At 33.0% G+C, this 144,179-nt stretch overlaps 8 protein-coding genes across 10 annotated transcripts; 7 read left to right on the top strand and 1 right to left on the bottom strand.

Moving 5' to 3' along the window:
• The first annotated feature begins 23,852 nt into the window (after window positions 1-23,852).
• On the top strand, window positions 23,853-24,526 carry LOC130445427 (collagen alpha-2(I) chain-like). Its single transcript, XM_056781034.1, has 2 exons — window positions 23,853-23,876; window positions 24,145-24,526. The coding sequence occupies exons 1-2, from the start codon at window positions 23,865-23,867 to the stop codon at window positions 24,523-24,525; spliced, it is 393 nt and encodes a 130-aa protein (XP_056637012.1). The 5' UTR covers window positions 23,853-23,864; the 3' UTR covers window position 24,526.
• Window positions 24,527-26,950: 2,424 nt separating this feature from the next.
• LOC130445243 (protein GVQW3-like) lies at window positions 26,951-27,283 on the top strand. Its single transcript, XM_056780797.1, has one exon. The coding sequence runs from the start codon at window positions 26,951-26,953 to the stop codon at window positions 27,281-27,283; it is 333 nt and encodes a 110-aa protein (XP_056636775.1).
• A 3,750-nt stretch (window positions 27,284-31,033) lies between these two features.
• On the top strand, window positions 31,034-32,044 carry LOC130445464 (uncharacterized). The gene is made up of 2 exons (XM_056781083.1): window positions 31,034-31,071; window positions 31,570-32,044. The coding sequence occupies exons 1-2, from the start codon at window positions 31,060-31,062 to the stop codon at window positions 31,984-31,986; spliced, it is 429 nt and encodes a 142-aa protein (XP_056637061.1). The 5' UTR covers window positions 31,034-31,059; the 3' UTR covers window positions 31,987-32,044.
• An 8,033-nt stretch (window positions 32,045-40,077) lies between these two features.
• Window positions 40,078-40,718, top strand: LOC130445430 (collagen alpha-2(I) chain-like). The gene is made up of 2 exons (XM_056781039.1): window positions 40,078-40,137; window positions 40,293-40,718. Exons 1-2 carry the CDS (start codon window positions 40,126-40,128, stop codon window positions 40,647-40,649), a joined length of 369 nt encoding a protein of 122 aa, XP_056637017.1. The 5' UTR covers window positions 40,078-40,125; the 3' UTR covers window positions 40,650-40,718.
• An 8,860-nt stretch (window positions 40,719-49,578) lies between these two features.
• Window positions 49,579-53,341, top strand: LOC130445242 (collagen alpha-2(I) chain-like). The gene is made up of 2 exons (XM_056780796.1): window positions 49,579-49,612; window positions 52,853-53,341. Exons 1-2 carry the CDS (start codon window positions 49,601-49,603, stop codon window positions 53,339-53,341), a joined length of 501 nt encoding a protein of 166 aa, XP_056636774.1. The 5' UTR covers window positions 49,579-49,600.
• A 9,440-nt stretch (window positions 53,342-62,781) lies between these two features.
• Window positions 62,782-67,404, top strand: LOC130445236 (cuticle protein 64-like). Its single transcript, XM_056780787.1, has 4 exons — window positions 62,782-62,807; window positions 66,699-66,762; window positions 66,863-67,081; window positions 67,145-67,404. The coding sequence occupies exons 1-4, from the start codon at window positions 62,796-62,798 to the stop codon at window positions 67,402-67,404; spliced, it is 555 nt and encodes a 184-aa protein (XP_056636765.1). The 5' UTR covers window positions 62,782-62,795.
• Window positions 67,405-90,383: 22,979 nt separating this feature from the next.
• Window positions 90,384-138,401, bottom strand: LOC130446121 (histone acetyltransferase KAT6A). Of its 3 annotated transcripts, none has more exons than XM_056782209.1 (20): window positions 137,825-138,401; window positions 134,754-134,996; window positions 132,189-132,520; window positions 130,373-130,577; window positions 130,091-130,310; window positions 129,597-130,012; window positions 127,794-128,060; window positions 127,530-127,730; window positions 126,692-126,900; window positions 124,221-124,566; window positions 122,268-122,529; window positions 121,807-122,204; window positions 119,510-120,375; window positions 116,901-119,396; window positions 114,242-114,739; window positions 106,007-106,247; window positions 104,342-104,798; window positions 103,983-104,271; window positions 103,547-103,853; window positions 90,384-103,480 (listed from the first exon to the last, which is right to left on the bottom strand). In XM_056782209.1, exons 1-20 carry the CDS (start codon window positions 137,847-137,849, stop codon window positions 102,795-102,797), a joined length of 8,964 nt encoding a protein of 2,987 aa, XP_056638187.1. In that variant the 5' UTR covers window positions 137,850-138,401; the 3' UTR covers window positions 90,384-102,794. The 3 variants fall into 3 exon arrangements, with proteins under 3 accessions (XP_056638187.1, XP_056638188.1, XP_056638189.1); XM_056782210.1 differs by having other exon boundaries at window positions 104,342-104,795; XM_056782211.1 differs by having other exon boundaries at window positions 134,754-134,987; window positions 137,825-138,347.
• Window positions 138,402-138,931: 530 nt separating this feature from the next.
• LOC130445715 (proteasome subunit beta type-4) lies at window positions 138,932-142,743 on the top strand. The gene is made up of 4 exons (XM_056781541.1): window positions 138,932-139,340; window positions 139,396-139,602; window positions 140,884-141,019; window positions 141,079-142,743. The coding sequence occupies exons 1-4, from the start codon at window positions 139,234-139,236 to the stop codon at window positions 141,379-141,381; spliced, it is 753 nt and encodes a 250-aa protein (XP_056637519.1). The 5' UTR covers window positions 138,932-139,233; the 3' UTR covers window positions 141,382-142,743.
• The last annotated feature ends 1,436 nt before the right edge of the window (window positions 142,744-144,179 follow it).

Genomic DNA, 144,179 nt, shown 5'->3' with positions numbered 1-144,179 from the left:
TGATAATATCAGAATCCATGTTTTAATTAATTTGAACACTGCCTGGTCAGAAAAAACATATTTTGCAAACCCATGGAAGGAGTTCAACTAATTTAAAGAGAACATCAAAAAACGTTCACAATGGTAATAATTTTATATCTTAGCTAGCTCGGGTTTGTTCCGAATTTCAATAAAAAGACTTCTACTGAAGACACTGTTTACATTATATAACACGCGTATCGATAACCAAGTTATCGTCTTCAGAGACTGGAGGTAAACAGTTTACTTTTAGTTTCTGAAAACGATAACTTGGTTATCGATACGCGCGTCAGACAGTGTAATCTTGAGTGTTGGTGTAAACAGTGTGTTAAGTATGAATATCGTCAACGGTTCTCGAAATTTCATACTTAAAAAGACTTCTAGCTGATTCGAAAGTATAATTATATTAATTCCAATTCTCAATTTAAAAATGTGAAGTTAAATTACTTTTTCTTCAATGATCGAGATCTACAACCTCGTCCAACTATAGACTGCTAACTCAACTTTCCCTGATAACGCTGTTCCTTGCCTGCTATATCCTGGTAGGTGCTCATCACTAACGTCTTACATACATTGAGGAGAAAAATTTGAAAGTGAGTCCGAAATCTATATTTTGAGGAATATTTCACGTCAATTGACTCACAAGGCATATCTTCTACAAGTGTTTCATAGTTCTTAGTTCTCACCTTTTCGAGACCTTTAGTAAATACGTGGATTCCTAAGCCTTGCCCTCTTCCTCACTAAATTTATTGTTGAAGGTATTGTTGTTTAACAACTTCCGTATTTGCAGCCCTTTAAGAATCCCTTCTTTCAATTTTTCCTCTGTCATTTTTGGAAACTTAGTTTTAAGATAATGGAAAGCATCACTTTCGATTAAAAGATTCTAGTTTTTCAATTAAACTGAGAGTGGATCGAATGTGTTTCCTAATCCTTGAAGGAAAAATTTCCTGGGTGTCAAAACCTTTCTGACGTAATGATTTCCTTGATCGCGACCATTCCAAATACACAAGAAACATCAGTATTTAGAGTAACCCTGTTGCATGCTCAAAATTATGGCCATAATTTTCAAGTACTTCATACTTCATGTTCTCTAGTACAAGCCTCAGATTGTCGTAGCTTCCTTTCAAAGAAACTGAATGATCCACAGGTCAACGTTGTGTAATAAATTTTTCCTATATTATTTGAATCTATGAATAACCTCAATTTTTGTGGGTCGTATTTGAGACTAAAAACTTCAAATAGGAGGACTTCAATATGGAGGTTTCGGAACACGGTGATCTTTGTGCCTTTCACTAAGCATTCCTTGCGGTTCAAGCGAAGAAGTTTTGCGTGTGCTTTCGATAGATGTCTGTCTCTAAGTAAGTCATTTCATTCAGGCAGAGTGATCAAAACAGGTTTAGATTAGATCTTCTTCAGTTTCTTTGTCCAAAGGCGCTGTAGGAATTCGATAGTGTCCATCGTGTAGTCGAGGTCTTTAAGGTGACCTAATCTCAATATTATATTATATATTTCCTTTTTTTTCCTAGTGATGACTCCTGAGGTTCTATTCACACGAAAATAGCAATCTTCAAGATGATTGTTCTGTTATTTCGATAGCATTGGTGTCGCAAAAGATGGCCAGACAACCAATCCAATAAATTTTCGCCACAACTGGAATATACCAAGTGTGGAACCCCCTTTATCTCGATTTCTAGCTTCGCGGCCAAATCGCGGAGTAAATTTAGTAGGTACAATTACCGAATACAAATGCAAAGCATAATGAAGATGTAAAACTTGGATAAAATCCAATGTCAATTAAAATAAGCACGCAGAAAAAGCTTAAAATTCACTTTATACGAAATACACTATTCAAACTATCTATTCGCTGTAGATTTAATACTCTAGACGTTCAGTAGATTTATATTTATAAAGTTATCGTCTTCAGAGATTGAATATTCAGTATAAACCAGCTGTGGAACGTCTGTAGTAGATGAATAGTCACCGTGTACTTCTTGATATTACAACTTATTATCAATCTTGTTGACCAGTTTAATTAGAAAAAATAGGGATACACTGTGCTATTCCCACATTAATTAGAATTTGAATATATTATCACTTAATTTCTTAATAAAATTTGACTTAAATAAAAATCGATACATTGTGTGCCATCATTATATTTAATCTATTATTATTTACTATTTCTCGATTAAAATAATAATTTCATGAAAGGTTTAGTGGAAAAAAATTTGTTAATTGACTAACATTAAGTGCTCATTTCAATTTTTCTGCAGAATTGAATATTCAAACATTTTTGTGCAGTCTTGAACACGCAAAAAGGGGCAAAAATCGCCACAGAAAAGTTAGTTGTTCCACACATCTCTTCTAAGCGATTGAAAGGAGATGAAATGCTAGATATATTTACTTGTAAAGGGTGAAAAATGAGAAATAACTGAAAATATCAGAAAAAAAAATTTCCATAATAAATTAGACAATAATTCATGATATTGATATTTATAATTAAGTTGGAAATTCTGGAACCTTAGGTAATATTCATACTGGATGCACTGTGCAAGTTCAGATCATCGTAGGTTCTTAATAGCGTCATAGATAAGGAGTTCAGAACATAACCAAGTTTCTCGTCAGTTATTTTATTCTTATATCAAGTTTCAGTTTTTATATCAACCATGAAATGAGTTTCCAAAAAAAAAGAATATTTGGTAAACCTACTAAGTACGACAAAATTAAATTATTGGATTAAGATATGCCTATTTATGTATCAAGAACATTGAGTAGATGATTATGCCTTGAGGACTACAAAGCCTGATAAAGCCAAGTGCCTTTAGCCCCAGGGGCTATAATCCCCAAAGAGTATACCTATCAATAACCGTGGTGAATACTTTTCTGTCATACCAGGACATTTCTAATGACTCATTTCTTTCAAATTTATTTTCATTGAAAACTTTTCATTGTCAGCTTTTCTGTTGATAGTGATGAAAGTATTTAAATATTCAAAATTGAAACATTATCGAAACTGTACTGTTAGAGTACTTCAATAATGTATCCGAAAAATTTTCCTCGAGCTTTCTGTACGCCCAATATTATATAATAAGGAAGACTTTAATGGTAAATGAGGATATTAAGATTTGTTTCACGATTTATGTGGGTATTTAGAGCAAATGTTGAAATGTTAAAACCTCTAGAGAAACTTTAAAAGTTATTCATAAGACATCTGATGAAAAGTTTTTGATTAACAACGTTATATTATTATTTAGTAGATGTTGACGAAAAGAACTTGTAAATATGTTGTTTATACACGTATGAGATAAAAAATCAGTTTTTGTTGTAATTATACCAGAAATCGAAGCTGACAAAAAACGAGCAATCACCATTGTTGAATAAAAAGCTCCAAACTTATAAGACATTACATTTCTTTCTAGAACCATGGCTAATCTACAGAAAAGGTCGTCGTATTGAATTGTACAAACACAGACATTTGGAAAAATGTAATTTTGTGGAATATTTAGGTTTGAAAAGCCCACTGAACATCATTTTCGTCATTGTTCACCCTTTCAGCAGAAGCTGAAGTGAATATCCTCATCCAAATGGAGTTTTAGTTTTAAGAAACTAGATACCTAGACAATAGATCGTGAGTCAATGCTTCTGAAATTCAGTAGAACCTTCCAGAATTGCTAATTCTATATAGATGGATGTTGATTTAAACTTTGATATTTGGTTGATAAGGAAAAGTTGATCGGAACTGTTCTTTGCGCTCTTATAACCACGCGGACCGTAATATGTACTATCAATTATGTGAGAGTGGTATCTAAGCTATAAAAACACGATAATTCACTGGTATGCCATCAAAAATCTAATCCAAATATTTCGTTACATATTACCTAATGAACTGAGCAAAGATAATGTACGAATTTATGATATTGTTTTATCATCGGTGTTTGATTTATCTGATCGTGAAAAAATCGAGCAGAAATTTTCTCATGCATGTCAAGAACTCCTAGTAGTACGATGAAATAACATATTTACAATCTTTATTGATATATTTTCTACGGAGCTCTCATAGAATAAACTCAAAATTAACGAAGTATTTCAGTAAGAGGACAAGTGACTATTTTTAATGTATTTGTAGCCTTTGAGATTCTAAATTATTTTTATTTCTCTTAAAAATTATTATTGAATCTTTTATTATTATATCTACAATGTATAACGAGCTTAATACTTGAGGAGTCACCCGATAATAAGCAAATCGTTTCCTAGTTGGGCACGCCCTGCTACAATTTCTCAATCGCTTTGAAACAAACGATATAATTATATATTAAAAATGAAATAAATTTAACGAAGTTTGTAATTATTTGGCCAAAAACGTTGGTTCTAGATATTGGAAGGTCTCCATGATACAAATATTACATTAAATAAGATATTATTTGGGAGAATCCCCTTAACTAAGTCCTTTTTCGCACCATAAAATTTTTGGAATTCAAAAATTACTACTACAAACTCCTCCACCCTCTTCCACTGGTTTGAAGGATTAATTAACGGTGTCCTTTGTTTGAATCAAATGTGTAACAGACAAAATTTACAGAATCTTCAAACCCAATCGGAAACTCTCCGATCTAATGAAATCTATCAAAGATAAAATATCCAATAAACACAATGGAGTGTATGAAATACCTTGTTTAGAATGCCCCCGTTAATATATTGGCCACACAAATCGACGTATTTCCGTCAGAGTCAAGGAACACTTATTGTCTGTCACTAATTCCGATATTACCTCCATCTATGCTCAACATTGTGTCCATACAGGACACATCATCGACTTCAATGGAACCAAAACCATCGCACCACTCCGCTCCTCACGTCCAGGATTATTTGAGAAGCTATCGGAATAGAGAAGCGTCCAAGGGACGATAGCCAGGGATTACCGTCAACTTGGAAACACCTTCTTATCCACTCCGGCCAACAATAACATTTCCTCTAAAACCCTCGGAGAAGCCGATCTCCACACATCTCTGCAAATTAGGTCCCGTATAATTACCCAGGTCAAGGCAACTAGCAAACCAGTTAGCTTAAGACCAGCAGTGATTGTGATGTCAACAGTGTTTTCGATGGTAAGAATATTATTTTTATTTTCTATTGTGATTATTTCATATTTTTATTTGTAACAGCTTTTCTTTTTCTGGATGAAATTCCAATGAGTAGGTAGATTGAAGCCTTGGAATCAACCAGGAAAAAGGAGTGATTTGTTGCGTGAAATAGGCAGATTGAGACCACGGAATCGGATCACTTCTTACAAATGAATGAATAACCACCCTGTTCCCACTTTCCTCTTGATGATAGTTCTAAAGTGTGGAAGCCGAAACGTCAAGATTTTTAAAAATTCCAAGGAGTAGGCAGATTGAGGCCTTGGAATCAACGAAAAGAAAGGGGTGATTCGTTGTGTGAAAAAGGCAGGTTGAGACCATGGAATCGGATCACTTCTTACCAATGCCCGCATAACCACCTCATCCCCACCGTTCTTGAGGATGTCTCCAAAGGGTGGGAGTCTAAACGTCAAGAATTTTCAGAATATATATGTTTCTCAACCTTCTTGATTTCAGGACTCTTCTGTTTCAAAATTAGTTTTTTTAAATAATTTTAAAGAAATAACTAATTTTAACACGAAGAATTTTATCAAGAAGATTTAGAAACATAAACAGATCAAAAGGTCTAAGAAATAAGAAATGTAGAAATTTCATCAACAGAAACACCTGTAGGCATTTATGTGACGCTAATGTTCAACCTCCTAGTCATTTCCCTATTACTTGCACTTGTACTAGTTACCTATGTGTGTACAGTTACAAGTATTTCAATTAGTGGTCAAGGTCACAGCAACAACCACACTTGGTTATATCTAAGTTTGCAGAATATTTTGTAATATTTTTTATTTTTCTATATAACTGGGATTTAAACAGGACCGGGCTGAAGAGAGAGAAGCATTTTGAAATTTTTGCTTCTCATAACTTGCTTGATTCTACAATCTGCCCTTAGGCTTCTGATTTGACAAGAACAGGAATATACAAGAGAATCGTTGCGAGTCACAAATAATTATCACTATTTCACAATCATAATAACCGAGGATTGTAGAAAATCTATTTTTTGATGAAGATATGATCTTTGAAAAATATGAGATGATTTGCTGGAAATTTTTAACAAAATTTGAATCTATGTATTTTCTTAAGAAAAACTCATTACTGAATCCACCGGATATAGCGCGGGTAAGGAATTTGAGATAATCTTAAGCGAAAGTTACTAAATTGACTCAGGGTCTAAATATAGAAATTAATTTATTTCTACAAACACGGCTTAAGTATAAGCACAAATGAAATATAAAGTGGAGTTTTTTTAATTATTTCAATTATTAAGAGTCTTGATGGAAAAGCGGTGATGAGCACTCGACATGCAGGCATTTCAGTTTTAATAAAAAAATTTTCTTTTATCCACCACTTGCATTGCTATGCTTATTATTTGAAGATCGCTTGACATGATGCAATACAACGTACAATATAATGCGAGACGCAATATTTCTTGATTAAAAGCATGCGCAAATGAGTTTCTAATCTACTAATATTACGTTTTATTCCTATTAAATGTTTCTTCATCCACACTTAACTATTTTTTCTACGTTTTTCTCGTCTAATTCTTTAACTAATCTGTCCATCAGACCTCAAAAGCAAGGCAGATGCAGCAACACGTTAAATCTGTTTGGAAACATTACAAATTTTCTCCAAAGATATTAAAAATAAAGTAATAAATTATGGTACTTAAATATCTGTGTAAAGTCGTAAGGCAGTGCTTGGGTATTGATAATTTTCCAAGAATCCATCGTTTCAGTTTCCAATAAAATCAAAGGAAATTCCACATAGACCTACAAGGTAAGTTGTTTTGGAACCATTGCAGAACACCTAAATTATTTTACCACGGATCGCACTGCAAGCAATCGTTGTTTGCATTGGCCAATATCAAACTTTACAGTCAATTTTCAGAATATAATACATGATAGAGGTACAAATAATTATAATTCTACTTCTACAGGTAATTTTAACTAACAAATATTTTGTATTAATCGAAATTCAGTTTTGAGTAGATGATTCGAAAATAATGCTGTAACATAAAAAAAATTCTTACACGACGTTTCTGCGTTATAGACGTTTGAAGTTGCGAAATCGAAGCTTATATTTATGTATATTTTCTAAATTATACATTCGAAAATTATGAATTTATCAATGGATGATAATGTTTGTCCATTATACCTGAGTTGGCTCGGATATTTCCAAATCCAAGTATTTTCAATTACATTTAAATAAAAACATTATTAGAAATTTTCAGATAATAACAATATCCCAAACGACGATATTTCTGCAACAAGATGATACCTCACCTCACTAAGGTTGTGTGGTGAGGCAATAACTAAATAATGTGTTTCCCAGAAGATGGATTGGAAGCCGTGGTTTTATCGAATGGCCCTCACGATCACCCGACATGAATCCTTTAGACTATTTCCTATGGAGTCACTTAAAAAACAACGTTTATAAAACAAAACCAGCCAATATTCAGGATTGAAAAGAGAGAATTGATAATATTTTTCCTAGTAGGAGGTTTGGATACAATATTCGTTTTTTGAAGGATATCTTAAAATATTGTTACATGCAACACAAGGAACAAAATGATGGATAGAATAAACTTCCATTGGGAAGCTATAAGACAGAAACTTGGAATGCTCACCCAAGTTCAAAGAAATATCCTCCGTATACACCGGAAGTGTGTAGTAGAAATACAAGGTGCTGAAAAATCGGTTGAAAAATTCATTTTTGCTATCTTTAGATTATACAAATTGCAGTAGAAGTGTAGAATTATTTATTACGTCAAACACACTACATGGACATAAGTAAACGACCATTAAAAATTCATAATATTCGAATATATACTCAAATATAAGTTCTAACTCGCAACTTTAAAGGCGTATAACTCAGAAACGACAGGTCGTATGAAAAATATCTTTTGTCGCAGCATTATTTTCACGTCACCTACCCACTTCTGAATTTTTTGTATCGGAACACCCTGTATTTGTAGAAAAATTTGAGTTCGAATTTATTGAAATTATATTTTTCCGCATTCTCATCGTCCCTACATACTATTTTTCGTTCGAGTTCTTGGCCCTGTAACGTTATTAAAATTTCTATTCCTTCAGATCTTGTGTTGATTGAGATCCTACTTTATAATTACTTTAATTACGAAAAAGCACTCTGTGAGAAAATTACGATGTACTTTGTGAAGAACATATTTGAGTTTTAAAATCTCTCTTCTATAATTATGTACTAGCGGACTCCGATGCCGCTGTCGCTGTATGAAATCCATGGTCTTGATTTTTTTTTTTTTTCGAAACACTTTACCAACGTTAAATCGTTTTCGATTTTACACAACTAATGATTAAAATCAAGGAAAACTCATTGGCGAGAGTTAGACTTTGTTCCTAAGCTAACGAATAAATTAATGAGCTGCTGAGTAAACAATATTTTTAAATTTCACAGGAAGAATATGTCGATACTTGATTTTATGGGTTTTCAACCTCACTTTTACAATATATTCTAATTATATAAGCATGTACATAAAATATATGAAATTTTTAGCAGAATAAGTGATGTCATTTGGTATCTTTGAGATACCAATACCGCCCCAACATAATAAAATTAATCGAAGACCTGAACACCGATAATTACACATATATCAGAATGAAAAATAATCTGAGTAGTAGAATATCTGTGACGGCCGGTGTCAGAAAAGGAAACAGCCTCAGCCTAATCTTCTTCAACATATATTTCTCTATAGTCTCACTCTATACGTTAGTGATAAAGTTTAGAAGGTTCCCGGTTCCTCAATGTTTACAAAAGCCATATTAATAGTTGCTGATGATGTTATCAGACTCAAGATTTGCTGGTAAACGACTTTCCCATGACCTTTCCAATGGTTGGTATTGAAGCAATTCGATTTCAGCACTATTTGCGATAAGCATAATTTTTGTTTTGACTGTTTTAGTGCAGTTTTTATTAAATCATAGATTGTTGTCTGCAAAGCCCTTGATGAAATCAGGAATATAGGCTTCCATAACTGCCAAGATAATTCAGAAATCTCATTTACACACACTGAAGGGTCATGGGAATTGAAGCATACATCATTCTGAGGAAAAATAAACAGGATACCCTTTGGATGGTCCCATTTGGCCAAGATTACTTCCGAAATCTCGTTTACACACATTGAAGGGTCATTGGAATCGGAGCAAAAATCATTCTAAGGAAAAATAAACAGAAGATCCTTTGGATGCTCCCATTTGGCCAAGATTACTTCCGAAATCTCATTGCCACACACTGAAGAGTATTGGGAATTGAAGCAAATATCATTCCAATGAAACAAAAAGAATATCCTTTAGATGCCTCCTTTTGGCCAATCTATAGTACCAAACTGTATCAAGCTTAAGTGAATACTGAGTTTGGATTTCTAGTTCACACGTTGCAGTAATTAGTTTGTAATCAGAAGTTCCGAATAGTGCATGGCTATAAATAGGTACAAGATACTATCAAAGTCACCATCTTGATAGAGAACTTTGGTTGGCTCAATGATAAGTTGGGTCAGTCTATTGACAAAATCCTCAGCTTCCTGCCTCTCATTGTCATTTCTGTTGGTACAATTCAACCCGCTGACGTGATGAACATAGAAATCATAGATAAAAATATCTGCGTTTGGATCTTTGGATTGCATGTAATAGAGTTATCCGTAAAATTTGATAACAACTGCGTTAGAAGGGAATGTTATTGGTCTTTCAGTCGTTATTTGTAACCACATAACATCAAATTCTGAAGGTTCAAGATCATCTTTCCTATAGCAAGATATGTCGTCTCTAATGAAGACGGCAATTCTAAAACTATGCATGAATCGGGTATTTATGTCGTATCCACGATATACAAGGTAAACCTTTATATTCGAATTGAGACCTCGTATATCTATTTTAAAGATATCTTTAACTGATTGACTCTTTAGAGCAGCCTCCATCCAAGGATCGGAATGAAAGGTTATTTTAACTATTCTGGTCTAAAAGGTGCCGCCATTTTATTGTTTTCCTCCTACTCTAAAAAACGGGAGCATCAGCACAGCGACGAAACGTAGAACTCTTAGGTTCAATTCACGTTACCTGGATCCGATGCGGTGGTAATTCAAAGGGTGATGCGAGTGGGTCACATCCACCACCTACATTGGTCTAACTGCATCTACCTTCATTTAACAGAAATGCCCAAAATAACCATTGATTGGTTATGGAAATGTGCTAGATAACAAAATGATCCAATTAGAGATGAGAGCGCATTATTACTTCACGGTCATGTTAATCGTCGCTATGGGTCTAGTTCCAAGTTTGACGGATTGATACCTCGATCCAGAAAACTAACAAGTTCTTCGTTCTAATGAGATTTTTAAATCAATGTCTGGCAGTACTCCAATCAAATTTCTCCAAATCAGTGATTGAGGAGACGCGAATCGATAGACTATCTCCTAATCTGACGCAGCCTTTTACGAGAAGTCCGAAATATGAATATATCTGATAAATCAATACGACACCTTCAGAATGTTGGTTTACACAACAGAAGAGCTCTCCAGGCAACTTTGCTAACCAGGCAGCATCGTGTTGCTAGACTAAGATTTGCAAGGAAAAATTAAGATTGGAATTTGCGCAGTCTTGTACGATTCCCAGGGAGCCGTTCCAAGGAGGGTCTATCATGTTATGAGGAAGAATTTGTTTTGATGCCCGCACAGAATTAGCGTCTCTTTCTAGATCCGCCATTAATACAGCAAGATACATAACTGATATTCTTGAAAATCACGTCGTTCCGTTTGAGCCATTTTTGGTGATGATTTTCGTTTAATAAATGATGCTGACAGACTACACGTTTTGGCAGAAATTCTGAATTACCTAAACGAAGTATGAATTAATACCCTGGATTAGCCACCAAGAAGTCCAGATATGAATCCTATTGAGCATGTCTAGGACATTTTAAAACGCCGCATTCGTCGTCGAAATCCATCTCCTCAAAATTTAAATGAGCTTGAACAAGCGGCATTAGAGGAATGGGATAATATACCTCAAGAGGTGCACCAGCACCTAATTGAAAGCATGTCCAGGAGAATGTTAACAACAATTACATCCAGAGGCGGAAATTCATGCTACTAGCGTTTTAAAAAAAGGAACATCATTGTTAAGAATGCAAGTTTTATTTTTAAGAATATTTGGTTATGTTTTTATTTTTATTTTTTTATTCATTAAAAATCACTCAAAATTACTACACATTTCTTATTATTGCGTCAAAATGATTGGAAAGAAATTAGATAATAACAATATTAATTTAAATTTATTAAACAAAAAAATATTTTCAGAAATCGGGGTGGTGCATTATTTTTGACCACGAATGTATAATAGAGATTTTTCTGGTTTCGATTCAAAAGCTCTATCATAATCATTTGCATATTGGAGAAATGCAAGATATTCTATCTGTGGATTCGCAAAAGAAAATTTTTATGGTCATCCGTTACCAGAATGTATGAATTGTTATATCAGAGACTTAAGAAATGTTCATCGGGTTTTTCTATACTACTAATTTCAATGATCCCCACATTCTTGAAAAAAGTTTATGAGAAATAAAAGTGGATAATATACACAATAAAACTTAATAATTTATTAAAACTAATAAGTCGGCAATAAAATAATTAAAGTTTATTTGAAATATTAAAGATTATCTTTAAAATGTTGGGGTGTGGTGTTTATGAGAATTCCTTATTATATTAGTAAAAAAAATACAAAAAATGGTTTGTGAGAAGTAACAAGGTTGTTCCGCTTAGAACGTGACTATCTAATAAATTATTGTTTAATTAAATAAATTCTACATACGCATATTACATATATAGATCGTTGTTGATTAGTTCAATAGCTACCGGTACCGTATCAGCGCAGCCAAAGGCTAAATCCATAAATCAATATAAATATCAATAATTAAATATGACATTGTTCAATTCAATTGTTCAATTCATGTATCCATAGTATTGAAGATTTGAGAAAAACTATGTTAGAATTATACTATTTTCAGTTGCAGGAACTATCCGAAGCACTTTGCTATTATAAACGTATATGTAAAATAATGGAGAAGAAAATCAGGTTCATACTAAATCTATTCTTACTTGAGCAATACAAAAATACAGTCAAATTAAAAATAATAAAGAATTCTTCAACGTCATATTGTTAAAATAACTAAGTTGAAGTATAATAGGCAACAATGCTATATTTTTTATATTTGAATTTCATGTAAATTGGTTACACTGGACAACAAAAAAACATTTTCGAGCCCGTGAAAGGAACCCAACTTATTTAAAGAAAATGGTAAGAAACATTTATAGTGGTAACAATTTTATGTCTTACGGTTTTCTGAGAATTCCAATAAAAGGACAGCTCAGTTGAAAGTTTATTTATATAAATACATTGTCGAATTTTCTATAATCGAGATCTAGAGCATCTTTTCTTGAAGTCCAAAAATAGTCTGTTAGTCTGTTGGCATAGTAGAGCTCCACTTCCTCTGATAACGCTATTCCATGCCTGCTATATCCTGGTAGAAACACCGTGCTCATCACTAACGTCTCCTATACATTGAAGTAAAAAATTCAAATGTGATTCCAGTTTATTTATTTTGAGGGACATTTTACAGCTAAATATTAGTAAAAACGTGTACAATGGATTTCAAATTTATTTCAATTTACTGTTGAAAGAACTTTCGTACCTGAAGCCCTATAAAAATCCCTTCTTCTAATTTTCCTCTTGTTATTTGGTAACATCAGTTAGGTGGTTAAGGGATTTCACAAATTTTTCCATTATTTCTAATTTTAGATGCAAAGGTGGCACTATAATGCTCTGTTGTTGAACTAATGTTGGATAGAGCGTATGTTAATGAAAATAATGTTAAAATCTTAGGTTAATCAGGAGGTTACGATGTTCCCCGGGGGGGGGATGGAAAATTTTTCACTCAAAATTAAAAGATCACCAAATTTAAAGTAAAAAATGTCATATAAAGTTTTTTTGCCAGATTAATAGTTTTTGAGTTATTCGCAATTGAAAAGTACGCATTTTTCACCGAAAAACCGTATTTTTCAATAGATTTTTACGTAAACTCTGTAATGATGGATTTTATCGGAAAAAACAAAGAAATTAAGCTAATTTTGAGATCTTTAATGTTCTACCTAAAGCAAGTTATAGATACTTGAATAGCTTTTGTTTTACGTAATTGAACATTTAACCTCAAAGATCGGGAAAAGGGTACATTTTTCAACAAAAAGTCATAGTATACTTTTTAAAGAGCTTGAAAAAAAGACCTTTCAAACGACCACTGATAAAAGTCGTTGCGACTGAAATCAGTGAGTTATGATGTAAAATAGTTAGAGCTAAAAAAATTGCACTAAAACTGATGCCATTTCGTTGAAATCAAAATTAAGTTTATTCCTCGTACTAAATACTTCATTTGGATGTTATTTACAACGTCTGAAAGTTTGACTGATTAGAAATGCATAATTTTGAAAAAAAAATAAGCATTAAATAATACTTATTTGATTTTTGAAAGAAAATTTTTTTGCTCACTTTCTCTCTATAACTATGAGAGATACAAAAACAAATAAACAATCAAATGAAAGCATTTTTTATGACGATTATTTTGATTTTTATAAGCATAAAAATTGAGGGAGCTATAACCAAATTAATCTATAGTGCGAGGATTGCTTATACAGAGCCCTTTGACCCTTTATTAATAAAATGTGGAGGGTCTTAATCCCTTCTAACATACATAGGCTTGTACCCCCGAAAATTACTTTTAAAATGAATTTTTGTAGGATGTAATAGCTTCAAAATTAATGGAATTACATAAAACGTAAGAATTTGAAAAGAAAATAAGATATATAGATATCATTATAAAGCAGCTAGAAGGAAAGAATTCAAAATCAAAACATTAACATTCATCAAAACAATTGCTTCTTTATTTTTTATCAAAGGGGTAGCTCTTAAGGGTTAACAGGCTATAGACAATTAAAAATTACTTCAAGTAGACACAAGTAACTAATATCTAAAAGAATACAAAATATAAAAGTTGGCAATCATAAGATTTTATTTCATTCTTTGCAAAGGGGTAGTTTTCAAGGGTTGAATAATAAAAATTGATAACCAATTGAATTTTATTAAAATGCTATGAATGTTTCACAGTAAAAATGAAATTGCAACGTTTTAAATTATTAAAAGATTTTTTCCTATATTCTTTTCATCAGAAGGGTAGTTTCAAAAATTTTTAAGGGTCGATACTTCAAAATATCTGATTTTATATTAAACAATATGTTAAAATATTTATATTGCATAAACAGAAACCATTTGAATTGAAAAGAAAATAGGAAAAATTATAAAATTGGTATTTTTCGATAAGGGGTGGATTCACCCATCAAAAACAATTTGCACACCTTGCGACCATGTTGATCTTGATAAGGAGGGTAAGATGAGCTTGATTCCAAATTTTCAGGAAAATCGGAGCTGAAATAAAGAATTCGGAGGTTTGACACCATTTTGAGCTTGAATGCCTACAATAATAGGACACAAATGACGTACCAAGCAGCCCACGTTTGTAGGACACAGACATTAGTCTATGTGTTGTAGAAGTTGTCAAAGTGGAGGATCAACTAGGCACGAAAATTGAAGTAACAAAAACAAAAGTAATGGCCACAACAAGACTTCCAAACCAAAGTTGAGAAATTTAAATATCTTGGCAGCCCGATAATGACAAATGTAGACCTTGACGTCGAAGTATAGAACAAGTTAGGGTCATATTCCTAAAGGTAAAAAACCTATTATGTAACGCAACCTTGAACTTAAGCTTGAGATACCGTTTTGTAGAGGCGTCCGTGCACTCAGTTTTCTTGTATGGAGCAGAAACATGGACTCAACATATACCTATCGATAAAGTGCTTAAACGTATGGGAAAGGAACGAGAGTTACTAGGATGAAAAATTGAAGGAAAACGAAGACCTGGTCGCAGAAAAACATTCATGGATAAAAAATATACGCGTCTAACAAACCCGGCGAACTCCATTTCGCCACCAGATGGCATCGTTTTATGTAACATTTCATTTGGTAATTAAAAGATGAAGAGAAAAATTTTTTTTTGTTTTATATTTGAAAGGGAAAAATTTTAGTTCATTTCACAAAAGTAATGAATTCATTTCGATCACAATAATGAAGTGTTATTTAGTTGAACTTCTCTAAGTAAATGAAAGTAAATCCAAAGTAAATACTGAATCGAAGCGTTATACGTGTCCGCAAATTATCCGTTTAATTGAAGTGCTCTTTGGTCAACCACATTTTTTGTTTTTTGGTCTGACGTTAACACAAACAAAGCGGATGGTTTCCCAACTCGTGAACACCCAACGTATAACTGCCCATGTGAAAAACAATGATTTTCTAAATTTATCCCGCAAGCACTAAGCGATTGGCCTTGCGACTTGTTAATTGTCATTGCGAACGAAAGGCGAACTGGAAACTGCAATAGTTTGAATTCAAACGGAAGATCAGTCGGAATCATTGGTATTCGAGGAATACATACATTTTCACCTGCGTACTTTCCGTTAATAATGGTTGCCTCAATCAAATTCGGCATAAGTCTTTTTACCGAAAGTCGAGTACCGTTGCAAAGTCGCGGTGGATTCAAATTACGCAATATCATAATAACTGTATCAACTTTGAGATGCAAGTTATGTGGTGGAAATCCTGGTAACTCCAGAGAGTTCAAAAATTCCGTTGGATAATTTACTACATCATCGGGATTTGTTATGGAATCAACGGATTTGTATGTCACCAAATCGCCAGCAATTTTTGATTGAATGGTGAAATTCAGTGCGTGTACATCATTATTCTTAGCGGCAAGAATTCCTCGTTGACTTAACCAAGCATAATTCTGATAATTCTCACTAATGTTTGGGGAAACATTTTCAATAAGAGCTAATTAAGAGTCTACAAATCGACGAAAGTCGTTGGTAAGAGTAATTAATCCAGATGTCGCATCAACTGGGACTTTTCCATTTCCAACAGCTAACAATTGTTTGGAAAATTGTGCAGCACTTTGATCATTTTGAAGTTGATTTTGATGTTGTTATTTCACCGAAGATCCTTCAGTGTGAAGTTAAGTGCTTCAAGTGATTTCTTATGTGCCATTGTGCACTCATCCCAAACAATGAGCTTGCATTGCATCAACAATTTTCCCATTGCACTGTATCGGGAAATATTGCATGTTGGAGTATCAATTGTGTTTAAATTGAGTGGCAACTTAAGCGCAGAATGTGCAGTACGACCGCCATCTAGAAGAGTCGCCCGCAATTCCAGATGATGCTAACGCCAAAGCTATGTCACATCTTGATCGACTTAAAATATTGGTTTGTAGTACATGCTATGTATCAGAGATGGCGCTGTACGTTAAAAAAGATTTTCCCGCTTTTCTGTTGAAATTTTTCCTGAATTTTCTTTGCTATAAACCTCACGGAGCCCTAGACCTTACCAACGAATGCAAAAACGTGGAAATCGGTTCGTGCGTTCTGAAGTTATAGCGTCAGGAAGGAAAACCCGACTTATTTTTATATAGTAAATTGGATCGGTATGAACGCATCATCTTTAATTAGCACCACTCAGGACAGAAATTGTCGCCAGCCTTCATTAAAAGAAAAGAAGAATTGAAATATATTTTCCACTTTTTTGTTCGATTGATTATAAAAGTATTTTAAAACTATAATTTATTAATTTACATTACTAATATCCATATTATGCATAATAATAAATTCTTTATACATAATTTATGTTTTGCATCGTAGATGAACATGTGTAGCTATATTAAATGCTAAAATAATTTCTGTAACAAATTAATACCAATGAGATAGTGATTAATAAACTTTGTATAAAATATTCAATATAAAAAAATGACAAGCCCACATTTTATTCATATCTTTATACCGATTCGGTGATATAACATTTTCGTTTTACTTCTAATAACTTTTTAGTATGCATAGTGGCATACAGAAGTTTTTACCGGTTGAATGAAACTTTGATTTAGAGTTAGTACTTACTAATAAACGTAACTGACCTACCTTGAAAGACGTAATTGATGGAAAGAACAATATAATTACAATTTTCGAACTTGTTTTATATAAAAAAAAACTAAAAGATAAATTGCTACAAGTATAGTTGGTGTATAATTAGCTATTTCATTTTATTCAGATTATGCTAGAAATCTTATGAAGGGTACCTGACATGGAGCGACACAACTAGATTCCGCTAAAAAAGTATCGCATCACCCTAAAAAAGGGCAACAAAATCAGCGTTACAAAAAACGAAGCTCGTGAAATATGGATTAGCTTTTGTTCGGTACATATAAAGATTCAATTTGTGTCTTTAGGCATTTTCGAAATAAAATTCATTATGGAAGAGCGTGTAAACAGAAATATTAGAGAGCAAATTGTTAGAATAATTGTTCGTCAAGACACCGGAGGATATAATTGAAGACCTATGCAAGACCGTCGACAACTAAATCTACAGAAAGAATATTTGCAAACTTTACAAAAACGACATGTAACGGCTAGACAGCTTTAATAAGAGTTAGCTGAAGGTCAAAATCTGAGAAAAATTTCATAAATGATCTAAGAAATGCTGTTATTAGTAGCTGATATTGCTCATCAACTATCCGGGCCACACCATGCAGTTGAGACTCGCAAATAACATGCGAACTTGAATGTTCAAGATTGGGTAAATGTATGTACTTTTTAAGGACGAGATAAGATTTTGCTTATGTACTTCAGATTAGAGAATACCTGTTCATGGAACAGCTAGTGAGATGTATTCTCCTTACAACATCAGACGATTAACAAATTTTGGTAGAGAGTCTATCATGTTGTGAGGTGGAATATCTTTAAGGGCGCACACAGAATACTGTTAGAGAGTGAATCTGTTCATGTTCTACAAGGAATTACTTTTGGTAATTATTCAGAATTGGGGCTCCAGGCAAAAATCGTTCCAAGAAATTTTTTACGCATTTGGGGTTGTTTTTGAGGGTATAAATAGTAAATTTAAGGCGGTGAAAACATATTATTTCCAATATTTAAGACATTAGATGATACATATGATAAATCAATGAAACCTAACCTAATCTAACCTAACCAAGATGGTAATTATTTAGAAATGGTTAGGTTAGATTAGGTTTCATTGATTTATCATATGTAAGTTGTACCATGTAATGTTTAGAATAATGGAAATAATATGTCTTTCCCACCTTAAATTTACTATTTTTAACCTCAAAAACAACCCCAAATGTTCCCTTTTTCGCTAGAATAGTATATATACTAGTACCTAGGTTATTGTTGTTTTTAATTGGCCTGCACACAGCCCGGACTCAAACCCTATTGAGTATTTTTTTGAGGCAATATTAGAGAAAGATGAAATCTGCAGATTTGATACAAGGTTACTTCGAAAAACTACACAAGGTGTTTATAAATAAGTGGATAAATTTAGACCAAATATATTTTGAGGACTTGATCAAATAGGAAATCATGTTATGGATATACTTTTTTGAAGGAGTGTATTTTTTAATAAAATTACAGCTTGCTGGAGCTAAATTGATGAAATTAACTTATGATGTTTCCCAGAAATCAATAAATTGGGCTTTCTTCCGATCATATTGCATCTTTCATTGCATTATACGTTGTCTTGCTCCAAGCAATGGGGTTGAGTGAGGTAAACGAAATATTTATTCTCCTGAGGACGTACGCAAAACCATTAAATCAAATAAAAATGTACAAGATATCTGGTATTCCAATATTAAAGTTTCGAAACCAAGTAAGAAAAGTTGTGTCAGATGTCAAATGAATATTTATCACAAAGTGCGCAGTTTCCGGTAATTTTTTTTTAACTATATCCTATTTAAACTCTTTGAAACAGAATAAAAGCACAATAAATAATAGATATTTTGATAGAAATTCGATATGACGAGAAAATAAAAACAAAAATAAAAACTGCGTAAATAAATGGTTGATCTGGCCACTTCTTTCTCATTACACTGAGGAGTATTGTCTTATAACGTCAAAATTAGTACTTTGGGTCTACCATTTTGTTGCCTATCATTGTTAACAAAATTTTTGATAAAATCCAATACTAAAGATGCTTCTCGCAAATTATACCGTATCTTTTTGGAAAAAATTTTTCAAAACTTCAAGCGTCGTTGTCGAACAACTGACTAGGTAATGTGGACTTAGAATTTTCAAGATTCATAAAACACACACTAACTAGTCTGGAATCCAATTCTTTATGAGCAAAATAAACCCCGGTCAACTAAAGTTTTACGTTTATCTCATCTAAGGAATTTCTCGGATAGTGTCTTCTTGAAAAATTACGTGAAACTATACAGAAAAATTTATCATAAGATAGTAAAAGCTGCCAATGCTCGTAATGTTTCTAAAGAAACATAGTCCATTGAAAATTATCTGAGAAATGTCTACCTGGTGGTAATGCTAACTTCACAATTTCTCCTTGATGCCCGTGGTTTTTGCACAGCTTTGCAGTAGATACAATTAATGACATCAAAAATAAATATTCATCTGGAACTGATGGACTTATATTAAAAATGTTTTTCCAATTGCACACGGCTATCTACTTAGGAGCACGGACTTTACCTACATACTCCACGTTCAGATTTAGTTAAGCGCTTACAATGCAAAAAAATGCACAATCACTTGCCAATTGAAAATGGGTTCCGTAGAATGAACTAACAAATCGACTTTCGGAAATTTTGCTTTAATGATTCCTTTACCATAAAAAATTCTTCTGAAATTCACCTTTAAATCCACATGAAACAATATCATAACGATAATACATTTGTTAACTGCTGAAAAGCAAATGCTAAATCATATATTTTCAGTTATATTATTGGAATAACCCAGTCACAAATCTTACTTGTTTGTCGAATGCTAAATAAATAATTTCAAATATGAATTTATTTCTACATCGTAAGTACCAAGACTTGGTGAGGAACCTCAAATCTCTTATTTTAAAATTCTTTTTGAAGAAACAAACTTTCATTATAACAACGTGCTTATTTTCTGAAACATCAAAAGAAATCCAGAAAAGAGAGTTTCATGAGTGTAAAATGTTACTTCCTATTTGTGCAATATGCCAGTGAACGGTTTTCTGCTATTGGTTCCCATCTGTATAGATCCAGAACCTAAAGTGCTGACAATCAGAATCGACAGCTAATGACAGATTTGTTAAAATTTGGAAAATAACTTTGGAACTTCAATACGAAGTTGTTAGTGAAAATAAAACAAGCGACTTCTGCTCTAATTACTTGTTCTAACTTCTAGAAGCTGAGACCTGAATTACACTCAATAAAATAATAGAAACAATTGAATCATCACAATTTTCTAGACCTATATGGTTCTCTCAGATTCATGGTATAACATCGGGACGACAACATAATAATTGTCGAGTGCTGTTTAACTGAGCATATTGTTCATGTGCTAGGAACTCATAAACTCTTGAAATTACATGAATTAACGAGAATCTGCGTTTCTGCTTTTAATTATGACATTTTTTTGGCTCTATGACTATGTATAGCGCCAACTAGCTCCTGGACTAGCTGACTGAGTTTCCGGTCCTGAAGCTTGTTCATGAGGTTTATCAGATATTAGAGTGAAATGCTATTCCATCAATGACAAAAAGAAGAGTTAAAACCGTATTTGCGTTTGAAACGATATGCGATTACTGCTGAAGATTAAAAATACCCCAATCTGTGTATGAAAAATCGGCTAGTCTAATTTCAAATATTTATTATAATATTCATAATAATACACTCCCACAAATTTCTCTTCCATATTGTCAAGCGAAGGTCGAAGCGTTGTCTTACAAATCAATTATTTGTTTCTTTCTACAAGTGCATGTTTATATTTTGTCTGAGAGTACGACAAGTCAAAACCTGCAAATACTGGCTGATTTGTTTATTATTCTTTAGCTGTGGATTGTTTCTTCGGTGTTTATGACTGTAGTTAAATCCCAGCTAGCCCAGTGAGACGAAAGAACAACTTTGGAGAAAGTTATAAAAAATATTTAAGGGAAACATAGTAAGTTCTAGCCAGCACCTGATCGGCAAAAAATTTTTCTTCCTGCATGCCAACGTACCCAAGCTGTGCAAAAAGTATTTGAAAGAATTGGAAAGGAAGAATAAGACTTCAAAAGAAAATTAAGAGGTTGAAGTGGGCTAAAGAGCATGAAACTTTGACAATTTGACGCATAAAGTGAGGGAGAGAGTTTTATGGAGTGATGAGTCAAAGTTTGAGGTTTTTTGGTCTAAGAGAGGCTCGGTGATGGTTTGAAGAAAAAGCTACTGGAAACCTGGTAAAATTTTGAGGGACTTTGGAGAAAATTATAAAAAATATTCAAGGGAAACATAGTAGCCAGCACCTGATCGGCAAAAAATTTTTCTTCCAGCATGCCAACGAACCCAAGCTGTGTAAAGAGTATTTGAAAGAATTGGAAAGGAAGAATACGCTGGAAGTATTAATTTGGTCCAGCCTCAACCTAATTGAGTTGTAGAGGGATAAAAGGGAAGTCAGAAAGCATTTTCCTACTTCCGGCTGACATCTTTGGAGTATCCTGAACAACGAATGGAACCAAATGGATAAAAAACTTTTGACCAGCAGTGTATATTGATAAATTCTGAGGAAATTGGATGATGGGAGGCACAAATAATTTTCCTTATATGATCACCTTACACTATTTGCATCTTTCATATCACAAGATCTCAACTTCGTCTACACTATCCGACAAAGTTTGCTCCTTTTAATTAACGCTGAACGTCAAATCTCAAAACTAAGACTGTCTATATGAATTGGCTCCTAGAACTACGCAAAATTAAACAGCGATGGCGACTCAATAGTGGTGGAAGGAATATAGAAATGTATTTCTCCCACCGAAAAAATTATTTCTCTTCTTTAACTCCAGACCTCTTTATGTCCTTTATAGCGTCAGAGTATAGGGATTATAGTTTTTAATCTTTTTTCATCTATTTTTTGACTCTTTCAGACCTCTTTCAAATTTTCTAGGTTTTCTTTTTCTTCTCTTTTTATGTCTTTCTGCTTATCACTTCTCTTGGTAAGTTTTATGATGTTTTTCTCTTTATGTGTTCGTATTAGTTTAAACATTTTTTTCCTGTTTTGTTTCCTATTGGTCCCTGCTTAAGATTTTCCATAATTTACTCTCACCCATCCTCATTTTTCCTATTTTCTATAGTTTTTTTATCTTTGCTGCTACTATTCTACTATTTTTGTTCATTGCCCAGGTTTAACTTGCATATATTTACGTAGCTATATACTTTCATTTTTATGACTTCGGTTATTTCTTTTTCCCTGAAAATTGTCTTATTTAGAGAAAAAGAATTTTCTTTCACGAATAACTAGAAAAGTGGAGATTACCTCAGTTTCTCATTTATAATTCCAAAACGATAAATGATAGAGTTAACCACCAAAAAAATCCTCAATGTGTAATTTTCTTACAAAAACTGCGGCTCACTAAAATCAATGTTAATTATTATGCATCGTTCAGAATTCATTACGAATTTTCTATCAAAAAAATCTGACAACACTGTTTCAAACATTATTAACTGGTTTATAGTCTCATTATTGAACCGTGTTTTCAACTAGTTGGTGCATATATTATCCATAATTCAAGAAAGCTTTTTTGAAAGTTGTCTAGGTGTTCAGTTTTGTCAAAGAGACTGTTTGATACTTTTTGCAGGCATTCAAGTGAAAATAGATGAACCATACTAATAGATATAGTTTAAAAAAAAACTAGAAAGTACGCTTTTCAAGCACATCAAACTAAAAAGTTGAAAGTAATTTTCAAAATAAGCTCAAAAAAATAATCAGATGAAAGCATGCTCTTTGGGTTTTTTAGACTACATCACTTAAGTGATACCACCCTCGTATAATGACTTCGCTGCTTATATAACTACATCTCGTCGAAACTTGTATCGAGTCATAAGGGTGTAGTTGGTAAGGTTGTCGAAGCGCTTGATTTCCAACACGCAGATCGGAGGTTCGAATTCCCTGTCGAACGAAATTTCTATTAAATAAGTCACTTGTTCTTAATCCAAAGGAGAGTCCACATACAGGTTAGGCTAATATAATCGTGTTGAAAAAATTGTTTTGAAAAAGGCAAGGATTATAACAAGCTTACGCCTATAACAATGAAGAGATATACTTACAACTTTTGTATGAAAACTACAAGGGACATTTGAGTCAACCGCAGTAAAAGGGTTGATTACATCCAATTGTAGGTATATTCAAATGTGATTAATCAATAGTAATTTTATTTTTTTGTATAACCAAATTTCAGTATAAAGAGTTTATGAAAAAACTATAGGGTGCAAACCTTTTGAAAATGTTGTCAATCAATTCCAATAATGAAACGTCTTCAGAGGTATTTATGTCAATTGTCTGTTAATAAATAAACGGCTATTTGAAAGTACATTTATTTCATACTTACATTACTTTAACCTTTCATATCTGGCGAACACGATCATTGCCTATTTGAAAGAAAAAACTTACCGAGATTGGTACTATTGTAAAATGACCGAAGGTTATTCGCAGACACTTGCATTTTGTATATAAACCGAGGGTAAAAGGGTAATTGTATCAGTTAGCTTCCGTGACTTGAGCAAACTCTCAACATGAACTCCTTGGTAAGAATATACACAGAATATTATTATATCATAAAAATATTTTAAACAAAATAAAAGTAAATTTATTGTCTTCCAAAATTCTTTACCCCACTATTATTTCGTATGTTTTGTGTGAAATGAATTTTAATTACAAGAAGAAACTTGAAACTATGTTATGAATTGATATGGCAATAAAAAGTGTGTTGCTCAGAATCTACTCAGACAGTGAACAAAAAATAATTACTATTCTAGAATCCACCACTAAATTAGTTTTAATATTACATTTCAGATCGTTCTCGCTATCGTTGCATTCGCAGCAACCGCATCTGCCTCTGTCCACGGACTCGGTCTTGGTCTTGGACTTGGATATGGATATGGACACGGTGCTTTCGTCCACCCCCATGCCCTTAGTCCAGTCGGACCATCTGGAGTTGTCACTGGAGCAGGTGCCGCTGGACCATCCGGAGTTGTAACTGGTGCTGGTGCCGTTGGACCCGCCGGTGTAGTTAACGGACATGGTGCAGTAGGACCAACTGGACCTAATGGACATGGAGCTGCTTGGGCTGCACCATTGGCTTTGGGATTAGGACATGCTGGTGCTGGTTGGGGACTCGGCGGATGGGGACATGGTTTGGGAGCCGGTGCTGGTCATTGGGGCCTCCATGGTTAAATAACCGGACTGTTTTTTTTTAGAAAATGACTTGTTTTTTCCAACTGAACTGATGTATCTTTTTTTATAAAAAATAAACGTTGTACATACATATTTATTGTGATGTTCTAATTTAGCCTGTACAATAAGGGTTTGAGGAAGTTCAGTTAATCGAATGGGAAACGATAAGAAAATATATTTCAAGGAAAAATTGTTTGCTCAGAATATGGCATAGGAATTATTCCTTGAGATTTGACAACGATGAGGTTAATCAAATTAAAGTAGTATCAGAAGAATTAGAAACAAAAGATTGATCGAGAGACAATGCGACAGATATTGGGATAGGTTGAGGAGCTTTCGCAATAACCTGATCCATTGAAATAAAATTGAATAATAAGAAAAATGAATATATATGATGGGGCACTAAATGAAAAATATATCAAAACACAAACACCTTGTAATTAAAATAACGATGATTAAAGAAAATAATCTAAGAAACACAAATAAAATACCCAGAGACTAAGAAAAAAATTGATACCACTACAGAAAATAGAAATCCCTAAAAAATTAACGGAGATAATAAAAGGAATATAAGAATATGGATAAAGGGAAGAAGATCGATGGAGATTAGGATGGAGATGGGAATTTAACAAAGAAATTGTCTTAGTCCTCTTCTATTTATTCTTCTGTCTGTCTGTATTCTTAGTCAAAATAGAATCTTTTACAACAGACGGATTATCATATGCAGATGATACAGTAATTGTAGTAGTTTGAGAATGTGGAAGAAAAAAGACAATTGAACACCAGAGAATGGACGTAAATATCAAAAAGGATGGTAATAAATCAAAAAAGAGAACATGTGGAAAATTTAACAATAAAAGGGAAACTAATGGAGTAATCACTCCCAGATATTCAATCTGGGAGTCATTTTAACAGACGAGAAAATAGGTATAGAAATAGCGAACAGAGTGGGAAAAGTGAACTATGATCTCAACAAGACAATTTAAGGTTAAAAAGAAATAGGAAAAGATATAAAAAAGTACACACTAGATAACAGTATCCACGTTAATATATGGAAGTGAAACTTTGGGAATGAACAAAAAGATACCGAGTATATATAATATAAAGCAGCAGAGTAAAATAGCCGGGAAAACGAGGATGGATGGGATAGGAAATGTGGTAATTTTAGAGAAGCTCAAACAGAAAGCAATAGTAAACAAAACAGGAGATGTTCAAACTTGTACGGACACATAAAGAGAGGAACATCACACAGCCTAGTAAGAAATGTGTTAGAAGTAGAAAGATATGGGAAAAGAATGAGAGGAAGACCCAAAATAGGGAAGACAAGGAAATACAACACAGCAGATAAATGAAATAGCAAAGAATTGAAATGGAGTGCAACAAATGGATGAAAAGAGATGAAATCTAAAATTCCAATACACTTGAAAGGGCTCTACCAGAGAAGAAGAAGAGGAATTTGAGAAATTGCACAACAATCGTAGCATTTTAACTTGGGTGTTTCTTTGGCACGAGGGAGATCACAGGAGAAGTTGAAATGAATCCGAAAACTACATTGTTTTGAATATATAAATATTCCCAGGATCCTTTCTAGGAACAGTGTTTTTTGCAAAAAGATCTGGTAAATTCATCTCGAGAGAGCAATAAAAAAGGCTTTCCGGTTCATGTCCTGGTTAACAGATTAATTAACTGTTGTATCCTAGGTAAACTCAAAAATATTGACAGGCTTTATTCTATAATAGACGTTTCATAAGTTACCCTCAGAGAAGTAATCAAGAGGATTTATGTCGGGTGAACCGAGATTTGTATGTAGCAACTTCTTCGAATTCCTCTACTCTACAAAAACACTGAGGTGTACCTCATCACAACATAATTCATTTATTTGTAGTATTATTGGTTGAAGATATAAATAATGAACTCCAATCATTTTAAAGGTTTCAGGAAAATACAAAATTTAAAAGCAACTGTACTGACTAAGATAAGTTTTCTTCACTGAAGAAAAATTTTGTCTTGGTATTTAGGCAACAATTTTAAACGTAATGTTCCTCTAAACTCATGTTTACAATCTTTTTGTCTAATGAAAAACCAGCTTCATGTGAAGTAAAACTTCCAAATAGATCTTGTAGAAAACATGTCATTGAGGTGCATAATCTTGGTGAGGCTTGTGATTAAGATCTCGTTCAAATGCAAAAGTATTTGGAGATACGCAAACAAACCAAATATGAGTTCATGAGAAAATTTCTATTAATTTAAGGTTTTTTCAGTGGAATGATACGAGGGTGAATCAAATATAAACGAGACTTTTGGACCTGCGCGCGCAATAGTGATGGAAGAACGTTCCGCTGTTATTGGCTGTTAGGTTGGTTTGTCAGGAGTGGGGGAAGCACGTGACTCATCATCATAGACTCGCTCAGTGTCCATCGTTACGATGTCCGAGCAGGAGGTACCTCCCTCTATTGCGCAACGTATTGTTATAAAGTTTTTAGCTGCAGAAGGTGTAAAACCGGCCGAAATCTTGAGAAGATTGACTGCACAGTTCGGGGAAAAGACGCTGTCACGAGCTAGAGTGTTTGCTTGGCATAAACAGTTCGTGGAGGGCCGTGAACGTGTTGAAAATGAGAGCCATGACCGCACACCCCGCACCAGCATTACAGCGGGCAACATCGACAGTGTTCGTCAACTTGTTGAAGGTGATAGGCGTCTAACAACTTCGGATATACTCTCAGAGGAGCTAGGTTATCGCAAGGTGTGTGCCAGGTGAGTTCCTCGTCTTCTGACAGTTGACCAGAAACTGAATCGTTTTCAAGTGTGTGAGCGTCTTCTTGCTCGATTTCGGGAAGAAGGAGACCCATTTCTTTCTCACATTGTCACCTGTGATGAAACGTGGGTGCATCACTACACCCCTGAGTCGAAACAAGCGAGTATGGAGTAGAGGAAGAAAGGAGAAACCGGACCAGTGAGAGCCAAGTCACGATTATCGGCTGGCAAGGTTTTGGCTACCGTTTTTTTTGACCAGTGTGTCCTGCTGCACCTTGATTTTTTGCATGAGCGCAGAACAATTAATGCGGCGTACTACTGCAAAATTTTCACTGAGGTCATACTTGCATATCGCCGCAAAAGACGACACCTTCCAATGAGAAAAGTGATTCTCCTCCATGACAATGCTCGCCCCCATACGGCAGCCCTGACAGTACAAAAATTGGAGCAACTGGGTTGGGAGACACTGGAACACCCTCCATACAGTCCAGACCTGTCTCCCTGCGACTTTCATGTCTTTGGTCCTCTCAAGGAAGCTTTGGGAGGGCAAAAATTCCACAGCGATAATGAGGTTGAAGCATATGTGCGCAATTGGCTACAAACACGACCTGACTCTTTTTACCTGGAAGGAATTAAAAAATTACCTATACGCTGGGAAAAATGTGTTTCTAAATCAGGAGATTATCTAGAAAAATAAACTATGATTGTTTGTGCGTTTAAAATCAAAATAAATATTTTAAAAAATAAGTCTTGTTTATATTTGATTCACCCTCGTATATGATAACTCTTATATCGACATTGCTACAGAAACATTTGGAGTACTCTCTTCATTGGACGTAGCCCTAAATAATTTTCTCCAAAATCAGTTCTACATCCTATCTTGCTATCTTAAGAATTTTCCGATGCGCTGTGATACCAAGAGCTTATCTGCTGATACTAGTTCTTACTGTATAGCTAGATCTTTTATTATTAATTTTGTGTTCATTTTATTCAAATTTAAATGGTCTTTCTGAAGAAAGCAGCCGTAGTACTATCCGAGAAAGTATTTACTTAAGTATATCTATACTTTTTAATTAATCTGTTAACAAACTAAGTTTCTTGTTGTTGATGTTATAATTTTTACCCTTTTTATTTCTTACATATGTTGAAAGGATGATGTGCAAAATTTCAAATTGTATATATTCATTTTAGATCGATAAACTTGTATCAGCTACTCTCAATGTCAGCCTAGTAGTTGAATTTCTAGTGATCCAAGTTAGAGGAGAAGCTTTTCTAAAGTGCTCATTTCATTCATTCATTAATTCATACAAACAAATAAAAACACTTCGATCTTTCCCATTTCAGACCGATTTTTCTTAATATTCGAATAATTGTTTGATATATTTCTGTATTTTCGAAAATATATTTTATAGAAATAAATCAGTTTTTTTTGATATAACGATGTTAACATTTTTACTATAATTATATATGTCATCTGTTTTTTTTTGAATTTGTGAATCAGAGACTTGAAACACATCAAAAATATCAAAAATTGTTACAATTTGAAGACAAAAGCTTGTAAAAACTAAAAAACAAACATAAAAATGACTAAATAATGATAAAACAAATAAAATTTCAATATACAGAAGAAAATCACAATGAATAACAAAATTATAGGTAATAGTAATAGATAATAATTAATATATAAGTCCTATTTAAGTCCAAAGGAAAATTTAAGCCATTATTATTAGAATAGAAGTCGTTTACAGAGTAGAAGACACTTTCCAGTAAATATGCCCTCAAATTATTGCGGAATGCAGGAAAATATGACATCGATTTGATTGCAATTGGCAAGTGATTGTGCACTTTTTTGCATTGTAAAGTATTGAGCAATTAACTACTTTTAAACGTAGTGTAGGTAGGTGAAGGTCGTGTTCCGTGTTCTTAAGTGGATAGCTACTCAAAAAATCTGTTAAAAGACGTTAATTGATTAGAGTGAGCCACAGAAACGCCCTACCCAATATATGACAGTATTTATGAAATGCTGCAACATGTCAATTATTTTATAAGGAGGACACATTTTTACGATAGTGAACTGTCATTTGTCAACCCTCTCCGTTTTATTTTTAAATTAGAAAACGAATGCTGGAGGTTCCTTTTAATAGTATTTTATACTATTTACTCTTTTTGAGCTTGTATTCACATCATTATATTGGTAGCTTTGATTCATGTTTGCAGTTTAGTTCAGAAATATCATTTAAATTTGAAAGTTCAATTGAATCAGAGAAAAACTCATTCTATAAGCGAAATGTCAAGTGGAAAACTTCAATTTATAACACCAGAATTTCGGGACGTGGTCTCTACCACCATAAATAATTTACTGCTTGTTAAGTCAAAAAACAATTATGGAAAAGATACGAAAAAATGTACATAGCTTGCTTTTTTTGATGCCATGAGTAAAAGTTATAAATGCTGGAAGACTTTTTCTATGTTAAGTCAATGTTAAATGTTCTTCAAAATATAGACACCAAATTCTTTAAATTGTTATCACTTTCGAAACTATGATCAACGAGATATCAACCAAAAAATCGCAAATATCGGAATATGCTAATATTGAAAAATTTCTGGGAGGAAGCGCCTGATGTTGATAACTTGTCATTATATTTCAATAGATGATATTGAATATAAACCTGAATCAGTATTTGTAATCTTCCCAAAAACCAAGACCAAGTTCACCAGTTCTTGCAATAATAGTAAGCAGACATATTCTCCTCTTCCCGAAGGTTTTAAACAAATAGAGACCACGCCATCCACCACCCTCGAAGCATCGGTTTCCACATATGTTGATACTCTGACTGGTGTTATCGATAAGGATCCAGATCCTAATAGATCTCTAACCGATTCCCTTTGCTCTCTAGGGTTCAAAGTCATCAAATAGAGGAGAGTCTCGACTTACTTTCGCAATCCCACCATTTGCTCAATTAATAGAGTGACCCTACCTTGCTATTTTCAAGAGAGGCATTGCAGATCACAAGCCACAAGGCTGAGCATTTAAAACTCGAAGTTGACTGATATGTCCGAAGGTACCACAGCACTCACACTTGCAAGGTTCAAACACTTGGACAAACCTCACAATCCGCCTTTTGTTGTTAAGAGGTTCACTTTACAAAAAACATCTGCATTGTTTAGTTTAAGGTGAGTACGAATAGTCAATCTCATTCAATGGGTTAAATTGAATTGTATTTTTCGTGCCTGCGTTATGATATACCGATATCTTTTCGCCAAAATATTTAGCTATGGAAAATCGACATTAACTGAGGAATCGATTACTCAAATAAACTATTAACTTTCCAAAATCATCCTCATTCTTCAATTACTTCATTATTATATTTGTAATTTATTTTTATCATTTTGTTAGGGTGGAATTGCTTTTAAAGAATCTACTTATTAACAGTGTTAGCTCATTGTAAATATCAAACATATAAATTATAAAGTACATTTCCTCTATTGAGTTTGCTGGTATTCTGAAATGATTCATAATTCTTGGCTACTCAACTTAGACCGCAACCCATAATAAGTGATTGTCTTTCTGAATCGACATTGAATGCGATTAGGAAAAAAATTCGTACATAAACACCGCAATAGATCAATAATATATTATAGAAGTAATAGTATTTTACTCTAAAATGAAAATATAATGAGTAGTTTTTGGTTGAAGGTCATTTTCTTATTATATAAAAGGGGGCTGAAATAATAAACAGCAGTATCAGTTCGATTCTGTTATTTGAACTATCATTCAACATGAACTCATTGGTAAGAGAAATATGAAAATTTATCTGTTCATATTATGAAAATATCCACTAGTGATAATGATAATAATAAATTGTTTTCCCGATGAAATGTTTTTTTTTAAATTCAATTGACTGATTAACACCAAAATTCCTAATATTGCATAAATTTTATTCATTTATATTTTATGGTATTTAACAAACCAAATAATCGTTTATTTCAGTCCACAAGAAAATAAACATGTGAAAAATGCATCTTTTACACTAAATTTCCAGAGCAGTGGAAAGAAAATAAAATGTATTAAATCCACAATCAGCTTTTCTCGACTTAAAAAATATTCGACACGTTTTTATTTGTTGAATTCTAGTCATATCCATTCCTAAGTAATTCTTTATAGTAATGTTTTCTTTATTTATTTCAACTAAGGCCTTTTCTCCATCTTCTGTGTTTGTTTTATGGAGATCCATATTTTATGTGTATATTCTTAATGAAATAAATCTCAAAAATTTTTGTTATTTTTAGATTGCCTTTGCCTTCGTCGCCTTCGCAGCCTCTGCCTCTGCTTCAATCCACGGTCTTGGACTTGGTCATGCTGCCATCGTGAACCCCCATGCTCTTAGTCCCGTTGGCCCATCAGGAATTGTTACTGGTGCCGGAGCTGCTGGTCCATCTGGAGTTGTAACCGGAGCCGGAGCCGCTGGACCTTCTGGAGTTGTAAACGGACATGGAGCAGTAGGACCAACCGGACCTAACGGACATGGAGTAGCTTGGGCAGCTCCTTTAGCTGTCGGGTACGCTGGATTAGCAGGACCCGCTGGATGGGCAGGACACGGTGCATGGGGTGCTGCTCCATTAGCTTTGGGACACGCCGGTTGGGGTCTAGGATATGGCGGATGGGGACATGGATATGGAGCTGGTCATTGGGGTCATGGTTGGTAAATTTAGGAACAGAAATATAAAATATATTGTTATTTATAAATTAAATTCAAATGTGAGCTTTTGGAAACAAAAATAAATGTTGTATATTATGTTGATATATTTTTCTTTCGAAAGTAGCAATCATTATGAGTGGAGTTGATTGAATAATGAAAAAATTTGTCAAAAATATCAAAAGGCAACCAATGTGATGAATTAATATATTACGCCTTAGTCAATTTCGAAACAGTTGGTGATATTTCCATAAATGTAATTGTTGGGTTTTGTTGTGACCGATTCTCTGGCAATATTGTTGTAAAAATTGTTCTATAGACATACGATTATTTCTTACTACATCTACTAAGAAATTTCACACACCATGATGATATACACTGAATTTACTGTAAGTAGATTTATGACAAAAACTAAATCAAAATTTCTGGACACTTTGTTTGATAGTTTCATAGGAATTTATCCAAATACAAAAGATATAGTACAAATAGAAGTGGTTGTGGCAAATTATCGGAATATTAACACATCAAGTAAGGCGATAAAACTTGTGCTCTACAGTGATCTAACATATTTAGTTATTATCTGACCTCCTAAGTATAGTGGCATGGTGTGGTTGAAAACCATCTTATTTCCGTGGAGTTATTATTAGATACTGTACGTAATATTAGTGAATCCAGCAATTATTACGTGGCAAATCTATTTACCTTTCCATTAATGACAAAAGTAGTCGTACGGCTTTAGTTAAAAATTTCCAGCATATAACTTCTTAAACTTTTTATCTGAACTTGACTCTTAATAGCTAAAGCGCTACATAGTCATGCACAGACCGATCAAAAGCTTTTGCCCACCCTATAATCTATTCATTAGATTTCAAAATAATACAATATCAAGAAATTTTCCTTCCATATTATCAAGCAAAGGTATCTTACAAACCAAACATAATAGTGACTGTTATATGTTTACTTTATGTCGATAAATGCGCAAGAACCGATTAATTTGTTCATAATTCTCTAGCTATGGATTATTTCTTCAATGTTTAGAGTTGTAGTTTAGTCCCAGCTTGTCCTGTGCGCAGTAATAACTTTATACGTTTCGAACAAAGACATCTTTTTGTGCAACTCGTATACGAATGATTTTCATAGTCTAGGTAAAAGTAAGCAAACTATTGCCCTAGAATTAAAAATACCTCGTCGTCCCGTGGATAACAACGTGAAAAAATATTCAAATTTGGTGATAGAAAACGTTTATGATTACTTCGAAAAACCACAACCTCAAAGGATAAACGTATTGTAGTGATTAGTAAACTCACGGGTCCAGAGATAGCAAATCAGATCAATGAATCTTGGGATCTACCTTTGAGTACCTCTTCAGTGATAAGGAGATTGAGTGAAGAAGGGTAACGGTGAAGAAATGTCTTTAAAGGCATGTGTGATTCCCCCAGTAAGAAACGACAGAGGGTCGGTGATAGTTTGGGGGGGTTTTGGAGGAAAATCGACTGGAAACGTGGTGAAAGCTGAAGGGATTATGAAGAAAAAAGGGTACGAAGAAATATCAGAAGAAAATTTAGAACGTTCTGGCTAGCGTCTGTCGGCATAAAATTTATCTTCCAGCATAACGACAATCTCCAGCGAGTTGTTGTGGAACAAATTGGACAGGGAAGTCAGAAAGCAGTGACCCACTTCCAATTTACATCTTTCCTGAAAAACGAATTGAACCAAATAGACGATTATTATTTGTCGAAATTATTACATTGATTGCCAAAATTGTGTGCCGAAATAATAAAACCCAAAGAGGGTTACTTCGATGAATCAAAAATTTGAATAATAATCCGGTCAATTTAGATATTCGAAGTTACATAAATTCCCATCAAGCTGAAAATCAGTCAAATTGTTTGAAATGCAATTGAACATAGAATTTGAATGTTCCCCATCATTTCTGTGTATGCAAAAAAATTTAATCAAGGTGAAAGGTCCAAAACGGTCAGTTTTATGATAAAAATACCTTAGACAAAAATTGTAGACCATAAAATTATCACCAAAAAACGTGTGAATACTTTTTTCCTACAACCCACTGTTTCTGAGATATAATGATTCAAAAAGTTGTAAAAGTTTTCGTATTTAAAGGTTTCATCAATATATTTTCAGCAGTAAACTTTTCTTACAACATTGAAATGAACCGAGACTTGTTGTGAGTATTTATAAGAAATTTCTGTTGACTGGTTGGAACTGTCATAAAATAAATTATCAATTGACGAAGATGTTGCTGAAGTTGCAATCACTTTAGCCATTAAATACGACAGTACATCTGAAATATTATAACTTTTACAGCTTTTTGTATCATTACATCTCAGAAACGGTGGCTCGTAGAAAAAGAAGTATTGACAAGTTTTTTGTGAATAATTTTATGGTCTACAATTTTTGTCTGAGGTATTTTTATGATTAATCTTACCGTTTTGCGGATAATCGCGAAAAGCTCATTTTTTTGAACTTTGACCTTAAATGAAATTTTTTCCATACATGGAAATGATGGGGAACAATCAAATTTCATTTTAAATTGTATATTGAACAATTTTGCTCATTTTCAGCTTGATGAGAATTTATGTAGCTTCACTCTTATTTTTTGGTCTAATGTACTAGTACTATATGTAAATAAATATATGTAAATATAAATATCAAAACCGATCGTATTGTTTTTATTCGTTGTGTATCACGCAAACTATTCAATGGGCAAAAACTATTGACTAGTAGTGTACATGATATGAAATCTTTGCTTGGATGGATTAGTTTCAGTACGAACTCTTTTCTACCTAATCATAAAATTTGATCTTAAGACTATACAAACCAATCACGCACTTTGTTGTACTTAAATATTGGAAGCTGGTTAAATCTCATATACTATGAAGATTCTTGCAGGGCCAAACCTATTTGTCCGTCTGGTGGTGCATTGGGCCACAAAACCGATAAATGTCTTAAATCAAATTTCCCTATCTGTAAAAATTGCGGTGGATCTCACCCCGCCTTCCATTCCCGTTGTTCGAAGAGGATGGAAACCCCAAAATTCCTCCAAGAAACAGCCTCAGTCACCCTAGAGAAACCCCAAATTAGCGGCGTGGGTAACCGCATCTATTTCACTTTTCCCTAAAAGTCAAGTACCTCCCTCTGAAGTACAACTCCAGATTCTACCATATCCATCAGATAAAACCTGATCTCCCATACCCACCCCACACACTCTTTGTCAATATCCAATTTTGCAGGTTTTCTTTGGTTTCCCTGCAACCTGATGAACCAGTTCTCGAGCGAAATGGCCGACGATAGGGAATAACGCACAGCTGTATCCACCCGCCCCCTTAAATTCAAAATAAAAATAAATAAATGAAATTTTTCAAAGAATCAAACGAAAAATTGTAATTAATAAAATTGAAATAAAAAAAAACAAAACCGAGAATAACCGTTTTCACTTGCAAGCTCTCTTTTCAATTTCTTTTAGTCAAAAATCCTAAATTTTCGCTTTTCCTCCTCCAGAAAAGCTAGCAAACATACCCAAGGCAATCACCACAACCCTGGCCCTGTAGAGGAGCAATTCCTATATCAGGGCCCTCTCCAACAAACCCTCCTCCTATTCAAATTTTCTTTATCCTACCAGATTCTATCCATCGAAACTCCCTCTTTTTCTCTGAGTAAGGTAGAAAGGGACACAGACTGAGCGCATTAGTGACATGGGGTTTTATATATTTCTTTTTAGACGACGCCATCTGAAAGTTCCTCGTTCGTATTCATTTACATACCGAAAGTTGCGTTTTGAGTGTTCCATGTAGTGAAAGTGACAGTTCCGTACTGCAAAACACTTTCGGGACGCTCTGGAGTTGACAACTTTAATTTTCTTAAATGTGACTCTAGCCACTTCAATGTTGACAGTTGACAGTTTCACTTCGATCATTTTGCATAAATTGTATCGAAATCACAAACACATCTACAGAGATTCCATCAATATCTAGAAGAGACATACATATATTATCTGCATCCAATACAATAAATATTAATAATTGTCCTGGAGGTACAATCAACATTACTGTTTGCGAATAATTAATAAATAATGCAAATATCATTAAGTACATTATATTGTTCAATAAATAAAATGTTTATAATTCTCTATTGTTTATTTTCTTTCCTCAGTGTAATTAAAAAGTTTTGGATCTTATGCGTCGTCTAAAAAATGTTGTGTACGCCGTGGCTGTAATACACTTTGTTGGACTTGTCTGTAGCACTTTCAGTACTTAGCATACAAATAACTATTGCACGTAGGGCCGTAAGCACCCTCGTGTAATTAGAACATCACAGCTTTTCCACTTTGACAATAAAATGAAACAATTGACCTTGATGCTAGACTTTAATTAGCATACGTCTTTATGGTGTTATCAGTCACTGGTTTTCCTAACTTTGAATATCTGTCTCTGGGTCATGGACAACTAGATGTTTCACGGCAAGCACAGCAAACACGATCTCAGTACAGCCGCGTGCTGGTTGAGATAGATTCTTACTGTGTACAAGCTATATGCTATATCCGATACAATGGACGACTAAATTTGGATTCTTACACTCAAATCAACATCAAATATTGATGTACACTCCTTGACGTTTGTTGTCATGTTTACCAATATTAAATAATTAGGTAAGTTTTTACAAAAAAATTTTCATTATACCATAATTATTGACTCGGATTTATCAGCGGAGTATCTTTTTTTTTTAAATTAATTATTGAATGATCTGTCACTCACAATGACAGTGACATTAGGCAAAATGTGAGTTCATGCTTTTTCAGTGAACAGAAGAATGACAAAGTCTTTCTAATAGATGCTGATATCAATTTTTTTCTAGCTACACGATCAACGTGTTTATTTGACTAACGAGCATTTATACATCACAGGTTTCGTAAAAAAAAACAAAATTATTTAAAGAATTTAAGAAAACAAAGATATTATGTACCTATGATATTTCACGTATATCTATGAAGTAACTTGGAATTGGAGTAATATTTTGTGGTACGGCTAATTTGCGGTTTTAAATCCCGAATTGAACCAAATATAATCTATTAATATTTTAATAAAATAAGACATTCACCAATAACAAAGGTCACACCTGTTTCAATATTGCACTTTCTCATTAATAATATCAAAATAAATTTGAACATTTTCCAATGATGAAATAATAACGTATCTATCTATACAGGGTGTCCCACGACGAGTTAAAACTATCTGTATATAGAAAAATACTTGTAGTAAAATCATGAAGATTTCTACGTTTGGGTTTTCGGATACGATCTTTTCTGCTAAAATATTTTCAAATATGGACGACTTCCGGTAGAACCAGAAGTTGATTGTGGCTTTGTTATTTAAAATAAAATTAATACATTTTTGAAATTTACGTGAAACTTTAGTATACTTTTGTCTAAAACTTTTTTCGAAAATTGCATACTTTTGGAGTTATTAATTTTTTTTGTAAAAAATTTGACCATTGAAGACATTGATAAATAATTTTTTTACGAGGATACCCTCAAAGATATGAAAATGGTTTCTGTTCGGTTGCTTCAAGCAAGGTCAGAAATATTTGAATCTATGCTGGAAAGTTTTTTATTTTATACAGGATGTGTATAAAAAATGTTCAAAGTTTAACTTCATAAATATCAAATTTCTTCATTTTTTCAAATAGAACCATCCACTTTTTCCTATTTTAATGCATTCAGTGGTAAAAAATAAGGCAAATTTATGTATACTTTCTTATACCTAAACCTTACTGTTAACCAGATATTAATTTTTTTCTGTAAATTTTAGAGATGCAGGTGTAATCTAAATTTTATTTTTACTCATTCGTACAAGTACTAAGAAATAAAAAAACATTTTTCTTTATATTTTCAAGGTCTGTGAAAAAAATCGAATTAAATTATATTTACTAATACTATTCCAACTTTTAGTCGTTTCTGAGATATTTGAGGTTTTAAATTGTTATTCTATTTTTTAAAAGTTTCAATTTTTTTGTATACTTTCAGTAGGAATTGTAATGAATGACACTTATATAACTGTGAATAGTCAATTGTTGATACTTTCTCAATTAAATATCGAATAAATAAAATTTATACCAGACTTGCATCTATAAAAATTTACAGAAAACATTCAATATCTGGATAACGGCCTAATTTTCACCCCTGAATGCATTAAAATAGATAAAACCGAGTGGTTCTATTTAAAAATATGAAGAAATTTGATATCTATGAAGTTAAACTTTGAACACCTTTTATATACACCCTGTACAAAATGAAAAATTTTTCAGCAAAGAATCAAATACGTCTGACCCTGCTAAAAGCAACTAAACAGAAACCATTTTCATATCTTTGAGGGTATCCTCGTAAAAAAAAATAATTTATAAATGTCTGCAACTGTCAAATTTCTTACAAAAAAATCAATAACTCAAAAAGTATGCATTTTTCAAGGAAAGTTTTCAGACAAAAGTATACTAAAATTTTACGTAGATTTCAAAAATGTATCAATATACAGGGTATTCTATTTAAAATAACAAAGTTACAGACGACTTCCGGTAGAACCGGCGTTTTCATTCGAATATTTCTTTATTTTTATTTTATGATTCAAATTTATAATCATTATCTTTTACAAAAGCATGTGTCGCATAATTTCAATCATTATTTCAAAAGTTTTACCACATTGTTTCTAATTTCATATTTACTTGCACTTTTTTCATCCTTCCAATATTTCTATCTCTGTCTCTTCTATTTATTATCTTAGTATCTCTTCGATGTTAATCAATATCGTTTCCCTTTCTCCAATCTTATTTCCAAATTACTTGCCATCTCCCTTCGTTAAAGAGATTTGTTTTATTTTATGTTCATTAACAACATTTTTAATACTCGTTCATAATTCTCATATAATTTATCATTGTTTCGAACTGTTTATTCCTAGAAACAAAGTTTTCCTACGATCGCTTATGAATGATATATTGCACACTAATTTTTACCTAAGAAAATAGCTTATTTCACACATGTACTAAGAAATAACAAAACATACATGTATTGAAATGCATCTATTTGTTATGTTATATATGGTCTCGAACGATAGAGAGAATACGCGAATACAATATGAATCTGGCTGGCTGCCGAAAGACAAAAGGCCAAATTTAAAAAGACTGAAGAAGTAGGCAATACAATTTTTTAAGGTTATATTAGTCTTTACAATAAAAATTGAAAGTTTGTTCTGATTTGTGTTCAAATACATACATACTAGTGTCTGCAAGATAATTTAAACAATAAAATTAAGTGTTATTACTATTACTGGGTAATGTATAAAGTAGTTATTACAAAATAAAAAATATTTTGTAAGATTTATTAACTCTTCAGCACATGTGTTTATAAACTTTTCAACACATGTGTGATATTGTTTAATTGACTTTCTTATTTAGAAAATGCGTTTTTTGAGGAATTTTTTACCTAGTCGTAGGAAAAATAGTGTCACAACTCGTTAGAAAGTGTATTTCGCACTCGTTACGTTTCAAAACAGTTACTAGTGCGAAATGTATCATTTTCCAACCTCGTTATGTAATATACTATTTCTAATCATCATTATTAAGGTCAATCTAAAGTATATTCCTATTCTAAATTTTTGAATTTCACTTTATTACATTCATCTATAAATTTATGAACGTTTTCCCAACGTACCTAACCTAATCAAAATCCGACTTTCAAAAAAATATATTTTGAATTTTCTAAATGTTCTATAATATTCATTTTTTTAAAACAAAACTTCCTAAGCACCCGGTTACTAATAACTTTAATGATTGTATATCAATAAAATTTTGTTGGGAATTCTATGAATATCATTGGTATTCATATAAACAAAGAACAATCGACTGAACCTATACATTCGACATTGATTTTAATCTCGTTTACGAGGTATTTGGGAAAAAATTTAATCATTTTTGCTGGACACTATCGAGTACTCACGTAAAAGTAGTTCCTACTAATAATAAATAATAATATGAACATTTACTATGGTTGAAGGTCGTTTTCTCACTTAGTATTTTGTATAAAAACCTAGAGAGATCAGGGTAACGGCATCAGTTCAATCCTGTGACTTGAGCAATAATCAACATGAACTCTTTGGTGAGATTAAACTTAATTTTGATTTGATAAATTTTCCGATAAATACGCGACTATATTTTCTCAAACAAACAAATTAATTAGAAAAATGTTGTTTGTAGAATAAATAAATATTTCAACTATTTATGTTTCCTAACAACTTTTTATTTTGTCCATAGATTTTTCTTACTGTTATTGCCTTGGCAGCCACTGCTTCTGCCTCAATTCATGGTCTCGGTCTAGGTTATGGACTTGGTCACGGTGCTTTTGCTCACCCTTACGCCCTCAGCCCAGTTGGTCCATCTGGTGTTGTAACTGGAGCCGGTGCTGCTGGTCCATCCGGAGTTGTAACTGGAGCTGGTGCAGTTGGACCATCTGGAGTAGTTAACGGACATGGAGCAGTAGGACCAACTGGACCCAATGGACATGGAGCTGTCTGGGCTGCACCATTGGCTTTGGGATTGGGACATGCTGGTGCTGGTTGGGGTTACGGCGGATGGGGACATGGCTTAGGAGCAGGACATTGGGGTCATTAGTCGTCGATAGATTATGGAAACAATTTTTTATTATGTATATGATTGAAAATTAAAAAAAAAATAAAACTAAATAATAATGAACATAACAGCTTCTTATTCAAATAAAGTGTGGAAAAAATTTGACACTGACAAAATATTGTTTGGTACCGAAGCATCTTGCTGATAGCAAAGCGAAATATGGGCTTTAAAGGGATGTAGAATATGGGAATATCTTTTAAATAATGAAATTATAATATCAAATGGAGATTTAGAATGTTTTTCAGGACGAATATTTGTTTGTGAAATGACCGTTCAATTAAAGTTGAAGTAGTTTCTCTGATACTTGAAGGGGCGAAAATACGATGGGAAAAAAAGTAAACGAAAGTTCTGGGGCTATCAAAGCTAAGAATCTAGATAGCCACAAGAAGTACTGCACTAGCAGCAATAGAAATAATTCAAAGCCTGCAGCCTATAAAAGTATTCATAAAATATTTGTAGAAGAAGAGTTATTGACAAAGAATTATCCGCCATCACAAAAAAATTAAATCTTCACAGATGCCTCAGCAGCGAGAAATGGAACTAAAGTTTTTGAGAGAACTGAACATCCAGAAGTCGTTCTGACTGGAAACTGAATGTTATATCCGTCACGCTATCAAAGAAAATTGGTGAATCCTATAGAAACTCAACAAGAACGGATTTAAACGATCAATACCAATCTTGGAAACATTCTGGAGTGGAGTGCTGATTCTACAAAGATGGCTGGCACTACAGCTTAGGATTTGGTCATGTCTGGACATAAAATATCACCATCACAACAAATTCGCTTGGTGCGTTAGCATCTCTAGGTACTTAGATACTATGAAGGGAAAAAACAGTAAAGCAGATATACTTGCAAAAATTGGAACTAGGATAGAATATGCTAAAAATACAGCTACAGCGCTACTAGCGGTGGAATAAAAGAATGAAAGATGTTATTGACATAGGAATCAAAGTCAAATATCCAGATATATGGTCAAACAAAAAAAGACTGCACCCTATCCAGAAGAATTAGCCAAGTGTCAATGAAGAAAAATCAAAAAAGATAGTGAGATTCAAGAAAAAATTAAGTATCGGAGTGATCATTGTACAATGTACGTATACAAAAGACTCCAGCATCTCAACTTGGTGCCCTGCTTTGATTGGAAAGCAACTTCAAATGTTGAACACGACACAGTAGAATGTTTCCAAGAAATAACAGAATTAGGATTTAAAAAAGTGGAAATCTTCATTCTGGGTTAGAAATATTTAATAATAAACTACAAAAATACAATATAAGAAGGTGGTTAAATGGATAAGCTCTTGAGTAAAATAAAAGGGAAGGTAAAAAAAACTTTCGACACCATTCACTTACAACACCATCATTCTTGAAGTTTTCCATTCTCCGATAGATTTCTGCAGCACTTTGGCATTCAGCCTGTAGAAAACGAATCACACTTTGTAATTCGCACTTGGCGGGGCCATCAATAATGGCGGACATGTTGACGTGGCTGTAGCACAACGCCGACTGACGCCTGAATGTCAACAATGGCGGAGTGTGTAGTGCGAGAGCTTCGCAGTTACCTACAGCGCATGCCCTCTATTGCCAAAGAACGCGATCAATTTAAGTCATAGATATATTACTAACTTGAGTACCTTTTCTATGATGCAAACAAACTCAAAAAAAAACGACATCTAAATCACATACAATTAAGAAAAACTTTAGAATGTGCGCGGTGGCAGTCTGGTTTTACCAATAATTGGTATTTTAAAAAGTATTTTTGAATTGAATGACCGTTTCTTCCATGAATAAATATCTTTTCCCGAGTTATTAGCCAATTAGGATAACTTGACAAAAATTGAAGTAGACCTAATCTAAGCTTACTAGAAAATGTCTCAATTCCCCAGATCACTTAACAACATTTGAATGTAAATTAAATTCGTGTAAATCAAACCGCTAACACCAAATTTTTCTTCGGCCAATCCCCCACTTCATAAAATTAAAACCTTTCAAAAAGTCGAACCCAAAGCCATTCCAATTATTGTTAAAATCGAAAGTAATAATTTCTTAAAATTGGGATCTAGATAAATGGATTCTAGGACCTTGAAAACGCTAATAAAACGTGTTCTTATTATTATGATCTTAAACCGGACAGATGCGAAAGTATCACTAAAATAATTACTTAGATGTAAAACATCTTTGATTTCTAGCAGCAAAACCTATAGACGATATCTTGAATAAGGAAATATGAGTAGTGTCTCAATTTGAACATGAATGTAAATATAAATATTTCACGGCCCAAACTATTTCTCATTCGTTTTCAGTTTTGCAATGAGTCAATTTTACTTGCGTGAATTATGATTATAAATTACCTATCGCCATTATTTTCCTAGCCTAGAAATAATGGTTTGATTGATATATTTTCAATAATTTCGAAATGCTCTTGCAATTTTCAGAAAATTCAAAATAAATTATCCGTATCCTGTTTGTAATATTGACCTTCTTTTTTCAGAATCTCAGCTTACATTAATTAACTACATCGATTATACTAATCAATTGATTAATTAATTAAACTTGAATGATCTGAATGGACAATTTTTCCTTGTAATATAACTAAAACAGATAGAATCTAAACTAAACTCTAACTTGTTCACTTTAGAAATACGGAAGTGAAAATTTTGATACGATATTCATTTATAACTATAACTGCAATTTAATAAATATTATATGGCCTCAAACTCTGGTACTGGTTTTTTCATGCCTTAATTATCCTGCCGTAAAAGTCAGGTGCCAAACTTCAATAAACGATCACGAATCTCGGGTTTATTAGATTTTTAAATCTACCATTTTTTCAATATACGGTACTCATTTAAAATGAATTATATAAGCTAGACAATTAATTGCACTTACTAAAAAATCTTACATCTCCTAATTTTTACTAAGTGTTTCGTTATTTCTCACCAAAATGGTTGGAGCTGCAATTTTTTGGTTTATTCTAGTCTTCAAGTTCATAAACGTGAATTATAGAGATGAAAGTCCTAACAATATGACTCATTCGATTCGGAATCACCTATAGAAAAATGATTTTGAAGGATTTTGGTGCAAGTAAAAAATTTCAATTGCTAATAACAAAATAAGTAAAAAAATTTGATTTAGTTTGTCGTTAATAAATGGAAAAATGTTAATATTTAAACAATTTTGAAAAAATCTCGTTAACGTCTAAAAAATTTTGGATAAAACTCTTCCAACTCTCCATTTTTCATAATTTTAGTTTGACGGAAATAGGGCTAAAGATACTTCGGTAAAAATAGTTGTTTCATGATATAAAATGTTATTTAAAAGATTCTAGTAACCTTTTTATACTTGAAAGAATCAATAAGGGTAGAAAAAAAAAGTTTGATTACTATTTTTCAAAAAGTTATTCAATTGTTAACTAACAAAATTTTTCGTAATCTGCGTTGGCATTAATAATGGGATAAAAGGTATAAATAATTTTAAGCTTCGTGGAGCCTTTTTGATATATAAACTTCATAACATCCTGCGATAAATGTTCATAAAAGCTGTTAATTATAATTTTTTATGACAATTGCAAAATTAAATAACTAAAAAATGTTGATAATTTTTTTTCAAGTAATATTTAGCTATGCCTGCTTTCACATTAAACAATTTTTTTACGTAATTTGATTATAAAATTCCTTGAAAACACGTGAAAAAATTCAATATTTCTGAATTTATTCTACTATTCTGTTGTCCAAACACAAATATGATTTAAAAAAATGAATTTTTCTCTTTATTTGAAATCTTAATTTCTTAAAATGGATTTTTTTATATTTTAATGGTTTAAATAATCAATTAAAATATAATTTTGCTTTTTAAGATCATAATTTTTACGTTTAAATAGTTTGAAAAAGGAAATTTATTAGTTCAACAATTTGTTGTAAACAAATATTGACCACTGTTTTATTTTTTTTTTCTGTAACAGGAAAACAAATTATAAAAATAGCTGTATATAAGAAAGTGTAAAAAAATATTTTTTAGTAATTATAATACTTTCTAATATCATAAAATATATAAATAAGAAGATTTTTTTCAAATTTTTAAAACGTTAATTTATGTTTTAAAAAAATTATTTTTGTCTAGTCCGTTACAATATTAATTTATCGTTTTTTTTTCACACATTTGCATTCATAAAGAATGCAGTTTCTGAAACGGTCACCAAGCGTGACAAAAAGTACTCCCTGAATCCTCCCTGAATTTGAGCAGTATTTGAAGGAATATAATTCTTTTATGGAGTGGCGTACTAAAGAAAGCATAAACAGCTTCATAGAAAGAGTGTTACTAGCTTACTTTAAAGCTAAGTCCAAAATGTGGAAGTCTTCAACACTTTAGTCGACTTATTCAAATCTGAAAGGCACCCTAATGGTAAATAACGACGTATATATCAATAAATACTCGAAACTCATTTAATATTTGAAAAATAAATCAGTTGACTATAGACTCAAAAAATCTAAAACATTTTCCCGTGAAAAGAAATTAATAAGTTTGTGTTGCAAGCTCCAGACCATCCATTATCTCATGCATAAGGTATGACAGCCAAAAATTTTAAGGTAAGCTCAAATATTATTGTAACATCTTTTAGGTTGCTCCAATATTCGGAATCGCCGGAGCTCTGAGAAGAGAGGAATTTTATAAAATGAAGTGTAACGATATTAATAATACCAGAAATGTTTTAATTATCATAGTTCCTGATACAGCAACTCAACAAAGTTTAATTACTGTTGTTGGTGAAATATCTATAGATAAAACTTGGTAAACATTTATAAAAAATACAAAAACTAATGACCCACAAATATCAAAACGGAAAATTTCTTTTTGCAATATAGAAATGGAAAATGCGAAACCCAAGCTGTAAATATCAATACCTTTTCAAAAATTCCCTCGCTTATCACAACATTTGAATTTACCTGATCCAAAAAATTACACAGATCTCTTCGGCGCCTCTATTAGTGGATTCCGGTGGTGAAATGATTCAACTAAAGAAACGCGGTGGGTGGAAATCCAACACAGTCGTGGAGGGTTACGTAGACGACTCAATAAAAACAAAATGGATTCCGCATTGAAAACGGTAACAATTAGAAGTTTTGTCGAATTTTTTCAAGTCTACCAACGTAGAAAAAATTTTGTATGGAACTCGTGAGTAATTATCAGTTATTCCATGCTCAATAGCCAAAATGGCTAAATCGTCAAGATGATTTTACGTAGTAATGGATCGTAAGAAGTTCCTTATTAATTTTAATCCAGAGAAACTCCTTTTCCCCATTTGCTACAGTTACTGGTATAGTAAGCTATATTCTTATGGTGAAACTATGGTTTGGAGTAAAATTTTAAATTGTTATCAATTTAAATATTTCGTTTATTCTTGCTTTTTTCCTTAAAAACGCAGAAACTGCAGAAATTTCCTCCGCTAATTCTATCCCATTTATGTCAACAGAATCGTTAAAACTATCTGCAAATCCTTGAAGTGTTACAATAGAATTTCTTTAAACATGTTTTTTAAGTCGTATATATTATACAAAAATTGAAAATAATTACTGTTTATTAACCTTCCATCACTGCGGCCCTGTAAGGAAATTCCAGTAACTTGGATTTAAGTGAAAATTTGGTTCTGTCGCTCCATATACCTCTTCAGTAGAAAATAAACCACCAGCGAAGTACGTTTGCTGAGTAAGATACAACATTGTAACTTCGTTATTAGGAACACGGTCTAGTACATCGGGCGCGACTGTTGCGTACACATTTTTATACTTTCCTATAAGATCTGGTAAATTTTAATCGGTAAGTGATTAAGTTAAGATTAAGATTAAGTAAGATTAATCGATCAGTTTTTCAGCTTTTTCTTCCTTATTTATATTGTATATTATATTATATAGATATGGACCACCAGAAGTAACAAGAAAGATTATTGAGATTATTTGAGAAAGTTTCGACTGAAGAAGAGACGTATGACAACGAAGATGATGAGGATGAACAAAATCAAATTGATCATATAGAAGAAAGATCTGAATCTAGTGATACTGAAGAACAGTTTGAAGATGAACAAACAGAGGGAAATGATGATAGTTTCAGAAGAAACCCGTACTTTATAGGTAGAGATAAAATAACAAAGTGGAAAAAACACTGTCCACCGAAAAATGTAGGAACACGTACCACGAATAAATATGTACGATTGCCAACCATCAAACAATTCGTCTAAAACAACACCTTTGGGTATTTGGAAATGCTTGTTCGATGAGGAAATGCTAGATTTAGTTGTGGAATGTACAAATATAGAAATTTAGAATGTTGGAAATAAATATAGCGGAGAAAGAGATGTGAAACCTACAAACCTTGCTGGAATTAAAGCCCTAATTGGCCTTCTTTATCTTGCTGGTGTAAGAAAAGCAAATCACATGAATTTAGATCTTTGGAGAGCAGATGGCACTGGTGTTGAAACTTTTAGGCTTGTAATGAATTGGGCAAGATTTCTGTATCTCTTGCGCTCTCTTCGATTTGATAATATTCATACCAGATACGAAAGATGCGAAATAAATAAACTGGCTCCAATACGAACGATTCTAGATAGATTCATCAACAATATCAAACAATGTTATTCTCATTCTGCTTACGTCACCATAGATGAAAAACTTGAAGCTTTTCGAGGAAAAAGTAGTTTTAGGCAATATATTCCTATATAAGCTATAAGCCAAATAAATATGGCATAAAAATTTTTGCTATTTCTGATGCCAAGCAGTTTTATACCAGCCAATTGGAAGTTTACGTCGGAAAGCAACCCAATGGGGTGAGTACAGATACGCAAACAGTAGTAGAAAGACTTTGTGAACACATTTATGGTACCAATAGAAATGTTACTGTAGATAATTGGTTTGTGTAGTATTCCACTAGCTGGTAGTCTCAAATCAAAAAAATAACTTTATTGGGTACTATTCGAAAAAATAAAAAACAATTACCAATAGAATTGGTACAAAACAATGGTAGGTGCATTGGTTCTTCGATGTTTGGTTTTTATGATGGAATTACTTTAGTTTCTCAAATTAAAAAAAAAAATCGGAACGTCTAGACAAATTATACGCGCAATAAAATCGCGCTACAAGACGATGGCTCATGGTGCCTTTTTTTAGTTTGTTGAATGTAGCAGGGATAAACTCTTTTGTAGTTTACACATCTTTATATGATGAATCTAAGACACCACGTAGAGAATTTTTACTGCAACTATCAATGTTGCTAGTAAATGTTTACCAAAAAGTACGGGTTGTGTCTAGTAATCTACCAAGAATCATTAGAATGAGACCTAGGGAGATATGTGGCTTGCCAGCAGATCAAGAAGTACCAACCCCAATTCTCGGAGTTCAAGGTCGCTGTGCAGTATGTGATTGGCGGAAAAATGGGAAAACTAAATATTACTGCCAAATATGTGCAAAATATTTGTGTTTTGAACATGTTACAGCATTGTGTAATTCATGTTATGAAAATGTATGCTAAACGTTCGTGTTATAGTTTCTTATAATTATTTTCTTTTTTTTTGTTTTAGATTTAATATTGAAAGTTCTTTTTGAGTTACTAATACACAAATTTGATAATATTTCCCAGTTTTTTGTATTTACATGAGTGTATGCAAAAAATAGTGGCGTTTCAATTATTGTAACATAATTATGATTTAAATTCATATTGAAACAAAATATTATCACGAATCAATTAAATAATGTAACATTATGTTAAAAAGAAAACACAAAAAATCAATATTGATCCATATTTAGGATCCCGGTCCTCTGAACCGTGCGCGATTGTTCTATCCCAAAAAATCGCTACGAGTAATGAAAGGTTAAGTTGTTCAAATTTAGTATCCAGTGCAATCAGTGCTTGATCAAATGTAAAATCAAAAAGTCTATTTTAAACTTTTCATTGGGATTTTTTCATCTCGCGCTTCGTATGAAAAGTTGGTTTTCTTTCTTCTTACTCAGTATCGTGGTATTGTTGAATAAAATTAGAATCAATGTCAATTTCATCAGTTAGTTCTTTAGCATCAACAACAGTTTCATTAAAGGACTCTTCCGATCTTAGATCTCTAAAGAATTTTTTGCAGCTCTGTAAAATTTCAAGTGCAGATGTTAAGTCGTAATCTTTTGTTTGCAACAGCTTGCTTATTGGATTAATACAGTTTAATATTTTGTACGAAATAACTACTGAACACAAAAACAAAACACAAGGAATCATAAATATCTCCTAAATGAAACCTCAATGGCTTTGAGGCCTTTATATATTTTTTGGATAGTATTGAAAAAATTAGCGGCTTCAAATGTTTTTGCCGTATCATTAAGCATTAGATACCATAACAGCCACGCGAAGCCCATTTTTCAACGTTAAATTAAAATTATAAATAATGAATATAGAGTTCCAGGAGTTGGACATGTTTATCCAAAATTTCCTCCACTGTAACGAGCTTCATTCAAAATTTTTTAGATATTAATATTTTTCCAGTTATTATCCAAAAACTTTTGTTAAAAACAATTACAATTTTTTACCTGCACCAAAATCCTTCAAAAACATTTTTCTAGAGGTGATTCCGAATCGAATGACGTTTTTAAACTTGTAGATTAGACTAGTTGATACCAAAAGAATTCTTATCACTCCGATATTTTCCATATTTCTTAGACGATTTGACCTTTCACTTACCGAGCTAGGAAAAGACTAAATTTACATCAGAAATCAAATACGATATTATTCTTAAAAGTATGATGCAAGATTATTAGTTTTGCAGATAAGACTAAGTTGGATAATAATTTATAACATACTCGGAGGCCGTTCAGTATTTTTGAGTATATATACAGAGGAAAATACTTTACAAAGTATCAGTTTCTTCCTAGTTCTGGTAAAACATCCAGCGAATATCTCAGACAAAATGAAATTCTTGGTAAGATGTGTTTTTTTTTATTGTTTTAATGATACTTCAGTTGTTAGAGAGCTTTTAATTTTGAAATATACTAAAATCTCTCAAAAAATCTGTTATTTGGTAATTAAACCCATTAGTGTAACTTCATATTTCCAAAATTTGAGCTACGGGATTCTAGATGTGACCAGCTTAATAATAATAATTCAGATTCAATGATAATGATGCTAATAGGTCTTTATTCGCGGAAAATTTACAAGACAAAAAAAATATCACTATTATACTACGATACCTATAATCTCAATGTATTAATTTTTAAAAAATATCGAGACGTTGGTTTAAGTCTCAACACGTTGACAGAAGGAATAGTTTTCGTCAAATTGTGATCATCGACGACCCTACGACACCTGTTAGTGCTTTTTCAATTTATTTTTTATCGGTCTGGCTATCTAAAAACAATTCTAAACTTTCTTGTCACCTTTTCAAACAGATCTACTTTGTATTTGGGCCACCCGTTACAGATTTTTTTTAAATTTTTCTCTGGAAACTCATTTCTAAAGATAAATTTCACCATCTATATAATTTTTTTCTTATTCATTATATTGAAAAATGGATTATATGAATGTAGTTATACAAAAAGAACAACCAACTTTTTTGAGAAATCTACATTTGGTAAATGTAAAAATTCTTTTGCAATTTTCCCGTATATTTGGTTGCTTTTTTCAAAACTACGCCCATATGTTTTTAAATAAGATTAAGTATATTTTTGCAATTCAGGCATCCAAAAAATTCTTATTTCTAGTGATTAAGTAATTCTTAATGACGGCCATTAAAACACCCTTCAACAGGCATTTTTTTACGGTAAAAAATAAAAAATCGGTGAAAAAATTTATGGTATATTCAAAGTATTGCAAAATCGAATGAATTTAAACAAAACAAAACTTTTCACCCACGGGATTACCTCATACTGCATAGCTGCCAACGTTTTAAGATTAGTAGAATTGATCTTCCTCAAGACACTTATAATTTTATTGTAATTAACCCTGATAGGTTATTATAGTTAAATTATCTTGACTTCCTTGCTCCTTCACGATGAAATCGAAGAGATCTTCGTTTCCCTCTGGCATATACAACCAATGATTAACAAGTATCGTATAAACAAAATAATTTTCATTCCACACTACTATATTGACTCGATTCCAAAAATTTCTTTAATGCAAATAACACTTGAGGTAGCTCTGTTTAAGAAAAGAATTTCCCGATCGATATGAACTCTTTGTAAAATATAATTAAGATGATTAGATATCAGTTCAAATAGATTATGACTTCCAAATATTTGCTTTTTTGGTGATATTCTTTAATTATAAAGGTTCCAGAAATAACAAATCAATATACTGAAATTAGAGCCCGCTATGAACCCTAACCTAAGTATTGAATTTATTCAATATTCAATACACTGGTATGACAAGAATATTCCTAAAATTTCTCGGTTTTGTGCCAAATTATTGAAAACATGGGCTCGTATTGAAAGTATGTTGAAAATAATTAGATATCACGTATTCGTCGCCGGAGATTCTTAAGAACATATACATTTTTGAATCGGACTTGTGGTTTTCCCGAAAGACCAATTTTCATGGATTTTCCCGAATTTTCTCCTCGCTATCATTTTATTTCCCAAAAATTGACAACTTTCATGAAATCCCCATATTATTTAACCGCCATGTGCAAAATTTGGTTGAAACCGAAGACAAAAAAAATTTGTCTCAAATGTAACCCTGTATAATATGCGTATGTATGGGAATGAAGAATGGCAATGGGACTATTGAGTAACTTGGAAGTTTTCTTAATAGATTAATGCCATAATGACATCCATATGTCACATAGTATTGAATTTATTAAATTTTATACACAGGGACGACAACAATATTCCGAAAATTTCTCGATTTTGTTCCAAAATATTGAAAATATAGGCTCGAGTTAAAAGTATGTCGAAAATAATCAGATAACATGTATTCGCTGTCGGAGATTCTAGAAAACATATCAGTTTCTCAATCGAAAATGTAGTTGTCCCGAAAATCCAATTTTCATGAATTTTCCCGAATATTTCCATCGTCATAATTTCTTTTTTTTTTTCTGAAAACTGCGTACTTTCCTAGGATCCCAATATCATTCAGCCCCCATGTGCACAATTTGGTGAAAAACGGAGTCAAAAGTCCATTCCATTTTCATTCTACGGGGTACCCTTTGCAATGTCGAATTCCGTTCCAAAAGCTCAATTTCAAAGCTTTATAACTGGCCTTGTATAACCATGAGAAAAAAAATTTATTTTTTCTATGATAATACTTCTTTTGATTGTTCTACATTACAACGTTTCAGTTTGTAATCTGTGGATAATATGAATTTTTATGTGGATTTTTTTAAGAAAAAAGTTTACCTCAACTTTCACCCTGTATAATACGCGTATATATGGAAATGAAGAATTGCAATGAGACTGTTGAGTAACTTGAAGGTTTTCTCAATCGATTGATGCCATAAAGTCATCCATATCTATCATAGTATTGAATTTATTCAATTTTATACACAGGGATGACAACAATATTCCGAAAAATCCTCGGTTTTGTTCCAAAATATCGAAAATATATGAAAAATGGTGTCGCCGGAAATTCTCAAAAAACATATCAGTTTTTGAATCGGACATGTAGTTTTCCCGAAAATTCAATTTTCATGGATTTTCCCGAATTTCTTTTTCTGAAAACTGAGAACTTTTCTGAAATCTCCATATCATTTAACCCCCATGTGCAGAATTTGCTGGAGATCGTAGACCCTTTGAAATATCGAATTCCTTTCAAAAAGCTCAAATTCGAAGCTTTATAACTCGCCTAACCTAACCTAACCTAACCCAACCTAACCTAACCTAACTTAACCTAACCTATCCTATCCTATCCTATCCTATCCTAGCCTAACCTAACCTAACTGTTCATCTGGTAAGGTGAATACTTAGTTTGATTAGTTTCACTAGTTTTTCATTGCTCTTTCAAGTGAGTTTGATTTAGTTTAGGTGTAGATGATAAACCTCACTCGCAACAAACACATTTGTTTATTATTAAGGGACACAAATTGTAATAAATATCAAGTTTAACCTATTCCGTTTTAATATCAAACTTTGTTAACTGCCGCTCCGATATATAGCTTATTAAATTCTAAAGTAACATCTGTCAAAACTCCCAACCCAAAATGATAACTATTATTCATTCATTGTTTCAGGTTACTTTTGCTTTATTGGCCTTCGCTGTCTCCGCTCATGCCTCAGCTATAGGTTTAGGTTATGGCGGAGTTGGTCTAATTAATCCACTAGCTCTTAGTCCTATTGGACCATCTGGAATCGTAACTGGTGCAGGCGCTGCAGGACCTTCTGGTGTTGTAACTGGTTCTGGAGCCGCTGGGCCTGCTGGAATTGTTACCGGAGCTGGAGCTGTTGGACCAACTGGACCTAATGGAATTGGATATTTGGGAGCACCAGCTTTAGGCTTGGGTCTCGCTGGACTCGGACCATCTGGAATCGTAACCGGTGTAGGCGCTGCAGGACCTTCTGGTGTTGTAACTGGTGCTGGAGCCGCCGGACCTGCTGGAATTGTTACTGGAGTCGGAGCTGTTGGACCAACTGGACCCAATGGAATTGGATATTTGGGAGCACCAGCTTTAGGTTTAGGTCTTGCTAGACCTGGTTTGGGACTTGGCTTGATCGGACACTGATATTTTATTAATATTTGTAACGTACTTCTTTATATCGAACTACTAGTGCTTTGAATATATATATTTATTGCAATAAATTAAATTAAAAATTACTGATCTCGATTCATTTAACCAAATTGTATTTGATAAAAAAGTATTGGGGATTTCTTCCGGTACATCAAGCCGCATTTTCGTCTTTCCTTTTGGTTCTTATATGAAGCTTTATTATTTTGTGCGATGATAATTAACCAGATTCTATGATGCTTTACTTGATGTCTCCACTAGATTTTTGGAAGGATGTTTTCTTTTTTGATGTTTGCACTAACGCAATATGCGAGGTTAGATGTACTCTTTATACAATTTATGTTCTTTCCTTTTATGGATTTTTGTATGGTGTACTTTTTCACTAGGTTTTTAAGAATGGTTACATCAGCAGCAGGTTACTTATTCAATCACCAGGGAGATAGGCATAATTGATCAATTATGAAAAACCAGCATATCCAACTTTGGTAAAACTGGAAAAAACCACCCCTAACCTAACCCCCTAATCAATACAATTGAAATTATTTCTATTAAGCTAACCAAATTCATCTCAGATTAATGATAAGCTTACCAAACCTTTACTGTGAGAAGAAGATACTAGACAATAAGATTAGATGTTAAACCAATGAAGAACAAAGGCTCCTGTTCAGTTAATATAGTGACAATAGCTTGACAAAATGAACGTGTGAGAAGATTGAAAAAAGAATTGGAATATGTGGAAGTTGGAACAGAGATCCAAGAACAAACCAACAAAGCTGTATGCTAAACAATGCAATACAGCAGAAGAAATACATTCAAATAGAAACCAAGGCCAAAATTTAGACAATAATGAAGTTCTTCGCTGAAACGAGACTAGACACGACTAATACGAGAAGACTTCTGAAGACGACAGACTACGAGTGCTGAAGGCAACGTGTCTAGTGGATATAGAAATTGGATCGCATGAGTTTAGAACGAAATAGGACGATAGACTGATGTAACAGAGGCTAATAATCAGAAATATACTCATGTTGAGATATTTAACTCAGTTAAATAAGCATGGGTATAAAATATTTAACATCTACATAATTTTACATGATGCTGACCACAACGTTTGCCTCCTTACCATCCCGATCTTAATTCGATCGAGTTATTGTAGGCAGCGACGAAAAGCTAGAAACACTCAACGTAATTAAGCTCTTTGATGTATTCTTCCAATAATTTTCGGTACGTTCGTGGAAATAGCGTTGTAAAAACAATTTGAAAATAATTTGATGAGAGTGAACCCATGATGGATGAATTGATTGATGAACTAATTATTAATAACAACAATGACACTAATGATAGTGATAGCTGATTCTTCCTGAGATCACTTTAGTAAGAGTGATAACGAATGATTGTCTGAGATTGTTACAAAATATTTAGTGAATAAATATTGTCATCTATTATTATTTTATTCCATTACATGGTATCATAAACTAATAAATATCCTACAAGTAACTGGAATTGATAGCAAAGATATTAATTTTATAGCGAATATTTACTGGAATCAAAAAGCAAATTAACGACTCAAAGATGAATTCATTCCAGGTATCAACATTAGGAGAGGAGTCAGTCAGGGATGTCACATCTACTTTTCAATTTATACTCGGAACATATCTTCCTAGGGGCCTTCGGTAAAGATGAGGTATACAAATAAATAGCGTAACCGTAATCAACATTCGGTACGCCGATGACACTCTCCTCGTAGTTGATCCAATGGAAGGTTTTCATAAGTTATTGGATCAAATGGTTGAGAAATGTCAGGAGTATGGAATAAAATACCAAAAAGACTAAGTACATGATCATTAGCAAAAATCCAATAAACGATGGTGACCTTATTGTTGACAATGAACCATTAAAACGAACGGAATAGAAACTATTCGGGAACAACTATTAATGTAAAGTGGGATTACTCAACAAAAATAAAATATCGCATTGAGAAAGCTAGAACAGCATTAATTAGACCAAAAAACATCTTGTGTAGTCACGAGCTAAGTTTACAGCTTCGCGTCAGGGTATTAAGATGTTTTCTATTCTTTTGTATGGTTTGGAAGCATGGACACTCACGGAAGCAACTCTTAAAAAGCTCGAAGCTTTTGAAATATGGACTTATAGGCGTACGCTCCGAATCAGCTGACAGGATAGAGTGCGTAATGACAACGTTATGGTGCAAATGAGAAAGGAAAGAGAGATTGTAAGATCTGATAAGACCAGGAAATTATCTTCGCACAGGTAAAACGCAATCATGACACGTATAGTATATTGCAACTTATCATCCGGGAAAAATTCGAGGAAAACGGAATCCGGGAAGAAGAAGAACATCATGGTTGAAAAATTTTCGTCAGTGGTTCCGTCAGACAACTGGTTCCCTCTTACGAGCTGCAGTGAACAAAATTATCACAGCGAACATGATCGCCAACGTTCGATAATGGCTTCGGCACTATAAGAAGAACATTATAGAGTTTAACTAATTTTTAATTTCTTTTCAAAAGATTGTACTTTCTATTATGAGATCATAATCGAAATACCAAAGAAACAGGTATTAAACCTAACCTTTTGGTTTCCAAAAAAAGACTTGCGAAGCAGTAAATAGGACCATGTGATCGATTGGATAAAATTAATTCAAAATATGATAAATTAATGTCGTAAATCACAAAATAATATACTCAATTCCTATTTTTTTCAATAATTACACTTATTTTCAATCTGGCTGAAAATATTTAGGTAGGTACGATACCCCTTGTTTATATGTTATTTATTTTACTTTGTTAGGCCAGGTATTCAAACATTTCCCCTCTGAATTCTTTAATACAGCACCAATTTATTTGAAATTTTAACAGATGATAGGTGTGTATCTTAAAAGAGAGATCTACATGGTGCCCAACCCCACCCCGGGGGGATGCCACCCCTTTTCGGGGGAAAACCGCATTTTTCAATAGTTTTTACGTAAAACTCTGTAATGATGAATTTTATCGGAAAAAAGTGTAATAAACAAAAATGAAGCTTATAAAAAAACAGAGAAATTAAACTATATATTAATATCTTAATATTCTACCTAAAGCAAGTAATAGATACTTGAATAGCTTTTGTTTTACGTACTTGAGCATTTAACCTCAAATAATGGGAACGGGGTACATTTTTCAACAAAAAGTTCAACAAAAAAGACTTAAAAAGACCTTTCAAATGGTAACTATAAAAAAGTCGTTTCAAACTGAAACTTCAGTGAGACATGATGTAAAATAGTTAAAGCTAAAAATAATTGCACTAAAACTAATGCCATTTCATTGAAAATCAAAATTAACTTATTTCTTCTACCGAATACTTTATTTGGATGTTATTTACGACATCTGAAAATTTGGCTTATTAGAAATGCATGATTTTGAAAAAAAATGAGCATTAAATAATACTTTATTTTTATTTTCCAAAAAATTTTTTTTGCTCATTTTTTCTCCATAACTATAAGAGACACAAAAACAAATAAACAATCAAATCAAAGCATTTTTTATGACGATTATTTTGCTTCTATGTTTTTTGTAGCATAAAAATAACCAAATTAATCTTGCACTATAGTGCGAGGATTGCTTATCCACAGCCTTTTGACCCTTTATTAATAAAATCTGGAGGGGCTCAAGCCCTTCTAACAAACATAGACTTATAGACCTGAAATTACCTTAAAAATTATTTTTTGTAGGATGTATTAGCTTCAAAATTAATGGATTTACATAAAAAATAAGAATTTGAAATTTTTTTTGTGAATCATAGGATATGAAAAAGTTTCAAATTTTGACCTAATCACACATCACATCTTAGTATCTTATTGCTAATCTAGAACAACTAATAAATTCCCAAATTTATTGTTTCGAAAAAAATTCGGATTTTAATAATTATATGACAATCTTTTAACTATAATATTAGTATGAACAAACTGTATTACTAATTCTTAGTAACATGAGAATGGAAGAGAATATTTACTTTTATATGAAACATTGCAAACAGAAAAACCAATTTAAATCTCATATACTAAATGATTAAAGCTAATTTTAACAAATTTTATCACTTGAATTTTATAATACATCCCTTGCGTTTAATTTATTATTGTTTATATCCAGCAGTCATTTATTGAAAAGCTTTTATAACGATTTGGGAACAAATTATATCCATTAATAGATTCGCAATATGATGCACAAAGTGCATTTTGAAATCTCAGCATTATAGAAAAACAAAAAACACAACACAACGAGAATTAATCATCAAAAGTATCTGAGCAATGCACACCAACAATTAATTATCTAGTTTTGTCAACTTGATATCTACTTATGCTAAAAGATATTAAACCCTCATCACTTTGGTCTAAGTCAATGGTGAGAATTTGCCTTTCTTCAAAAGAATTTTTAAAACTTACAAAAAACTAATGGCATTTATGAGGCAGAGCTCTGCAGACATGTCGTTGAGATGAGTTCCAAAAATTGAGTGTTGAAGACACAGAAAAAGTAGGTTCGATATTATTTATAAAAATGCCACGTTCAAAAACTGACAATGAACGAAATTTGACCTATGTGCATGCTATTGGTGTTTGTTAAAATCCCTTATGACATTGCAAAATTTCTGAATTTGGAGAATCTCGAGCTATACACAGGTCACTGCTTCAGGAGATCATCCGCAACGCTTGTTGCAGATACTGGAGCAGAAATTCTACAGCTCAAACGACACGGCGAATGGACATCGTCGACAATATCGAAAGAGCAAAAAACACTCGCAAACAAACTCAATGTTGCAAAATAAATATTTCAAGCTAAAGAAAATGGCAATGTACAAATACCAAGTACCAGTACATTCAGAGAAGTCACAAATCAAGAATTAGAATTAAAAAATAATTCACTAAAAAATATTGATATTGAAAATTGTACATTCACTTTCAATATAATCTTAAGTAAGTTAAATTATTCCTAATTTTCGTAATGCTAACCGATAGTGTTAATTAATTATCAAATATTTGCACTTAAATTACGCTTTTTATTTTTTTACACCTGAATAAAACATTTTTTCATGAACGTAAAAAAATATTGTATGTAACTCGTGCAAAAGTGTTTATTGCACTCGACGTGTGGTCAAATTTACTCGCGTGCAATTAACACTTAATTGGTAATTATCTAGATTAAGTCTCCGATTTCGTTAAAATTTTAGTATGTTATAAAGAAAACTACGTTACGTTATATATATATATATATATATATATATATATATATATATATATATATATATATATCATCCCTTCAGGTACTTTTTTGCGTTTAAAGAATCAAATAATTGTAATGATTTTTCAGTGATTGTAATAATTAAATTAATCGTTGAAAGCTAAGTTAACCTTACCTAACCTAACTTAACGTAACCCAACCTAACCTACATACTTCTCTACAAAATGAAATCCAATCACAAGCAGGAGCTGCTGATATCGAAAACTCTTGATGATTTTTTCTAGATGAGGTGGTGGACAATAAATGAAATAGATATACAAATTGTATGTATAATCATCGCTTATTTTATTTAGTGTCGACCTCCTCATCAAGAGTTTTCGATATCAGCAGCCCTGCTTGTGATTGGATTTCATTTTGTAGAGAAGTATGTAGGTTAGATTGGGTTACGTTAAGTTAGGTTAGGTAAGGTTAGCTTAGGTTTCAACGATTAATTTAATTATGACAATCACTTAAAAAATCAATACAATTATTTCATTTAGTTGATTCTTTGAACGCAAAAAAGTACCTGAAGGAAAATTTTAACGAAATCGGAGGGGTGTAACGTAATCTAGATAATTACCCTCACTTTTCGCACTACACTACATAAATAACTAGAATAAAACGTATCATTAGTAACTAGTAGTGTAGAATTATACAGAAGACAAATCATTCTCCATCATGGAAAAGCAAGCTCTAACACATCAGCTCAAAATAAAAACAAAAAACGTTTTATAACATTTAAAACATCGAATTGATGAGTCATCCGGCGTACAGTCCTAGTTTGGTACCTAATGATTTCTTCTTATTCCCGCAGATACACAAAAAATGCAAGGTGAACGTCGACGAAGCGGTTAAACAACAGTGTTGGAGGTACCTCAATTGGATTTGAAAATTGGCTCAAATGGTCGCAAAAACAATATCCAATTATAAATATTTGTTTTTATTTGTCTATCTCAAAACTTCCTCACCATAAATGAGTCAATATGAATAAGAATTTATCGTACTATAATTATTATATTCGATTGCCATCTTTTAATACTATCGCGGATCTGTGGATAAAATAAAACCAATTAAAAATCTCGATGAAAAGTAGGGTTTGATCGTAGAAGGGTGAGTAATATGATTTTTTTTATTCCAAGCCATGACAAAAAACAAAAATCTTGACAAAAAAATTAAAGTTTATAATTAACAAATAACAAAAGGGAGTTGATCGTAGAGGGTTGAAAATTTTGGGATTTATGTGTTTTTTAATGCTGTATCATAAAAAAATTGGATCTAGAAATAAAAAAATTTATCTAGAAAATAAAAAAAAGTTTAGGGGTGTACTTCCCATAACATATGCACACAAAATTTCGCGAGAATCGGTCAAGCAGTCAAGCAGTTCAAGGAGTTCAATTACAAACACTTTTTATATATTAGAAGAACTAGAAGGCTTTAGAGATTCTCGAAGTTACTTTATCAAAATGTATAATTTGAGAATAGTGATTGGTAAAGTCAATTAAACAAAAGTAAAAATCACAATTCACAATAAAATAGAAGAAATACAGATGAGGTTGAATGCAGCCAGTAGATGTTTTTGGAGCGTATCAAAACATTTTAAAATCAAATATTAAGGAGGATTAAGTAGAATATTTAGGCCCGAACTTCTAAAATATGCCGGTTCCGAGCTAGGTAAACAGTGAAAAATTCTCTATAACAAAATTTTAGAGACATCGGAAATACCTTACGGAATGGCACAAAAGTATAACTATTCCTATATTTAAGAAAGGACAGAAGACAACTACATAACGCTGCTGAACTCAAGCATGAAACTCTTCACTAGCATTTTAAAGGAAAAACTTGAAACACAAATAACGAACAGGGAATAACAACAAGGTTTCAGACGAAACAGATCCATGACCAACGCCATATTCATTATTAAGCAACTGAAAGAAAGATCGATCGAATTTAATACACTAGCGTATGTCTGCCTCATCGATTTGATCAAGGCATTTGATGCATCGCTGACATCATGAATATACTGATATCGAAAGAAACGCCAGACACTTTCGTGTGAGCAGTCCGCAGTATCAATACAAACAACACGACCAAAGTAAAGGCAGGAGACACTTATACGGAGGAGATATCAACACCAGGAGGCATCAGGCAGGGCGACAGCCTGAGCCCAGATATATTCAATGTCTTAATGGATAAATATGGGATACCGAATGCGACAGAATAAAAGAATCAGCATGGTATACTACGCCAAATTCGGCCAGGTCAGCTTAGCGAAACATGACTATATCCACAGAAAAATTGAAAAGCATTACCTTTGCTGAAGAGCCCGTACGATGTAAGCTGGTAGTTCAGGACAAAGTCATCGAACAAGTCTCATAATTCAAATACCTGGGTATGGACCTATCGAGTTATTACGACCCAGTGAAGGACCTAAGAAGCTAGATCAAAAAGCGACTGCCGTATCGCGCTTCTTAGGGTAGACAATAAGGGCGAACGAATACATGCGAAAGGATAACACGGTTAGGATCTATTAGACTTGTATCGGGCCAATTATGACATACGGAATAGAAACCAGAGAGGAAACCAACAAAACAAAAAGCATGCTTCGGGTAACGGAAATGAAAACTCTCATAACTATAATGGGGAAAACAAGAGTAGATCGAAACAGGAACACTGACATCAGGGAACAATGATGGGGTGAAAGACATCGTAAGATGGGGAAGACAAAGAAGAATGGAAGAGAGTGGACTGCCACGCATCATACTTGGGGGGAAACCAATAGGGAAAAGAGAACCCTGACGACCACGTAAGAGATGGATAAACAGATGGCAGAGGAACCTGCAAAACAAACAGATCATGAGATCTTAAAAATGAATAAGAAGAAGAAGAAGATATATGGGCCAGTTTTCGAAGGAGGAATACTGAAAAACAGAGAACTCAAGGACCGGTACAAACGACCAGATATTGTGGCTGCGTTAAGAAGTAGAAGAATCAGGTTGTTGGGCCATGTTAGAAGAAGAGATGAAGAGACAACAATAAAAAGAGTATGGAGAGGTCAACCAGAAGATAGGTGCTCAGTGGGAAGACCGAGAGCAAGATGGAATGACCAAGTGGATGAAGATGCTAAAGACTTAGTGGAGAAGTAGACATGGCTGAGGTTAGAAAATTATGGAGGCAACTTGTTTAGCGAGATCGAAAATCATCTAGGATTTGAGTGGCCACAGTAGTAGTAGTATATTTATTAGTATGGTTTATCAATTTTAACTTTAATGCCTTAAAAAAATATCAAACAGTCCCTTTGGCAAAACTGATATAACTAAATAACTTTCAAAGGAGCGTTCGGATCAAAAATATCGGCTGATTATATCAAAGAAGCCGCCTCATTATATTTTAATTTATTTTCTGGATCTTATTTTACTTTATGATGGTCCTACCTAATTTCATAGCTTTTTATTATTTGTATTAATTATTTGAATCCATTGAGGGTTATGGCACATGGAAATCGTCTGAACTTCATGAGAAGCGGCTTTAAATGATGTCTGATGCTATGTTGGAATGGTCAAAGTTGATAAAAACTACTATAAAACCCCTTCAGAAACCACTGAAGTGATATATTTCAATATAATTACATGGATGTATGTGCAAATAAATGGCCCTCAGTCCCTGGTAAAACTAAGGTGCTAAGAATCCCAGAGGTGAAATTACAAATCTTTTAATATTTGAACATATCTATAGTATGTTTGAATCTGAAAAAATTGCAAGCGTCATTCAGGAAATGAACAGACTTAGCATAAATGTTCACAATAACGGTCTATATGGGTTGTTAACAAAAATCTTGATATATCAAGAGGTGATATAACTAGCCGTATAAATACAAAGCAAAGTTCAATTTCTGATCGTAAAAAATATGAATAATAATTTTTACGCCCTCGTTTAAAACTTATTCATAATTAAATGTATCATTGAAATACACCCTACGCTGAAAACATAACCGTATCACTGAATACCGTTGTATAATTACACATATATCAAGTTGGAATAATGAAATTCCAGTTTCCTAAAAAAATAGTCGACATTTTCTAATTATTTGCAAGGAAGGTCGTTTGCTGAACTATATATACTAGGGCTGAAACTGTACGATATCTCAGTCAGCACCTGCGATTTGAAACCTCACCAACAAAATGAACTCTTTGGTAAGATTATTACATCAGATTTTATAGAATAATGATCACGATTAAAGCACCTTGAAGGTACATTTATTTGCATTGTTTTGTAGGGCGTGGTGACTCCATTTATATGTAAACTAATTTGTTTATAAGTTGAGATTTCTATTTGCCATATTTATTACAATTATGCAGTTTGATGTTTGTTTGATTTATTAGCAAATATCATAATTCTCTCTACTTAACTCCACAATACAGAGACTTAATTACGATTCTTATTTATTTTTATTACTTGGAATTTATGTGGTTTCTCTTATTTTTTCATAATTTATTTGTCGAATTCATTTAATTACTAGTTTCACGCTGGAAACTACCTCTGAATGGTGTTCAAACTAAGATAGTCAGTGTACCAGGCTTCATTGTCGTTTTCTTTTGGTTATTCTAAAATTTCATTGATTTCTTTGTATAGTAGAGATGCAAGTAATGATACTTTATAGATCGAAATAACATTTTTAACGAATACAAGTATAATTTTCGTGATAAGATAAAATATGAGAAGTAAAAGTGAAAAAATTAAATGTTTATATAGAGTGGCTTTCTAATTAAATAGATAATTGATATATTAATATTTTCCTGTCGCATATGAATTATTATATAGGAGTTGAATTAAGTTTATAAACTATAATAATATAATAAACAGAAATTTGACTTTCTAACATCTGTATTGCGTACCTCAACGTACTCATCTTTTTTTTCTTTCTTATCTACAGCAATTTTCCTAATAAATTTTCAATAATGTTGACAGTTATATTCTGAACATTATAATCATTTCCCAATCCTTCGTATATATTCTTTATTCTATTTAACCAAAACATGTATAAAATATTAAAAGTAATCGTTCTGTTCTGTTGGTATCATATCTGTTGCTCATCAGATAGTGGTAAAACTTCAAGAAAATCAAACACAGGGTTTGTTTGAAAATCTAGACATCGTTATGTTAAAAAAAGCTTATAAATGTAAATATTGAGCTTAATCGCCCATTTAAACTAAAAGTTCCTTCGTCGAAAATATTAGATTATGTTACTAGAAGTAGAAAGCATTATTGTTGAGCCCAGATTCTTGCAGTACCATCTTCTGATCCGAGTGACATATACATTGAAGTTCTTCTCATAAATATTATTATAAACTAAAGAAAATAGTTATTTAATATAAATAAAAAGGTTCTCTTAAATTTTTTTACTGAATTAAAATTTTAATATCTCATTAGAGTCTCTAGCTTTCATTAGATCAACAAATTTTTAATTGAATCAGTAAAACTCCTTTCAAAATATTCTCTCACTTTTATTTTACAACATCTGGGTTGTTTTTCCACAACTCTCAGTACTGTATTCAGTTCACGAATCTAAATTATCCGAAGTACTTTACTTTTAAGGAAAATTCATTTTTTGAATATAATTCATATACGTCTGGAAAATTGATAGTTGGAATTTAGTTTCTATGCTATGAAGTATCACTTTTTTTCATATTATCAACAATCAATAAATTATGATTAAAATAAGAACTCAAACAAGCGCTTTTATAGTGTATAAAACTGAAAATGTCAATCTTCCAAAAGTAGGAGGTATTCATATTAATTGTTATAATTTCTTTTTTTGGACTACTTATTTTTTACTTTTAATTTGTTGAACTATATAGACTAGAATATCAGATCGCCATTACCTAGAACTCAGCATGTCCAGGAACAGTTACCCCACTGATTTATTCAAGCCTCCAGTGTGTGAGGCTCCTTAAGCTGCTCTCCAGAATCTAATAGTTAACATTGATAATCTTGACAAAGACAATAGGTCGAAATTACTAAATTAAAGTATTTTCAGTCGTCTTTGAGAATTGTACAAAATTTAAAATTTATTGAAAATGCAGAGTGGATCAAAATCTAGACATTTCTTCCCTGTTTATCCAGACACTTTATACGATTTATAAAATTCATTTTTGTACTACTTGACATTTTTGCATCTCTAAAAATATTATTTCTCACCACACAAGTTTTTTTAATTCTTAAGATAGTTTCCATTCGTGGTTTGATAAAAATCACAATTTCCATTAAATATTATTTTAGTAGGACATAATTATACCAATGTATAATAAATAATATGGATACTGACAGTGGTGACGATTTTGACAATACTCGGCCAGATATATCGAAAAAATCAGGAAAAGTAATTTTAGATTTGTTGCTGGGAATTTCAAGAAAAAAAGATGAATTAGCATACCAGAAATTTATGGAATGTAGAAAAAGTACAAAAATAGAATCTTTTTCGGAAACTGTACTTTTGGTATACTTTGAGGAGTTGTCGAAAACTTTAAAGGCGTCTATACTTTGGTCACAATATTGAACATTGCGAAGTACTATTAGTATAAAAAATAACATTGATATATCCACGTATCAAAAATTACGTTCATTTTTGAAAAGGAAGTCTTACAATTACATCCCCAAAAAATCAAACATATTGACAGCAGACCAATTGCAGAGATTTTTAAACGAAGCTCCAGACTAGAAAGATCTACTAATAGAAGAAAATTTATTCAGGAAGAACTATTTTTGTAATTTTATTTTATTTTTCCTTGAATTAACATAGATTTTTCCAATTAGTGGGTTTTTTAGTAGATAAAGGAATTAAATAATCATTAGAAATGATTATGATCAGGAATTCTTCGGCAACAATTTTAGTAAATGCGAGGGGACATATTAATAGTACCATATCAGAAGGATACGGTACTATTAATCTATTAATAAAAATAAAATGTAGGCTGCTAAAAATTGAATATTATTCAACAGTTAATGATCATAAAATAAAAATTAAGTTCTATTACATTTATTCTTGCAATTTGTGCAGTTGAAGAAAAAATATTGTGGGCAAAAGTACTTTTCTCACTCGAGTCTTCGCTCTTCGGGCTCGTTTCACAAATTTCTATACTGATGAGAAAAGTTGAACTTTTCCTACTTGTTGCACAATATACTATTTTTCACTGCCAGCATAATTCACAAAATATACATAAAATATTACTTTTCGAAGGAAGCGTTTTCAACAGAATCAATGATTAATTAATTACCCATCATGAAACAATTTCATTTATTGAAATAATAATAAATAGTGAAGTTTGAACAATAGCTTCCAACATAAATTCCCGGAATTATTCCTGGCTGATCAAATATTTGAATTGGTTTGGAAGAATATGGACAGTTCTATATTTTGTTACAAATCTCAATTATGTTATTCGAACTATCTTCTAAATATACTTCTGCTACAGAGGCAGATTTTCAACCACCGTAACGTTGAAAACATCTTCATCAGCATCCAATGGATTTTTCAGCATTGGGTAGAAACTCGACACCGTACAAGGTTCACTATTTTTTGATTTTCTCTCAAAATAACATGAAGCATATTTTCGGAAAGTTTCTTGTCGCACCAATTACGAAAATTTTCAAATGTTTCCTCATATACTAATTTGGATTTGACATCGATACTATGACTTATGCTTCCTCAATATATCTCATGTGGTATCACTACCACTATCATAAGCAACATCCATCTTCTTTGAAAAAACTCAAAATTGAAGCAACTACGAGCAAATACAATCAGTCAGGCACGCGGCGTGTTAACAAATCTCGAAATTAATTACATATTTTCGAGTGGTCGGAAATCAAGTTTATGATTCTGATGCATAAATGCACCTAAGTATAATGTGTTAAGATTTCTATGCTGAGAACACAAAACACAAAATTATATTCGATGCTACATATAGCAGTAATCAAACGTGCAGTAACCTATGTTTACGAAAAAAAATCACGAATATGGTTCTATATAATATATATAATAATTAAGTTTTTAAATTGGTCATAAAATGTAATTTTTCTTTCAGTTTGTCGCTATTTTCGCTACCGTAGCAGTAGCAGCTAGTGCCAGTGGTATTGGACCAATAGGAGGTTAGTATGATATAATTTGCTATTATGATAATTATAAGTGGATGAACTATTCTATAACGCATCAAAAAAATATCAAATTTGAATGCTGAAATTATTATAGGTTGGGCTGCACCTGGTTGGGGTGCACCAGGCTGGGGCGCTGCCGGCTGGGGTGCTGGCGGCTGGGGCGCTGCTCCCCTTGGCTGGGGATATGGTGGACACGGAGCCGCCCTTGCCGTACCCGCTGTTAGAGTAGTTCAAGCTTCAGGAGTTGTTACAGGAGCTGGTGCTGCCGGACCATCCGGTGTAGTTACTGGAGCAGGAGCTGCTGGTCCTTCAGGTAATATCATTTCATTACTTCAATTTATATTATTTCTAATATCAAAACTAATATATTTTATAGGTATTGTAACTGGTGCAGGAGCTGTTGGACCTACTGGACCTAATGGTAGAGGTGTAGCTATCGCCGCTGCCCCTGTAGCTGTCGCTGCTCCCGCTCTAGCTGCTCCAGTACTTGCCGCACGTGCACTTGCTGGTCACGGTGCCGTAAATGCTGGCCCTGCCGCATTAGGAGTTCTAGGTGCACCAGCTCTCGGTTGGGGACATGGAGGTTTCGCTAGAGGGCTAGGTTGGGGAGCCGCTGGATTGAGAGGTCACTGGTGAACTTCAGTTACCGTGTAGGATTTTCCAATTGTGATTTTCAAACTGCCATGATTTATGTGTTTATTTATTTAATCAAATGCTCAATTAAACAATATGAATACGATAACTTTTTCATTCATTTAAGTGGTAACTTAGGCAAGGGGTCAGTCTTTATATCGATCTCTATAGATTTGAGAAGTATACAAAGCTACGTCACACTTTATTGAGGGTAACAGGTTTCTAGTTTTTTTACAAACCTTCAAGTTGGAGTTGTCATAACCACTCTTAAAATAAAAGAGGAATTGGTTGATAACTCATTTTTAAAGTGCCTATTTTAAAAAAGCTGAAACTGGTGGAGCTGCAAAAAATCATAAGAGCAGAGATGAAATCAGCGACAGGAACTGCGCAAATGTCGTTTATATTATATGCCGTTTATAAAGCATTGGAAAATTGAGATAACCAAACAAATAAAAATATTTAAAATTAATGATTCTGAAGGAGAAATATTTTTAAATTCAAATGCATTAGAATAGAGAAATAGAAAAAAATACAAATTCTCTGCACACCCTATAAATACAAGAAGGTACATGTTTGGAGAATTTTTCAACCATCAATTTAAAAAAAGGAAAAGTTTATGGAATATATGAAAATTTAACCTTTGATATATATTCGCATATAGTCTAATTCTATTCAATTCAATTCTAGGACAAAAGTAAGATAATAAAATCATTTTCTTGATGTCACATTATATACTGGCAGAATGGCATTCGAAACTTGGTCCTCAAAATATTCTTACTTCAATTCGTGTCATGTCACAAAAAAGATCAGTGATAATGAGTTTGGCTAATAGATTTATCCAACTATTAGATCCTAAATTTAGATGCTTAGCTATTCAAAAACAATAACTGCATTGAAAGAAAATTCTTATCCGGAAAAAATGATAAATAACATATTCAAAAAAAGAATAAACAGATACTACAATCAATAAAAAAGCAAAACAGAAACGAAACATCAAAACAAATCATTTTTCCTTAGTCGAAACGTCAAATTTTCATCTATCTTTAAAAATTATAAAAAAAAACTAATTTTAAATCAGAAGTGATCTAAAATCCAGAACATTTAAAAACATAAACTTGGCAGGAACTGCACCGGTTCCACTGATCACCGGCTTTCATACTTCAATCTAGTTTACAGTAAAAGCAAATGGAATTTTTTTCATCGTCACTGTTTTTTTTTTTGACATCTTCTTCATCTCTAATCTGACTTTCAATAGTCCCTCTATTCTTAAAGATGACAATTTACTGGCAGGCTATCGATGTCATTTAGCTCTAAAGAGGCATTCATACGTTGTCTATCCCAAGTACAATTATGTATTAGCAAATATGAACGGGTCAGTTCAAAGTGAAACGCCCGGTTCGTATATATCAACAAACAAACAAACAATAGAAACAGCTTGACGTTTAGGACAACCCTATCACATTCCCCATATATTACCAGCAAATTGAAATAATCTTCATCAATAAGTTCCAAACGGTACATGATGAACACTTCTGCAACTCTTAAACGTCAAGCTGTTTTTTTTTTGGTCGCTCCAGACAACCGACAATTAAAAACAGTGAAAATTTCAGTATTTTCAAGTTTCTACAATAACCGTTAATTTGTGATATATGAATTTACTAACGAAGTCCCCTTAATTTAAAGTGTAGAATCCAATGGTAAAGAGAAAAATGGGTGTTGACATTTTTAAACAGCGAAATTCGACACCATTTTCTGAACACCCTATATAAATTTTTGTCAAGGTTTTCACATATTTTGAAAGCTGTATGTTTTATTTGTCCAAATCCCAAAAATATTAGACCTGAACCACTTAAACATAGAAATATAATTTTTTTAGTGGAGGGCTGCATGTGTCCAAAAATTTCGAAAATGTGAAATAATTGAAAAATGGTGAACTTTAGGCATACTATGCCTTATATAAAGTTATACTGAAATTTTAGCTGAAACGAGCATTTCGGAATACCCATGCAAGCAAATTTTCAGAACACTAGTCGCAGTACTTTCCCACATACATATCGATTTAGCTCCTCGTAAAGGACCCTGTATAAAGTCAAAAATTTAGATTCAATTTAATTTAATATAATATACTCAATATTGGTTTGTAGAGTTCTTTAATTTGAATTATATTTTCGATATACTAATTTCACGATATTTTACTAATATACCAAACGATTCATTTCCATTTTCTTCTTTGTCATTTATTTTCACCTTGATATAAAAAAATATACATTCCATATCATTGTGTAATGTTTAAATATAACTTAAATGCTCAATTCGAGTGGCTTGGACCTAATAAATCTTCTAACTAATATCAATATGTCGGAATAGATCTTCAGCAATGTCGTAAGCGATTATGAAATTCCTTATGATGTCCGCAAAGGTTATCTAGGTTGTTAAATTTAGTCTGTAGGGAGATTTGTATTGAGTGGACAGTTGTCTAAAGTTTCTGGAATTTAGACTATCGAACTTTGCGAAGTAGCGGTATTAACCTGGACGGGACCGGACGCGAATGCCATTTGTCATGGTTTGACTCGACCTGCCTCCGCCATTATTCTTGGCTCTGTGGTCACCTAGTAAACAATGCAGCGAACTTTAAACACGTATCAAGGAGTATTAGTTACCTGTAATTGCTACGGCCCTTTCTAGATACATTGACGGGCTATTTCATTACATTTATGTTTCATTAGAGATTCGAAGTTTGAAGTTGGATTGCTTTCGGGTTTGCGGCAATCGACTAAATGGCCAAGTAAGTATGTACATCGTGTTTTAACCCGTCCGCCGTTCGAATACTTGGAGAGTTTAGACCACTTCTGTTTCAATCACCATTGGATATCTGATATATTCGATATTAAAGTTCTGTTGTTCGATTACTTGTATCGGTCGCTTTATTAATACCTTACGAAAACAATATAATAGATATCGAACTAGACAAAGGATAAACAAATACAAAGCTGGATAAACTTCATTAAAATAATAATAATGTGAAGCAAGAAATACAGGTGATTTGTTGAAGTTAAGATCAAGTAACTGACAATATTCAATCTGAATATAATCACATCGGTTAAATTCTTCTTGTATCTAATGATGTCCACGTATCCATTCAATCCTTAAAAAACTCTATTGAATGGTTGAATTGGCATATAATTAAAAAAGAACATGGAAAATTGGAAACAAAATCTTTATCAACTCTTAAAGGTTGCATGACATAATTCTATACAACGTGCAATGCAATGCAAGACGCAATATTGTGTTGTGTTGAAAAGTATACGTAGATGAAGTTCAGCTGATTGTTTCATGCAAAATCCCCCACTTGTAACATTATCGATTTGGTGGTATTTTGACTGCGTGCAAGCTGCAATTCTAGAAAGAAATGAGTTTCTGATCTGCTGATATTACCAAAGATTTCTTATTTATCTTATATTTTGTTTTTCTTGGGAGTTTGTTAAATGTTTTTTATCCATACTCGACTAATTCTATAGCTGAATTTATGTTTTCCCTTATTCTATCTGGCTAGGGCTTGGCCCACCATCGCCTGCCCATTAGACTCCAAAAACAAGGCAGCAGCCCCATAAACTGACTACAAATTATGAAATAGAATTTGAGGTTAGGAAATTGTTTATATTTTCTCATGGAATTTTCATTGAAGGTAACCATGATGCAAAGGGAAGAGACCATATTCATCTATGCATTATTTTGATCTTCCAAGAAATTGCATGCAATTGTGAAAACAATATTTTCTGATTCTTTTCTCTTTCACAAATGACGATGATGTTCAATCGCACCTGGTTCAGTTTTTTGCTGATAAGGATCAGAAATTTTCTGAGCGCGGAATCATGAAGTTGAAAGAAAGTTGGCAAAAGGTCATTGACCAAAATGCAAGATATATAATTGATTAAAGACTATTTTTTGTTAAAAAAATGTTATATTTTATACTGAAAAATCGAAATTACTTTTTCGCCAACCCAAAGTCATCACTTGGAACTTCAACTTCCAAACTAGAGGTCCTTGAATCAATTCTTTTGATCAATGCATTTTCCAATTTTAATCAATTTGAAGCATTGAAAAGAATCAGTTAGACAAATCCTTTTTCATGTAAATAGCTAGAAATAAGAGAAAGAATTAATAATTTGGTTGCACCTTGCAAAAAGTGGGAAACCAAGAATTTTTATCCGAGAAAGAGCAGAAAACTGGTAGTCCGTGAATACCACACTTCAAAGAGTACCATTTCTCTATAATTAGCAATAAATTGTCAATGGTGTATTAAAACTGCCCTAAACCAATTAACATGGACCCCAAAATGCTCTGGTTACTGCTCTGCGAATAAGAAGATCATTGATATGGACGATGATAACTGCCAATTCGGAAATCAAAGGACACAATGGTTTATACACGGACAATAAACAAGAACAATTTGAAATATACAGAAAAATCATAATTCGCTGATAAAGCTCTAATCTGGAGAGCGATTCCGATAAGAGGGATATCCCCAAACATTGTTCGAATAAGTACGAATCTGTATATTCTGAACAGTATATTAACACGTTGACTGCCATCGCAAATTCAGAATTCCGTTTAAAATGTCAATTTGATTTAATTACATTATATTATTGAAAACTCAAATTCTAGTGCATAGCTATCATAAAAAGCATAAGAAATGTGTTACGAATTATCTCGTAGTTGGCTTCTGTAACATAAATCTCTTCGCGGAAGCCAACTACGAGTTAATTCGTACGCAGACACGTACAGACACGATAAAGGTAAATTATATATACGCGTCCATATTCATCAGTAGTATCACAGATATTGCCCAGTGTATTACATTCGTCTTTCTTGAGTGTTGTGTTTTATAATTGTTGTTAAAATTAAATTATCAAGAATCCAATATGGATAAGAAAAGACCACTGCCTCAAAATGAAATTGAGTACTACGCAAATCTAAGAAAAACTATTAGACGGTCCAAAAAGGTTTCGTTTCATATTATAGAGATATGTTTCGAAAAAAATGAAATTGCAAGAGCCATGTCGTATATGTACATAAGCAAAAAAACGTAGAGAAACCTGTTATTTCTGTCCAGCCAGCTCTTTGTGTGGAGGATTCCTTTAAGAAGTTCCACAAACAATAAAATATTATTTTATTTCGTGAATTTGAACTAATTTTGATAATCATATTTTTGTTCGATTTTTAATAAATTTTCTGTTCTTGTAAGCCAGCATTGATATTTTGTTCTTTCCCAGAAGCCATCTATCGATATTAGCACTTATATATTCCGAGTTTAATCGTAGCTGCACGAAAATGGCAAGTAAACAACGGACGAATTATCTCGTAGTTGGCAGTCAACGTGTTAACAAGTGCTTCGGTAAATTAGTTGATTTTGTACGTAAAAATCACGTTGGAGACTTGTCATTATACAAGAGTAACCAAAGATAAAGAATAATTACAGCGTAGAAGTTTATAGAAAAAAACTCGAAATAGATGTTCAAGTCTTCCAAGATGTTCGCAGAAAATTACACCGAATTCTTCATTTATTTTGAGTTATCAACTTCATTAGTGACCAAGCCGGTAATTATTGCAAATAAGAAAGATATTTTTTTAGGAATTTTTATTATCCCATTCAATGTTTCCATCTATTGAGTCGTATGGAGCTTTCAAATCAATACATGTAATATGTAATTCTTCTCCCTGTTCAATTTTCCTTTCTATTATGTTATTTATCGTTTGTTCCCCTTTTCTATATGCTCTTTGGTCCTCCTCCATTTCTTCATCGATTTATTCCCTCATTTTTGTCTCGATTATTCTCATCAAGCGAACTGATGATAAGCATATTACTTTGTAGTTTGAGCATGTTAGGTCATCTCCGTTTTTATGTAGTATTATCAATTAATTTTCTTCCCGGCGCACATAGATCGTTTTTCAGGATTTAGGCGGCCAAAATTATTTTATGTGATATTTATATTACAAAATAGTTACATAAAAAGAATTCTGTGTTTGGAATAACTTATCGAAAATATTTGTTGGTGCACGGTGGTTAGGCGCACCGCACCTACTTGTGATTTTTTATCAAAAAATATTTTATTCGAGATCGTAGTTGATTTCAAAGTGTTTTTTAATATTATATTGAAAATACATACGACATACTCACGGCTTTCCCCAAGGAGGGACAGCTGTCTACGTTTTAGTAATACTTTCAGGTATGTATTATTAAATAAAACAAAGTTTATTTTGTTCTAATAAGTATGTAAATATATTATATTATTAAAAGGATCTTTACATTCGTTATACAATATTAAAGTTACATAAGCTAAATAGATAATCACTAAAAATAATCAATCATACACTGGAGACTTATTCATCTACATTTAAATTTTCGCCGCTTTCATCAATTTCCATTGGTCGGTTTGGCTCGGCAGGAATTGATAGCTGCATTGTCTCAGGCAAAAATAATTTTGCAGCGGTTTTTTTGGTCTATACTATGATAAATATCTAAGTTGCATTCTTCCCTCGAAAACTTGCGAACAAAGTTTAGGCGATAAGACCTAAAATATTTATTGCGGGCCTCAGCAGCTTCTTCCGAAAGTTGCCCTATCGGCAACAACGAGTTTTCTATTATTGAAGCTCCATGAATTAAGACCTTATGCATCGTTGGAGTCATAGGATGCCAGCCATATAACTCAACATATAGTTTCGCAGTTTCCATGGCGTATTTATCATATTTTGCTACGTCAATCTTATGGCCGCTTGATATGACTTCTAATACCACTTTTAATCTAATAATCAAGTCATAACTTATCCCAGTGATTTCTGCAGCCAATTCAGGGTTCTCGAAGAATCTTCTGCTGGTATTTCCATCGTTTGTGTTTCCGAAGTTACTTTTTGGCATATCGACTAAGAGACCTGTCTCCTCTCTAAATATTTGCTGAATATCAAGTTTCTTCTGCTTTTCTAGATTTTTTTATTCTTCGGTTCGTCTCTCGCGATATTTTTTCACGGGCAATTTATATGCTAAATGCAGCACACTTTCGAATATTTGGATTCTTGCATGTAATACGGAGAGGCGAAATTCAAGAGAGCTTCAGGGCATACATCATTTTTTTCTGTTAAATCATTAAAATCTTTTGATGTAGCTCCACATATATAACATCTGCTGGTCGATTTGGTGTCTGTAGCTGCATTGCAGACCTTTCCGTCAACCATAGTCATTTTAAAACTATGTTGAAAAAAAATTCGCTCCATTGAGGTCAACTTTCGTCAAGTTTAATGAGTTTACACTATTCTTTACATAATTGATTTCTTCTTTTGTGATGTCCGTAGATTCTTTTACGAATCTAAATCTTATTGGACGCCAATATCTAGGTGAAGATGGAGTTGGATTTTGCCACACGATTTTACTTTTATCCTCACCACAAACAATTCGTAGAGGCACAAATGAGCTTATAAAAATATTAGCATCAGATTCATCTTCGTTTGAGAGTCTTTGTTTAAACTGGGCTTGTTGAGAGCCGTTACAACCCCATTTGCAGATTAACAGTAACGAGTTCCTTTCAACGGTATCAAGTGTGAGCAAGACTTCTTCTAAGAAGAGGGATAATCTGGTTACAGTGTAATCCAACGAAGATTGTAGGTTGCCTTCTGCGCAGGTAGACGTCACTTGTAATGACTCCTTGGGTGGGTAGCAATCTTCTTTTGCCTTCAATAATAATTCATAATGTGGATCTTTTGTTCGTTGCTCGAATAATTTCGTACTGTCTTCTGGTCAAATCGGCTTCAACAAACATTGTCAGTGCTTGCAGAGGAGTATTTCTTTAGACTTTGAATGTCTGTTTTTACAATCACTGGCAGACGCAGAAGAATTTGTAATGTCTTTTAAAACAGTGGACGCGTTTCTTTTTCCTTCTGTTTGTAAAATTACTTGTGCCGCGTGAACAATTACTTCTTCGTCGTCCGTCCGATGCGCGTTTTTCTTCTCTTTGTTCTCGTGAATTCCTCTTTTGTTCTATCGTCGAATAATTACAGTATAGTTACGAAGATGGTTATTTTATAGTACAAAAATAAAGTCTAATGGAGTGAATTCATCATTTAGGCTAAGTATATAAAATTATAAAATATCCCTTAATCCATTTTCAATCAGTTCATTTTATCTTCCTCCCCTATCGAAAATAAATACAAATAAATTTTATAAAAATTTTGGTATCTATTTCAAGTTACAATGAGTATTTATTGCTATGTTTTTATTATTTATCGTCAAATCTTTGTGATTAGACAGTTGAAATCTTGTATACCTACTAATTTATTGAAAACTGTATTTACAATATACCCAAAAACAAAAATTGCAGAGAAATCTTCAAACAACTTGAATAGTCTTTTTCCCTACTACTTTTATACATTAGATGAATCTGAGAACTTAATCTTGGAATATGTAAACATTCTTTTAGTTATAACTTTAATTTTTATTTTTCATCTAATGTTCCCTATACCTAAATGCCATAATTTCGATGTTATAGCTACATTTAAGTGGCTACGACTACTACAATAACAAATTTGACTTTTCAATAAATTCTTATTGTTGAAGTTTATTGAAAGTCACAATGGATCGTTTGTCTGAAAAAGATATTGATATTTAAATGAAATTAGGATATGGTAATAGGCGTAGAAGTCAACAAGAAACGTGTAATATCTCTAATAATTTATATACTAACCGAAATCCCATAACATACTTCCATTAAATTAGTCAAAAAGTTTAACGAAATTGGTTCAGTTCAAATCAGGGCACACAAAAACTGCATCAACTGAAAACAAATCATTAGATGTTTGTGTCCTGTTAGAAGATGAACCACACTAGTACGAGTACTAGACAAATATCCAAGGAACTTAATATTTCGCAAAAATCCGTAATGAAACTTTCACGTGATAATAAATTCCATCCATATAAAGTAAAATTGGTTCAAGAGTTGTCAGATTATGATTTTGATAGACGTGAAGAGTTTGAAGACCTAATGATGGCAAATGTTACAATCAAAACGATACAAACTTTCAAGTAATGTTATGTTTCACGATGAGACCACTTTTTGTATTGATGGAAACGTAAATCGGCATAATTGTAGATACTGGTCACGTAACAATCCTTGTTGGAACCGTGAATCCCACACCCAATATCCCGAAAAACTGAATGTATGGGCTGGAATAATAGGCGATAAAATAATTAGTCCTTTTTTCATTGAGGTAACTTAAATGGTCCGGCGTATTTAGATTTATAGGAAAATCCAAGTAAGTATTTTCGTAATCGTTCGAATGTGGTAAGATTGACCTTGTTGAACAGAAATTAGACGTATCAAGGTTAGGAGAGAGATTTATGAATGATAAGTCAAAGTTTGAATGGTAATTCGCAGGTTAAAAAAAGAACGTGATGGTTTGGGAACGTTTTGGAGGAAGGACAACTGGAGACCTGGTGAAAATTGAAGGAATTTCGGATAAAGGAGCATATTGAAGGAAAATATAATACGTTGTGACCAGCGTCAGTTACTTTATCTTCCAACATGACAACGATCCCAAGCATACCTTGAAGTTGCGCAAAGAGTATTTGAAATAATTGAAAAGGAAGATTGTCACAATAGTACGACCTCAACTCATTTGAGTTGTACAACAATTTGCCAAAATTGTTACAGGGAATTAAGAAAACTTCATTATTAGAAATTTTCAGACAAAAACAATATCCGAAACGACAATATTTGGCTACAACAAGATTGTGCCCCACCTCACTATGCGAGTGTGGCGAGGCAATACCTAAATAATGTGTTTCACAGAAGATGGATTGGAAGGCGTGGTTTTATCGAATGACCCGATTTAATCCTTTAGACTATTTCTTGAGGGATCACTTCAAAAACATCGTTTATAAAACAAAACCTGCCAATATTCAGTAATGCTGCAAAATGTATTGCAAAGATTAAAAATCGCTTGTCGTATTGAATTAAGTGGACAAGATTTTCCTCATCTGCTGTAATCGCTAAGATTTTTCTTCAGTCGTTGAAGGTTTTCTGCTATTATTTGGATAGATACTTTACTACATCAGCTTCGTTAAACTTTTTACTAATTTACTGACACTAGACATTGTTACGAGATTTGTATTAGCACATAAATTATTAAAGAATATTCAAATTGAACGAGTTTATTCAATCGTAGATCTAAATGGCGTTTAGGTATAGAGAATATTAATTGTAAAATAATCAGTATTTCTTAAGGATCTATTAGAATCAAGACATATCAAAATGTTTGAATGTACGAAGTATTAATTATAAATTGTGACTATTGATGAATTATATATTATAATATTTACATGTATGATGAAACTGGATGGATCTATTAAACTGACTTTAAATATATTCAATGTATATTAATGGCCCTGATGGCGTAGCTAACCGGCTGAACCGCTACAAAGAAAACGAATGGAGCGAATTTTAAAAATAAATTGTGAAGTAACTATAAATGCTAGATGCTACAAGAACCAGGTAAATTGTTAAATTTAAGTTATAAAGTGCCCTTTTTTGTAAAATCTAAATGTCGTTACCAAGATCATCGTAGTTGGAAAAGTCTCTATTCCATTCTCTATTCAACTATGTTAAGTGATTATTGTATTATATTATACAAGTAGCTAACAATCTAATGTTAAATAAACATTCCAAAAATCATCTTTATATTTCCTTACTCGTTCCCGAACAAAAAATAAAAATTGATTCCAATTAAACTCATGTCGCAATGAAATTGAATTTTCAATAATGTGATAACCGGAGTAAGAAAATCTCGATACCTCATTAACTCTAGTTAAACTAAAGTGTGAATTTAGGAGTGCTGAACTGGAAACTTACCGACGTTTATATACTTCTTACGTTCTATTTTCATGAACAGGAATGCATTAAGGAAGCTGAACATTTTGTAGTGAATAAAAACGATAAAAAAACTCACTTTGTCGTTCTACAAATTGTGTCGAAAGTCTCATAAAATAATTGATAGTAAAAGTTGAATAATTACTTCGAACAAAACGTCCCGAAGATGTTCCATGTTGCTGCTGATCATAAACGTTAGATGTTCCTTGAAAAGTTGATTCCACAATGACTTTCGGCCACCATGATGTTTTATGGATGTAATCTTGCTGTTCCAAGCCATTTTGCAATCAAGCTGTACTTGTTTCGTTATCAACTCATGGAATTAATTTATTGATATCATCCCTTGATAAAGCTTTAGATTTCTTTCCTCGGTATCGGACATTTCTGTTTTAAATAAACGGGAGTTCATTTTAAAACTTCCTTACATCAATATTTTCCTTAAGATTCAAACTTTTTTCACATGTTTCTTGTCGCACAATTCACTAAACGGAAAAGTGAATATTCAATACTTGAATGGGAAGAAAACTAAAAGATAAATACAAAAAATGAGGTCCTCAAATCAATATCTCTAAATTGGTGGTGATATCACGGATCTTGTTTTGGAAAATAATGAAACAATAAAAACAACGAAAATAAACAAGGCAAAGCAGATAATAAAATGGAATTTCTTGGAGTACACAGATGGATAAACAAAGAAAAATTACGCGGCGACTAAAAGAGTAAAAAGGAAATTAAAAGCTGCAGGATTAGACCCAATAAGAAGGGCATCAGGATTGGAAAGAGTGACTAATAAGGGTATTGACAAATAAATGAGTGTAGAAGAGACAGTTAACATGTATAGAAAGGAAACCGAATGACAGAAGCAAGACTACCAAAGACAATAATAAGATGGATATTACCAAAAAACCGAAAAAGACAAATAAAACATGCATGGAAAGAATAAAACGAACAGGACTGAGAAAGGGAGACTGCAACAATAGAAAACAATGGCAAATGGGTATCGGAAAACATCGCAAGGCATTCTGCGGTTTCGACGAAAAACACTCTCAGATGCTATTGAAAAAATACTCATTTTATGCACTAAACACTAAAATAACTGTTTTGCAATACTTCCAGTTTCGACATATACCTCTATATATATTGAGTTTCATGGAATCATTTCGAAAAAATTCTTTTGATTTCGTATAAAACATTTAATAAGGTTGAAATCAAAGTATATGTTCAAACCTTCAAATTATTTATACTACCCTTATCCCTTTAAGCAACTACTCAATTTTATGTCTTGAATGTACTAAAGAAAGAGACAGAGATTCGTTGGTTAATGTTTGGTAGGATAAGGAGGATTTTTGTAAGGGAGGTGGTTTGTTTGAGTAGGCCCTGATATAGGAATAGCTCCTCTGCAGGGCTGGGGTTGTGGTGGTTTCGTTGGGTTGTGTTTGACCAACTATTTCTAAGCGGAGATTTTGGCCAAAAAAAATAAAGTGAAGCTTGTATCTCGGATTGTTTGTTTTTTATTTTTAAAAGGTTTTATTTGTTTTTTTGAATTTTGGGTTTTTTGCTTTATTTCAAATTCAATTTGGGGCGGCCGGGTACAGTTGGCTGGAGAAACGGTTCACCAGAACCGCAGAAAACCTGCTACACCGACGAAAGAGTGTGAGGAGTGGGTGGGGGACTTCAGATTTTATCTTATGAATAAGGGATAGCCGGCTAGGAGTCTGCCGGTAAGGTTGGTTTTAGTATCCCCAAAAAAAGGGCAATCATGGAAATGTACCTCACAAGGAGGTACTTGACTTGGGTAAATTTGAAATGGATGGGGATGGTTTTCATTATTGTGGTTGCCAGGATCTTTATGTACATGCATTTTTAAGGTTATGTTTACTAGCGAACCAGCTTCTAATTCGCGTTCATTCTGCTCTGTTAAGTTGGCGGGGACAAATAATTTTTTTTACTTTTTTTATTAGATCGTTTGTTCGTCGTTTGTCCTTGATTGTTCGATCAAGTTCTTTTTTATTATTCTACTCAATTTTAGTCACTTATCGTTTGTTCGGTCAAAAAATATGTTCTTTCGAATTCTTAATAATCTTAATAATTAATTTTTCAATTCCCTAGCATCATCATGTTCCAATTATCATTTCTGCGCATGCGTGCTTATACAAGATTACATATAAAACATAAAAATAAAATATAAAACAAAAAACAAACAAACAAACAAAAAAAAAGCAAAAAAAACAAAAATAAAAAAATATATAACCTGGAAAATACATTTTGTTTAGATTTAAAAATTTTTTCATCATAACAACTTCAATTTCTAGTAATTTTCAGGGATTTTTTGCTATTGACACGGACTTTCGATGGTGTATAAGCCAAATAAACTTAAAATTTAGATTCAGCAAATCAAAATACATGAAAATCATAAATTGGCTCCATAAAGTGTTTTATATCATCAAAAACGTGATACTCTAGCATTTTTCAACATTTAGTTAGATTTTAAACGGTTAATGGTCAAAATAAACTTTAGACATATTCGGCGGATCAAAATGCATGATAGTCATATTTAGTTGAGGTCCAAAAAAATTTTTTTATCACCACCGAATTCCTTTATGTTTCGGTTTTTTTAAGTTTTCTTGAAATTTTAGGAGTATACAGGTCAAACTAATATCGTATTCGGATTCAGCAAATTTTAGAAGTATACAAGTCAAACTGACCTCGAATTCGGATTCAGCGGGTTAAAATACAAAGACTTCGAAAGGTCCGGTACGGAGCACTTTTATTTTTTTGTGTGCCGGTGTAATTATTATTTGTGTTGATTGATATAAACAAGATTCAAATGAACAAACATATTTTTTGACCGAACAAACGATAACTGACTCAGATTCAGTAGAATAATAAAAAAAAACTCATAATTGATTAAAATAAGAAATATCAATTTTGATCGAACAATTAAGAATAATCGACGAACAAACGATTTAGCAAAAAAATCATTTGTCCCAGCCAACTTAAAAGAGCTGATATCTGTAATTGAAATTATCAGATCAAAATGTCACTCAATTTTTTAATGAAATTTTTATTATTCTATATAAGTGTGATTGCGAAGAAAACGTTAAATAAAATGTGTGTTTTATTGAGTTAATTTTTTTCAATCAAAATATCTAATAACATATTATAACCTTAATAAAATTCTACATTATTTGTACTAAAAGGAATTAAGCGGTACACAAAGCGCGAACATGCTGCTGTAGATGTTCATAAATGACAAAAATACACCCCGAATTTAAAGCTGCACAGTTGGTTCATTAGTGAACAGAGAAGCATGTTGGACGAGGTTCTACAATTATATACTTAGCACAGTCGGATTGACTTTAAAGAGGGGCTGAGATTTACAAAAATCTAAGCAGCAAATTTCATTCGGCATTTGTTGGGGGCGGGAGGTTACTGGTAGTCTAAATTCAAAAAGTAGAGGTACCAAACTTGTTGCTGCATCCGCCATCTTGATTTAAAGGGTAATTTTTTGTCTCTTGAATAACTCGTTTATTTTCAATTTTAAACGAAAAATAGTTATTACAAAAGATGTTTAAAATTAAATTTCCTACAATTTTATTTCTCATCAATTTTTTCCTAGGATCGATTTTTTTCGATTTATACCCGAAAAGAGGGGTTTGATTTGAAAACTTGAGTTTTATTTTCTTTTCAGTACACTTTCAAAAGTCTTTGGAAATTTCAATTACGTCTACTTGGCTCGACCAAATTTTCGTCGTTGGATTCTTTCTCGTAATTATCGACGAATTCATCCGGAAGCTCAGGAGGGTCGGTAGTGACTTTTTCTGAGCGGTTTTCGTCACTACCAAGGTCGTCTTCGTCTTCAGCAAAAATTCTGGTGCAGGATCGACGATTTTAGGGATAGGTTCCAGTCGACGATTCCCCCATTCCGTAGCGTTGACTTCATACTCCATTCACATTTGCACCTGCAGGTACGTCCTGTAGATATATTGTTCTGCTGCTGTCGAGGTAGGTGAAAGCGTCGCAAAATTGAATTTGTACCTCGTAACTGATTTTGTGAAGTTCTTGAAGGTTGTTGAGTCTTTTTACATTTTCATCGCCTCCAAACAATGCGATTAGAAAACATTCTCCACCTTGAGCGAAGCAATGTTTGTAAATGTTTGCCACGCGGAACCAGCTCAGAGGTTTGTTCAAATTGTTGTTTTTCTTGAGAATCTCGATAAAATTCAATTTCCCTACGTTGAATATTGAAGACGTAATATCGCATCCGCTGAAGGTATGTAAGAACAAAATATGTTTTGCTATTGACTCTTCATATTTAAAATTTGCCGGTGAGTATAATTGTTTCGGAGTCTGTCCTCTGCCGGGTTTCCTTTAGAAAACGTTTTTTCAATGATACCCTAACTTTGTTCATTACAATTTTTCGCGTAAAATTGAAAATAAACGAGTTATTCGATAACCGAAAATTTACCCCCCTTTTCGGGTATAAACGGAACAAAATCGATCCTAGGAAAAAATTGATGAGAACTAAAATTGTAGGAAATTTAATTTTAAACAACTTTTGTGATAACTATTTTTCGTTTAAAATTGAAAATAAACGAGTTATTCAAGAGATAAACAATTACCCTTTAAATCAAGATGGCGGATGCAGCAACAAGGTTGGTACATCTACTTTTTGAATTTAGACTACCAGTAAACCCCCTCAACAAATTCCGGAGTAAATTTTTTGCTTAGAATTTTCGTTAATCTAAATGACTAATCCGTTTGGGCTAACTGTACTTTCTAGGTTTTTGAAACTCTTTCAGGAAACTTAGTAAAGATTCCGCACCTACACTCGAAATTCCACAGTTTTTTCAATTCATCTCATAAAAGTAATTATATATCTAACATTTTCTTGAACTTTCTCACCTTGAATGTTCAACTCGTTCCCTATATCCTGCCAAATTTTGGTTTTCTTTATAACATTCTTGTATCCAGCCAACTGTTTGTTATACAAATACTCATGAACAAGAACAAACAAGAAAAGTGAGGTTAAGTTATTGACATTCTGCGACGTTCAGTACGTAGCACATATGTAATACTTCCATATGGACAGTTTATATAAGTGGAAGTTGTTCCGACTAAGGAAGATAAAATAGCAAAAATTTCTCTATCCTCCCAGGTTCCGGCTCGGTTCTCTGCATTCTCAAGCATGCGCAGTATAGATAAAGTGTCTCAAACGAAAGAGAAAATGAATATTGTCGTCACCGTAGCGTAGGGACGTTTTTTCCCATACCAACTGTCCATATAGGAGTATTACATACATGAAACTAGACTAGATAGTTGCAGTTTTTTTGAGTAATAAGATACAGATTCAATATAGCATAAATTATTACCACTCAAGGTTAAGTTACGTTCCGTCGTCATGTAAAATCGATACCTTTTTAGTGTATATTACTTATGTTTTTACAAAGAGTATCAAATAGCGTTATTTAGGGAGAAGAAAAAATACTTTCCCCATTAATATTATTTGAGTGAAGGGTTATTTGTTAAGTACGCTCCTGTATTACCAATTTATTTCATATCGCGAAGACATACCCGCGAGTGTTCTTTAGCATTCGTAGTAATTAACGGGCGTTCACAAAATCTTCTTAAATATATTTATATACATATTTATCTAGCGCAGGTATCTCGTTTAACTTCAATTTCTACTGATAACTGACTGTGCCGGGGGGCGGTCTTTACTAATTAGTGAGAGACGGTATCATTGACGGAAAACATGTTTCTGGTGAAACTAAATTTTCTCGTTAGTAAAAAGTGTAGATATGATTTCATTTATCCGTCTTCTGGTGATCTCCGAAACGCGGTTCAGTTTCTAGTATTAATTTTTAGAACAAATGTAGCAAGAAATTAACAACAATTTTCACTTTTCCTGTTTTTATTGAGTGCATCTTTTTTGGAGGCAAATTATCATACTCTTTAAACAGTGTAGGTAACTTTTTATGCAATGTCAGATGCATAAAAATTTCATTTTGTGAGGTAGAAAACAAGGCGATTTTCCACTGACAGGAAGTGGAGGAGTTGGTGACAGGTGTTCACCAGTAGCCCCAAAAATCCGTTAGGCAGGTTAGACCTGAATTAACAATTTCTATAACGACTGTTTGGTTTCACAGGCAACTTTATGGTTTTTTCTGAAGGCTAAAGATCTAGTTTACCAGCCAACAAATATTTGGTCCATGAATTTGACCATTTGATCGTTCATTTCGTTTTCAATTGTGAAGGGAACTTCCAGTTTAGTGGACAAGTGAAAACTTATAATACAGCGATAGAAAAAATGGAGTGAATCCGATTGTTGGAGCAACTGTAACTGGTACTTCTTATCATGATACTTTTTTTCCAAGCTAAAATATATGCAATTGAAAATTGAAAAATGTATTAAGATGAATCTAGAAAGAAATTATTTCAAACAGGAGATCATCGTCCTGACTGATAACCAAGTGAAGACATAGAACCTGAACCTTTTTGGGTGTAAGCTACAGCACATAAAAAAGCGCTGATAAAGAAGGTAGATGAGGTTAAAAACAGTTACTGAGACAATCTACAGGGTTTGAAACAGGCAAAAATACTCCTGGGAAGCTTTAACCCGAGATCTGCTAAATGCATCAACGTAGACAAGAGCAACCTCCGAATATTAACAAAAGTACTGTCGGGCCACTGTCGCCTGGAATCCTGAAGACGCAAGACTTTGCAGATAATGCAGCGTGCAAATTCTGTTTTTCGCAGAGAATGAAACTTCTATGTTCGAATTTCTCAAAATATGAGAACTCCAGAGCACTACACTTGGAAGCATATAAAGAAGATTTTTGGAAGCAAGAGTCATCCCACATTCTAGATTTTCTGAGAACATTGGGATTCATAGATCACTTATAAACACAGAGAATCCTGAGTTTCACGACACAATACGAGGTTAGTACAAGAGCCAGTCTGTATTGTAATTATTTTCACTTGCGTTGCTAGCATCACGTTTTCTAAGCACCGCAACTTTGAGTATTTATTTACTGTGAAAATTACAGAGCACCTAATTTTTGAACTTGGCACCTAATTGTGGCATTTTATGAAAACAATTTCTCGACTTTGCGTTGCTGGCAAGACGGAGCTAATTTTGAAGAATTTTGAAAATTATATTGACCTTTTCAATTTAAGCTATTGGTTGCCTTGGTTGCCATGGAACCGTTGTCAATACAGGACGTGAATCTGTAGTCATCAAAATATTAGAAACTAGTTTAAGAAGACCCTTGCAATGGATAATTAGTCTACTACATGAAAATGAACTTCCTTCAAAGCACCTATTTCAATATCTTGATGGATAGACTACGGCTCCTAGAGAATTTTCTGGTCTAATAGGCCACTCAGCTTGGAGAGTATTGTTTAAAGACTTTACAAATATATATATATATATATATATATATATGGTGGCTAAACACCCCAGATGGGGTAACGCCGCTCTTACGAGCTTTCTAGATCTTTTTTTTCTTTGTTTCGGGGTAGATCAGTCCCCATTCTCTTCTGTTTATATCTTGTGGCACATATCCTGCCAGGCTCGTCTATCTTTCGTTTTTACTTGCCAGTTCCACATCCCAATTCTCTTAAGGTCGTCTTTTACCTCTTGCCACCGTGTAGACCTTGGTCTTCCTCTTCTTCTAGCACTTCCAGGGGTCCAATCTAATATTGAGTACGCTACTGTTTCCTCTCCTGCTCTCCATACATGTTCCAGCCATCTTGCTCTTTGTTGTTTAATTTTTCTTACTATGTCCTCTTTAATTTCTTATTTCATGGTTCATTCTTCTTCGGTACTCATTTTCTGTTAGTTTTACTGGTCCTAATATTTTTCTCTCAACAATTCTTAAGTCTTCTTCTTTCTTTTTTGTCATAGTCATAGTTTCTGCAGCATACATCATGACCGGTCTAATAACTGTTTTATATATTCTCATTTTTGTACTTTCTCCTAGTATTTTGTTTTACAGTAGTTTTTTGTTAGCGTAATATGCCCTGTTAGCTGCTGTTATTTTTTCTTTGACTTCTGCCTCTTTATTTCCGTCACTACTTAAGGTTGTTCCTAAGTACTTGAATGTATTTACTTCCTCAAAATCAAAATTTCCAATTTTTCTTTTCTTTTTACCTCCTATAATACGTTTATCTAGCCTCATTATTTTTGTTTTCTTTTCATTTATTTTGAGACCCATTTTACTTCCTTCTAGTACTATTTCCTGTAGCATGTCTTCCATTGTGTTTCGACTTCTTGTGATAAGTGCTATGTCGTCTGCATATGCTATTATTTGTCCACTTCTATTTTTTATTGTTCTCTTGTCTATTTTACGCATCACATATTCCAGTGCCAAATTGAACAGCGTCGTTGATAAAGCATCCCCCTGTCTTACACCCTGATTTATTTCAAATTCTTCTGTGTTCCCCACTTGTGTCCTTACTGTGACTGTTGTTTTCTTCATTGTACACTGTATTAGTTTTCTTAGTTTGGGGTGTATTCCCAGTTCTTTTAGTGCCGACATGAGCTTACTTCTTTTTATCGAATCAAACGCTTGTTCAAAATCTATGAAGAGTATTTCCACTTCCATTTTATACTCATGCGCTTTCTCCATTATCTGCTTGACCGTATGGATAGCATCTATTGTAGATTTTCCAGATGTAAACCCGGTTTGGTACTGTCCAATTATGGTTTTGGTTTGTTTTGAAATTCTTTTTTGTATGAGTGTTGACAGTATTTTGTATGCGGTGTTTAGCAGCGTGAGTCCTCTGTAATTCTTACATATCTGTTGATCCCCTTTTTTGTGTATAGTATTAATTTCACCAGTTTCCCAATCCTCAGGCATTTTTTCTTCGATCCATATCTTTTTGATCAATTCATATAGCCGATATTGGAGGTCAAAGCCTCCATATTTTATTAGCTCCATATTAATGCCATCTAATCCAGGTGCTTTTCCATTGCGGCTTTTATTGATTATTTCATAGATTTCCTCTCTTGTTGGTTCATCCGTATTTTCGGTTGCATTTTCTAGATCTTCTATTTGTTGATATTCTTTATCTTGGAGTACTTCTTTATCTGTAAGTATTTCCTTAAAATATTGCGTCCATGTCATTTTGTACTGGTGTTCATCTTCCGTAACTTTTCCGTTGCTATCCTTTATGCCTTTTATCTTTCCTTTATTTACCTTATTTTGTTCATTTATGCTCTTATAGAACTTCTTCGAGTTTATATTTATATTTTCCCTTTCTATTTCCTTTATTTTGCTGTCTATCCAATTTCTTTTTGCTCTTGTATTAACGCTTTTTGATTCTTTTCTTAACTCATTATATTTTTGTAAGTTGCTTGCCAGTTTGGATCCATTTTAGTCTTGCCCCGTTTTTTTTATTTAGTATTTCATGACAATTTTCATTATACCAGCCTTTATTTGTTGTTTTTTCTTTTATTCCGACATGTTCTGCTGCTGCTTCTTTTATGCAGTCTTTGATTTGTACCCACTCCGTTTGTATATCATTTGACTTTGTCTGTTCTCTTAATTTTTTTGTTAAAGTATCTCTGTATTTTTTTCTTGCATTTGTGTGGTTCAATTTTTCAATGTTCCATTTCTTTTTTTAGCATCTCTTCTACATCTTTTAACCTTCTGCTTTATATATGCTGTAACTAGAAAGTGGTCCGTATCTGCGCAAGCTCCCCTAAATGTTCGGACATCCTTTACAGAGCTTTGTTTTCTTCTTGTTATTAATATATGGTCTATTTGCGTGAATGTTTTGTTGTCCGGGGCACTCCAAGACTTGGCAAATAAAAAACCAAAAAAAGTTCCTCATTCTCGTTGGTTAAGGCCTGCGAATAGAATTTTACGTTTATATGTCTCATGTGAAACTCCTCGAAATCTTCAAGTTTTTGTCGAATTTGTTATTAAGGTTTATAGCCGAATGTGGTGCAACATCAAAATGAAACCTTCTTGCAAGGATGGAGGGAAATCATCAAATAAACAAGGTAACTCGAAAAACAGCATGGAGACATCATTGATCCAGTTATTTTGTTACTCAAAAAATATTCTTCTAGCAATGGTAACTGACTCTAGGAAACATTTTAGGGAACTAGGGTCTAGAAAGATTATTGCAGCTAGATTCAAACTTAATGAAAGTGTTAGGTGCTTTGATGTACTTCTTTGATGCATGAGAATAAATTGGAATGATTGCAAAAGCACTGAAACTCCAATCTTGCCATAATTGACCGATGAAGAAATTAAGAAAATGGTTCAGGCTGGAGATGTCCCAGATTTTCCACGCCGCACTAGTTATATCAGGAAACTAAAATCACGAAATATTATTCCAAAGTTTGAAACCATTTTCGGCCGGTTAATTAGACAGACAGACACTTATGTTTTTTAAAAAGTGGTGGATGGGTGGAAATCGATACGCAGCCACCTCCTCGTGGTGACTTCTGGGTAATATTCCGCACAAGTATATATGAGCTGAGAGCTGAGTTACTGTACTTTTTCTTATACTTTTGTAGCACCGGAAGATGAACTTTTGTACTGAACATTCTCGAGGGCCGTTTTTTTTCAACCTCCGATAGGTTATAAATAAAACAAAAGTTCATATAAAACAATAATTTTATTACTAAAAGATTAGTACACTTAAGGTTACTTCTCGACATAATCTTAATCACCGAAGAGATTGAGACATTTGTCACATCTGACAAGTTTTTCAATATCCACTTCAAAGAAAGTTGTCCCCAATTAATAGACCTTGAAACTTCTGAAAATTCCGTAGACAAAGCGGCAATGGTGAATCTACGGTTTTCTTTAACCATTCTGTCAACTCGTTGAACCAGATCATCTGATATGACAAATTTGCGTCCTTGGTCCCCTTCATCATCATTAAGGCCATCTTCAAACTTTCGACACCATCATCTATGAAGTTTTCCCCATAAACACGATTTATTCTCCGATGGATTTCTGCAGCACATTGACCTTCAGCTTCTAGAAAACGAATCACACTTGGCGGGAGCATCAATAATGGCGGACATGTTTACGTGGTTGTAGCACAACGCCGACTGACGCCTGAATGTCAATAATGGCGGAGTGTGTAGTGCAAGACCTTCGCAGTCGCCTACAGCACATGCCCGCTGTCTTCTGCCCGAGTAGCGTCTGCACGGAGCAAAGGGGAGGTGCAAGTCAAAACAAAAACTTGATTTTCTTTATTATGATTAAGTTCCACCCTAATATACATATATCTTGGTATTCTCTATAATTCTTCCTTTAATTAGAAGATGAATCGAAGAACTATTGCAGCGCCACCAATGTCTTCAAGGTCGATTAGACGCCATGTTATTTCTACCTCTGGAGGTATACATGTACTTCTAGTACCATCATTTTACCATGTGATGAATGTTGTTCACATCGAAAGCTTTTACGTTAAGCTATTGAAACTGTCCGTTTCATTCATAATTTTTGAATGTAATAAATATTACAAAGCGTTAAAACGCCGCTATTCATTTTGAAATACTCGGTATAGTACTGCCAACCAAAATGAGTAGTTGATCTTCTTTGCACCAAGGACCTTCAATATAATAAGGTCCTCATTGTTAGATAGTCGGATCGGTGAGCAAAAATTACTGCAAATTTTTTAAGTTCTAAAGTATCTGGTAACTACCAGAGATCTACGAGAGACTCGATGGGGGTCTACGTTGAGCGTGACAAAAAATAAGAGACGACAAATGTAAGTGGAGGTATATTCTTCTATCAATATAAACCAGATAATATTTTAGAAGCTCGGCGACTGTTACTCGTACTTGTAAAAACTTGCATATTCCATATTCAGTACAATGCGTCGAGATTTGCCGTTGTCGCGCCGGCCGCCATCCCGTCCGCAACACTTGATCAGACGTGCAAATTAATATGAGCAATCACCTCCTGAATTTAGAAACACCCTGTATGTTCGTACTAGCGTTGCGCGATTGTGTATGTTTGGAAAATCAATAGTTTTCTTTTGAAATTTAGTCTGTAATTGGACAAAATAACAAGTTTGAAAATAAGAAGACAAACAAAAACTAACATTCTTTTTAATTTTCAGGATTTTGTCACAAACTGAAATTTACAATATTATAATATAATAGATTATTAAGAGTATAAAACAGAAAAATCTAATCACAGTGCTATACAAAAAAGTGAAAACGTGATAAAAAACAAATATTCTTAAATATACTTTTGATTTAAACCTAAATAAAAAAAAATAAATTGAAATTGATAAAATAGTAACAGATTATACACAACCGAAAAGTAACTGAGTTACTGATAACATGATTATTTCTTCCGGCTCACAAAACTGTACAAAAGCCGTTTTTGATTTTACAATATTTCTCTTTATAGGTACAATAATTACAAGGTTACCTATGGCTCTATTTTAGAGTAAAAAAAACAATGAGAGAACAATTTATAACAAAATTTAACAATTATTTACAAGCAAATATATTCATAATTTATACAAAATTCAAAAGACCGAATTTAAAAGAAATCTACTACACCTAATAAAAATGTCTGTTTGAACTAATTTTCCCATTTTTTTTTTCAATAAAAAAACGTTTCCAAGGAAAATTTACAATTTTTTATTCATTTATACATAAGAGGATATCAAATACTTAGTTGGCATTTCTGGAACCGTTGGTGATATTCATAATGAACACACTGTTCACACTACCACTATACCAACACTCACAATTACACTGACGCGCGTTTCGATAACCAAGTAAGGTAGTAACCAAGGGTAGTAAGTAAGTATCAAAACTTATTTTAGTTAAAGTATCAGCCAATAAATTTTGGGAAATTTCTTTTGACATCATTTCGATTTCATGTAATTTTTACCAGAACATTTACACCTCTCCTAATTGCTAACAGAACGTGATAATTATTTTTAACCTTGCGGGTGGGATGAAGTCTCTCAGACCCGACGTTCGACCCAATTTGTGGTTGTGTGTCTATTTGAATTTTTGAATGATTTTAATTTTGGTACAGTATTTTCCGATCCTTCTAACGCTGTCCATTCGCTAATTACCACCACGTCCGTACCTACCAACTCACAAACAATTATAAATTCTATTCCTCAACTGCTTTCACCTCTACTCCAAAATACCAACCTCTTTTTGCCTTTTCCCCCTTGGACCAAAAGTATTCCCATAGTAGATATCTCACTTACCATTTACAATAAACATGTATCCCCTAGCGTCCTTGTAGAGAAAGCATTCTTGGAAATTCTGAATAAAAAATCCTTCGATCTAATTCTCTATACGGATGCCTCCAAAGCTAAATCCGGTGTCGGTTGCGCAGACACTAAAAACCACGAAATCATTCATTTATCATCAGTCTTTCATTCATACTGTCAATCACAACCATATTCACCGAGTAGTCCAAAACATTCACGAGAGCTACCAAACTCTCATTGCTATTGATATAACAGTCTTCTCATCTGGCCTGGAATTGCTGGAAACGAATCTGCAGATCGCCATGCCAAAGGGGCCACAAAGAATCCTCCTGAAATCCCAGTTCAGCTTGCCAATGAACTAACTAACTTCAAAAACCTCTTGACGCAATATATGGAGCAAGAGTACTACAGCATTACATAACATCCACTCATCTACTTCTCACCTCTCCCTAAACTTTTTGAATAGGAGAGGAGCTGTGCCAAGAAGAAAACTCCTCATAAACCACACAAAACTTACTCACGGCTATTTGATGTCGTCAGAAAGTCGTCCTGTCTGCCAAAGTTGTGACGTTCCTGTGTCTGTTAAGCACATCCTCACCGACTGCACCTACCGCATACCAGCAGTTTGATATGAAAACTAACCTCAAGAAGACACTTAACTACCCGACGGTTCAGGCTAGTTTTATTCTTCTACGGTAAGTTAGAATAAATATTTTGTATCATAATTAAGTAATAATAATTAGTTTGTTTAGCAGCAATGTCTAATTATGAGGAAGAGCAGAAAACTCTCTTGGAAATACCAACTTTTTTATTGGTAATGAAACCACGCGATGGAAAAAACATTGTCCAAACAAAACAGTAAGAGCTAATATCATCGATCGATGATCAGGCGTCAGAAACTGTGGCAAAAACGCCAAAACAGCTATAGAATGTCGATCACTATTTTTCACAGATGAAATGTTTGGCCTTATAGTGGAAAACACAAATATGGACATTTCTAAATTAAAACAAGAAAGAAACAAAGAAGAGGAAAATTCACGGACGTGAATTAAAGTTTTTCTTGGTCTAAGGTGGGTGACCCAAATAAAGCCTATGTCCTAATAAGGGCTATTTTTAAAATTTCCCGCTTCATGATTTAAAAATGCCGCCAACATTGGTAGATGTGTGCGTGTACATTAACTAACACCCACAACAACGACGTGGAGTGCACGCTTGTTTTTATAAAATTCTGGCAGCGTAAACAGTAAGTATTTTCATTTGTACACGGTGTGCTGTGTTTTGTTTATAGGAGAATTATAGCATATTCATCCCCTCACGTAAGTGAAGAAGCTGTAATATCGGTGTATTTCCATATAATTGTTGGTTTGTTTACCCATGTGCTATGCACTAATAAAGCCTACAAAAAAAATGTGTAGGCCTTATAAGGCCACAGGTACAGGCCTTATTAGGATATTGTTTTATGTCAGTTAGAAAAGTATCACAGTAAAATACTAAACCCTTGTTTTCAGTAAAATCACGGAAAACGAATCACCAGCTTCTACCACAAAGAAAAAAAGGGCTCAATGGACTTCGCAACAGATGGAAAACGCTGTTAAAATGGTAGAAAAGCGTATATTATCTACATATGCTGCTGCGGCCAGATATAACATCCCAAGAACAACCATCTAGCGAGTGGGTCGATTACACGAAAGCTGGGTCGGTCGGCTATATTGACTACAGAACAAGAAGCTGGACTAGTCAGAAGAATCATACGTTTGGCTGATGTTGGAGTGTCGTTGACATCAAAGATGTTGCACATACAGGCTTTTTCATTCTGTAAAATTAAGAAAATTTCAAACACTTTCAATCATGCCAAAAACGCCACGGGGAAGAAATGGTTGAGGTTGTTTCTCAAACGACACCCTGAATTAGCACGTCGTAAAGCACAGATGATGAATCCAGCTCGTGCTCAAAAATTAAATTAAGATATTGTTAGCGATCATTTTTCCAAATACAAAAGTGTGCTGGATAGACTAGGAATTGAACATAAACCTGAAAGCATTTACAACATCGATGAAAAAAATTGTCGCATATCTTTGCACTATCAACAGGAAGTTCTGACAGCCAAAGGAAGAAAAAGAGTTCATCAAATAGCGAATGAGCATGCTGAAAGTGTAACTGTGGTGGGCTGCGGAAATGCTATAGGATCAGCTATTCCGCCAATGATATTGTTCAAAGGTAAAAGACTAAAGCAAGAATTCCAAGACAATTCACCTCCAGGCTCTCTGGTGAAGATGACGCCAAAAGGAAGTATGACAACAGAAACTTTCATAGAGTTTATTAATCATTTGCATGAATACAGAACATCAGGGCCATGTCTCCTCATATTGTGGCATTACTTTATATTATCTTCCGTCAAATACCACGCGTGAGTTACAGCCCACGGATAAATCTGTTTATCGTTCTTTTGAGCACCATTGGAACCAAGAGTTGATTAAATAGGTCAGTCAGCATCCCGAACGAAACCTTTACAAGACAAGCTTCAATGTCATTCTCTCACAAAGATGGCCGAAATGTATGACTATTACTAATATCTCGAATGGGTTTCGCGCTACAGGGTTATATCCATATAACCCAGGAGAATAAGGAGAACAAGAATTTCAACTGCAAATGTGGAAGATTCAGATGGGTCAAGCACAGATACAGATAATTTGCCACTGTCCTTGCTCTCAAGAGACAATCCGTATGCTGGAGCTCCACTGAAGATAGACAGCCAATCAAACACGTGTGAGATTCATAAATTTTTACCAACTCCTAAGTTTAAAGTTGTAGCGACTACTCCACGCAAGAAGTCTCTGAATTACAGGGCTCAAGAGATAACAAAAGATTTGTTTGGTGACAGTGCTATGAATTCCACATCACAGATTTCTGTACCATCGTCAAGAATAGAAGATGTTCCTGGTTCTTCGTCCATGATCCAGATTAATACAAAGACACCAAAATCAACCTCTGTTACTGGCTGCACATCTGCACAACCTGCAGTTGCTGCAACGCGAAAGCAAACGTCAGTAAAGACTGCTTCTTTGATATCAGATAAGCTTACGGAATCTAAACCAAAACGTCTCGATAATAAACACGATTCTTGGTACTGTCCAGCTTGTAAAGATCGAGTTGATGATATGCGACAATGTCTTACTTGTGCGGTTTGGTATCATGAGTTGTGTGTTGGACTCACACCCGATGATAATATATTTTACTGTTCAGGAGATTGTTTAAGAAAAAAGGTAAAAAAGATAAAAAAAGGCTGAATAATAATTTCATTGTTTAAATCTGATCTCATTAGATTTAATATAAGTATTGACAACGTTTTATATTCATTTAGAAGTTCATTGTTTACTTGTTTTTATTAAGACTTTATTAAGACACAGGGTTTCCAATAAGGCCAAAGTGACATTTTAATAATTTGTTTTCACAAAAGTGTGATTTTAGTTTTTGAAGCAATTTTGTTTTCTTTATTACAAAGTTTAATAAATAAATATAAGTATTTCAAATTACCAGTGTATTATTATTATAAATCCGCTAGTTATACAATAAAAAAATAAGGTAGGCCTTATTTGGGTCACCTATCTTACTTATCTCAAAATTGGAAGACTTAATACAAAAGAGCTATGGTAAAGAAAAGAACGCTTTTGGTTAATTATATCTCACGATTGATTTCATTTTCTTTTACGGTACCTTCGTTTCGACGATTCGACAACAAGAGAAGAAAGGAGACACTCCAATCAGAAGCCTATTTGACCTTTTTGTTAAAAACAATACAGTTGGAACAAACACAACGTTGGATGAAAAGCTCGAGGAATTTATAGGGCGATATGATTTCGAGCAGTATATTCCAAGTAAGCCTAACAGATCCGGAATAAAAATGTATGCCCTAGTCGATTCCTCTATATCTTATGCTTCCAAAATGGAGGTATATGTTGAAAAGCAACCTGAGGGTCCATATGAACGACCGAATAACCCACAAAATATAGTATTGAGGCTAATGGGATCTATATCTGGGACTAATCGTAATCTTATAATTGGTTTACCAGTGGTGGATTGGTGGAAAAGTTAATTAGCGAGCACAAAATATGTAGGAACGATAAAAAAATAATAATAAAAGAGAATTGGCAACTGAATTTACCAGTATCAGAGCTCGCCTTTAATTTTCTTCGATATTTGGATTTCAAAAAGACATCACTATTGTGTCTTACATACCAAAAAAATTTGGAAATCTCAATCCTATATCCAGTTTACATCATGATGATATGATTGATCCATCTACAAAAGAAAAATGTAAACCTATTATAATCATACCAAGGGAGGTGTAGATAAATTGCCAGGAATACCAGGAGGTAGCCGATGGTTATTTGGTAAATGGTAAATTCCCAAATTATTTTTGCGCGTCATAATAAAACATATAAGACTGTGAGTAGATTATATCTAAGAGATGTTGGAATATCATTGACAAGAAAACATCTGGAGCGACGTTCATAAGAAACAAATATTCCCAGAACGGTAAGAGACAAAGTTGCTCGAACAGGAGAAACCTCCATAGATGAAGACATCCAACCAAGGACCAGAAAAAGATGTTTCTTTTGTAAAAGAGGTTCAAAAACAAAATATTTTTGCAAAAAAAGTAAAAAAAATTGTGTGCCTTAGTCATATCCATTCAGTTTAATCATTTCATCAGTCTTGAAATTTTAACAGAAGATATAAAATATATGAACAATTCCCAATTTACAATGCCACAACGAAATTCCATCACCAATAATTTGCCAGAACGAAAAACGTCTCCGTGCGAATGCAAGTAAGATAGAAATATAGAAAAAAAGCGCTAATAGAGAGCAAAATAGAAGTTGTACAGGAGAAATAGAGAAGTTGTTTGTAATAATATATACAATTTAAGATTAACTTAAACTTAACTTACTATACTAATATAAATATTAAGATATATAAAAGTTAGGTTCGTGAAATTATTCAGTTGTTTGACAGTCTTCATCATATTGGTCGCTGGGATCCTCAATTAATACAGAATCATTCGTGTCTCTAATTAACTCAATTGAATGCTCTAATATCTCAACATCAATCAACATACGTATCAATGTAGTCCCCGAAACTTTTGAATTGTTTATACTCGAATTTGTAGACAGTATTTTACAAAATATTTAATGGGATTTTTCAGTATGAGAAATTTATTCTGATAGTATGACTAAAACTGAACTGTACTCCATAAATATTCGTATATTTATGTCAAAGGCAGAGAAACATTTCTGTTAAGTAATGTTTCAACAAGATTAAGAGAAATCTACCGCATTCTCTCTATAACCCGCAAGTTTCCATATCCATAACTTACTTTCATTCTGGCATTATTCATATATTTTATATCTTCTGTTAAAATTTCAAGACAGAAGAAATTACTAAATAGGTTTAAATGTTCTGACAAAAATTCCATGAAGGCAAAAGTAATTTCCTAAAATTTTAGGACTGATACTGTGAATAAATAAGTCTTAATTCTTACCCCCCTTAAAGTTTTAAGGTAATCTTCCCCGGCTATAGAGAGCTGTCAGAAGTGCCTTTTCATTTTTAACAGAGATAGAAGATTTATTGTGGAAAGTTTCATGACCACCTAAAATAGGTCATTGGCTCTTCCTCTAAGACCAATGTGTAATTTATTAAATTATTAATTCACACGAGAACGAAACAAAGATTTCCGAATGCTGTAGAGGGATTTAAAGGATTAAAAAATAACAAGCTACTAGGTATAATAAACTCCTGGCTAAAATAAACCCACCACTTATATTTTCATTCAAATTTTTATTATTAAAAAATATCGATGGCTTATATACTTTCGGCTGAAAGTCGAAAGATTCTAGTATTTTTAAAGTAGCCTTGGTTGTGGTCCAAGAAATAGAACGAAACAGAAAATATCAGTATCAGTTGACTCATCTCAATTTTACTCTACTCTCAATTTGTATAGTTTCTTCATGTTCTTCATAAAGTTTTATCACCTAAATTTGTTGGTGTAAAGTAGAGGTGGTTTCGGTGTAAATGAAGAAACTATACAAATTGAAAGTAGATTAGAATTGAGACAAGTCAGCTGCTACATATTTTCTGTTCTGCTCTATGGTGTAGAGTACAGAGAAACGGAAATTGAAGTATTTTGGGCCACATAATAAGACATGACAAGTTCCGTATTTTGCTGTTGATTCTCTAAAGCAAAGTGGTTAGTAAGAAGTAACTTTTATTTAAAAGGTAATAACTAAACTAATATAGAAATTGACCTAGATTCTACTCTTCGTTATCAACAGTAAAATATTGGTAAGATCAGAATCACAGTGGTTGACCAAAGGAGGTGACGACTCCATAAATGTTAAGGGAAATCGACAAAGCGGTACCGAATGTTCCTCGACTGAAAGTGCGTGAGTTAGCAGACATAGTAGGCATTTCAAAAAGTGCTGTACATCGCATAGTAACTGAAAATTTGGACATGAGAAAACTGTGCGCAAAAACTACAGCGTTTGGATAAGAAGAAAGTGTTTCATCAAGACAATGTATTGCAATGACCAGGATTAACAAGGAATAAAGAGAAATGGTACATTTTGCATAAGCAATTATAGTAAGAGCTTCAATTTTTCGATTAGTATGCGTTATTTGACCAGAGAAAGCATGATCAAGGCTGTAAAGGGACTACAAGTCAAATTAATCTACACCGGAAGGGATTGTCCAATTAGAGGTGTTATTTTGAACAGCCCGCTATTTCGGTAAATGTCACTTTTGAAGGTAATTTTTTGAAAAATAGAAACTACGCCATTAATGAAAATGGAACGATACACGCTTCAACAACGCATTGAAATTATTAAAATTCACTATAAAAATGGTGAAAGTTTGGCAGAGACGGTTCGTAAAACTAAAACATTTTTGGGTCGACGTGAAGCACCTTCTCGGACCGCAATACAGAAAAATTTGATGGAAAAATTTGAGCTGTTGGGACAAGTTAGTGATGTGAAGAATAAAACCCGTGCACTTCGCTCAAGAACAACTGAGAAAATTGCTGCTGTAGCCCAAAGTGTTGAAGAAAACTCAGGTTTGTCCATTCCTCGTCGTTCTTTGGAATTAGTCATTCCACAAACGTCAATACACCGTATTTTGCATAAAGACTTGGGTCTTAAGGCCTATAAAGTTCAGTTAACACAAGAACTCAAGCCGGCCGATCATCAACAACGTCGTGTCTTTGCTGATTGGTTCCTTGAAATGCATGAAAATCATCTTAACTGATGAGGCCCATTTCCACCTTGGTGGTTACGTCAATAAACAAAATTGTCGAATCTGGGGCTCTGAAAATCCAAGAATTATTGTTGAAAATCCTCTCCATCCTCAACGCGTGACTGTTTGGTGCGGTTTATGGTCTGGCGGTGTCATTGGACCTTACTTTTTCGAAAATGAGGCTGGAGCAACAGTTACGGTGAATGGATTGCGCTATCGAGAGATGAGTAATGATTTTTATGGCCGGAATTGGATGGTATTGATTTGGACAACGTTTACTTTCAACCAGACGGCGCTACGTGCCACAAAAGCAACGAAACCATCCATCTTTGACGGGAAAAATTTCCGGACCGTGTTATCTCTCGAAGGGGTGATCACAATTGGCCACCGAGATCTTGTGATTTAACACCTTGCGACTTTTTCCTTTAGGGCCACGTGAATGATAAAGTCTACGCCAACAGTCCAGCATCGATTTAAGATTTCAAAGATGGAATTCGTGAAGCTATCGAGGATATAGGGCAGTCACTTTGCAATTTGATTATGGAAAATTTCATAAAAAGGATATGGTCCTGTAAGCGCAGTCGTGGCGGCCATTTGGCTGATGTTGTGTTCCATTATTAACGGCATACCTTCCTCTTTATAATGAAATAAACATCCGATCGTTTATCTCAAAAAATGGCATTTTTCTTTGAATATCAAAATAACACCTCTTATTGGAAAACCCCTTATTTATCTTGTATCTGAAAGTGAACATCTGGAACTTTGTCTGACAAAAATCTATGAAAATGTTAATACTTACTTGGAAAGCGCCGAAACCTTCATGTCTTGAGCAATATATTTGAAGCAAGGCGAATTTGGTATCATCATAATTTTTGCATCAGTGTAGCACTGTCAGATTAATCAGGTATATAGGGACAAATTGATCATAATTACAGTGATTAGTTTTTTATTTTGAGTATAAAATGCCACCAAAATATCTGAGGAAACTTGATTCGCGTCCATATAAAGACTACTCACTAAGGAACATGTTCAAAAAGGCTTAGAAAAAGTGAAGGACATTTTTCTGCGGAAACGAGGAATTGAACTTTCCCTGATGATGGGAAGAACACTTTCCGAAAGCTTAATAAATAGTTCTCATTTTCCAAATTTGCTGCAATCCCCAATTTATTGGTTTTTTTAAATATATTTGTAATTTATATAATGAATTGGAACGAAGGCTTTGTCAGTTAGACTATGAGCGTTTTCTCAGTGGGATTATGGCGAAATTGAACACGACAGTGTACTAACTCTAATATATTTCCGAACTTTCGATTTTCAATAAGCCTAATATTCTTGATTACTTAATTGCCAGATGAATGATACATAAGTATTCTAAAGCTCGGAAATATATTAAAGTTAGTAGATTTTGGTGTTTAATTTCACAACAATATAATAATTGCAAATAAAATAAACAATGCAAACATTACAAATATGCAATATAGTGGTGCGTCAATTTTAAACTTGAGTTAATATGCATACAGTTTTATCAATCAGTTACAGGATAAAAGAACTTTTACTGTTAAATCAATCCTTTTGATAGTAAAAATTTAACAAGAGCTTAGAATAACCTATAATACACTGAACTTTAGTTTTGAGAAAAAACAGTTTTAATTTCAAGTCCGAAACAGTTTTAAATATAAATTCGGAAAAAAATGGTGTCCCCGTAAGTAAATGGAAATGAGGGAAAATAGATATAGGGAAAACTTAAATTCAATAAAATTAATGGACAGTGGGTACGGACAAGAATCTTGATAAAATGAAAGGATGGATCGAATATTAATACTTAAAAGGTTTATAAAGAAAATATACGAGGACAGTACGAGAAATTTAGTCACGTTCTGTCTACCGGACTTAAATATATCAGTTTATTGATCGTTTTAAATTTTCAGTTTCAGCTAATTACAGCTGACACAATATTTTTCAGTGTATTAAAAAAATGGGGTGTTGGAATTTAGAACAACTTCATGCAATCAAGTATATTATATATATTAGTACTCACTTAGTAACCTAAGACTACTGAAAAGTTGAAACAAGCTTATAAGAAAAATTGTTTATCAAGAACACAATTTTTCCGATGATGAAAAGCCAGAGAAGACATTGACAAATCTGGCAAAAAAAATTAATTTGCTAGGATTATTACCAGATCAGACCGTTGTTTAATAAGAAGGATAATGACTCTCAGTACTTTAACTGTACATCAAATTTGGACATGAGGAAAATTTGGGCCAAAACAATGCTTCAAAAATTCACAACTAAACAGGAGGAATATAGAAGAAATGTGTACATTTAGAAGACTGCCAATAACCAAGAATCTTGATTTGAGTCCTTGTGAAAAATAAATCTCATTACTTTTCCCTCGTCAAAGGTAATGATAAAGAAATTATTGTAGAAACAGAAGCTAAGAATCTAAATAAAATTCATGGACCATGTAAGAGAATTAAGATTGGAAAGATTTCAGATAAAATGAGAAATAGAAAGACATAAACAACCTGGAACGGTAGGGGATAAGATTATTTTGGTTACAAAAAAATTTTTTATACCAAATTTACATGTGAAAAAATAAATTCAGTTCCGGTAACTGCATATGGTATTAAAAGTCTTGGTAATCCAATTTGACATGAGAATACTATTAAGATTTGAATACAGAATATATTATGATAAGCACTACACACAATGCTTATCAAAGTTAGCTTGGCTATAATATTGAGGATTTCGATAATAAGGAATTGGGGGATCGTAATAACTTGTTTCTGTTGCTCATTGAACAGCGGAACTAAATCTGACGTTTATCTAATAAAGATTGGCCTCTAATTGAGATTATTGGTGGGTTTTATTTGATGCATTTTGTTATATCATCAAATATGTTTGATTATAAACTCAATACTTAAAATTAATGGTATTCTAAAATATGTATAGTAATAAACAATCGCTATTTACATTAATGAGCAGATCCTAAGCCAACACAGCCCAATGTATTCAATATTGAAATAAAATAATTTAAGGCAATATTAATTTTAGTTCGAGTATAGACTATATTGTTTAATAGGCCAGTACATGAATGTTTTTAAAAATTTTATTCTACAACAACGTTTCCCAAAGTGTGGATCGCGACCCAGCGATGGGTTGTAGAAAAATCAACTGGGTTGTGATAAAAATTGTAAAATAAACTAAAAGATGAAGCCGCAGTATTTCTGAATGAGCACTAAGCATCTAAAAAATATTTCCATTTAAGGATAGATGGAATTTAAATTTGCAAGGCTTTGGTTATATTTTCAAAATCGCTGTTATAATGAAAAAAATTAGTTTCAAAAAGAAATTTTAAATCTTTTGAAACATCAAAGTATTGAAATATTGAAACCGTTTCAAATAACAATGGAGAAAATTTACATTTTGAAACTCGATTACTTTCCATATATTCCTTCAAATAATATGCGGACTAGTTAACAATTTATATACTTGGTGTAACACTTAACAACCATAATGAAGAGGAGATGAAATTATTCAAAAGAGGCTAGCGAGCATACCATAAATTCCGGCTTCTAATGCTATGTAAAAAACGCAGTAGACATACTAAAATAAAAATCTACAGAATAGCAATAAAGTCAACAGTAACCTATGAAGTAGAAACAATGAATCTAATAAACACCATTGAAGAAAAGAGCCAACGGTAAGATATTAAATTTTTGTGATTTCCAAATATGACAAATCGTTTACAATTACCCCAGTTAAACCTATACTTTCTTAATATTCATTTAAAAAGTTTTAGAGAAAAACAGATACCCGCAGAATGGAGCAGTGAGATCCTGTGTTTATACTGGTTGTTCGCCTGAATTACTGTTTCAGGATTTAGCAGCATAAATTAAAAATAGATGTAAAATACTGGCCTATAAAGCACACTGATTAATCACTGGGTAAATGAACCAAACCTGTAGTACATTAACGTCTCATCGTACTATTTAGAGGTTGCAACATACCGTTGATATAAGTTCTATACATTTGTGGTTGCGCCCTCTGTAAAGCGGCCGGATCTTGATACTGAGTTTGCGCCATATTCATCATCTGCATAGGAATTTGATTGTTTATAAAACCAGTGTTCGCTATATAACTAGTAACAGCACCGGGTGTTTGCTGTGTGGGCATAGGATAACTATTCATATTGTAAGTCTGCATATGTTGCATAGTAGCTACGTTTGTACTATTCCTACTAGTTCTACCGAGATTTTGACCGATAGGAGGTGTTACGGTACCACTCAATTGATTAACATTCATATTTGTCTGATAGTATTTGTGATAACCCAAAACTTGTTGTTGAAGATTAGGCGGTAAACCGGACGGAGGCGTCAAATTTCGAACAGTTTGATTCTGTACCATTTGATGAGGAGGCGGTGGAGTTGCGTGTAAATGTGTCGGGGGTGGAGTCAATGTCATTGTAGCTGGAGGAGGGGTCATTATTTGACAAGAAGGAGCTGGCGTCATGTCTAAACCGTTCGTTAGCTGTTGCAGTTTAGCTATGCTCGAACTAGCATTAGCACTAGCCGGTTGTCCTCCCGTATTTCCTCGCTGTGACGGAGAAGGCGTTGTTGAATGATTATGGGGATTTGTTTGTATGTAAAAGTTAGTTCCTGTAAATAAATTATTATTGTTATTATTGGTGCACTTCACAAAGTGAGGTTAATAGAATCTATTACCTGTTGTTACAGCACAGCTAGGGCTGGGGGCTAATTTTTGATTAGTGGCACCGACGGAATTTAGTGGACTAGCTGCGTTTTGTGGAGTAGAGCTCATGCCGTGTTGAATTACCGTCGTCATGGGCGGTATATTTACGCAGGTACTGGTGGAAGGAAATGCTTGTGTTGTTACTGCCAGTGGGATATAATTTGCTTGGCTAATAACGGCGTGATGATGTACGTGCGGATGCTGATGAACCGCCGATGGACCTATTTGATATTGATAGCCTTGGTGTACAGCTACTTGGTGATGTAAATGAGGTTGTAACTAAAAAAATCATTTTAGAATGTTTAAATATATATTTTGCTACCCAGTTTTGATCGCAGTTTATTTTTTAATAAAAAAAACAGAACAGGACTAAACTTAGATTAATCCCTTTTTCTTTATATTTCTCACCTGTTGAGAATTATGATGCTGATGTTGCATGGTAGTATGCTGTGCTGTCGGGCTGACCTGCATCTGTTGCAATTGTTGAGTATTACAAGGAGGTGTCGCTCTCTGCCTGTTTTGTGTGGCACTGGGAGGTGTCGATCTGCTAACATTATGCTGTTTGGTAGAAGATGGTGTATTACTTCTATTGCTACGTTGTTGTTGAACTTGACGTTTACTAGAGGAATTTTGATGTAACTGTTGTGTAGAACTCTGATTCTGAACTAATTGGATGTTGTTTTGAGGTACTGTAGGACTGAAATGGTTCGATTTAGTAAAATGTTCGTTAAAAAAACACAAATAATTTACTTGTATGTTTACCTTACCTGGTAGCTGATATTGAAGTAGTTTGTAGATTCTGCAAGGTATGCTGAACTGTACAGTCATAGTTGGGTTGCTGTGTTGGATTTTGTACTACTGCAGTTGTTGGTCTCACTGTATCAACAGAATTCTGAGAATTCACATCGGCGGTGATAGTGGCTGGTGTTTCAAGATTCAATTGATTGACATCAATTCCACAATGTCCATAATGTAAACCGTGTACCGAACTCGAGGCGGAATCAGCGGTATAAATAGATGTAATATCTGTACTCGTCGGAGCAGTGCTTGGCGACTGTTTAATGGAATTAGCAAGTTGTTGAGATGCTTCTTCAATTTTCTGTTCTTTACGTTCTAATTTCGTCTTATTGTCTGATCTATCTGAGTGGCTGATTGTAGAACTGAGAGAACTGTGTTTCGTCAAATTCTGATTGTATGAACAGCTAGCGGACTTTGCTGATTCTTCTGAAAGGAGTTTACTTTGATATTTTTGAATACAATTGTGACAAATTTGGTTTAAAATAAGACTAATTCCCGAGAGGTTAACTTTAGCGGTTGGTCTACACATTTGCAAAACTAAAGGCCATTTTAAGAAACGAAAAATATTGATAGTAAAAACAGTCTGGGGTGGGAGAAATTTTTGTCATCGTCTTACTCGGGTATTTCAATTTACCATGATACACAGTAATTCTAAAAAACTATTCCAAAGAAGTCATCATCATTATTCAAAGATAGTATACATGTATATATTATAATCTAACGTTAATGTGAAATTGAATGACTGAAGATCCAAACTTTTCATTGTTAGGCAGGCATCCCTGAGTATGGATGGTGTTGCCGGTCACTACAATAACTGAGATATCGTCGCACATTCATTTAAAGGAAGAGGATTTCCCAATTTCGTCAAAGTATAGGCAATGGAAAATTCTCTGCTCACATTGGTTAATCTAAATCAAATGTGAAACAAAAATATCGAATGGTTAAAATATTATAAAATATTGCCACATCCTAATGATGGTACCTCTTCTGCCTCCTCTACACCATACAACTGTTATGTAGGGCTCACAAATATGACCGATAAAAAACTAAAGATGACAAACGGGGAGTATTATAAAAAATACGTGAAGTATTATAGATTTATATTAAGATTAAGTTTGCATATTATTGTAAATACTACTGTGTACATATCAGTGAAGAAATTCTAGAAAATTTTAAGACTGTTTTAACTTAAATCCAGTGACAGAACAAACAACTCCGCACCCATATTTTAACCAATATTAAGAAGAAAGTTAAATGTAACGTAAAACTTGGCTTAATCTCTTTCAATGTAGTCTTTAGTTATTAAATTGTTTAATAAATGACTGGAACATTCTTGGAAGGATTCTTTGAAATAACTTGAAAATACGTTGTTTTAGCCTTGTTGATATTAGAAATTGTGCCAAAATGTTTCCTTTCTAGCCTTTTTTTTTGTTTCCCGAAGAGCTAAAAGTCGCGTTGTACTAAATCCTGCGAGTAAACGGACTGAAAAACTTTTTGCAGCTAAAATATCGCCAATCAAATGCACTAATGACAGCCTTAAAATAAGCAGCATGAGGACATAGAAAATGTGAAAAACTTCGAAAGCCCTGGCGGAAAGGTCTAGACAAAGCAGGAAGATCTTCAGACCTACTTACCCATTTTAATCGTACTAGAAGATTCTTGTTCGTGTCGCAATTTTTTATCTTCCTTTTTAGGAGAAGAATGTTTTTCTCTACTCTCACTCCTGCTCGATTCCTTTTTGTTACTTGAACTACCACTAGTACTGCTACTTTGACTGGAGTATCTATGAGATTTAGATTTTTCTTTCTCACATGTTGGTTGTTTCGGTAACATGTCCAGAGGAGCAAACTGATGAAGCATTGGATGTGTATAACCCTAAAAACACAATAGTTCGTCAAAATTCGATTTTTATTTGAAAAATTTGGAAATATTTGTTTTTTCCTAACTTACTGAAAATTATTTATTTTTTCATTTTAATCGATAAACTAATTGATTTTTGACATAATACTGATTTAAAAAAAATGTAATACTCTTTCTCTTACAGACCAATAATATGTAATGATCCGTGACCACCCTTTTTAAGCTTGTTTACAAAGGTGCTATAATTAGAGGTAACTGACCCATATAACAGATTATCTACCTGAACTACCATTATCAGTTAGCCATCAAATATCAACCAATACATATCTCCACAAGTGATAAAGCTGCTCAACATGACTTAGTCTGTTATGTTCAGAGTTTATTGTCGTTAGCAAAAGACTAGTAACTTTCATCAAAGACGCGGTTCCGCTAAGTAATCGGGCACTCAATAGTGTTAAAGTCCAACAAGAGCGAGGAATAGCTATGAATGGCTGGATGGTCAAAAAGTAACTAACTTCAAGCCAAAAAAGTGACCTACCGGCCCCAAATTAACCCCAACCCACCGAGCAGCCAGCCCGTCTACGATTTGTCAATAAACACATTAATTGAACTGAAGCAATGGGGATCCGTTCTCTTCTCAGACGAATGTGCCTGCATAGTAGCGATAGAAGAGGGAAAGATTTGTACAGTGTTGCATAAAAGAAAACGTGGCTTTCCAGGTTCCTGTATGGCTTGGGCGGGTATTTCAATGGAAGCAGAAACCGACTTGGTTTTTATTGAAACTGGTGGTAGATTAACTGCGAATCGATACATGAAAAAAATTTTAGGAAATCACGTCTCCAGTTTCAACAGCGAAAACTTTATACTAATTCAAGAAAGTGTCCTTTCATATACTGAAGGTATCGCACGGCAGTATTTACAGGATGTTGGAATTGCCTTCAAGGATTGGACACCACGTAGCCCGGTGACTTGAATCCCATCGAGCATTTATGGGATGAAGTTAATAGACCGGGATCCCTCGCCCTTTTTCGTAAGTGATTACTAACAAGCTAATTTTTCGTCAGTAGCTTCATTTTGACGAGACGCCCAACATTAGCTAGTACAAAAATTTCGTAAGTGGTAGCTAACAGGGGTAATGAGAACATAATTTGTTGATTTAGTGGTTATCAAAAATTCATTACTAACTGGTTTTTTTATTTATAATTCTTATAATAATAATCTAAATTAGCCGAAAAAATATTTGTCCTACAAAATGCTAGGTTTGATCAACGAGGTCCCATTTTTGCAACATGTACTATTTACGAGGTCATGAAAAATTATTACTAACCAGCTGATTTTTTTTTTGTTGGTTAGTTAATAATTATATAATTTAACGCCCACATTGTCCTACACATTACGTGGAACATTTTTCTAGTCCGACACTCTTAGGTTGTAGTACAAATACTAGATGTAAAAATAATTAGTATCAAGTTGAAACTTCGTGAGTAGCTTCGTTTCAATGAGACGCCCAAGAATTTCCTTTACGAAAATGCTCGATTGTGGTAGCTAACAGGGGTAATGAGGACATAATTTGTTGATTTAGTGGTTATCAAAAATTTATTACTAACTGGTTTTTTAATTTATAATTCTTATAAAAATAATCTAAAGTAGCCGAAAAAATATTTGTCCTACAAAATGCTAGGTTTGATCAACGAGGTCCCATTTTTGCAACATGTACTATTTACGAGGTCATGAAAAATTATTACTAACCAGCTGATTTTTTTTTGTTGGTTAGTTAATAATTATATAATTTAACGCCCACATTGTCCTACAAATTGCATGGTATATTTTGCTGATCCTCCAATGGAATTTGAAATTCATAACAATAAAAATCTATTCATTCTGTACATTTTTCTATTGGAGTTTAGTTATATTAGTACGCATGCGCGCGATGCTGCGTACTGTGTTTAGTTACTCCATGCTGAAGCCGACTATAACCGTGCTGTTCTTTTCTGTTGACCACGTGTTGGACGCTCTGAAATAACTTACATTTTTTTTTTAATTGCTCAGCAAAAATGGAGTGTGTCTAATGTATATACTTAATTTGAATTATTCTTTTATTTATTTGTTTTATACAGAACTGAGCCAGCTGTAACATCGTCTGCAGCTGAATGTACTGAAGTTACAGACGCTTCGACTTCTTTAACGTCTGCTCCAATCGTAGAACCACACTTAATGCCATGCTCCTCTCGGTTAGTTCGTTGAATATTCTTTTTTTACGTTATTGTTCATTCTTATAATATATATATAATATAATTTCAAGTCGCCACCCTGACAAAGCTCCAAAAAAAATGTTTTCGGTTATTGATTTTTTCGTTACTAATATAATAGCTTCACATGTTATTATTTACAGAGATATCGAACAGAATGAAGAAACAGAAAACATTGCACATTCGCTGGATACTGTTGAAGAGAGCTATGCACATGATGAGATAGATGTTGAGAGTTTTGAAAATGATGGATCAGCCAAATCATGCTTTTTTTGCATGAAAATTAACATCAAACGTAAAGGGCGGCAAATATACTGCCGTAATATTAAAAATAAAATACCTTTTCTACAAAAAATTAAAAGCTATGCTACAGAATTGAATGACATTGAGATGTTGCAAAAAATTGAAGAAGAGAGTAATTCTGTCAACCAGTCTTCTTTAGCATATCATAACAATTGTAATGTCAATTATTTTGCAAAACATCAAAGAAAAGTTAATCCACCCTCTACCGATGATTGGTCTAAAAAGCGAGACAGCCATAAAATTGCTAAACAACAATTAATTCTATATATTGAAAAAGAAATTATTGCAAATCGTCGAGTGTTGTCACTAATTCACCTCCAAGATTGCTACACGGAATTTCTAAAAGAGACATATGAAAATACAGATTTAGAGGCTTCCATTTTCAGCACTCATGTTCTCAAGGACTTCATTCTGAAAACATTACAGAATAAAATTACAGTAATTAAAATTTCAAATAAGCAATTTTGTATATCCTCTGAAGTTGATATAGAAGCTATTGATGACGAAGAAATCCAAGACATCATATTTGAACAAGAAGCTCAAGATTTCGCTTTAAAATATCGCAAAAATATAATGAAAATAAAAAAAAACCTTTAACAGATTTCATAGATAGTGAAGTCTTGAATAAAGGAGAGTGCGATATTCCCAAGTGGTTAAATATTTTTTGGACTACTGCCTTGAGCGGCGTTGGCAAAGAAAGCTGCGATCGAGTTAGAAGATTATCTTCATGTTATTCACAGGATTCTATCTACAGCATTACAAGAGGATACATCAAACCGAAAAAACATATTTTATTGGGTATGACTGTAAAGAGCCTTACTGGAAGCAAAAAAGTAGTAGAGATATTAAATAGGCAAGGCTACTGCATCACCTATCCCAGTATACTGGAATTAGAAACGTCTGCTGCATACTCTTGTACTTCTAATAATCAGTTATGTCCTACCAGCATTTTACGCACTTCTATATTGTCATGTGGAGTAGCGTGGGATAATTACGATAGATTTGTGGAAACAAGCTCTGGTAAAAATACCCTGCATGATACAGTGGGTATTCTTTATCAAAATATCCCAACAGAAGAAGAGTTGAACATCATCGAAAGGAACAATGCATCTACAGTGTTCGAACAGAATTTATCAATTAATGTTCGTGATTTCTCTGGTCGTAGAAAACGTTCATTTGAGGACGACTCATTTGAACATTTACAGCCTACGAAGCAACGTCGTCCAGAATTTTGGCATAGTAGTTCATCGTTACCCGAAGATATACAAAATTCAGATAAATTTCAACATAAATACTTTGCGTGGGTACTTTCCCATAAGTTACAAATTTCAGACACGCCAATGTGGATAGGATATAATGCCAAAATTTTTGAAGATACTAGTAAAATTCAAAAGGTGGAGTATCTCACGCAAATTAATGATTCACCCACGGATCCATCAGTTGTGAAAGAGACGATGCGAAGAAGTTTGCAAATCGCTTCGGAATGCCAGAAAAATTTCTTCAGTGTTACTTACGATTTAGCCATGGCTAAGATTGCTTTACGGATACAGAGTGCCGAGGACGAATTTCAAAAACTTTTCATTAATTTTGGATCTTTCCATATAATGTTATCATTCATGAAAGCAATCGGGAAATTTATAAGTGGATCTGGTTTAACAAATATTCTTATAGATAGCGAAATTTTAGCCAGTGGTTCTATCAATTCGTTTTTAAGTGGAAAACATTTTAATCGGTGTAGAAAGATTCATCCTCTACTCTCCCTTGCTTTGCAGATTTTGCATTTGGAGGGGTTTTTACAGCAACATGATGAGAACCTGGAAAATATCCAAGAGTATTTACAAATATTTAATAAAGAAAAAAATGAGGACCCACAAATAACCAATGAGAATTTGAAAAAGTTATTTGAAAAATATGAACAATATAAAAGTGAAACTTTACTCGGAAGACATGGTAAAACACCTCAAATTTATTTAATGTACACCAGATTAGTTGAATATTATCTTCAATTAGAATACAGTATTCGTACGGGTGATTTTAATTTCTTTATATACATTTTACCAAAAATAACCAATATTTTCTTTTCAATGAACCACCATAATTGTGCAAGGTATATGTCTGTTTATTGGGATAAATTAATAAATATTGAAACAACACATCCTGGATTGCTTAATGATTGTCAAAAAAGTTTTTTGGGCATTCGCAGAACAATGAAACCGTTTTCAAGAATACCGATTGATTTAACACTTGAACAAACAATCAATGCTGATGCTGCTTCTAAAGCTTCTGGAATTATTAACGTTACAAACTCGTTTTCCGCACGACAAAAATGGTCAATTACTCATTCACTACGTACGAGTGTTATATCAAAAATGATGGAGTTTTGTAATATGAAATCCACCGATGACATAACGAAAGACTTAAAGGAGTCATCCATTAAGAAAGCTACGAAAAACTTAGAAGTATTAATGCAACTAATAAAGCAGTACACCAACCCTTTCTCGTTCGATCTGCCAAAAAATTATCTTTACAATATATCGAAAGGTCAGTCCGTTAGCGATGAAATATATCAATTTTTATCATCAGTTGAAATAGAGGGTGAAAAACAGCATCAGAATTTCATTACTGAGACTCGGATAACACCAGATAGGTTTGATGGAGCCATTAGTAAAAATAAAATTATTAATTTTGATTACAAGAATACGAAAAAAGTCAAAATTAATGGAAAAGTCAAAGAAATTAAAATGCAAAGAGATGTTTTTGGCCGTTTACTTTATGCATCAGTAGAAAATAAAATTGATATAGAAAAAGCATTAAGTTATCCTCTAGCTCCTGTTCCTTTTTCACTCTGTCATACTAATGGATCGATATGCAAGACCCCTAAATCTGTGATTATTAATGAATTACTAGAATATCAAACCGAAATTGAAAATCCTCCAGAAGCAGACATTCACTTAATTGATGGATTTTATTTATTACATACGCTGAAAAACGTTCCAAACAGATATGGTAAAATCTCGAAACATATATTACAAATACTTACATATAATAAAAAAGAAGTACATATTATATTTGACAAGTACAAAAAACCCAGTATCAAAGATTTTGAACATGATCTGAGAGGTGAAGAGGATACACAGTATGACGTCATACGTAGAGACAATAATCGTCCTGCGGATTTCTGCAAATTATTGAGGAGTAGCAACTTTAAAGAAAAATTTGTCGAATTTTTAATTGAAGATTGGACAAAAGATGAATTTTTTACCTTGATTGAAGGGAAGACTGTTAAACTTAATTATGATCAATGTTACACTTATGAGGTGTCTAGTGATAATAAAATAAAAAGAATTATTGATTATAATCTTTCTTGTTATCATGAAGAAGCTGACACCAAAATTGTGTACCATGTTTGTCAATTTAATCGTAACTATCGTGTGCAGATACATTGTACAGATTCTGATATACCAATAATAATGTTGGCTAATTTCAAGTATTTAAAAGATGAAATACAAGTAATAATTAATTTAAGCACAAATAAAAAAAAATGTACCTGAACATAAATGAAATTTATGCCAAGCTTGGAGATCAATTATCGTGTTCATTTGCTATATGCCATATTTTTACAGGAAATGATTACAATCCCGCTTTTTTCCGTAAAGGAAAAAAAAGACCTTTCAGTATTTTTAAGAAAAATAAAAATTTTCAAGAGGCTTTTATTCAACTCCTACGAAGTGATCATACAGTATTAACAACGTCAAATGAAATAGTTCGAATTATTGAAGAGTATGTATGTAGAGTGTACTCATTAAAAACCAAAAATGATATCAACAGAGGACGGTATGAACTATTTGAAAAAGGCTATAGATCAAAAGGTGGAAGTGAAAAAGTATTAAAAAAAATATTATAGGATATGATCCTTCCAGTTTGCCACCAACAAAACAAGAATTGTTGCAACAAATTAAAAGAACGGTATTCATCAGCAATGTATGGTGTAATGCACACATGCGGTGCCCCACAGATAAAGTACCTGAAAATTATGGATGGACAATAATTGATGGTAAATACGAGTATTATTGGTTTGATGGTCCTCAAAGCCCATCCTTTGAAGAATTATCTTCTCAATTGCAAGGTACCCTATTAATATTATTGAAATTTGGTTTTTAATTTTTCGGCGACATTAATTAATTTTTTCATATTATTACAGATTTAGATACCACGGAAGATCAGAATGAAGAAGATACTGATGAAGATGAGGAGAGTGATGCCAGTAGTGAGGATGAATGTTTTTCTGATGAGTCAGATGAAAATTAATTACTTTTTTTATATAAAAATATCTACTTTTTCATGTATGTTACATAATAAAGTTGATTTATTTCAATAAATATATTTTCACTTTACCTCATGTTGCACATAGGAAAAAGGAAAATTACGATTATTGTAGGACTACGGATGCATACCAGTTTTTTTGTAGGACATTGTTTTATTCGGATAAAAAACACAGTAATGTATCACGTGATACTTTTGTCCTACAGTTACTAATAAAAAAAATGGTCCTGTGGTATGGACAACTTAGGAGTCTAGGACTAGAAAAACGTTCCACGTAATGTGTAGGACAATGTGGGCGTTAAATTATATAATTATTAACTAACCAACAAAAAAAAAATCAGCTGGTTAGTAATAATTTTTCATGACCTCGTAAATAGTACATGTTGCAAAAATGGGACCTCGTTGATCAAACCTAGCATTTTGTAGGACAAATATTTTTTCGGCTAATTTAGATTATTATTATAAGAATTATAAATAAAAAAACCAGTTAGTAATGAATTTTTGATAACCACTAAATCAACAAATTATGTTCTCATTACCCCTGTTAGCTACCACTTACGAAATTTTTGTACTAGCTAATGTTGGGCGTCTCGTCAAAATGAAGCTACTGACGAAAAATTAGCTTGTTAGTAATCACTTACGAAAAAGGGCGAGGGATCCCGGTCTATAAGAGAAAAGTCCAAGCTAGAAACCCTGCACTAATCACGAAATCAGACTTTCATACGAGGCTTACTGGAAAATGGGATAAAATCGAATAAGATCGAGTAAAGAAACTTATTTAATCCATGAAAAAGCGATTATTAGGACCAGGGGAGAGAACATTAAATATTGATGAGTTAGTTTCGAATGATTTTGAAGATTATAAGCTTATATTTTCTTTATAGTTAATTATAACTCTTATCGTTTTATATTTTCTCTTTACGAAAAGAAAAAACTAAATGACAACATAGGCCACTCATTATAAAGCTAAGACTAATGGCTCTGGGTAAAACCAGAATAATAATGAAACTACAGTTTTCTTTGATAGAGACTATTGACCGCGAGCGTGCGTCTCGAATGGATTTGGTCACGAGTGTAGTTTTCATTATATATTTAATATAAATTATCCAACTCTTGTTAAAAAATACTAATTACCTTATTATCATAATAAATATTCTTTCCCCACAGCCTTTCCCACTGCCAATGGTATTGAGCTTGCGTCATATAATTTTCGGTCATGGCATTGGCTAAAAGACTCTCACTGTCCATGTGCATCTTCTGTTGTGCTTCATACATACATTTTTCTTCATGCAATTTGTGATGATATCGTTTCTCGTCGTATTTTTCTTTTCGGCTCTCTGATTTTGACGTTTCTTGTTTTGGTGATATTTTTGGTTCTATTTTGGTTTTACTATCGTGATGTTCGTGCGTCTTGATATCCGCATGAACATTATTTCTAGATTCAGAGTATTTCATTTCGCGAGAAGACACTTTTTCTGGGGGTTTCATTTCTTGCGTTTGCATTGGCAGATGTTGCAACACACTCAGTTTATGATCCGTCGCCCTTTCTTGTGGCTTTTCTACTGGTTTGGATTTCAAAGTTTTTTGAGTATCTTGATCGGGATTAATCTTGCGTTCTGTTGTTTGTCGCACCTAGAAGATAAAACATAAAATGAGATGAACTAAAAATTACGAAGACGCGGCAATTATAGTAATTAACACATGTAAACCATGTATATAATTTAACAAATTAAAAATTAAAATGTCATTTATGTTATTAGTACATATTAATGATTTAATTTAAGCGCCAATGGCAGAGGAACCCGAATTATTTGTAATATTCTTATATAAATATAATTTGAAATGTTTGTAATTGGTTTTATACATCACATCATTGACCATGATCAATAACATAAACAAAATTCTTATGGTAAAATTTAGTAAGAGCCAGTTGATATGCAACTGTCCTTAACTAGTTCCTACATATTCCATAATGGCTTGTCCGATAACTTCATCTCTTGTATTAAATAGAAAACGTTTCTTGTCTTAATTTAAAATGTACTTTATAGTTCTATATATGTTACTCTTTGTCAGTAATCAAATAAGTTAATGTTGAATGTAGGTTGCTTGGTGTAGTTCAATAACTGCCCATAACTCTGCTTCAATAGCAGCATCATCATATACAATCTTCTATTCACATGGCCATTGTACGCATTTCAACTTTCAAACTGTTTGTAAGTAAGTAAGATTAGGTTTGCGCTGTCAGCTATGATACACTAATTTATTTACACCCTTTCTATTCGTGGGATGAATTTATAAATACTGTCTTTTATATTCTTAATTTATTTAAACACTTAACTAACTTAGAATTTCCTAGAAATTAGTTAAAAAGAATCGATGTAAACAAATCACCTGCTATGGGAAAACTTATATAAAAAAACATCAAACAGGCCCGAGTTCGCCAAATCTTAGAATTTCATTATAACCGGATAGGGCCGGCTTCGTGTAGGAGATAAGTTTGCAACAATACATTATTATCATAGACTGATTTTCAGCACTTGGCAGCATGGACTTAACCATAGTTCGAAGTGATCTGCGTCCATATATTTCAGTGGTACAATTTTTTCAGTAACTACGTTCCTTCAGAAATTCACTGTCACTTCCTTTGGGAGTTATTATAAGTTGCTCTCATTTGCCTATAATTCTGACTGCTTATGATGGTGTGTCACCCCATTATTTTCAAACCATATACCAACATTTATCTTAATAATAAATTATTTGATTTTGTTTTTGCAAAATTCTGCTATTTTACGAATATACTTTCGTTGCCGACTGATTTCCTTTCTTTCTATCAATGCCTATTTACTGTTATATTCAGCAAAGGTAATGTTTGCACCAGGTTTAATTATTCTTATTGGGTACTACGTCGTTGCCTTTAATTGCAATAAATATACCATAACAGTCAGAATTTCTTGTAAAAAGAATGTGAAAGCAAGAACAAAAGGCAAAAATCTATTACACTCGAGTAGTTAGAGTGGTGCCTGCCATGTGCAGATGCCTGTGGATATTGATCTTGAACTTCTGTATTTTGTACTGTTCAGGAAAGACGGGCATCTGCAGGCAAATTCAGTGTTCATGAGGCACGTCTGTCTGTCGAGTACGTTTCGTAAAATCTGCTCTACTACAAATGCTGAACAGCATTTGCCGTGGTAATATCGGTAAAACATAGTCAGGTCAGCGAACTTTCTTGTTTGCTCAAGTTTCTGATCAAGTCTGAATCGCCTGTAAGTCGAACTGAAACAATAAAATTTAATAGAATTTCGTCTTCGTAATTGTCACGACGTTCTTTTTGAGGTACAATTCCATAAATAGTGGAGGATGACACTTTTACGACTGAGTGATTTCACCTATGGAAATATCTTTATCCAAACATTCCTTAATTTTCTTCTATTTGAACAAAACCTAAACTAATAAAACAAAAAATATCGATAAACCATAAGAAAAACAGTACTTTTAGCTCAGTATATAACACTGTATATACAATCTCTGACACTTGAATTTTTTATGTACCAATAATTCACGCAACTAATTTCATTTCTAGATTCAGACCACTACAACAACACTTACACTGTCGGGTTCTTCGAACTTTCCTTGGGTTGTTGGTTCATACCCGACTCAAAGGACCAGACAGTGTAATAGTGAGTAACAGTGCGTGCAGTTTAAATATAACCAATGGATCCCAAAAAATCAGACTTTCCAATTATAGTGTTATTAAATTCTGTTGACATCCTTCCAAATGAACAATTTGCCTCACCTGTTTTTGAATCACAGATTCGGTGTTTTTCCTAGGATTCGATTCTTCGGAAATAGCATTTAATGAAGGAAAATCCATAGGCCTCTGTTCCACAGGTCGCTGCAAAGGAACTTCTACGGATCGCTGCTGAAAACCTTCTGATGAGCGCTGCTGAGAAACTTCTGAAGGACGCTGGTGAGAGACTTCTGGTGGTCGCAGCTGAGAAACTTCTGGTAGTCGCTGCTGTGAAATATCTGGTAATCGTTGCTGTGAAACTTCTGGCAGTCGTTGCTGAGAAATTTCAGGTAGTCGCTGCTGAGATACTTCTGGTGGTCGCTGCAGAGAAACTTCTGGTGGTCGCTGCTGAGAAACTTCTGGTGGTCGCTGCTGAGATACTTCTGGTGGTCGCTGCTGAGATACTTCTGGTGGTCGCTGTTGAAATACTTCTGATTGTCGCTGCTGAGAAACTTCTGGTGGTCGCTGCTGAGATACTTCTGGTAGTCGCTGCTGAGAAACTTCTGGTGGGCGCTGTTGAGACACTTCTAGTGGTAGCTGTTGAGACACTTCTAGTGGTTGCTGCTGACAAATTTCTAGTTGACACTGCTGAGAAACTTCTGTTGGTCTCTGTTGATAAACTTCTAGAGGTTGTTGCAGAGATCTTTGAAGAGGATCGACAGGTTGTTGACAAGAAAGTTCTGCAGATCGCTGTAGAGGAACGTCGATGGTTTTTCTAGAAATCTCATTTAAAGGGGATACCGAAACATCAAGCGATTTTTGAGTATGCTGATCCACTGGAAGGTCACTAGTTTTTTTAATATGGAATTCACAAGATTTGTATACCGGCGGCTGGGATTGAGGTTCGTTTTTCTTCTGAGTTTGAGGATCAAATTTAGATATTGGAAGTTCGTTTTGCGTTATATAAGTTGTATTTTTAGAAGCCTGATGATTAATTTGCTTTGGAGATTCCATTGGTTTCTCAGTTTGATATTGGTTTTGTTTTTGGACTATAAACCCACTTTGTTTCTGAGTTGAATGATCTTGTTTTTGATTTTGACAGTTGACTGGTGTCTGGATCTGTGGTAAAAGTTGTGTTGGTGTTTGGACTTGATCAAACTTTTGTTTTGGGATTTGAGGCTCAGTTGAACTGTCTACTATACTAGCTTCAACGACTTTTTCAGTTTGATGCGGAATATTTGACACCATATCATTTGGTATTTTGATAGGTTTTTCAGAAACCTGTTTATCTTCATTTGATCCTTCATATATCTTGTCGTTAGTTTTAACGTTATCAGATTCTCCTTGAGACTTTACGAAGTTGACATCATCTTTTGTAGCATTCTTTTCTGATGCGTTATTTTGTGATATGGCATTTTCTTGTACAGGAGAAATCGGGGCAGTCTCTTCAACAGCTTCTAAAATTTTTTGAGCATTTTCCAAAAATTTGGTAATCCTGTTTCCTGGATTTTCAACTGTAGGGGTATCACTTGTATCCATTTTTTCGAGAGTCTTCTCTGGGACGACTATTACATTTTGTTTAGGTTCAATTATATTGTTTTTGTGGGTATCATCGAATTTCTCTAGTTCCATATCGGTCGATTTTCTACCAGATTCGATTTGAGAATCATCTTTTAGATGATCTAAATTCACCGTTTCGAGAGGAGTTACTTCGTGTTCTCGATTGATCGTAAGATCGGTCTGTTTTATGTGAGGCACTATTAAACCACTTTTGAATACTTCTCTATGAGATATAGTTTTGATTTTTTGTCCATCTATCTCCATTTCAGATTCGGATGTTGTGGTATATAATGGAGATTGAGAATGTTCGGTTTTTTCTATTTTATCATCCTTTACAGCAACATTTTTTTGGGCGGCTTCCAATTTCTCTTTTGGAGGACTAACTTTGGTATACTTGAATTTATTTGCTGGAGAAATTTCTTTCTGTACAGGTAATTCATCATTTTCCATTTCATCATCAGCTTCAGCACTAGAGTCTTCTTCTGTAGATATTCTAGAAGTTCGTTTAATTTTATCTTCTTTTCTGGGCTTAATTTTTTCTTTTTCTGGAGTGATGGGTGCATTCGCAGGTTCCTTTGTGGATTCTTCGTCAGACTTTTCAGATATTAAAGATTCGCTTTCACTGTCTTTTTGTAAATTCTGTTTTATCATTTCATGTAAAGTCAACTGTTTAACGATTTTTCCTCGCGTTTTAGCCTTCCCCCAACCACGTTTCTTTCGCATTCTTTTCCCAATCGATTTATGTTGAGGCGTATTAAGTGAAACATCACCAATAGTTTGAGATGTGTTTTCAATATTCGTTTTTGTGGTGACCTTCAACGTTTCTTGCAATTCCGATTCCGATTTTGCTCTGACATTTTCGACATTCGTTTCTTCAATCTTTAGTTTTTCTTTCTCCTTCTGTTCTTGTTGCTTCTTCACTCGTCTCTGAGACCATCTTTCGCCCAAAATCCGTTCTTTGGTAACGGAAGTTTTCTTTGGTTTGGTAATTGATTCCTCCAGCTGCAATTATAAAGAAATATTAAAAAATTGAAAGTAATATCTATGTTCAAAATATGATGTTCCATCATACATGTTTAGTGTACTATTAATATTAATTCATGAAAAAGTCTTACCGTATCATTTTTCACTGAAGTCTTTGGTGTATTTGATGATCTATTGTTACCCCTAGTAGCAACTGGTATTTTGTTACTTTGTTGATTAGCTCCTTCATCAGCTTTCTCAACTATTAAATCAGTTTTCAATCTTTTCCTTGATGTAACTTTTTCTATTAGTTTCCTCTTATTATTTTCTTGATTTTTCGGTTTTATATCACCGAAAGTGGTTTCGTTAAATTTACTAGGTCTCGTTCTTTTTCTACCCGACGAAGTAATCTCGATTTCTGCGTTTTCGTTTCCCTCGATTGACGAGCTATTCAAAGGAGTCTTCACTTCTAGTTTACTCGATTTGTTTATTCTAGAAGATGTCAACGAAATCTTTCGTTTTCTTCCTCTTTTCAATTTAACTCCGCTGTGCGCTTCTATTATAATTTTCTCCGGCATTGGTACTATAATATTCGCCGTTTCTTTAAGTTCAGGACTATCTTCTGGTTTCGATTCGATCAGTTGACTTATCGGTTGTGTTACAAGAGGTGTCCATCTTAGACATTCATAATCAATTGGTATTCTGGTTTTGGAGCTCCTTACTCTTTCCATATGTGCATCGACCTTCTTCCAATCAACACAAATGACTGGCCTGCTGACACCATCTTCCATCGGTACGAGCTTAATAAAACCAAGTAATTGAAGCGCCAATGATATATCTTGACAGTACATTCCGGTATCCCTACTTATTTCTGTTAATTTCAATTTGGCAATGCGATGAGTGTAGAGGTATTCTAATATCACCGATTTCCAATAAGCATAATAGGAAACTTTTCCTAAATCGGAAAGGGGTTTTTCAGGAGTGCCAGGTTGACCTTCTTCTTTCGAAAGTAAATAACCTAAAAGTAGAATGATGAATTTCAGTGATATAACCATCAAAATTTATTGAACAATTTATTAAATCACTTTAAAACCAGGTACAGGGAAAAAGAGGAGGTTAAGGAAGAATATCTAGTCAAGTTCGATGTCCTACTATGCAAAATACATCTCAACATGTATGAATATGAATAGCAGAGATCCGTGAAATAAACACATTAATAAGTTTTCAAATAAAGATACAATAACCATTATGATACGAAAAAGAATAACAGGTAAATTGTAGGGATCACCAAAAACAAATACTGAAAGTAAAATGCTCAATTTTTCAGTTAAGATAAAAAAAATGATAGCAGATAAATGAAAGGGCAAAGTGGCATAGAACTCATGCACCCCAGATAAATTATACTTAACAGAATAAGTACCAACCGAAAACAAAAATAAAAGAAAAATCTTTTAAGGATTTTATCACTAGTTTTGACCCTTTTGGCAACCAGTCAAAAGTTTTGGGAAATCCGAAACTCATACGCAACCTATTTGTGACAAACTAGAATATAATCTACAGTGGAGTAGAAGCGACGAAGAAATATCAGTATTCTTTGCTGAGCACCTTGTAAAAGTGTTTACTCTTAACGACGATGTACCTAATCCTGAAATGGAAAGAAGATTATCTGAAATTCGTCCGAACATGTCAGCAATTAAACCACTAACGGTAAACGATGACACATTCTAGACTCATTTGGTTCTCAACTAGCGCTGAACTATTGGTGTTAGTCGCACTAGTGCTAATTGTAGTTGTGTTGGCGTGTTTATTTTTGCCATTTTTATTGATATATTTGTTGCTACTGTATGAGTGGGAAATGGAAGAGAGTTGCAGTTTCTCTTGAAACAAAATTTAATGCTATTAATCGATTGGACAATGGTAAATCGATTAAAAAGGTGGTTGCTAATTTGTGGATTGGGAAAGTGACTGTTGGCGATCGGAGACGAAATCTTGAAGAAATCGAAAAAATATGTTTGAGTTTGAGTGAATGTGGTATGCCTAGTCTAAAGATTACGAGAAAGTCGCCTACGAACAGACGTTTGAAGCTCTTTTTTTTGTGATTTTCCCAGTTTCGAGGGATGGGCAGTGCTGTGAGTGGGCCTATGCTACTGACTAATGCACTTGAATTTCATAAGAACTTTAAAGACGACGAGGAAACATTTACCGCGAGTGAAGGATGGCTGGACCAATGGAAGAAGAGGTAAGGAGTAGTGCAGCTAAATATTAGTGGTGAGAAGCTATCAGCAGATTGACTCATCTGAAATCGCGGAATTTCAAAAGAAAATGGAAGAGATTGTGTTCAAGTAAGGATTAACATCTGATCAAATTTTTAATTCCGACGAAACTGGCCTTAATTTTCAAATGCTACCTTCTAAAACTTTGGCAGCAAAATGTATTTTATATTACTTACTAAAATCGATTAAAAATCTTCCGAATCCTTGTCGCTGATACTGCGGCATTGTCATAATACAAGAAACATTGTATTTTTGCACGCAATGCTTTTCTTTGGAAAAATATCCTACCAAATGACATCCTTTTTTGTCATTCTTAGTCAAAACGTAGAATAGAAACGGTTCTACGTCGTAGTATAATGTTTTGTGATCCAAAAATAATTTAGCCAGCAGACATAAATTTTGACAATAGATTTTGTTAACATTTCCATCAACTTCGAATACAGATAAGTCATTACATCGATAAATTTCTGTAGCTGGTGGATGTCTCCAAGTACATTTGTCTTGATGTCTTTCTAATACTGCCTTGCTTTTTGTATATTTGAGACAAAATTCGCAAAGAAACAATTTTGGTAACCTGTAATATACAGAAAAAAATAAATAATATTCACTTGATAGTCTAAAATATGCTTTCACCTACCTGGCATATTCTTGGGGAAAGGGACTTGAATACCAAGTTTTTATTTCATATTTCCCAAATTCTATCGCCGAAGGGCATCTTATTTCCAATGGTGGGTTCAATGGACCCAAATTAGATGTATTCAGTGCTACTTCAACTTTAGGCGGCACCGGAATAGGTAACAGCGCCGCTGTCGCTTCAGCGGCTCTTTCTCTAGCTTCCTTAAAAAGCTCGACATCTTTCTGAGTGACTCCCGGTGCTAAATGTATATTCTTAATATCAACTAAAAACATTTAAATATATATTATTAATTTACATGGTATTATGATGCTTCCAAAACAAAATCAATACTGCCACTTTCCAGGCGGAGAATCTAACTATTGGAAGATATGAACAGACAGTCAGATTGTCACGAAAAAAATATCAACTAACAAATAATAAAAAAGCTGATCAAGTAATGTCTTTGAAACAAAAAATGAACCAGGCAAGAAAAGGATACAATGTTCTCCTTATCTGTGTGCCAGCATAAAGGGGTATATGAGAATGAGAAAGCAAAATAAATACTAGACAAAGCTAAATACCTCAGCCGTGCACTAGAATTGGACTATTTATACAGAGACTGTCCATAAGAAACTATGACTTGAAAAGGACTGATAAATACGAATTAAGTATAATAACTGGCGATTACATGATGAAACACAAAAACACAATTTATGTATGCACTGATACAGCAGGTACCTGAGCTGACCGAAGTCGAAATCGAAGAATTAATATCATTAGTTGACTTAAATAATAGTATATATCTTTGGGGTTGTATGCAGAGCTGTAACACACATGTCCAGGCCAGATCTAGTAAAGGGGGTTCACAATAGATCTTGCATAGCATGTTTTTTAAAAGTAAACTAACTATTATTTTTTTTTTTTTAACATTTTTGAGTTTAAGTTGAAGAGTGGTATTTTGAGTTTATGTTTTGAATATAATTAAATACATAGATTTAAGTCACATGGCGTTTTAAGAAAGTAAATGTATGTGTGAGAGAATTCATGTCCTACTATTAAATAAGCAAATATAAATATGGATTTTTCTGATTTTTGAAGCTGAATTTTATTGAAGATTAGGTTGTGATACATGAATGTATTCAGAGGAAATATTTTACGCTAAAATATACAGGGTGATCCATTTAAAAAATACGAAGTATGTATAAAAAATTTTAAATACGACACTGATTTTTATGTAAAAATATCTGTTACAAGCAGATTTCCTTTTTTTCTTTCATATACAGGACCTGAGAAATAATAACATCTCCAAAAGTGAACATTTTTGTTTTCGCCTTGTATTTCTGGAACAAAAGTAGTTGGAATATTTCTATTTGTGGCTTTAAAAGGTTTACAAAAAAGTGATGCAGAGTCGCTATCTTAAATAGTAGCTGAGTTGTCGTGCAACCTCCAAAATAGGACATGTGTACATCAAAATGAGAGTTATACCGAGTCTTAATTTCAACGGGTACTGGAAGCAGCCATGACGACTTTGCGTTTGACCATCCAGAAAATTTAAAATCTCGTGTTGAAGCCCGCTTTTCTATTTACCACCTCACAACCCAACAAATACACGTTTACACGATTAAATTTCGCACTCCTTTAAGTAAAAACTCTGAGAAGGTTTTTCGCAGTAAAACTAAAAATAATGATGTCTAGAGACCAACAGATAACTTCACAAAGCAAATAAATTTGCACAAGCTTACGGCAAACTCAATTGCTTATCCCACGAGGCCATTTTTAAATGAACATTACCTTATTTTGACAGTTCGTGAGGTTGCCCCATAATTTTAAAATAAGTTATTTCAAGTTTAGACTATAATATACGTTTCTTATTTTTATTTTCTTTTAAAACATGTAAATTTGCAGTAGAAGGACTAGACACAGTCGATAGCCAGTGGGTTGAGACCCTAACAATTTAAAAAATTAAACACTTACTTATAGAGTTATTTTGGTAAGGCACAGCCGGCGGATTCGCTACATTCTGATTCCTCTTCTTCATACTTCTGGGTTCATTGTCAGTTTTTGTCTTAACTTGAGAGGTAGTTGCCGTTTCTGATATAGGAACGTTCTGATTTTCAGATTTAATCAATTTCCTCTTCTCGTGTTGTTTAGAATTAACTGCCGTTTTCACCAAATTTGACGGTGTCAAAGAAGTAGAAATTTCCGCTTTAGGTTCAGAGATAGATTCGGCAGGTATGGATTCGGCTTTACATTCAACCTCTGGTTTGACTCTGGGGTCCGTATCTGGTTCGATTATCGCATCAGCTCGAAGTGGTGACAACTACAACACAAAATATTATTCCATTAGCTTAAGCCAATTTAGAATTTTAGGTTCACAGTTTGTGACATTCACACACGCACGATTTAATAACAAACTTATTATCTGCCGTTTGTCTTTGGTGTCTGAAGACGAGAGCTTTGTTAACGAAAGAGCGCCAAAAAGTGTGATTGTGATTATTTGTGTAATTGTATATAAGAAAATATTTGAATGCCTTCAATAAATATTCTTGATTTCAGGTATACTTGAATAAATATCCTGTTATTTTTTAGAAAAATTTTCAAGTTCTGACATCACTTTAACTTTCAACAAAATAACAAAAATAAAGGTGTTAAGCCAAAACACCAAATAAATAAAACGTTATTTATTTATTATTATACTTAGTTTTCTATAAGTGGAATTCGTGCTGTGGATATTTAAACTAGTTCTGATATCGAGCATAATAAGACCTTAATAATGCATTGTAGCCTAATTTTAGAACAATTGATAACAACTTCTATGACTTATAGAAATTACTAGATTCTCGAACAAATTCGAAACTTTGAAAACAATGGGGTAGTTGATGTTTATATAAATTTTGTTTGGTTGGAATTTTATTCGCATACTCAGTAATTTTTTGGTTTTATTTTTTTTCTTTTGAAAGCGTTATAAAAGTAACGCACGAAAAAAAGATGAAGTTGATAATCAAAACTGTACAAAATTGTACTACGAGGTTTGTTAGTCAAGTTTTGAGATAACAAAAACAAATATTTGTAATTGGATATTGTTTTTAAAAAGATTCTCCATTGAGATCAATACACTTTGTCATACATTTCAACCATTTGTCGAAGCAAAAATAGTAGAGCCAATTCAAATGTTGATCTTTTAAATCATCTTTGAATATCTTCGGACCCTTTAATATCTGCAAGCAAATTCAAAGCACAATTTAGGGGACATTAAAAAATATCTTTTGAACGATGACGAATATTCTTTGGAATCAATTCAATTTGAACTGGACAACTTGTCCTCATTACGTCACCTGATGAGTGTATGTCAACGAGCAGTGACTCAATATAATTTTCAGATGTATCTTTTCTCAATCAATTCATGCATTGTAAATTTTATTGTTGTGATATTAATTATTATTTTGTAATTCTTTAAAAATTATCTTTGTATTCAGAAATCTTAAATATATTGATTTTTAAGTGATGAACAATAGTTTTCTTTAAAAGCCGTCAAGAATGGCTTTTGTCCATTTCTACCATAAGAGCGCCGCACTGTTGATCGGTGACATAACTTCCAACTTAAGCCGCATAAATTACGTACAAGTAAAACAAGCTCATCTTTAGCACTAGAAAAGTAAAATATATAATGAATATTACCCAGTTTTATTCAATTTATTTTTAAAATACATTTTTTGTGACTAATTGAAGATATGGAAAAATATTTTAAATTTACAATACTTTGTTTTCTGATTAAGAGAGGGGGCGCGGAAAATGGTACAAACCTAAAGAGCGCTTTGATTCTAAAAAGTTGCCTATCCTACAGGATAATATCTGATTCCCCAGTCAGTCTGATATTTCATCATCATTATCATGCCGTTTAATCTTTTGGATTATGGCTAGCGTTTGGAGCTCCTACATATCCCTTTATTGGGGTGGATTACTCCCCTTGTTCTTTTATTCGTCCTAGTCAGCTTTCTCCATTATTTTCTGTTTTTGAAATTGACTTTCCAGTATACTATTCCTTTGATTTTGATATCTCCTTCAATTTGGTTTCTCCTGGTATTTCTTGCTCTGCCTCTTGTACAAAGAGGTATCCATTGAGTTATCCTCCTCCCCATTTCTGTAGGTTTCCTTCTCATGATTGTCCGGCCTAATTTAGTCTTTGTGCTTTTACATACATTATCATATTTTCTCTCAATTATTTTCAGGTCGTCTTCTTCCTTTTTATTAAGGACAGTTGTTTCCATGTTTCCGTACGCAATAATGTTTCATATATTTTTGTGTTCTTTTTACTGTGATATATCATAAAAATAATATTTTATTTGGAAACTCAGGAGAAAAACTTCTTAATACAAAATGTGAAAATTCTTAAATGAAATCATTAACGCAGAGCAATATCAAACTATATGTAAACATAAATTTACCTGTATTGGAATCTTCGTAGGTTCCACTAACTTTTTTTCCTCTATAGTTTCTTTAAAATCTACAACGTCGGGTTTTTTTTCTTCAATTTGACAGTCTTCATCTTTTGCATCTTTTGGTTTTCTTCTATTTGGATTGTAATTAGGCTGTGATCTGCTGGCTCGACTCTCCGAAGGAGCCGCAAACAGATGTGATAGACCATCAAAAAGACCTAAAAAAATATTTTATAAAAGTTTAAACTTTCTGATTTTCAAGCTCTCATTAATCAGCTCTATTGTTGTTATTTAGGAACTTCAAGAAAAACGTTGAAGTCATTTAATAAATCCAAAAGTACAGTTTTTCGCATCGTTTAAACACAGAAGCCGCCTTCTGTTTAAAGGGATCTATAAGAAGTTTTAGGTCACCTAATCAACTATTCGTATAAACTTTAAAATATTTGATGTGAATAGAGGAATCAACATAAGTCTGGTATAGACTCAGAGCTAGACTACAGCATCGATTTGGTATACGTTTGATTTCGTAAACCCCTAGATAAAAGTTAGTTCATCACTAAATGGTATTTCTGGCTGCAAAATAAAATAGTACACTGTTTTCTGATGAGAAATATGCCGGAAAAACTGATGGGTGAAAATTTTTTCTTTCAACTTTGCTCGGTGCAATAGTGTCAGAAATTTATCTGGTTGGAAAATCCCCGCCAGAAGACTCAAAGTTCCAGAAAAGCCCTACGAAAAAACCAACAAGAAACACGAGTAAAACTTTTTTCGTATTTTTTTTTGGGACAGTAATGCCAGATATTCTATTCACATGCTATTCTTAGTTATTAAAATAAAAGTTACCAACCTTTGAGTTGTCCAAATCCTGGAGTTTTCTGTGATTTATCTGAAGATATATCGTCAACTTTAGTGGGAGAAACTACCGCATTATCTTTTAGCAATCCTTCTTCCTTTAGAGCGGTTATAAACAGATTCTCGTTACATTTGGATTTTTTTGTTGGTGATTCTTCGAGTTTAGATTCTTTTTGTTTTGCTTCTGCAGCAGCGGCTAAAAATAAATATCGAGATTTTAGATTTACTCAAACTATTCACCTAAATTATAATTACTTACCTGCAAATCCCCAAGGTTTATCTTCATCAGTAACCATACCGCCAAATGTATTGACATTCTTTTGTTTGGTGTTAAATATATTGGGTATTTTTATATTCCGCATGCTCGTTTTCGAATCTGAATTATCAATGGACGAATCAGTGTCCGAATCGGAACATGAAACGCAAGACGAACTATCCTCTGAAGAACTGTCATTACTATCTTCGTCTTCAGATTGTTCTTTTTCATCTGTTGGTTTTTCATTTGTATTGGACGGTGCTTTCAAATCTGTAGAGAAGGAATATATAATGAATATCAAAGAAAATGTAGTGCAGTTATTGGACCTTTCGAAAACAATAATAAATGTGTTTGCTAATGACACTGCAATACTAACTGTGACATCAAACGAAACTATCAAAAACAGAGGTATTGAAAATCAAGGAAAACAAATTACAAATGAAGTGCGTCAAATATTTAGATAAGATGCAAAATAATATAAGGGTAAATATGTTATGCTGCATCGATAATATACCACAATTAATATACACATTAAGGTAAAATAGCCGGGAGCAAAGTTTTGATATACCATGAAATTGCAACACTTCCTCCGAGAGATATCAGCTAATATTTGAAAAAATTACTCTCTTTAATTTTTTATATTACAACTTTTTATATATTCAAAAATTTTTCAATACTTTGAAAATATGTAGTCAATTTTCGAAAAAGTATTTTTTGATTACTGCACATATGCAACTTCTTGATATTTCAATAACAGACTCTGTTTCATAATAACAGATAGAAATGCGTTATAGAAAATTATGAAACAGACAATATTTATTAAAGAAAACCTTAATTTTCTAATCATACCATTTTTATAAAGATCTGGTATGTTTTTCAGTAGTTAAATTCCCTTTGGCTTTTTATTTTTATGCAGTGTGCAAAAATTTTTAGTTATAATTATTTTAATACTAAATTAGATCTATATCCCTTTTGCTTTTGCAGATTTATTCTGTAATAAATATATTTAAAAAAAAATTGAGAGTTTGGGTAGAAACCAAGTCCTTTAGTGACAGAATTATGGTTTACGAAGCAAAAGGTCATTGACATGAATGGCAAATATATCACTGATTAGTGTTCAAAACTTATTTTAGTAAAAATAAAAGAATAAATGAAACAACCACGAGGTGTAGCTATTAAGTAACGAGACTAACACTGCTACAGAAAAAGTACACATGCGCCAAAAGTTAGCATTTGTCAGCCGTTTAGCCTGAAGCGAACTCTTTCGAATGCGATGTCTACCATGTCTGTAAACAAACCAGTGTAGCCGACGCCATCGTTAATATATTTGAGCTGTTTGGCCATGAAAATGAAACTTGTAAAAACTACTACTGAAACTTATAATTAATTGAAACAAGTGTATGACAATGAATTTTTGTGATAATGCTGTTTCGAAGAGGGGTATATATTGAAGATGATAATAAATATACATAATATCAAAATAGCATATTTTATATCACCAGTTTCGTTATTTAATAGCCACACTTCGAATGCTGGGTGTTAACTGCTAAAACAAAATTCTGCATCCAGAAATTCTTATAAAACCCAGAATAACCAATGTCATGGACAAAAAATGATGTGGCGGGGAAAATACAGAGATAACGTTTCAAGAAGCTAATAGAAAATGTTTACATCCAACATTGAATGAAAGTAGTATTAAAAGAAAAAGACTTTACTAAAATCGAAACGAAAAGTAAAAGAAATGAAGTTTAGTTTCTGCCACTAAAACCTAGGTTTATGAATACTATTTCGAAGGATTTTCATTACCTGTATTCAATTCTGAATCCACTGTTGATGTTTTATTTTTATCACTGTTTTGTACCTTGGAATTTCTTTTATTTTTCGCAGAACTTGCGTTTTTTAACTTTTCACCATTATTAGTTTGTTCCTTCTCCTTTTTAGAGCTTTTATCAATTTTTTTACCGATTCCATCTTTTTTCTTTTCTGAATTGAAAGCCGAACTTCTAAAGAACTTCTGCTTTTCCTTAGACATTTTATCATTAACATCCAGCTGATCATTTTCTTGTTTCGTTTTTTCTAAATTGGTATTGGAGATATTTTCAAATTCGCTTTTATCGCTATCATTTATAGGAGGAACTCTGTTCTTTCGAACTGAGGTTTTAACATTATCGTTTTTAGAAGAGGGAGGCACTGTAGCTGGAATTAATCCTACATCTTTTGATCTAATAAAAAAAGAGATAAATGTGAAGTGTTTCACTAGAAAATGTGGTATGCTCAATATAAGTGAATGTGAAACTTACTTTTGATTTTTTTCTTTTATCTTCTCCCTAACTTTGTCCAATTTTCTACGTACGCCGTTACCTGGCTTTTTAGAATTCTTATTGTCATGATGATTTAAACAATGTTTACACCTCCATGGGCACTTTGGTTTTTTCTCTGCTGGAGGATCTAAACAACCCATATGGTACTTCCGGTCACAGCTACAGCAACATAACAGACACATGGATATTCCTGTATTACCTAAAACATAAAAAATCAGTTAATTCCAAAATACAATACTAAACTGAAGATTCAAGACTCACCACAACCATCGCACGTCTTGCATTCCTCGCAAAACCATTTACCACCTTTTACCAATAAAGTAGATAGTTCCTGTTCTTTGGAGGTACACGATAAATGAACCAGGGCTCCACATTCGAAACAGGCACTTAACTTTTCGAAAACTCCGTTCCGATTTTTCGTTTCGGTGCCCAAACATTCAGAGCAAATAGGCAAAGGAGTCGGTGTCTGGAATACATTTATTAGGTTAGGTTACTTATTTATATATTTCTTCAATTTGTTCTTTCTATATGTTTCCAACTATTATGGTCAAAATTTCGATAACTCAAACACAATCGAACTTAATTTTCTTCATACGACACTAGATATAATTAATAATATCATAACAGAATGGTATATAAAAGCAACTTAGTCCTCAAGCTATTTAAACTTTTATAGGAGGGAATCTCACTAAGTCAAGGTAGTCATAAAGACTTACAAGTAAAAGTGGAACATATTAACGCTATCAACAATTTGTTTGAACATCTCTTCTGAAAAATCAAAAGAAGAGCATTTTGGACATCTACCCCAGAATCAATAATTAAGCAGCTTAAAACAACGGAAATTCAAGTTAATACAATTTTATTTATCATATTGATGACCTTTTAGTCTATTTCCTGAATACTAAAAGGTCTAAGAAATAAGAAATTGAACAAATTTTTTTATTGTTAATTGAAATAAATTACATTGAATTCAGTTTTCAATGCTTTTACTCAAATCGTACATATAAGTTTTTCTCAATAAGTAGGGAAGTAAAGATGAGAACAATGACGAAAAATATATTTTTTTATGTTTTCAAGATATTTTTTGTAGAAAACTATAGTAGATTGTGAAAGCCATCAAATATATTATTTTGGGTTGAGCTTTAGCTGCGAATAACTTTTAACCAAGTGGACTTGGCGAAAAATTATTTCAGAACTTTTTTGTAGGCCCTTCAATTTCCTGCATCAAAATTCCAAAAAAAATCCCGAGTAATTTAAATGTGAAATAAAAAATCGGGATACGGCACCTCTAAATATTGATTTTAAAATAACTCGAACTTTACCAGAATTTTTTTCGTCATCTTGGACGATATTTTCGTAGCAGATAAAAATAAATAAACCACCCTAATTACTATAACTTCACAATAATTAGTCATTACCAATTTGGCGAAGACTTCCTTTTAACACGTTGAGCTCAGGTGCAGTCCATAGGCTCACAACTGAACTGAGACCGTATTTAAATGTGTTTTGCAGTTTGCTAGTTCTTTTTTTTTGCTTCTTTTTTGTAAATTTAATTCAAATAATATTTGATTAAAAACTTTTAATTTGTTCTACCTTTACAATACCTGGATCTCATATAATATATTCAAAACACATTTTTGTACACTTCACATGAAAGCATAAATCATCATTCAAAGGATAAAAAAGCAAAGAAAATTTTGTTTTTCCATACTACAAGTAGGGTGTACTTTCAATGAAATATAATGAAAAATTTATTTCGAATGAAAAGTACAAAAAATGTTTTTGTATGCGGTCCATAGAACCTTTTTGGGCCCAAGGGAAAGTTTTAGCGATAAACTTTCCCTTGTGCATAGAGCTGGCTAGTGGACCGCACACAAAACATAATTTTTTGCTTGGATCCACACTCCTTATGAAGTGTAAAAATACAAAAATAATTTTGGGCACAGAGAAGTTCATCAATTTTAGTTAGGGCTCAACGTGTTAATTTATATATTTCACTGATGAAATTATCATTGTTGTAATGAAATGCTTTATAATCATTAATATTAATTTGGAAATAGCATCACTAAACACCCACCTTAGGTTGCAGAATAGAATCTTCTTGGTTCAAAGACCTTCTAGTTCCTTCTGATTTTCTTTTAGCTCCCGTACTCGGGTGATTATAATTATATTTAAAATTTTTACCATCCTGTACGATGGTATTCTTTGTAAGGGCTCTCTTGATAGCCGTATTAATGGCGCTTTTTAAATCGCATTCGTTGGATTCTTCAATCGTATGTGAATGCCTTATGTGTTTTTCGATAGATTTCATAGAAGAACCATCCCTTTCTCCTAATTCTCGAACAGCTTTAGCAACTACTTTAGTTATATCACTGCCTTGCTCGATTCTGAGAATGCTCTGGTTACCACCTGCAAAATTGATATATTTCACACATAGTAGTAGATTATGTAAAGGGAATTTTTCTTAAAAGTCTCTGATCGAACTATTAGAGAAACTGTATTTTTTTTGAATAAATTTATGTATCTTGAGAATTTTTATGCCGTAATTTTATATTTAAACTACAATATTATAATTGTATCTGCTTTTAACATATGGTAACATGTCGTGGACAAAGTGATACATGAACATAAACAAGTACAATCCTGTATCGGAATCGCGTCAGTATTTTGTATGCAGTGTCTTCAAAAAAGTAATTGGACTATTTTCATTATGGGTAGAATAGATAAAATAAAAAAACTGATTTGACGGCACTTGTGTATACGTACGAAAACAGTTACATACCGGGATTACATACCACGAGGATTAAACGTTTCTGTAACTAGTGCACGACACAAAAAAAGGCCGAAAAGAAGCAAAAGATGCGGTAAGAAACCAATTTTCACTCCACAATCAGATATGTTTGAAGTAAATTTATCTAGAAAATAAATTTGCTACAACAAAGGTAATCACGGCAAAATAAAAAATGTAGACTTTTGGGAGATCGGTAACATACGAGGATGGCTCAAGAAGTGGCTGGCCCAACAAAGAAAACACATAAATATGGTACATTGACATCTGATTCAGTTGCTTTTGGGTGGAGTAGTTAAAATAGAAGTTTTAGATAACTTTATCGAGCATCACTTTGCTGTATGGTACACCAAGTAGGAATGTCTTAAAAAAGACTACATTTGAATAAACTTCCACCTTATAAAAATGATATTGCTAGAAGATCTCATTCACTTCCAACATGATGGTGCTAAACCGCATTGCTGTTGTTCAATTACCCAGAACTTAAATGATATATCGGTCAATGAAGAACAATAAAATGACCATCAAGATTACCTGACTGTACCCTGTATTTTTCCTATATTGTCACTAAATAGGTTTTTCCTTTCTTTCATTTTCCATTTCCCCATTAACGTAGCTCACTCAAAATGGTGTTATTGAAATTAAGGACTCTATGTCATTCGATATAATTTTTTATTAGTTTCATTCCGAAGCACAGATTTGGAATAAAACTATCTCGGATTATATTCTGTTCCCAAAATTAAATTTTTAACAATGAAGAGGTGATGGCGGCAGTTATTGGCTATTTTGAAGAGTTTGAGGATACTTATTATAAAAAGTGTATCGAACTTATTGAACATTGCTGGGAAAAGTGTATGGAGGGAACTAAAAGGAGATTACATTGAAACATAAATATATTTTTTTCCAAAATTTTTGTATTTTCTTTGCTGCACCAAATAATTCTGGAATTATCCTCGTAATAACCAGAGACAGGATAAAGGAAAGGATACAAAAAGGCTATCGAGTCTACTGATGAGACAAAAACCTATTAAAAAATAAAAACAAAACAGTAATTAACAAAAAAAGAAGAAGAACTTAAAAGAGCCGAGAGAAAGATAATGAGAGCTATAACAGGTCTAAACATAGCACAGGAGGGAGAAAGAAGAGCAAAGAAAAACGAAGAAATAGTGAAAGAGTTGGAGAAGGAAAATATATGAGATACATAAAAGCAGAAAGACTCAACTTGGCTGGGCATAGAATGAGAAGAAAATCAACAAAATAGAGGACATAAGAGCACTTAATATAGAGAACTGGAGGGCAAAAATTCCGGAACTGGAAGAAATGGAAAATAATAACAAAAGCCGCCAAGACAAACAATAAACTATAAAGAAAACAAAAATAGAAAACGAGGAGTAATCCACCTCAGAAAGAAAAAAGAATTTTGAAGCGCAATAGCCATAATCCAAAGGATTGAAAGGCTTGATGACGATGAATATGAATCAAATTAAACTAATATTTATTGAGATAATTTTCCAAGATAAAATACTAGTTTCCATTATATTTCTTTAATCACTTAAAATAAAACGAAAAAATAATAAAGAACATAGCACATCTTCTTCAAAACGTCGCATTAGTTTTAAAAAGAATTTGTATTTTTCAAAATGAAATATTTGGGACAAAAAAAAACTACCATCCCACCAATTTCAATAAAAATCGATAGACACAAAAATCAGGAATCCATAGAAACACTCATTTGGAATCATCGAATTAAAATATTTTCACCCATTAAACCCCCTAACAATTTCCCACTCGAGTACGTTGGATACCTATTTGTATGAATTTTTTACATTTTTATGAAAAATTATTTTCAAATACCTGGATCTTTATAGGAACTTTGTCCTTTATTGAAAACCTTCAAAACTACACCTTCTTTTACTGCTGCCTCTAAGTGTTCACCAATTACATCTTCATGATAGTTATGGTGTTGTCTAATGGCATGACAAATCCTTTCAGCACTTGGTCTCTGCTTCTGAGAACGTATTTTTCTTATTGCTTCTAATATCCACTGGGACCAGACTTGCTGGGATACTTCCCTGGGATCACACATTCCTATATAACCTTAAAAAATTAATTATTCACAAAAAGATATATAAAATTTCTATTTTATCAATTCTCATAAATTGTTTATTAATAATTAAATCTCATAACTGCTATTTAGTAATATTTGTTTGTGTGGTATTTTCATCTTTAAATGAGCAATTCTTGTATATATACAATCTGAATCTCGGAAACAACTCCAACTAATTTCATGAAATTTAGTATACAGAGGATTCGGGTGCTTAAGTATAAACATATTTTTTTATTAGAAGAAAAAATGACATAATTGGAAGTAGAACCACAAGAAAAAGGTGTCGTTTGGGTAGCCCCAATGCAGTTATAGTTCTTCCAATATCAATTGCAAAAGATAGTTATGCGAGGAACAATCAATATTTCATAAATACGCACCTCACTCATACCAAATTAAGAAAAAATAATGTTTACTCCCCGGTAAGCATCTAACAAACCGTCAGTACACGTGGACTTATCATCTCCACTGTTTACCAATGAAAACATCGAATCGTAAACATAAATGCATTTTTATTGGCCGAAGCCATATGTATACAACTTCTTCGATAGTCTACAATAAGCGGTGGCGTCGTTTGATGAGATTCATTTTATTCATAAATTTCTTTAAATAAATAAAAATATGGCATTCTTTAGACCATGAGCGAATGAAGACAATTAACTTGCACAGTGTAGTGAGAATAAAAACAAGCATTACTTTAATAATAAAGATTTCGATATACAAACACAGCAAGTTTTTTTAAATATATTCAAATGTTTAAAAAAAGGAAATATTCAGCAATCTGATAATGCAATCATAATAAGAATTCCTGAATTAACTAGAGTAAATAAATTTTCCATTTAGCCAATAGTCACGAAAGGGGTTGCTGTGGATTATTCACAGAACTGAAAAACATGTAAAGAAAAACTGAAATCAGTTGACATAGCTACTCGAGATTTTATATGTAGGACAATTTATAGTTTATACAAGGAGAACAGGGTTGCTACATTAGAAGTAATAGAGCAAAAGGTAGCAGATTATCCATAATACATTTATACCAGTTTTGAAACATTGCATTTTGTCAGCATGTGGTTTTAAACAAAAAAAATTGAATAAGCGGATGGCAATAACTGAATCATCAAGAATGGTTTGATGGCAACAAAATTATTTGGGTCAGATAAAAGACTACCGAAGTTCTTTTAGACATAGAACAGCTTTTACCTAACATTCCACCACAATCAGTATTCGTTATGGACAAGGATAAGATATATATATATATATATATATATATATATATATATATATATATATATATATATATATATATATATATATTTAAAAGTATTTATAAAATTTAATATATGTTATAATATAATTTAATAAATTTATTATATGGGGTATCTACGCCTACGATAAATCAAACAAAATTGTCTGCAAGGGTTTTTATCTACAATTGATATTGGGAGAACTATACTTAAATATAAATAAAAAAATATGGTTTTAAACTTTTACGATCCACTGGAAATTCGGATCTCCATTTCAGTGGAAAAGTAATAGTGCTAGGAAGAGTTTTCTGCCAATGTTTGCCTGTAGCAGCGATGTTTATTCAGGCAGCACTAATTCAGCACTAAATTATTAGCTCATGTGACTTTCGATGCAACTGTATCATAACACTGTCACAAACAGTACACTGCTAGCTAAATTAAAAGTTAGCAGTGTTCTTCTTTTTTGATTCACCTATCACAGCACCAAATATCTGTTGTCATCACTAAATTATCACTAACTTTTTAACTAAAAACGAGTGATTCTGTCGACTTGACCTTTCTAGCTTTACAGACGTTCTAAATCTTTTTTCCCCAAAAATCCCAAGACCCTCATAATATTTTACGGGAATTTACCCATCACTCATTTTCAATACTACCACTGTATATTTTCCAATTCACAAATACAACAGTGAAGACCTGTTGATGGTGTCTTTATGAATTTGAAAGTTGTGAGTACACAAGAAAGTATGAATGAAAGATATTTTTCCTGTAATAAAATATGTTGCTGAGAAGTCATTTGTGCTATTATGAGAATGACAAATTCCTTTCAGTTTTATTGAGTTTTCTTAATCATTTTAGTTATTCCAAATATTTTTTTGACAATCATAAGTAGACTACATTCAAACTTATTTTCAAAGCAACTTATTGGGGCATTATAAATTAATTTCTTCCAAGGATCAACAAATAATGTTCGAAATATGGACTTACAGCTTTAAGCATCCTCACTTGAAATGTAAAATAATATCAAAGTATTTGAAACTTTTTCATTCGGAAAAAGTGATATTCATAGTACAAAAAAAGGTAGCTAGCATATAAAAATGAAAAGAGAAGGCTGAAATGGGAAGGATTTAACACTATTTGTTCAAGGAAGATTCTCACTTTCTATAACCAAAAATATGTTAAATATATAACAAACTTACTTATGTGCATCTATAAGAAAATAAATATAAACCCAAAACATTACATGAGTCTGAAACTTTATTAATTTGAGGCTAAGTTGTTTTTAGTAAGTATATACATATTAGCATCAAAACAAATAGAATTGCCAAAATAAACATGCTTATATTGTTCAAGTAATTACCACAATGAAACATATTTGTTGCCATGAGATGCATTTCATTCAATAATCAAGAATCGTTATGGGTAAAATTATTGGAAAATAGAAGTAAATTATTGAAATATACAATTCAGTATCCGGCGGCACCCAGATTCTCACACTCCAAAATAAAAACCAATATAAAACAGTATTAATTGCAACATAATAACTACTTAACTATATTTAAATAGTAATTACATACCTTTGTATGTCGTAAAATGTTTCATATACGGTTCATTACTGTCCACGCTGAAATAATGAGTAGTTCATACACAACATAAAAGTAAAATGAAATCCGACGGCAGCCATCTTGGGCGAGTGAAATAGTGAACATTATTTGTTTTCGCCTATTAATAGTTTTTCAAGCGTAATAATAAATTTCAAATGATTTCACACTATTCTCACAAATATGTTATATTAAATAGCACTTCGAAATATACACCAGACGTTTAGAATGTGACAATATTTAATTGTCTGATGACTATGACAAGCCACTCTTCCGGCGGCAACCAACGGTCGAGATATTTCTGTTCTCTCTAGAAAATATTCTGTACTTTCCATCAAACACCGTTTTTGTTTCACTTCAATCATAACACTTCGAACGAAATTTATGATATGCGAAATTCAATCACTGATCGATAAGTTTACATGTTTAGTATCATATTAATTATTTTTTGATGGACATAATTAACTTCAAAGCAATACAACAAAAGGTTAATATATGTGACGAAATGATACAGGTCGCGTTAAGCGCGCGCACATTGAATTCGCCTGTTTACGTTCCCAAGAGATTATAATTAATTTATAATACCTGTTTCCACTGCCAACGGCATTGTAAATACTTGTATTCCATTTTTATTTTTCACTTTAAAGCGCTGTAAAGTAGCGGGACAAGGAAATTACACCTATATAAGTATATTTCTGAATGAAGAAGGCAATACATTATAACTACTTCTTGTGATTTATATAAATCATTTCGTTACATTTTATTTTTTAAAAATCACAACAATAACAAAAAAATCCATTGACTATTTTCTGCTACAATGAATATTTATTTACAAAACAATCATTTTACCAAAAAATGTATATTCGTGTATGAGAAATTATGAAAACTTATCGGGTGATTTATTAAAAGATTTTGTTTGTAGACTATGTAGAGAAACACTTCTAATTGTCGATATCCAAAGTTAATGTCTAATAATGTATGTGCTATTTTAACTTTCCCGCGGTACACGACAGGATACTAATGTATCTAACCTTTCAGTTCGGATTCATTCACAAAACTACAAAGTGTAACGTTATATAAGAGCTCTATGGTGCATTGATTATTTAGTTAATAAAATAAATGAAAAATAAAAAGCGTTTGAGGTTAGGCTTTGTAAATTTAAGATCATTCAATTTATTTATTCACTTTTAATTTTTTTATTGAATGTAATGTGTAAAGTAATTGAAATAACACTGTTAAGATAGGGATTGGCACTCCAGTGATTGATATATCGCTCAACCAGAATGTCAACTGTCATTTATCAAACATTTTTGATTATCATCCAGTAGTTAATAAGTAACTTGATTTGAAATAAATTATTTAGTCTATTTGGCGAGTTTATCAACATGGAGTACCATTTAGGAAGTGCACCACCTCTGTGGAATAATGGACCTATACCGGGAAAATTATACAATTTTCCAGGAACAAAAGCAACTCCGAAAACATTCACTCAGTAAGATAGATTTTTATTTTAAATAATTTGCATTATTACTAAATCTATTTCTTAGATCTCCTGTAACAACTTCCACTTCAATAATAGCTATTACATATGATAAAGGAGTACTTGTAGCTGGAGATTTAGTTGCTTCATATGGCTCATTGGCCCGTTATCGAAATTGCCCTCGAGTTATTCCCATCAACCAAAATATTATATTAGGAGCAGGAGGTGATTATGCAGATTTTCAGTATGTGAAAAGCTTTATAGAGCAAAAAATGTGAGTACAATATTATATTTTGCAAAATTTATAATATGGCTCATCCATATGAAATGAAAGGTTGTCCTCATAGAGATTAAGAAAAATTTTTTTTTCAAATATCTTCAACAGTTTCAAAATTTTGTTAAATGTTCTTTCTTTTGTTATGTGAGTAATTCTACGATACCAGGTAACTTGTGCGACAATCAGTTAAAATAGAAATATTATTCTATATGTTGTAATTTTTTGCAATGAAACACATCACTTAAATATACTTTATCAAATAACGTCATGATTAAATGCCTAATTAAAGTATATTTTTCTGAAATAACTAATTATGACATTAAAGTCTAAATAAGTCTACACTGGCCTGTCCTCTAGTCAGTTTCAGAATGGTTTGAATATGAGGTTATGTGCTGGTAAAAGAGATTGTGACAAAGAAAGGAGATTGCAAACAAAAGAAAATTCTTTTGGATCTCCATAAATCTTTTACGAAGAACTGCAATGTCAAGATATATTCTCTATTCATTCACCATAACCAGTTTGGATAGTATCTGAATTGTGACAAAATTGATACTTGTTTGTGCAGTTTACACTCTAATATGGATCTGATGCTTACAGCTCTATTGCATTTTGGAGGTTCGCATCAACAGATAAGTCTGCACAAAGTCGTCACTTACATGAAAGAGCAAGTATTAGGTGAAGTAACAACTACTTGTTATTGTTCAATGGTACAAAATTTGTTACATTACTTTCGAACACCCTGCCACCTAAAGTAGAGATCCTCCATTTCTCGAGTGATGGAATTGTAACACAATACCGCAACAAATATATGTTTTATGTTCTTGTCTCCCATTTAACAGAGCTCTACTCATGGGGGTTGTATTATCGCTGTAAAAGACTATTGGACAGTCAACTTTGTCATTTAAATGTTACTTATAGATTATTTAACAGCGACTGGCGTATCAAACAATAGATCTATATTTTTATAAACATAATGATCATATCTACTTAAATATATACCCAGCTAATTTTTTTGATATTAATAACTGAAAAACTTCATTTTTCCACATATGCCAGTTTGATTTAACAGAGACGATACATCTGTTAATTTTTTTTGGTGGATTTTGGAAAACTTTACATAGTCCTAATTTTTAAACTTTTTGAGATATTTGAAGCAAAAATTGCCACTCTTTTTAATCATTATGAGGACAACTTTTATACCAAATTTCGTATCAAATTATGAGGGGTCAGTGTTGATATGATATGGAATAACCATATTTTATTTGTTACATCCATTAGTATTGATGAAGAATGTATTGATGATGGACTTAAAATGAAACCCAAATCTTTGTACTGTTGGTTGACGAGAGTCATGTATCAAAGAAGAAGTAAATTAGATCCGTTTTGGAACAACCTTGTTATTGGTGGTCTTCAGGTAAATAAAACAGTTGTAATTATATTATAATCATGTAATACTGAGTTTTCCATTTTCAGGATGGTGTACCATTTTTAGGAACTGTTGATAAACTAGGAACTGCTTATACAGATAAAACAATCTGTACTGGGTACGGGGCCCATATTGCTTTGCCTATTCTAAGAGAAACTCTTGATAAAAATCCTGAAATAACTTTGAATGAAGCTAAAGATCTTATACACAAATGTATGGAAGTTTTGTTTTACAGAGATGCTAGGAGTTATCCAAAGTATCAACTTGGAATTATTGATAAAGATGAAGGAGTAAAAATTGAAGGACCTTTATCTGTCCAACAAAACTGGGATATTGCTTTAATGACATAATTTTCATATTTTTAATGATATAAGGATTGTATTTGGTTTTTGTAATTATACAAGTCAAAACAAGCATTTTGTTGCTAAGAATATAAACTTTTACTTGGTAATATTACCTCAATGTTTCCACTGGTGTAAATATTACATTCCCCTCCCACACGGCTTTTTATCTGTGATATATTATGGTGCGACTGGTTTGGACCAATAACTATACCTCGTTTTGTCTGGAATGTTCACGCACTGATCATTGTCTAGATTTGCTATTTGTCTTTGATAAATAAACTTATTAGAAATATTGTTTCATTTAAAAACTGAGATCTAAACTGCAGTAGTTATATTACATGGAAATTTGTTAACCCATTAGAATTGTTGTAGGTATAAAAACGAAAAAATGAAAATTTTGTAGGAAATAGTTACTAAATTGCTGAGGTCTCATCAATGTTTTCTAAAAAAAAATTCACCATACTGTCCTTATTTCTGTTTTTCTTTGATCTCTGGAACCTCAACGAGAAATTGCTCTGTGATTGTCTAAAATTAAAAAATATCGAAAAATTTCTTGTAAAAAATTATTGCTTAAAACTTCTGAATCCAGTATTAAATATCATTTTGTGTCCTTCCTCGTGTCCATTTTCACCAGAAACATATTGATTATATTATATGCAGGATGCTTTTTTCTTTTTATGGTTAATAAACTTGATATAGAGCACATGAAATTGTCTTTGCTGCATGTTTACTTTCTGTATATTTTTGCTTCTTATCATCGTACTCACAATCATAGATGGATGGTGAGAGAATCTCCAACGATCCGTTGGGAGAAGAAGAAGTAGACGAACTCGAAAACGATGAATATGGTTCAGATGAGAACTATGAGCATAGCGAAATTTTTTCTGAATCTGTAGAAGAACGAATCTCATCTGAAGAAAATAACCCAAGTGACGAGCGAAATATTGAACTTTATATTTCTTCAACACCACATTAGCAAACCTTTTGTAGGCAATCTCAAACTATACACATAAAGATAGACCTTAAAACACGCATAATCTAAGGGACTGCTTACTGCCATTAAAATCAAAATCATCCACCAGGTACTGTCCATGAACCATGAACGTGTTAACAAATTGAGTCGCTTGAAATTTTTAATTGAATATTACGTAGTAGCTTATTCGACAGTAGCCTACTAGATTAGTTATTAATCTCTTTAAAGTTTTTCCTCATGCCAGTAATATGATATTCTATAGTATGTAGTACAAATGTTTATTTATTTATTCTTAGTTATTTTCACGAAAAATCAACATAAAATGAAGATTTACTAATTTTTGTAAGGTTAAGATAGGAGGTTAGGTTGTGTTAGAGACTGAAATAAAGGTAAACAAAAATAATTTTTTTCAATCAAATATTTTAATTGGACTTAATCTATAACTTTTACATTTGAAAATCTTTTTTGATTTCTTATATTAATGAAATGAATGGGTCTGTTTTTGGGTCAGATTCACGATATTCTCGTCACCATGTAAATATTCTATGATTCTGTCCTTCCAATCTTCTGAAGGTACATGCCTATTGCGGAAGAATGTCTCCAGCTGGCCTCAATTCTTTGGGTATGATCCCCGCTATCAGAAACAAATCTTTCTTTGTGATTGACCCACTCTGCTGAGGTATCGATAGGCTAGCCAGCCATCTGTATGAATTATGTACCTGGAGCGACGTGATTTTTTGATTAGAGGAATCAAGACCTCTGAAGTTATTTCATTGTCTGGACGAGCTTCAAATCTGATGTCTTCTTATCCATTAGCAATATTCCAAGCAGCCAGTGTCTTACTTTTTTCACAGAAACTCTTCCGCGTATGCGTCAATCATCATAACTTTTCACACACAGATAGATCTTGATGAGATCTATCGAATAAAGTTATCCATGATTCGATATCTGTTAGCCTTTCAGAGATAATGGCCACTTCCGGTATCTCCGGAAGTAAATGTTTCCGTATAAAATAGATATGATAAATCGATTTCTCGTATCATCAATAGTCTATGTATAGAGTTTCATGATGATCGTCGTGGGGTGATTTATCATACTCTTACCGTATTTTTAATAAAAAATCATAATTTATGATAATTTTTTTCAGAATGTTTCTTTATGGCGAACGATTTGCTTGACATGTACAACGATCTAACAATCTATATACCTCCTAAACCATAAATTTTATCGAGTTAAACAAAGAGTATCTTTTTGTAAAAAAATCGATTGAAAAAGGCATTTTACATCTTTAGATTGTACAGATTGTCCCTGTAAAATTTACGCATTGTTAACCATTGGGCATGAATCGCCCCTGGCATTCAGATAGTAGTATAGAACTTTAAAGGCCTATAACTCAAAGACGGAAAGTCGTATGAAAAATTTCTGTTTATGTCACAGCATTATTTTCACGTCACCTACTCACTTCTGAATTTTTTCCCCGGAACACTCTGTATAGAACAGTTTATTCCATTCTCTAATTTCAACTCGAAATTGAAATAAAATTTAAACTTTAAAAAATAATAAAAATAATTTTTTAACCTGTATCTGTAGAACTCTCAATAAATTTTCAACAAATAATCACAATTTATGATAATTTTTTTCAGAATGTTTCTTTATAGCGAATGATTTGCTTGGTATGTACCACGATCTAACAATATACTTACCTCCTAAACCATATATATTTAATATAAATTAAATTTTTTAATCTGTAGAACTATCAATAAATTTATAAAATGGAGTTTTTGTGTGAAGGCCATTCCGTTTGAGGAAATGGCGTCCTTTCTTTCCCGTT

Source organism: Diorhabda sublineata, chromosome 6 (genome assembly GCF_026230105.1).
Source record: "Diorhabda sublineata isolate icDioSubl1.1 chromosome 6, icDioSubl1.1, whole genome shotgun sequence".
In the NCBI taxonomy this organism is placed as follows: domain Eukaryota; kingdom Metazoa; phylum Arthropoda; class Insecta; order Coleoptera; family Chrysomelidae; genus Diorhabda; species Diorhabda sublineata.
The sequence above is the reverse complement of the archived record's forward strand: the minus strand, read 5'-3'. Positions and strand labels throughout refer to the sequence as shown.

Excerpts from the sequence above, each read along its gene's own strand:
- LOC130445243 (XM_056780797.1), top strand. The coding sequence starts at position 26,951 with ATGTCCGAGCAGGAGGTACCTCCCTCTATTGCGCAACGTATTGTTATA.
- LOC130446121 (XM_056782209.1), bottom strand. The coding sequence starts at position 137,849 with ATGAAACATTTTACGACATACAAAG. Across the intron at positions 132,521-134,753 it reads AAGTTCCTATAAAGATCCAG|GTGGTAACCAGAGCATTCTC; the intron begins GTATTTGAAAAT and ends TCAATTTTGCAG. Across the intron at positions 103,854-103,982 it reads AGCATCATAATTCTCAACAG|TTACAACCTCATTTACATCA; the intron begins GTGAGAAATATA and ends TGATTTTTTTAG.
- LOC130445715 (XM_056781541.1), top strand. The coding sequence starts at position 139,234 with ATGGAGTACCATTTAGGAAGTGCACCACCTCTGTGGAATAATGGACCT. Across the intron at positions 139,603-140,883 it reads AGCTTTATAGAGCAAAAAAT|TATTGATGAAGAATGTATTG; the intron begins GTGAGTACAATA and ends TACATCCATTAG. Across the intron at positions 141,020-141,078 it reads TTGTTATTGGTGGTCTTCAG|GATGGTGTACCATTTTTAGG; the intron begins GTAAATAAAACA and ends TTCCATTTTCAG.
- LOC130445236 (XM_056780787.1), top strand. Across the intron at positions 66,763-66,862 it reads TGGTATTGGACCAATAGGAG|GTTGGGCTGCACCTGGTTGG; the intron begins GTTAGTATGATA and ends AAATTATTATAG. Across the intron at positions 67,082-67,144 it reads AGGAGCTGCTGGTCCTTCAG|GTATTGTAACTGGTGCAGGA; the intron begins GTAATATCATTT and ends TATATTTTATAG.